We start from the raw sequence: 121,896 nt of genomic DNA on the forward strand, positions 1-121,896 counted from the left end.
CCAATCAAAACGCACACTCTCTTTATTCACTGCAGCCATCGCTAGTTCTTAGTTGTTTTCAATGGCTAAAGCAGCTTCTGTAGTATTAACCCAAAGCCTTTCTGATACCAAAAGGACCACCTCCTTTAATCATTCAACTAATGATGATGAAATCCCCACCATCGATTACAGCATGCTGATCTGCTCTAATGATCCTGATCAACGACTCAAAGCCCTCCAATACCTTGCGTATGTCTGCGAGGAGTACGGCTTTTTCTATGTATGGAATTTCCTCTCATCTACATATGCATTCATTCCCCCATAGCACACCATTTTGCTTACTACAATGCCTCAAAACCAATTCACTATGTGCGCACACACACACACATAGAGCTTCAACTGTGAACATGTTGGCATACAATATGCTGCTGATCACTCTCTAAGGATGTGAAGTAGTGTCCCACATCGGAAAAGTTAAGAAATTTTACCCACTCTGTAGGGTTATGTGGCTTTGTTATTAACTCATTAGTGTTATCACATTGTAAATACTAGCTCTGTATATATATATATATACATATATATATATATATATACATATTTGGCTAAAAGAAAAGAAACAAAACTGTTAATTAATTAGGGTTTTGTGTTATGTTATAATTTGCTGTCGCATGTTTATATTGCGTACAAAATTACACATGCATGTAACATGTTGCCTGATAACTTGGCAGCTGGTAAATCATGGGGTGCCTGATTGCGTAATTGAGAGAGCACTGAATGGGATTTCTGATTTCTTTGATCTGACGGAGGAGGAAAAGAAGGATTATGAGAAGAAGAATTCAACGGATAGGATCAGATGGGGGCTAGGGTTCTCACCCGGGGACCATGAAGCTGTCAAGAGGGAGTATCTTAAGGTGCTCCCACATCCAAAGTTTGAAGGCCCTGCTAAACCAGCTGGTTTCAGGTACAAGAAAATAGTGTTTTTGAAGAAAAGAAAAATCGTGTGTGTACGACCCATGCATCAACCTACTCACCTAACCAACCAAAAATCCTAAATTTTCTTTTTAATTTAAAAAAATGTTTTTCATTTCTTCTTTGATGAATAAGTAAATGTTTTAACCACTTAAGCTACAATTTTAATAAAAAATGCCATTTTTGAAAAAGAAAAAAGAGAACTTATTTCCGTGAAAAAAATTAACATAAGGATTTGGATTGTATATTTGTATCTTTTAAAGTTATATTGTGGTTATATTTGTATTTTAAAAAAAAACATATTTTTGAGTTTAAAAATAACCGTGGTTTGGATTTAACAGTAAAATATACATGTGATTGGTTCGGTTTCTAAAAATTAAAGCCGCGACTGCACCAAACCATTACGATTCGGTTTTTGTTTGACTTTTTCTATTATCAAAACCAAATCAAAGCTGTCATTACGATTCAGATAAGTCAGTTTAGTCATTTCAGCCAGATTGATGCTTACCACTAAGCACAAGTACGGATCCTAACAATTGGTCTAACTCGACTTTTTTCATCCCCTACTTTGTCTTTATTAAATGGCCTAAGATTAACCTTAATTTATGTCCGACTATATATATATATGTTACTTACAGGGAGGCCTTGGAAGATTATTACCAAAGGAATCGAGAGGTGATAATTAATTTGGCTAAAGCAGTATCGAAAACATTGGGATTTGAAGAAAATTACTTAGAGAAGGAATTTGAGTTAGAAACTGGGGCTGATGTTTCTGCTATGAACGTGTATCCGCCCGGGTTTAAACCCAACACTCAAATCGGTTTGCCGGCTCATTATGACCCTGGCTACTTTGGTTCCCTCATACAAAACGTCAACGGTGGTCTCCAACTAAACTATAAACAAAAGTGGATCAATCTTGATATGCCTTCCAATGCCTTTTTCATTAAGATTGGGGATCATGCTGAGGTACATGCATATTGAATATTTGAAGTCCTTAATTTATTTTTGACATAAGATAAATAAGTGCGAATATGAATCAAATTTATTCATCCCATCACTATTAATCATATTTTTCACAAAGGTCAAACTCATGAATGAGTCCAACCTACAAGAAATCTATAAGAAATTAATATGGACTTGTCACCCGAAGATATCTCCAAAATGAGCACATTACATGTATCATATTTATTGATCTTATTATTAATCATATTTTTCACAAAGTTGAACTTATGAGTTCTACGTTGAACTTATGAGTTCTACGTTCACATCCCTGTAAGAAATTAAGGTGGACTCATCACTCAAAAATATCTCCCAAATGAGATCCATGAGTCCACCATGCAAGAAAAGTATATATTTTGTTTTGGAATTGTTTGACTTTCAATCTGAATCATGAGGTTGAAATCAAAGTTCATTTTGTGTAAGACTTGATTATAGAAATTAACTATTGAATTTAAAGTCCAAAACTAAGAACAAAGTCAAGCAAATAAGAGAAGTAGATTTGCCTAATATAAAAGCTTCCCAATGCGTATTACTTGTTTTTAATTCATTTCTTGTATTATATATAATAGGTTTTAACAAATGGGAAGTACAAGAGTCCTATGCATCGTGTGATCCTGAACAACGAGGTGAGAAGAATCTCTGTGGCCACAGTCCATGGACCATCACTTGACACATTTGTGAAACCAGCTCCAGAGTTTGTAGGCGAGTCTCACCCACCAGCATACCGAGGGATGATCTACAAGGACTCCTTGGAAGCCAATGGTTACCATGAGATCGATGGAAAATCATGCATGGCACAACTTCGGCTATGAACTAGAGTTCATGCTGGCAAGGAGTTGTTATGTGCTAAACCATTAAAATAATAATGTGTGGAAGTAATTCAATAGAATTGCTCATAAATAACTTTCTGTTGCAGTGCTAATACTTATGAATAAGGTTTATTGTTTTGATAATAAAGTTATTATTTCAATTTATGTTAGTATGGAGAAATTTGTATGGTGATCGGACATTCGACGACACATGTTTTTGTCGTCCACAAGGCAATGGCCAGAAATGGAATAATTTCATGTGATTTGGGTTTTTCTCAAAGGTGTTGGTGTGTGGCTCTGGGGATCTGAAGTTGTAGAGGTGGATGGATTTGATCCTTTGCAGCACAGATGGAGATCTAGCAAGGCCTTTGCTCAGAGAGAGAGCTGAGCTGATGTGAAAGGGCAGTAATACACACGCACCACATGCATCTTCACTGACGAAATACTTAATTGGACTTGATTTGCTCACGATGCAAAGTGGTGATGGTCAAATTCGAAAAATTGAAAGAACAGTGACTAAAATTGAAATCAACACTAAACCCAATGACCAAAATATGTAAATCAACACTAAACCCAATGACCAAATTACTCCTTTATATATATATATATATATATATATATATATATATATAAGGGTTCAGGAAAAAATTGGCTGCATTTAGGAAAAGATTAACCCACTAAAAGTCCAATCCAAAATCTGAAAGACTCTGCTGCCCTTTCAATAACTTTTATGACTTGTTTGTGTTATTTTCCTTTATTTATACCTCACAAAATCTAAAAGTCCTCCATGTCATGTATAGTGATCTATGCTATCACTCTTTTCATATCCACAAGTTTTTGACACTGATATGGCAAAAACGTAGCCTTCACAAAAAGCCCACCACACAGATGATGATCAATCAATTGATTGGCTATAGCTTTCTTGTTACAGTGCACGCAAATTATTTTTCTTCCATTTCAACTGTTCACTAGTATTTCTATTCGGGTCCATATACAACTGTACAATTTCCACTTCGTGAAGTTAGGGCCTACCTTTTTTTTTTTTTGGTCAGAGTTAGGGCCTACATAATTAATCTCTCTCTCTCTCTCTCTCTCTCTCTCTCCCCTATAAAGCTACTGCCATTCACGCATACCAACTCTATTTTGTAACTCTCAATTACTTCTCTTGCTTGATAAGAATGACCATCTATTCCTATATATTTGTACTTAGTCTAAGGATGAATCGATAAGGCTGCCAGCTATATATAAAGAAATGAATCGATAGCAGGAGGTGGCTCAGCTCATGCTGTGCGAATGCAAGATAAATAGATGATAATAAACTATAGATGACTTCTACATCTAAATGAAACCAAGTTGGGCATTGGTTATATTTATCCGTCAATTTGATTAGGAGTCTTAGAATGAGATAATTTAGGAGCTTTACTTCCTAATTAGTTTTTCTTTTTGAGTCGGAATACTTCCTAATTAGGTTAGTAGACAAATCCCTCTACAATTAGGACTTCAGTACTTTCCCTTATTGGGCGGTTGAAGAAGCAATTGTAGCATGTAAAATTGAGTGACAAGGTTTCCTATGAAATTATTGAGTTGTGTTAGAACAGTTTTGACATCTTAGAAATTGTTTTTTCTATGACATGGTTAAGGATGACAAGTGCGATATGGATGAAATTGAATCTTAAGCGTCTTTTTATTGTGAACCAGGACACGGCCTAGTTTAGAGCATATTATGACAGCATAATTTATGCAGTGACTAATTACACATATCTCCAACATATTTTCGTTAATGTTAATCAAACTGAGAAAAAGATAATCAATGTCATAATATCTATTAGGAAATACAAATTTATTCAGACAACTGAAATAACATTTTGAACCACATGACATATGCTTACTGCGCAGTTTCTATAACTACAAATTTTGAACAAATTACTTGTATCTTGTTCAAGTTTATTGACACCCCACAATTTAAACTGTCTGCAGATCTAGTTTAAAGACGAATTTGTTCGATGCTAGATTGAACATCGATCACATCGGAGCCATTAGCTTGTAAGGATTGCTTGTAGGTCATTTACCACGATTTGCAGTTGGGTGAGAGTCATCCACAAACTCTGGTTCTGGGCTCACAAATGCATCCAATGAAGGTCCATGAAGCGTAGCCACTGAGATCCTCTTCACTTTGTAGTTTTCCACAACCACTCGGTGAACATGGCTCTTGTGGATTGATACATCAGATCCAAGGTATGAAATCTAACTGAAACTTTACTAGTTCATATTTTCTCTAATATTTTTGGGTTAGGATTATGTCGGATTGTATTAGAGTTAATCCGATCAATTACGGAATTAATAGAAATCGAACCTTTCAGTTCATTTTGAAGAGAAATAAGGAAGAAACTTTAACTGTCTTGTACATTAATTTTATTTTCTGGGTGCATTTTGCACTCCTGTTTGGGCCATGTTACAATTTAGTTCCCGTCTTTTAAAGAATGGCAGTTACTATTGATCATGTGAAATCAAGGTTGGATATGTGACGCTTATTGATCATGTGAAGTCAAGTTTGGATGTGTGCTCCTAACAAAATAAGACGTTCTTTTTAGTCAAGGGATATTTTTTTAATCAAATTATACATATGCATTATCTTGATGAGACAAAATAGTTGTATTCAACGCTAATTTACGACATTCCTTAGAAACTATCATTTCTCCCCCTGACGGAGGGAAAATTTTCACAACAATAGTCATCAAAATTTGGGAAAATAAACTCACCACCATTATTGAGTCAAATTGACTTACTTGGATAATATGGGAGTTGTGCTCGGAATTTCCATGACAAGAGACAAATATGTGACCATTTGTTATGCGCATCCAGTAAAATTGGGGAAGTGGTCCATAAATAAATCTTTTATAGGCTCACAAATATCTCGAATTATTTCAGAATAAAGGGCTCAAAGTCAATTTTTGACTGAGATGGTCTTGTGACAGCTTTCCTTTGTGAGCATGGTTTGCAATGATATTCATTAGATAAAGCGATATTTTGAGTTTTTAAACAATGTCCTTACAAATTTATACAAATCTTATGCATCATTGTGGACCATGGATTTCCAAAACTGCCTTAACATAATTTGGGTCAATGAACTTCTGGTTTCATGGCATCATGAGCTTCAACTACTTTAATGGTTGTGTAATACAACCTAAAAAAGCAAGTAGGAAGTTTCTCAATAGACGTCTCTAGCTGTCAATATTGAGGGTAATGCAAAAACATTACCATTAACTAACAATCCAACATAAAGATTAAAAAAAAAAAATTACAATCTTGATTTTAAAAAAAAGGTTAATTACAGTTTAGTACTTTGTGATTACACCCTTAAGACATGTTAGTCCTTATCTTTTCAATTTTTAGAATAACACACAAAAGGAAAAAAAATGAAAACAAGTCATAAAAGTCATTGAAAGGGGAGCAAATCTTTCAGATTTTGGATTCGACTTTTAGTGGGTTAATCCTTTTTAGTGGGTTAATCTTTTCCTAAACCCTTTTTATATTTTTTTTTTATACAAAAGGGTTTAGGAAAAGATTAACCCACTAAAAGTCGAATCCAAAATCTGAAAGATTTGCTGTCCTATCAATGACTTTTATGACGTGTTTTCGTTTTTTGTCCTTTATTTATACCTCACGAAATCTGAAAGTCCTCCGTAGTGATCTATGCCGTCACTCTTTCCATTTCCACACGTTTCTTTCACCTATATATATTTCTCTCAATTAGTAAATTACAAAAGGGAGAGAGAGAGATAGAAAGGGACCGTGGCCAAAATCATTTTTGGATGGACACTTAGATGGCAAAATCGTGGCCTTTACAAGAACATCAATCGATCATAAATCTAATGATACCGACTTTATTTCTAATGTTCTTTCCAACGATACCTTTCTTCTTTTTTCTTTTTCTTTTTTTACATGTCTTACACGACATGATTTGTTTCTTGTTTGTGTCGTGAAAGTGGAAATTTATATTGTTTCATGTTTCCCATTGCTGTTCCGGCTTTTTCTATTCTGCTTGTCCACAAGGAGGAGCAATGGGAGACAAGAAAGATTTAGTTTTGCATGCATCGACACTAATACGTTCCTCCAATTTATAAGGAGAATATATGGGACCTCCAATTAATGCATGCTAGAAAAAAAATATATTTTACGCAGAAGTATAAACTTAGCGTATTGAGGTGTGAACATATATATATCTATCTCAAATATATATATATAGGGAGCTTATCAAACTTGGCGTCGTTTATTAGATTAGACTAGATTGTCAATTAAAACCATTGATCTAGCCATAATGAGTATGGTGACTGTGAGCCTATTTATTATGATTAGACTAGATAAGACTAGTAAAGTGGCTCTAACATTGAGGATTAGACTAGACTGGACTATTCATAAGAGGTTGATAGTGAAAACTTATCCCTCAAAATCCCACCATTTTCAATTGGATTAGGAGGATAAGTTTTAGTCATTAACATCATATAGATAGTCCCCATTATTTCTCCAAGTTATGCCTTCAATTCATATGAAATATAGGCATTTTGCTAGTCTAGTCCAATCTAGTCTAATCCTCCCTATCAACCAAGTTAGAGACTATTATTCTTTACAATTTTGAATTAAATTTTAAGTTGTTACACTCTCAATCAAGATTGCACTTGGATTGAGATATACATGTTTCAAAAGTCCTAAGGGGTAGCATGGCCTAATGTAATCTCATTCTTTCCCTAAATTGTCTTGTACATTAATTTTATTTTCTGGTTACATTTTGCACTCCTGTTTGGGACATGTTACAATTTAGTTCCCGTCTTTTAAATGTACAGTTTCAAGAATTGCAGTTACCATTGATCATGTGTGATGCTTATTGATAATGTGAAGTCAAGTTTGGATGACTGCTCCTAACAAAATAAGATGACTGTTTTAATCAATAGAAGAAGGGATATTCGAACTATCATGCTCAGTGGTCACATTAATCCTATTATTTATTTTGTTTTAGTTAGTTGCTACTAGAATGTTACTAAAGGATTAGATTTGAAGTTATTGGTGATGCAAGGATATAATAAATTAGTTTTTGCGAGGAATAATTGTATTAAGCTCGAGTCATGTTGATGACGTTTGCACTGCTTATACTAATTTTTGTTCTTTGGGTACTGAAGAATGTTGTTGTACTTAGCCAAATATTTAAGAAACAGCTAAAGAAGGTCAAATATATCAACTAGTTCCATTGTTTTTTAACCCATCCTATAATTTAGGGATCTGATTTTTCCACTCCTCTTTTGTTCGCTTACACTCTATTTGTTAGAAATTGTATGTTCTCACTCCTCTTTTGTCCACTTACACTCCCTGGTTGGAAATTGTATGTTATAGTAAAAATTATTTTAAACAAATAAAAGGAAATATAAGTGGACAAAAAAGGAGTGAGAAAATCACTACCCATAATTTACTCTAAATTGATATAATCTATCGGGAGCGAATTCTGTCTTATGGTTATTTGCATAAACCAATTTCATCATTTGGATGAGGGAAATAACCTTTTGATTTTGACAAAAGTCAAAATTTCTAAATTGACGTGAACCAATTCTCGTATTTGGATAAATAAAAAACATAGAAATTTAGAAATTCTGCTTGGAAAAAAAAATGGAATTTGGAAGTCATAAATCCAAACTTTAAATTATGTCTAAAAGTCGTTATTTCTAAAATTGTAAGAGAGATTAAGTTTTTAAAAAAGATAGCTTTACAAATAAAGGTTAAATTCCGTATTTTAAACCTGTCACCCAAACAAGAAACTTCACAAAATCTTGAACATTAATTTCCGTCATTTTAAATTCTTTTGTACTTTTAAATTTCCTCATTTAGATGAATTTAGGAAAAAAATTGCATGACTGCATTTAGGAAAAGATTAACCCACTAAAAGTCCAATCCGAAATCTGAAAGATATGCTGTCCTTTCAATGACTTTTATTACTTGTTTGTGTTTTTTTTTATATTTATTTATACATCACAAAATCTTAAAGTCCTCCATATATAGTGATCTATGCTCACTCTTTTCATATCCACAGGTTTTTGACACTGAGGTTGCAAAAACGTAGCCTTTACAAGAACATCTATAAAGCCAACCACACACATGATGATCAATTAATTGATCATAAATCTAGAGTGGTGATTTTCCTCCTCCAATTTAATAATACCGTCTATTTCTAATATTCTTCTCAACGTCCCTTCTTTTTTCCTTTTCCTTTTTTACACGTCTTGCAGACGGTTTCTTGTTTTTGTCAGAAAGTGGAAACTTGTAACCCTCGTCGGTTCAAGCTGTGTCCACAACAAGACTCTTTCTGTGTCATTCGTTGAATGACGTGATAACTGCTGCAATCAAATAAATGTAGGCTCTCATTGATTGCCCATTGCTTTCTTGTTACAGTGCATGCATATTATTTTTCTTCCAATTCAACTGTTCACTAATTATATTATTTTTCTATACGGCTCTCATTCATTGGCCCTATATTATATAGTTAATTATGAAGTAATGGTTTCCACACTCTTCGAAGGTTTCTGTTTGAAGGCTATGTAAAATATTTCTTTATTTATTCTTCTTTACATTTTGGTAATAGTTACTTCCCATGATTAAGGTGTGAATCATGTTTTAGTTCAAGTATTCCCATAATTAAAGTGTGAATCATGTTTTAATTCAAGTATTTTTATGAACGCATAGCTAACCCTAATTTGAAATTTGCATCTTATGCCTAAGTTGTTCTAGTTTGCATTCACACGTTTTATGTGGTCCGGGAAAAAAAGTGGTCCAGTAATTATTTTACCCCTTTTTTTTCTTTTTTTCTTTTTGGCTATAAATATGGTCACTTGGGGATTCTGGTTTTTGCATGCATGTGAGTCTTCAAGCTCTCAGTCTCATTTACTCTCGGCTAGCCCCTCTCATTGAATCCTCGCTCTTTTTCTTACTACGCACACCATGTCTGGAACTCAAGCAACTCCACTACAGCTTACTCAAAGTGAAAACCCTTGTTTTAAGTCCTCAAAAAGTGTTTCAAGTACCAACGGCAGCATAAACTGCATTTCAGGACGTGACCATGAATCATGTCATGTTCCAAATCCAATCATTGACTACTGTATGCTCATCTCCAATGATTGTCTCAAAAGGTCTCAAGCTATCAATGACCTCAATCAAGCTTGCCTCAACTACGGCTTCTTCGCAGTATCCACTTCTTCCTCCTTCCATTTGTCTCTATTTTCACTCCACTTAAATTGCCAACTAAACACGTTTTAGACCATGTTAACTGATAACATGATACCTCAAGTTTATATACACTTATTACGTACACAAACTATATGTATATGTGTGCACACACACACAAAGTTTCAATTGGAGGATCTCTCAAATAAGTATATTAAGGGACACTTTGTAGCGCACATTATATGTTGTATTTCAATGATCCGAACCGTCTATTTCTTGAAACACCATGTTCATCTATTTTTTTGGTCAAAACTCGATGTCTTAATGATTTTCAATTTACCTGAATTGTTTGCAAGGATGATCACTGAATGATGACTTAAAAAATAGACGGTTTGATATTGTTGAAGTAAAGTTCGTAGCGGACCACACAATGTATCCCTCAAATAATTTTTTTAGGGATCTCTCAATAGAATATGACTAATATATAGGAGCTTTAATTGATGAATATCTCGAATAAGTATTTGTGGGGCACCCTTTTAGTGCCCACTCCACATTTTATTTCAACTATTGGAACCTTTTATATTTTAGGTATTCCACCAAATATTACATCTAAAAAATTTCACTTCAATCCAAAGTCATTTAATTATTTAATTAAATTGTTATTATGTTAGTGTTTTATTAAAACACCATGTTGGTCCTTTTTTTGCTAGTCACAAATAGAAGTCTTAATGATTTTTATTTTATCCATTATTTATTTATTTATTTATTATTATTATTATTGCAAGAATGACCTTTGAATGATGACTTCAAAAGAGACCGTTTGATAAATAATTGGTGCAAAATTCATATTGGACTCTTTATGGTATTGCTCAAATAAAATTATTTGAGTGATCCCTCAATATAATGGAAATGTATATAGAGATCTTCAATTAATGAATCCCTCAAATATGAGGGACACCTTTGTAAAGCCCACTTCACACTGTATTTTAATGTTCGAACTGTCTATTTTTTAGGTGATCTCTCAAATATTATTTTTGAAAAAAATCACTTGAATAAGAAACCATTTAACAGAAACCACTCAATTAAATGGTTGTTATTTTTTGCATAGGAGAAAATTTGTATAGCAATTCTTCTCATTCGGACGTCCGCACGTTATTACCATGTGGATGCCATTTAGCTAAAAAGCCCTAGGTGTTTCTTGATAAAAATGAATATATATTGCATTGGAAGAATGAGTCTGATTAACCATTTGGAATGTTTAATATCTCTTTCTGATGTTTGAGTCACCTTGATGATTTTGTAGGTGACAAATCATGGGATCCCAGATAGCCTGATTGGGAGTGTTATGAATTGGCTTTCCAAATTTTTTAATCAAAGTGATGAGGAGAAGCGAAGGTATGATACGAATGATCCAACGGATAGGATCAGATTCAGGTGGGGCGGCAGAACCCAAAGAGAGCTTCTCCACATGAGGGCACATCCCACCTTCCATTGCCCAACAGAGCCTGCCGATTCCGTGTAAACCTGCTTGTATCAAACGCATGCATTCATTCCCTTTCACACAAAGAAGCCACACACACACGTATTTTCTTACTTGTTATAATGTTGGCAGGGTTTTAACAGAGTATTGTGAGAGAATGCGAGAGATGGGAATGCAATTACTTAGAGGGATTTCAAAATCTCTAGGGCTTGAAGAATGCTACATAGAAAACAAAATGAAGCTGGAATCGGGCTACAATGTTTTTGGACCAAATTACTATCCAGCACTGTCGCAGTCCTCGGATGATAAGAATCAGATTGGCCAATTCCCTCATCGAGACCCTGGTTTGCTTGTCCTCCTTGCACAAAACGTCGGTGGGGGGCTTCAGATAGAACATCAGAAGAAGTGGCTCAATGCAGATTTTCCTCCTAGTTCCATTTTTGTCATTGTTGCCGACCATATAGAGGTGCGTTTAAGATTCTCAAATTTTTAATTACTCTCCATGAAAACTAATAACGTATGATTGGATTAGGCTAAACACATAGATCAATTAGCTCCCCCACGTATGTACTTCCCCCATGTTAAGATTAGGGTATCTAAGTCAATTGGCTTTGAGTTTTGAGAGGCTAATCATATTTTTATATTATAATGTACAGTTTTAAATATTCAACTTTGTGGGTTTTATATTCTCAACTCAACACATGATCAACTTGAAGGAAGTTGAGGTTCCACCCTAAAACCAATTGGCAATTGGGGGAGTAGCCCAACTCCTTATAAACCCAGGCTAAGTCCCTTAAATACTCTCAACACACCCCCGCATGTGTGGCAAACTTTCAAGTCTAACACGTGGACAACACATATTTGGTGATTTGGAAGCACGTGTGACTATTGGGCCCAACACATGAAGCCTTCATAAGAAAAAATGTTCGAATAGGTTACAAGTTCGAATTGCCCCGTCCCAATTCATAAGAAAAAATGTTCTCAACACATGAGATGTGTACGATCTGTAATATCACTAGCCTCATCTCATATGAAACGATCGATTGGTTCATGAAACAATTTCCATTATTGCCTTAACCATAGCTACTATATATTAGTTTTATTTATTAAAACGTTTGTGATATATTTTCTCCTGAGTTAATTGGTCTGACAACTTTTTGGGTTATACACATGATGCATGGCAGATTCTTACGAATGGAAAATACAACAGCTTGTTGCATCGGGTGGCCTTAAACAGCGAAGTGGAAAGGATGAGTTTACCCTTCTTTTTTGGGCCATCGTTGGACGTAACTGTGAAGCCTGAACCAGAGTTTGTGGACGACCACAACCCACCCTCTTATCGTCAAATGACTTACAAAGCATACTTGGAATCCAATGACCACCATGTGATTGAAGCGAGAGCAAACTTGAATCAGATTCGACTCTGAAACTTCAAATTAATAGCTGCTTATATTTAAGAATAATTGGATGGTAATTCCATTCAAAAATATATATTTACTTGTCATGTATTATGATTCAGACTCTCTTGTTAGTCTATAATATGTGTGGTACTCTTTCTTACCTTGAGATTTGTCCTTCAGGTGGATTTTAATGAGGCCATTGTTTCGTGTTGCTCTATGTATGCTACCTTAGTTATATGAATGAAATTATTTTTCGAGCTAGCCATACTTTTCAGTGACATGAGGAGGGTTGGGAAATACAAATAAAAACAAAAGTCCATAGGAGAACGTAACGATGTTGGTTCAATATTTTCTGATGACGTATCCAGAACTACTATGATAAGGATTTCTGTTTGCTTGTAATGGTGTTGTGCGCCTTTTTCCTATTTCAAATAAGACCACCAAAACCAAAATAAGAGTTTAAGGGCTTGTTTGAGAGTGATTATAGGCATGGACGGACCCATGATTTCAAAATGGTATGGGCTTAATTTACCTTACGTACAAACTTATAAAAAACTCAACAGTACGAGTGAATTTTATTGATAACAAAAAAAATACATGTTGGTTGGGGGGGGACATAAAAACATCATCAATTGTAAATAAGAAATTAGGCCTTTATCACATCTTCAATCAACATGTCAATAACTAATCAATTGATCAAAATCCCTAATTGATAAACCTCAATTGTAAATCATTAATTCATACTTCATAAACCCTAAATAATTCCCAAAATTTCAACATTAAAAAAAAAAAAAAATTGAGTTAGGAAAAAGGAAGAAGAAGGGAATTTATGTGGTTAGCCTAGTCGTGCGGTTAGCTAGTCTAGTGGAATTAGTTAATAAGGTTTTATTTGAGTGGCCTAGACTAGGGTATTAATTTGGTCTATAAAAAAAAAAAAAAAAAAGGTTCTCTTTGCTATAGCCCAGGTTAGCATGTTTAAGGAACTGTCCTTGATTATGGGAGGACCAGAATCACTTATGGGGAGAAGCATCTCACACATAAGGATTTGGATTGTATATTTGTATCTTTTAAAGTTATATTGTGGTTATATTTGTATTTTTTTTTAAACATAGTTTTGAGTTTAAAAATAACCGTGGTTTGGATTTAACAGTAAAATATACATGTGATTGGTTCGGTTTCTAAAAATTAAAACCACGACTGCACCAAACCATTACGATTCGGTTTTTGTTTGACTTTTTCTATTATCAAAACCAAATCAAAGCTGTCATTACGATTCAGATAAGTCAGTTTAGTCATTTCAGCTAGATTGATGCTTACCCTTAAGCACAAGTACGGATCCTAATAATTGGTCTAACTCGACTTTTTTCATCCCCTACTTTGTCTTTATTAAATGGCCTAAGATTAACCTTAATTTATGTTCGACTATATATATATATATATATGTTACTTAGAGGGAGGCCTTGGAAGATTATTACCAAAGGAATCGAGAGGTGATAATTAATTTGGCTAAAGCAGTATCGAAAACACTGGGATTTGAAGAAAATTACTTAGAGAAGGAATTTGAGTTAGAAACTGGGACTGATGTTTCTGCTATGAACGTGTATCCGCCCGGGTTTAAACCCAACACTCAAATCGGTTTGCCGGCTCATTATGACCCTGGCTACTTTGGTTCCCTCATACAAAACGTCAACGGTGGTCTCCAACTAAACTATAAACAAAAGTGGATCAATCTTGATATGCCTTCCAATGCCCTTTTCATTAAGATTGGGGATCATGCTGAGGTACATGCATATTGAATATTTGAAGTCCTTAATTTATTTTTGACACAAGATAAATAAGTGCGAATATGAATCAAATTTATTCATCCCATCACTATTAATCATATTTTTCACAAAGGTCAAACTCATGAATGAGTCTGACCTATAAGAAATCTGTAAGAAATTAAGATGGACTCGTCACTTGAAGATATCTCCAAAATGAGCACATTGCATGTATCATATTTATTGATCATATTATTAATCATATTTTTCACAAAGGTTGGACTCATGAATGAATTGGCCTACAAGAGATGTGAACTTATGAGTTCTACGTTCACATCCCTGTAAGAAATTAAGGTGGACTCATCACTTGAAAATATCTCCCAAATGAGATCCATGAGTCCACGATGCAAGAAAAGCATATATTTTGTTTTGGAATTGTTTGACTTTCAATCTGAATCATGAGGTTGAAATCAAAGTTCATTTTGTGTAGGACTTTATTATAGAAATTAACTATTGCATTTAAGTCCAAAACTAAGAACAAAGTCAAGCAAATAAGACAAGTGGATTTGCCTAATATAAAAGTTTCCCAATGCTTATTACTTCTACGTTCACTATCCTCAAGTCTTCAGCATAGAAGCCGACCGACACCTTAAGTTTCTGAAGGTAGGATGGGAGCCCATCACGTTCCGTGAAGAAGAGGGGGAAGGGATCATTTGCTCCCACGATCACCCGATGATCATCCGAGCTGAAATCGCCGACTGCGATGAAAGGCGGTATCTTGATCGACATCTTGAAGCTCGGTAAATGTAATTTTGCCGATGCTTTCAGAGGAATGGGAATTGCCGATAGCCAGGTCAATTGGCGATAACTCTCCTACTTAGCTTTTTCAGGATTTGGTCCAGCCAATGGTAGTATCACTACTCATCTCTTTCGGCGTTGCCCCCCTAAAAACAATGACCTATGACCAGTTCCTCATTGTAGATTGCCCAACGACATATAACAACATTATCAGACGAACAACACTCACTAGAATTAAAGCGCACCTGTACCCCCACATATTGCTAATGAAGTTTCCGACTTGCAAAGGTACAAGCTCTGTCCGAGGAGACTAGCTCAGTGTGCGAACATGCTATGCAACAACACTAAAGTTCGTAGCTTGCAAACCTCCAATAGAAGCCATGTCCGTCCAGGGGCACCGAACAGCAGCGGGCCTATTGACGACCCAAGGGAAGAGAATTCGACGCCACAAACACAACCTGCCAAAGAACTAGAAACGGTGATACTGAATGAAGAGCAACCCGATCGGTGCGTCATAATCGACACCGCACTTACCCCACGCCTCCGAGCGCAATTCATTGAGTTTTTACTGCATCATTTGGAGGTGTTTGCTTGGTCTTATGATGACATGCCAGACATCTCCCGGAAGATCAACCATTCGCTCAGCATCTCCCCTACTTATAAACCCGTAAGGTAGAAGCGCCGTTCATATGATGCCGAACGGTATGAGGCTATGCGTATCGAAGTTGACAAGCTAAAACCATCGCTTTATTCGAGAAGCTACGTACCACTGTCGGCTTGCCAACTCAGTAATGGTTCGGAAGTCCAAGGGCGGATGGCGAATGTGTCAAGACTACACCGATTTGAACAAGGCATGTTCGAAGGATAGCTTCCCGTTGATCAGGATCGACCAGCTCGTGGACACAATGCTGGTCATGAGTTGCTCACTTCATAGACGCCTACTAGGGATACAACCAGATATTTATGAACCCTACCGATAGCGAGCATATGGTGTTCATTACAGATAGGGGGTTGTACTGCTATAATGTCATGCCTTTCGGGTTGAAGAACACGAGGGAAACATATCAAAGGCTCGTCAACCGAATCTTTGCCAAACATATCGGCAACATCATGGAAGTATATGTCGATGATATATTAGTAAAAAGCCGGACGGCAGAGGAGCACCTACACAATCTGGCTCTCATGTTCGGTAGACTAAAAGACTACCGAATGACACTTAACCCGATGAAATGCGCCTTCGGTGTATCTTCAGGAAAGTTCCTTGGGTTCATGATCAGCCAGAAAGGTATAGAGGCGAATCCCAAAAAAATCAAGGCCATAATCGACATGGAGAGACCGAAGACGCAGAAGGACATCCGAGCCTTACCGGACGCATCGCTGCCTTAACACGCTTCATCTCCAAGGCCACCGATAAATGCGTACCTTTCTTTAGAGCCTTGAAAGGGGGCAAACAACATATCACATGGACTGCCGAATGTGATAAGGTATTTCAAGACCTAAAGAACTACATGAGCATAGCACCATTGTTGTCAAAACCACTCCTAGGAGAGGTTCTATTTCTGTATCTCTCAGGTATTCGCACTGCCGTCCACTCGGTATCTTCTATGTCGAAAGCGCTACATAACGCAGATTCGGTAACCTCTTTTGGAACAGTGGCATTAGCTCTCATAGTCTCACTCGAAGATTTCGCCTTACTTTCAAGCGCGTGAAATCACGATTTTGACCAACCAACCTCTTCAAGAGTGCTACAAAAACTCAAAACGCCCGTCGACTAATCAAATGGGCGATTGAGCTATGAGAATTTGACATATAGTTCAAGCCAAGGCCTGCAAAGAAGGGTCAGGCTGTCGCCGATTTCATCTCCGAGCTTACACCTTTGATACCACCGAACCAGCCAGACGATGCCGGGAACCGAAAGGCGAATGCGAACACCTTGACCCTTTCGTTCTTGCATGGATTCTACATGTCGAAGGCTCGGCAAATCAATAAGGTTGTGGAGCTGGTTTGGTGTTGACTACTCCAGACGGAGCCAAGGTCGAGTATGCCCTCTGATTCAACTTCAGAACCTCCAACAACGAGGCAGTGTATGACGCTTTCTTGCCCGGGCTTCGACTAGCCAAGAGCATGAATGCAAAGCAAATCAGCATTCCTAGCGACTCACAACTCATATTGAATCAGATAACAGCAGACTTCGCAGCCAAGGATACCTCCATATCAGCCTACCTATCGGCAGCCCACCAACTCCTTAAAAATTTCCAGGCCTATGAGATTGGCAGATCCCGGACGAAAATGACACAACGATACGACATGGTTAGCCTCGGCAATCAACGATAGGGTCGGGAGGAGGGTGGTGGAAATCCTGGCCCACCAAGCACGATAACCTCCAAGTATGTGGCGTACGATACGAGAACACACGGATGTCCCCAATCTACGCATACTTAACGAACGGTACCGCCCCAAGACAAATCTTAGGCCCGGAAGCTACGATACCGATCAGCAAGATACACAGTCATTAATGATGTCCTATACAAGCGAGGCTATACCATGCCGTATCTAAAATGCCTCACTATAGAACATGGGGACTACATCCTTCAGGAGATCTATAGTGGCGTATGTGGTGACCACTCGGGGTCCCAATCGCTGGCACACAAGGCTTTTCGGCAAGGATATTACTAGCCAACCATGCACCAAGATGTGAATGCACTAGTGAAGAAGTGCGACAAATGCCAACGGTTTGGTAATGTGCCTAACATCCCTGCCGAACCCTTAACGTCGATCGTAAGCCCATGGCCTTTTGCCCATTGGGGACTGGACTTGATAGGTCTGATGCCGCAGGGCAAAGGCCAAGTCAAGTATGTCGTGGTTGTCGTGGATTACTTCACCAAATGGGTAGAGGCCGAAGCTCTAGCAACTATAACGGCAGCCAGGATGGAAGACTTCATCTGGACTCACAGTTGTTGCCGATTCGGTATCCCTTATGCGATCGTCACCGATAATGGCAAGTAGTTTGATTCGGAAGTCTTCAGGTAGTTCTGCACTCGTCTCAAGATCAATCCATTCTTCGCCTCCCTAGCTCACCCACAGTCGAACGGTCAAGTCAAAGCAATAAACAAAATCATCAAGAAGCTACTGAAACGGCAGCTTGACAAAGCCAAAGGCGCTTGACCGGAGAAGCTTCTAGAAGCATTATGGGCCATTCGGACATCATACCGAACGGCTCGGGAAACGCCCTTTTCTCGCGCTTCATATTGGAAGCGGTAGTCCTGTAGAAATCGACGAGCCCTCTTACGAACGGAAACCTTTGCTCCAAAGGCGAATGAGGAAGCCCTCGCATTGAGCCTCGACCTAATCGAAGAATGCCGAGCACAAACTAACCTTCAGAATAAGGCATACAAACAATGCGTCTCTCGGTACTACGACTCAAGAGTTAGATCCCGATCTTTTCGAATTGGGGAGTAGATTATGCGAAAGTCTATTTGGCAACTAAGAACCCCACAGAAGGAACCCTTGGACCTTCCTGGGAAGGACCTTATGAGATTATTGGCATCCTTCGATCAAGAACCTATCGGCTCAGAGCCTCCAATGGCAAGACCCTCGGTCATCCTTGGAACGTCGAACATTTGAAGTATTATTTCAAGTAGTTCCCTAGCATATGACATGTTGTAATTATAAAACGAACTCCGAATGTATCTTTGCCTTCGACAATAATTAATGAAAAATCCTTCGGCTTATATATTCACAACCTTTAGGTGTGTTTATTTAATTTTTCGTTATTTAAAAGGATACGGGAGGGACCATCAGGCCGTATTCTACGTTTATGAACAAACTTTTATTAGCCCTCAGCAACTAAAGTGCTTAGCTCGCTTCGGACGGTAGCCTTTGATTAGCCTTCGGCAATTAAAACACTTAAGTTCAGTGCCTTACCGACTGAGGGTTCACTTGAGAGCTATTCTTTTACTAGTCTTCGGCAGTTAATCTATTATTGAGTCATTGGCAAATGAAAGGATTAGTTTCTCAGCTTCTTACCGATTAAAAGTTCATTTGGAAGTTAGTCTTTTACTAGCCTTGAGCAGTTAATCTGTAATCTAGCCCTCGGTAAATAAAATAATTAGTTTGTAACTTACTATCGGTAGTTAGACAAAACTTGAAGTAAAACTGAAACAAAATAAATTAAAGGACACCAATGTGTTTGGAAATATTGCCTCATGGCAGGTACAAAAAAAAAAATAAAAAAAAAGAAATTACAAGGTAAATGCTCAAGTTGTAGCCCTTCACAAGATCGGCAGCGGCTTCATCGGCAGTGGCTCCATCTACATCTGCAACGGCTTCGCGGAGCAATCTCCCTCATAATCCTCGATCATCTCCTCGCTTATGCCTTCGGTAGAGGAGGGAGATCAGCAATGAAATTGAGATTTAGTTTCTGCCGGGATTATACTATTTGAAGCGATACAGAAGGTCCGCCATCTCCAAGCCCACTTCCTTGTCCAGCAAGATAGAGAACTCGGTTGACGAACGGTATCTCTTAACCGCTTCGGACGGCAGCCTCGATCTCTGCTGCCTTAGCCCGCCGAGTCCTCCAGCGCCACTTGTATCTGCCTCCTTGGCTGCCTCGGCATCCTTGGCCGCCATCAACGCTGCCTCTAGAGCCGTCCTCATCTCCCCAACTTGGCTTCGAAGCTTTGACCTGCCGTTCGATAGCTTGTAGGTCCTTGAGAGGTGAGCGTGATCCTGAAGAGCCTTGCCCGCCTCGGCAACCTTGGCACGACCGTCTTCGTAGGCCTTCGGGCCCGTGGCCTCGTTGATAACCCGCTTCACGCACACCACATGTCTATCGGCTCGAAAAAGAAGAAAAATATCGGGACAAGTGCGAAGCGAACGGTAACAATGTATGAATTCGATAAAGGTACCGATGCAGAGACGGAAGGCAAGCCCGGCTTCCTCCCGAATGAGCCTCTTCGACCTCCTCAATCTCTGATAGCTCCATTTGCGAACCGAGGATCATGTGGTTCGCAAATTGAACTGTTTTTGATGGACAAAGCTAGGGTAATGGGATCGGCAGGAGTGTCATCGTCTTCGACGGCAAGGATGGCCATCGGAGGCTCTAGCCGCCACGCTTTGGGGCGGTTCGGCGTCTAGGTCCACCTTTTTCGGACGCTTCCGGCAGCCTTGGAAGAGGGGGCCTCGGTAGTCGACCCTCGGCTTGTAGTAAAGCCTGCAACTGCCGCCCCACCGGGCACCGAATCGGCATTGAGTTGCCGGAGACGATCGGCAAAGGTTTGGTCCTCGAGATTGACTCTGCTATGGGCACTGGGGCCGCTTCCTGTTGTTGATTCTTCTTCTTTCCCTGAAGGCCCAGCATGAGGCGCATCTTGGACGACTCGTTCATCCTCTTGGCCTCGGAAGCTCTTCTAGCGCCCGTCACTGCACAAAATGAAGATCGGTAAGGCATTGATATGATATAAATGAACACAAAGTAAACAAAGTGCACTTACTCTCGACAGGGCTGACGAGCTGGGCTTTGATCAAGTTGGCGGTGAAAAGGAACTTGGGGTACACCCTCTCTACTACAGGGACCTTCAACCTCACCCTGTCAATCTGTTGAATCTCCGACTGAGTTAGGCTCGATTGCTTCAATTTGCCTGCATAAGGAACAAAATGGAATTAGATTTCTCAAATGAGACACAACTATCGCCCTACCGAACGGCACCTTCACCTAACGGCTATTTGGAAGGTGGTAGGGAAGGTGAAATGAAAAATGCTAGGCTTACCATATTTTTATACCACATTGTGTACTATCTCTCTAAACAAGGTGGAGCCCACCAATACAATGGAATCCACCTCTATTAGAAAGGTGGTACACAATGTGGTATTAAAATGTGGTAAGCCTGGTATTACTCTTTTTTATATAAAAAAGTTAAGGAAAAGATTAACCCACAGAAAGTCCAATCCAAAATCTGAAAGATTTGCTGCCCTTTCATTGACTTTTATGACTTGTTTTTGTTTTTTTTTCCCTTTATTTATACCTCACAAAATCTGAAAATCCTCCATAGTTGATCTATGCTATCACTCTTTCCATTTCCACACGTTTCTTTCTCCTATATATATATATATATATATATATATATTTCTCTCAATTAGTAAATTGCAAAAGGGAAGAGAGAGATAGAAAGAGAACGTGGCCTAAATCATTGTTGGATGGATACTCAGATGGCAAAAACGTGGCCTTTACAAGAACATCAATCGATCATAAATCTAATGATACCGAGTTGATTTCTAATGTTCTTTTCAACGATGCCTTTCTTCTTTTTTCTTTTTCTTTTTTTACACGTTTTGCACGACATGATTTATTTCTTGTTTTTATCGTGAAAGTGGAAATTTGCACGACATGATTTATTTCTTGTTTTTATCGTGAATGTGGAAATTTGTAACCCTCGTCGGTTCCAGCTTTTTCTATTCTGCGTGTCCACAAGGAAGAGCAATGGGAGATCAAAGATTTAGTTGATCTTAAGTTCTTAACAACGAAGAGCAATGGGAGACAACAAAGATTTAGTTTTGCATGCGTTGATGCGTTCCTCCAATTTATGAGGAGAATATATGGGACCTCCAATGCATGCTAGAAAACAAAAAAAAGAAAAAATTACGCAAAAGTATAAACTAATAATCTTAGTCAGACCAGTTTATTTGAGATGCGTATTGAGGTGTGAACATATATCTATCTCAAAAAAAAAAAAACCTATTTCATGCCTAGTTTATCAAACTTGGCGTTGTTTTGCCTGGTATATTTATATATATAATTCTATACAACTTCTGGCAAGTTGGCAACCATTTATCTGATATATATCGCGCTCTAAGATTGTCAATTAAAACCGTTGATCAAGCATAGCTATATATGAATGTATGCTCTTTGTTAATAATGTGACAACATAACATGAGAGCCGTATTTGTTAGGGAGGATTAGATTAGACTAGTAATGCAGCTATATTTCATATGCAATCAAGGCATAATATGAATATTAAGAGGTTGATGATGAAAACTTATCCCTTATAATCCCACCATTTTCAATGGAATTGGGGGGATAAGTTTTAGTCATCAACATTGTATAGATAGTCCCCATTATTTCTCCAAGTTAGACAACATATTCATATTACATCTTCAATTCACATAAAATATAGGCAATTTGCTAATCTAGTCTAGTCTCCCTATCAACCAAGATAGGGAATATTATTCTTTACAATTTTGAATTAAATTTTAAGTTGTTAGAGTCTCAATCAAGATTGCACTTGCACTGAGATAAACATGTTTCAAAAGTCCTAAGGGGTAGCATGGCCTAATGTAATCTCATTCTTTTCCCAAATTGTCTTGTACATTAATTTTATTTTCTGGTTACATTTTGCACTCCTGTTTGGGACATGTTGCAATTTAGTTCCCGTCTTTTAAATGTACAGTTTCAAGAATGGCAGTTACCATTGATCATGTGTGAAATCAAAGGTTGGATGTGTGATGCTTATTGATAATGTGAAGTCAAGTTTGGATGAGTGCTCCTAACAAAATAAGATGTTATTGTAATCAATAGAGGAAGGGATATTCAAACTAGGGTTAAAAAGAGAAAAAATATCATGCTCTCAGTGGTCACATTAATCCTATTATTTATTTTGTTTTAGTTAGTTGCTACTAGAATGTTACTAAAGGATTAGATTTGAAGTTATTGGTGATGCAAGGATATAATAAATTAGTTTTTGCGAGGAATAATTGTATTAAGCTCGAGTCATGTTGATGACGTTTGCACTGCTTAGTAAGCAGAATTGTTTGTTTGTGCATAGCAAAACAAAAGAGTTCTGGGATTTCAAACCCACAGTACCTTTTACCGATTAGCATTTGGTTTAGTGTATTTGTGTCCATTTATTTGTGAATATATTCAAATATATTTATGATGAATTCGATACTTAATTAATAATGATATCGCTTTGTTGTGGATGTATTGTCCAGTTGCCAATAATTATGGGTATATTAACATGTTCTAGATAGAGCATCTTATCATTATTCTATTATGGCAAGTGTCAGGCTACATTTCCACGCGTGAGTGGAAATACTCCTCTAGCTACATTTCAACTATATTTAAATTAAAATGCTTCATTTTTGTGTTCAGATGAGAGTATGGTAACTTATTAATCTAATTTTTGTTTTTTTTAAAAGCTGGAATATACTAATTTTTGTTCTTTGGGTACTGAAGATTGTTGTTGTACTTACACAATATTTAAGAAACAGCTAACGAAGGTCAAATATATCAACTAGTTCCATTGTTTTTTAACCAAAGCTATAATTTAGGGAGTTGATTTTCTCACTCCTCTTTTGTCTGTTTATACTCTATTTATTGGAAATTGTATGTTCTCACTCCTCTTTTGTCCACTTACACTCCCTTGTTAGAAATTGTATGTTATAGTAAAAATTATTTTAAAAAATAAAAGGAAGTATAAGTGGACAAAAAGAGAGTGGGAAAATCACCACCCATAATTTACTCTAAATTGATATAATCTATCGGGAGGGAATTCAATCTTAGGTTATTTGCATCAACCAATTCTCATATTTGGATAAATAAAAAGCATAGAAATTTAGAAATTTCGTGTGGGAAAAAAATGAATTTGGAGGTCATAAATCTCAACTTTAAATTCTATCTAAAAGTCGTCATTTTTAAAATTCTAGGAAAGATTGAGTTTTTAAAAAAGATAACTTTACAAATAAAGGTTAAATTCCGTATTTTAAACCCTGTCACCCAAATAAGAAACTTTACAAATTCTAGAACATTAATTTCCGTCATTTATAAATTCCTTTTATACTTCTAAATTTCCTCATTTAGATGAATTTAGGGAAAAAAATTGCATGGCTGCATTTAGGAAAAGATTAACCCACTAAAAGTCCAATCTGAAATCTGAAAGATATGCTGCCCTTTCAATGACTTTTATTACTTGTTTGTGTTTTTTTTCCTTTATTTATACCTCACAAAATCTTGAAGTCCTCCACATACAGTGATCGCTCACTCTTTTCATATCCACAGGTTTTTGACACTGAGGTGGCAAAAACGTAGCCTTTACAAGAACATCTGTAAAGCCAACCACACAGATGATGATCAATCAATTGATCATAAATCTAATGATACCGACTCTATTTCTAGTCTTCTTTTCAACGACGCCCTTCTTTTTTCTTTTTCTTTTTTTACACGTCTTGCATGACGGGATTTGTTTCTCGTTTTCGTCATGAAAATGGAAACTTTTAATCCTCGTCGGTTCAAGCTTTTTCTATTCTGCGAGTCCACACGACTCTTTCTGTCTCATTCGTTGAATGACGTGCTAACTGCTGCAATCAAATAAATGTAGGCTCTCATTGATTGGCCATTGCTTTCTTGTTACAGTGCATGCATATTATTTTTCTTCCAATTCAACTGTTCACTAATAGTTCTATACATCTCTCATTGATTGGCCTATATTATATAGTTAATTATGAAGTAATGTTTTCCACACGCTTTGAGGGTTTCTGTTTGAAGGCTATGTAAAATATTTCTTTATTTATTCTTCTTTACATTTTGGTTATAGTTAGTTCCATAATTAAGGTGTGAATTATGTTTTAATTTGACCCAAAAAAATCATGTTTTAATTCAAGTATCTTTATGAACGCATACCTAATCCTTATTTGAAATTTGCATCTTATGCTTAAGTTGTTCTAGTTTGCATTTACACGTTTTATGTGGTCCGGTAATTATTTTACAATTTTTTTTTTTGCTATAAATATGGTCACTTGGGATTCTGGTTTTTGCATGCATGCAGAGGTGGCCCTGAAATATTTTTTGAAATATGTGTATAATATATGTTTAACAAATGTTATATATATACTGAGTGAGCAAATTGTTTACACAAAGACGTTCCTAGTTGTGTTGGTTTGCAGGGCCTCAGACTTCAAAACCCGCTTGTGTTAAAGGTTTGTCCGATGTCAACACCAACATTCAATATCCCAGCTACTTTCACAACCACAAACTGAAATAATAAATACCCCAAACCCTATGCTCAGATATTCAATTTTGCAAAAAATAATGCATCCAACTAACTCAACCATAATTGCATTGAATTAATGATGTTCCTAGAAATAATTGCATTGAATTAATGATGTTCCTAGAATATTTATGCATCAACTAACTCAATCAAAATAATTGCATCGAATTAATGATGATATTGATACAAAAAAAATTAGGTGTCAAAAAAATTTAATATCTGAATATGATCTATGATGACAAAGATTCATTATCACAATCATGGTGATTATTCAAAAGGTATAACATCCCTGACCCAATTTAATCAATTTAATCCAATTTAATTCTTTTGTGAAATTTCAATTTTGTCCTTGGGAGTAGGGGTACTTTGGTCACTTTAAGAAAAAAAACATTTATTGTATGGCATTACGTAATAGTGTAAATTTGTGTTAGCTTATGTGAGGCCTCAATTTAAGATTGCACAGTGCCTTCAAAATCTCAAGACCGGCCCTGCATGCATGCTTGTGAGTTCTCAAGCTCTCAGTCTCATTTAGTCTCAGCTAGCCCCTCTCATTGAATCCTCTCTCTTTTTCTCACTACGCACACCATGTCTGGAACTCAAGCAACTACACTACTGCTTACTCAAAGTGAAAACCCTTGTTTTAAGTCCTCAAAAAGTGTTTCAAGTACCAACGGCAGCATAAACTGCTTTTCAGGACGTGACCATGAATCATGTCATGTTCCAAATCCAATCATTGACTACTCCATGCTCATCTCCAATGATTGTCTCAAAAGGTCTCAAGCTATCAATGACCTCAATCAAGCTTGCCTCAACTATGGCTTCTGCGCAGTATCCACTTCTTCCTCCTTCCATTTGTCTCTATTTTCACTCCACTTAAATTGCCAACTAATCACGTTTTTAGACCATATTAACTGATAATATGATACCTCAAGTTTATATACACTTATTACATACACAAACTATATGCATATGTGTGCACACACACATAGCTTCAATTGGAAGATCTCTCAAATAAGTATATTAAGGGACACTTTTGTAGCGCACATTATGCATTGTATTTCAATGATCCGAACCGTCTATTTCTTGAAACACCATGTTCATCTATTTTTATGGTCAAAACTAGATGTCTTAATGATTTTCAATTTACCTAAATTTTTGCAAGGATAATCACTGAATGATGACTTAAAAAATAGACGGTTTGGATATTGTTGAAGTAAAATTTGTAATGGACCACACAACGTATCCCTCAAACAAATTGACGGTTTGGATATAGCAGTTCTTCCCATTCGGACGTCCGCACGTTATTACAATGCGGACGCCATTTAGCTAAAAAGCCTTAGGTGTTTATTGATAAAAACGAATATATACTGCATTGGAAGAATGAGTCCGACTAACCATTTGGAATGTTTAATATCTCTTTCTGATGTTTGAGTGACCTTGATGATTTTGTAGGTGACAAATCATGGGATCCCAGATAGCCTGATTGGGAGTGTTATGAATTGGCTTTCCAAATTTTTTAATCAAAGTGATGAGGAGAAGCGACGGTATGATACGAATGATCCAACGGATAGGATCAGATTCAGGTGGGGCGGCAGAACCCAAAGAGAGCTTCTCCACATGAGGGCACATCCCACCTTCCATTGCCCAACAAAGCCTGCCGATTCCATGTAAACCTGCTTGTATCAAACAGTACATGCATTCATTCCCTTTCACACAAAGAAGCCACACACACACATATTTTCTTACTTATTACAATGTTGGCAGGGTTTTAACAGAGTATTGTGAGAGAATGCGAGAGATGGGAATGCAATTACTTAGAGGGATTTCAAAATCTCTAGGGCTTGAAGAATGCTACATAGAAAACAAAATGAAGCTGGAATCGGGCTACAACGTTTTTGGACCAAATTACTATCCAGCACTGTCGCAGTCCTCGGATGATAAGAATCAGATTGGCCAATTCCCTCATCGAGACCCTGGTTTACTTGTCCTCCTTGCACAAAACGTCGGTGGGGGGCTTCAGATAGAACATCAGAAGAAGTGGCTCAATGCAGATTTTCCCCCTAGTTCCATTTTTGTCATTGTTGCCGACCATATAGAGGTGCGTTTAAGATTCTCAAATTTTTTATTACTCTCCATAAAAACTAATCACATATGATTTGATTAGGCTAAACACATAGATCAATTGTGTGTGATCATATTAGGCCCTGCAACGTATGTACTTCCCCCATGTTAAGATTAGGTTATCTAAGTCAATTGGCTTTGAGTTGAGAGGCTAATCATATTTTTATATTATAATGTACAGTTTTAAATATTCAACTTGTGGGTTTTATATTCTCAACTCAACACATGATCAACTAGCACTTCGTCTTGTGGTACTTTACTTTTCAGTGTTAGAATAGGTTACAAGTTCGAATTTCCCCTTCCCAATTCATAAGAAAAAATGTTCTCAACACATGAGATGTGTACGATCTGTAAAATCACTAGCCTCATCTCATATGACAAGATCGATTGGATCATGAAACAATTTCCATTACTGCCTTAACCGTAGCTACTATATATTAGTTTTATTCACTAAAACGTTTGTGATATATTTTCTTCTGAGGTAATTGATCTGAGAACTTCTTGGGTTATATACATGATGCATGGCAGATTCTTACCAATGGAAAATACAAGAGCTTGTTGCATCGGGTGGCCTTAAACAGCGAAGTGGAAAGGATGAGTTTACCCTTCTTTTTTGGGCCATCGTTGGACGTAACTGTGAAGCCTGAACCAGAGTTTGTGGATGACCACAACCCACCCTCTTATCGTCAAATGACTTACAAAGCATACTTGGAATCCAATGACCACCATGTGATTGAAGCGAGAGCAAACTTGAATCAGATTCGACTCTGAAACTTCAAATTAATAGCTGCTTATATTTAAGAATAATTGGATGGTAATTCCATTCAAAAATATATATTTACTTGTCATGTATTATGATTTAGACTCTCTTGTTAGTCTATAATATGTGTGGTACTCTTTTTTACCCTGAGGTTTGTCCTTCAGGTGGATTTTAATGAGGCCATTGTTTCGTGTTGCTCTATGTATGCTAACTTAGTTATATGAATGAAATTATTTTTCTCAAAAAAATATACTATGGTCCCTATGGAAGCTAGCCATACTTCTCAATGACATGAGGAGGGTTGGGAAATACAAATAAAAACAAAAGTCCATGGGAGAACGTAACGATGTTGGTTCAATATTTTCTGATGACGTATCCAGAACTACTATGATAAGGATTTATGTTTGCTTGTAATGGTGTTGTGCGCCTTTTTCCTATTTCAAATAAGACCACCAAAACCAAAATAAGAGTTTAAGGGCTTGTTTGGGAGTGATTATAGGCATGGATGGACCCATGATTTCAAAATGGTATGGACTCAATTTACCTTACGTACAAACCTATAAAAAACTCGACGGTACGAGTGAATTTTATTGATTAAAAAAAAATACATGGAGGGGGGGAGAGGGAGACATAATTGATGATTCATTATTGTTTCTCTTAAAATCATCAATTGTAAATAAGAAATTAGGCCTTTATCACATCTTCAATCAATATGCCAATAACTAATCAATTGATCAAAATCCCTAATTGATAATTCTTACACGCAAGAACACCAAAATCAATTTCCCTAATTGCAAATCCCTAATTGATAAACCTCAATTGTAAATCTTTAATTCATACTTCATAAATCCTAAATAAAGTCAAACAATATGGGTAGAATATTTTTCAGGTTATATTTCATTCTCCAAAAGAAGGTATTTATAGTACAAGGATGTAACCCTAGTAAGGTCAAACTAGGAAACAAGATAAAAACCTAATTACACAATATCTATACAAAAAGGAAAGAAATATAATCCTAATAAACTAGGAAATAAATATCATAATTAAGCTAGGATCTCGCTAACACTCCCCCTCAAGTTGGAGCAAAGATGTCACACATGCCCAACTTGTCAATCGAGTTGAGAAAGACTGTAGTAGACACAGCTTTCATAAGAACATCTGCCAGTTGATACTCGGATGATATAAACGGAAAAGAAATAATTTCAGCATCCAACTTTTCGTTAACAAAATGTCGATCAACCTCTACGTGCTTTGTACGATCATGTTGCACAGGATTATGCGCAATTGCAATTGCAGCTTTATTATCACAATAGAAATCCATGGGTTTCAAGGGTCCAAACCCAAGATCTCTCAACAATCTTCTCAACCATAGTAACTCACACACACCTTGAGCCATCCCACGGTACTCGGCCTCGGCACTAGACCTAGAACACCACTTTTTGCTTTTTACTCATCCAAGTAACAAGATTACCACCAACAAATGTGAAATACCCAAACGTAGAACATCTATCAGTGACTGAACCAACCAAATCAGCATCTGTATACGCTTCTACATCTGTATGACCATACTTGCAAAACATTAACCCCTTTCCAGGAGTTACTATCAGATACCTCAATATGCGCATCACAGCACCTATATGATCTTTACTAGGAGAATGCATAAACTTGCTCACTACACTCACTGCATATGCAATATCAGGACGTGTATGAGATAAATAAATCAATTTCCCCACAAGTCGTCAATAAGGCTTTTTATCTGTAGGGACTTGATTAGGATTCAGCCCCAACTTATAATTCTGTTCACTAGAGGTATCAATTGATTTACAATATAACATTCCAGTCTCTGCAAGCAAATCCAAAATATACTTTTTTTAAGACAGAAAGATACTATGTTTAGATCTAGCGACTTCAATCCCAAGAAAGTACTTCAAATTACCCAATGACTTCATCTCAAACTTAGAAGCCAGATACTTCTGAAGATTTTGCATTTCTGCCTGATCATCTTCAGTCACAATCATATTATCAACATAAATAATTAAAGCTGTCAATTTACCTTTATGATGCTTTAGAAACAAAGTATGGTCTGAGTTACTCTGCACATCCCCAAATTTCTTCATAGATGCTGCAAATCTCCCAAACCACGCTCTTAGAGACTGCTTCAATCCATATAAAGACTTCCGCAGCTTACACACAACACCCTCCTTTGAGGTTACAGGAATACCAGGATGAAGATCCATGTAAATCTCCTCATTGAGGTCACCATGTAAAAACACATTTTAGACATCGAATTGTAATAAGGGCCAATCGTGGTTAGCAGCCAGGGACAATAGTACACGCACAATATTGAGCTTTGCTACTGGAGCAAAGGTCTCTAAATAATCAACTCCATAGGTCTGAGTATAACCCTTTGCTACCAATCTAGCCTTGTAACGGTTAATGGAACCATCAGCTTTATACTTCAACGTAAACACCCATCTGCATCCAACAGCTTTCTTCCCTCGTGGCAAAGGAACTAAATCCCATGTTTTATTCTTGTTCAAGGCATCCATTTCAACATTTATAACATCCATCCATTTGGGTTAGATAAAGCATCCTGCAGCTTAGTTGACACACATACACTAGATAATTGACCCAAATATGATGCATATGACTTAGACAAACGATGAGTTGACACACAATGGCTAATGGGATATTTAGACTTGGCATGTATATCAGGAAAATATTGTACTTAAGGTTTCCCACGACTGGTTCGTGGGGGTAACTAATAAGTTGACACAGATAGATCATTAGAAATTACCTCACTTGATTCACTATCACGAGTAGATTAGGGCACTGGCAGGGCAGAGGGGGGTATTGCATCAAACTCATCCATAAAGAATCACTGTCATTATTTTCAGATACAGGATCGGTCACTTGCTTCAGTGACCGGTCGTTTACACCGAGAGCACCTGCTTCTTCTCTAGATATAGGCTACTAATTGAGTTTCAAAGGGCGATAAGTCATTTCCTAATAAACTAGGAAATAAATATCATAATTAAGCTAGGATCTCACTAACAAATAATCCCCAAAATTTCAACATAAAATAAAAAATTTAGTTAGGAAAAAGAAGAAGAAGGGAATTTATGTGGCTAGCTTAGTCATGCGGTCAGCCTAGTGGGAGTCTATTATTTCATGAGTTGTGGGGGGTTAGTTTTTTTTTTTTTTTGGTCAACCTAGTGGGATTAGTTAATAAGATTTTATTTGAGTGGCCTAGACTAGGGTATTAATTTAGTCTATTAAAAAAATAAAAAAATTAAAAGGTTCTCTTTGCTATAGCCCAGGTTAGCATGTTTAAGGAACTGTCCCTGATTATGGGAGGGCCAGAATTACTTATGGGGAGAAGCATCACACACATACTTCTCCATATAATCACCACTTTTAGTGAGTTTAAGCAATTTGGGTGAGAATCACCTCCCATAAAATCACTAAAAACCATTTGAAGTGATTATATGGAGAAGTGATTATTGGCCTATCTAGAATCACTGTCAAACGAGCCCTAAATTGTATTCCTTTATAATTTTATGTATAAGAAAAAAGAAAACCGAAAAATAGTATCATAACCTAAGTTGGATCGTGAAATGAACAACTCCAATATTTATTCTAGTTCATTTCTTTAATGGAAAAAGTAAAGAAAATTTTAATAAAGTTTTTCATTCCAAGCATCTTTCTCTTTTAACACACAAGTGGAAAACGGGTACTTGTGGACTTGCAAACTAGTATAGTCTCAGGTTCGAACAGTGATGGTACTTCAGTGTGTGTGTGTGTGTGTGTGTGTGTGTGTGTGTGTGTGTGTGTGTGAAACCCCCCTCCCTTTCCTAACTTCGGAAAAAAAAAATCTCTTGAATTGGAGGCTTTGGTTTCAAATCTACCGAATGACCAAAAAATTAGCGACTGTCAGTCAAACAATATGGGTAGAATATTTTCAAGTTGTATTTCATTCTCCAAAAGGAGGTTTTTATAATACAAGGATGTAACCCTAGCATAGTCAAATAAGGAAACAAGATAAAATCATAATTACACAATATCTGTACAAAGGGAAAGAAATAGAGTCCTAATATACTAGGAAATAAATATCCTAATTAGTCTAGGATATCGCTAACACTCCCCTCAAGTTAGAGCAAAGATGTCTTGCATGCCCAACTTGTCAAGCGAGTCGAGAAAGACCGTAGTAGACACAGCTTTCATAAGAATATCTGCCAATTGATTCTCGGATGATATAAACGGAAAAGAAATAATTTCAGCATCCAACTTTTTTTCAACAAAATGTCGATCAACCTCCATGTGGTTTGTACGATCATGTTGCACAGGGTTATGTGCAATTGCAATTGCAGCTTTGTTTTCACAATTTAAATCCATGGGTTTCTGGGGTCTAAACCTGAGATCTCTCAACAATCTTCTCAACCAAAGTAACTCACACACCCCTTGAGCCATCCTACGGTACTCAACCTCAGCACTAGACCTAGACACCACTTTTTGTTTTTTACTCCTCCAAGTAATAAGATTACCACAACGAATGTGAAATACCCAGACGTGGAACGTCTATCTGTAACTGAACCAACCTAGTCTGCATCTGTATACCCTTGCACATCTGTACGACCATACTTGCAAAACATTAATCCATTGCTAGGAGTTACTTTCAGATACCTCAAAATGTGCACCACAACACCCATATGATCTTCACTAGGAGAATGTATAAACTGACTCACTATACTCACTGCATATGCAATATCAGAACGTGTATAAGCTAAATAAATAAATTTTTCCACAAGTCGTTGATAACACTCTTTATCTATAGGAACTTGATCAGGATACAACCTTAACTTATGATTCTGTTCACTAGGGGTATCAATTGGTTTTCAATTCAACATTCTAGTCTCTGCAAGTAGATTCAAAATATACTTTATTTGGGACAAAAAGATACTATGTTTAGACCTGACAATTTCAATCCCAAGAAAGTACTTTAAATCACCAAATGATTTCATCTCAAACTCGAAAGCCAGATACTTCTGAAGATTTTGAATTTCTGTTTGATCATCTCCAGTCACAATCATATCATCAACATAAATAATTAAAGCCGTCAATTTACCTTTGTGACGTTTTAGAAACAAAGTATGGTCTGAGTTACTTTGCACATACCCAAATTTCTTGAACTATGTAGCAAATCTTCCAAACCATGGTCTTCAAGACTACTTCAATCCATACAAGGACTTCGTAGCTTACACACAACACCCTCCTTAGTGGTTACATGAATATCATATCCGTGTAAATCTCCTCCTTGAGGTCACCATGTAGAAATGCATTTTTGACATCAAACTGCAATAAGGGCTAATCGTGGTTAGCAGCAAGGGATAAAAGCACACGAACAGTATTGGGCTTTGCCACTGGAGCAAAGGTCTCCAAATAATCCACTCCACAGGTCTGAGTATACCCATTTGCTACCAATCTAGCCTTATAACTATCAATGGAACCATCAGCCTTATGCTTCAAAGTAAACACCCATCTGCATCCAACTGTTTTCTTTCCTTGTGGTAAAAGAACTAAATCACATATCTCATTCTTATTCAAGGCATCCATTTCCACATTCATGGCATCCATCCATTTAGGATTAGATAGAGCATCATGCAGCTTAGTTGGCATACATACACTAGATAATTAACACAAATATGATGCATATGATTTAGATAAACGATGAGTTGTCACATAATGACTAATGAAGATATTTAGATTTGGCATGTATATCAGGAGAATATTATACTTCGTGTTTCCCACGAGTAGTTCGTGTGGGTAATTGATAAGTAGACACAACTAGATCATCAGAAATTACCTCACTTGACTAATTATCACAATTTGACTGGAGCAATGGCAGGGTAGAAGGTGGTCTTGTATCAAACTGGTCTTCACATGAATCACAAGGAACAACATTAGTTGACCCAGGAAACCGGTCGCCTACTTAAGGAGACCCGTCATTTTGTCATAGAGAGTAGAATTCTCAATTTTAGAGCCAGGCGACAGGTCGTGATCATCTTCGCGACCGATCGTTTCGAAGCCAAGAACAACATTCAAACTATCTTCACCTACATCGTCAAGTCCAAGATCCTTCAATCCGAGACTCTACAATTCACTCCCCCTCTCCCCCTGAATTGGAGAGGATGAAGAAACATAATACGACACTTCATCATGGAAAGTTACATCCAAAGTAACATGTATCGTCTAAGTACGAGGGTGATAGCATTTATAAGCCTTCTATGTAGTAGAATAGCCAATGAAGACACAGCTTAGAGCACATGGATCCAGTTTTCTCTGTTGATAGGAGTAAACATGAACATAGGTCAAACAATATGGGTAGAATATATCAAGTCGTATTTGATTCTCCAAAAGAAGGTATTTATAATATAAGGATGTAACCCTAGCAGAGTCAAACTAGGAAACAAGATAAAATCCTAATTATACAATATATGTAAAAAAAAAAAAAAAGGAAAGAAATAGAGTCCTAATATACTAGGAAATAAATATCCTAATAGTCTAGGATATCGCTAACACTGTCATCCAACAATACATGTTTTTATTATCTTGAAACCTACCCTTGCCCATTTTACCCAATAACCTGTTTTAGTTTTTTGATGCGCACAACTTCATCTTCCTCTTGTCCTGATATCTCTTCGCCTCGGCCATTTTCCTCATCTAATTTTCTGTATTTCTTGCATCACAAATATGATTTGCCTTTAAAAAGAGTGCTTCTATTTTCTCATTTAATTTTCATAAATTTTAGTTTACTCCGTTGTTGAACAAAGGTAGCCATAACCAATCTTCCCCTCAAAGGCTCCTAATTGTTTTTACAAGATTTTTATAAAATAGGTTTTATGCCTATGAACTAGATTAATTATTTCCTCTTTGTTTCAGCAAATTTCACATTTGAATTTGTTGATGCCTAAAATTGGATAAAACTTAGGATATGTTTGTTTGAGGGATGATGCTTGAAGATAAGGGCCTTTGACAAAAAAAAGCCTTTAGCTTAGTAATGGCAGATGGAAGAAAGAAAGTAAACAAGCATTCCGAAGACAAAGATGTACATGGTTCACTCGAATGGGCTATGTCCACAGATAGAGATATTCTCATTATAATAATAAGTTTTTTTAGTACATTGTATAAGAGGTTGGTCCCAAAGAGGGGAAAAAGAGAGACGACCCTTTAAAGTTGATAATGGTCTTGGTTTATAGGTGAGTGAGAGTCCTTACTTCTTGTAATATTCTGATAGGGTACTCTTGATTGTCTCTAGTTGCTTAGTTAGTCATGATACCAACTGTGAGAATGTGAAGGTAAAGAATCACACATTACAAAGTTAGAAAACCTTGCAAAGGCTTATAAGGAGTGGGGCTACTCCTCCTATAACCAATTGGCAATGGGAGGAGTAGCCCAACTCCTTATAAGCCCTTGCAAGGTTTTCTAACTTTCTAATGTGGGAATCTTTACCTTCACATTCTAACACGCCCTCGCATGTGCTGTTAATTTTCAAGCCTATCACATGGAACAACACGTTTTGGGTGACGTGAAGCATGTGTGGCCGTTGAGCTTTCACACGTGGGCAACCCGCTCTAATACCAAAACTTGTACGCTGATAATGTTGCTGCAATATACAAAATATCAAATGACACCAAAACCTATATGATAGTGCTGGAAAAGTACTAATCCTAATAATGTTGCTGCAATATACAAAATATCCAATGACAAGGAGAATAATGGCCATCTTTGGTTATGTATCCATTGCTCTTGTGTTTATGGGAATTACACATCCAGAAGCATCCACTTCAAGCAGAACCTTAAGCTACTCGTATTTCTTCCAATCGAATGAAATAAGACCAACTTGTTAATTGGAATATGCAGCACTCAAAAACTCGTTATCATTTGTTGTGTGGGGTAGCATACTTACCCCATAGTCCACTCATTTCGACGTCTAATTCATAATTTTTCTGGAAACAGTTCTTCATCAATTTGAGACAACATATCTGATAACCTAATGTTTTGACGGCATCCAAAAAAAATTTCTTTTGAATCGAACCACAAAAGGCTTATTAGATTTCTCTGTCACTGCACTAAGATCATCAGCTTGTGCCAAGATTGCGGTTAGATCATTCATTACCTCCAAAATTTCACTCAGGAGGCGGTCCCTATCAAATTCCACCTCAAATTGATCATATGGCTCGACTTCTTCCTGGAAAATTGGTTCTGGCTCTGGATGGACACCTTGGTACTCTGCTCCAGCTCTGGATCTGGATTCACTTCTTTCTTGAAAAGATTTTTCATGAAACGTTCTTTCTCCGCTTTCTTGGAATCAGAAGCGGAAGGGTCCTTGGAAGCCGAAGCCAAAGCCAAAGCCTCATCCTTGGAAGCGGAAGCAAAAGCGAAGGGTCGTCCTTGGAAGTGGAAGTGGAAGGGTCGTCATTGGAAGCTGATGTGTCTCTGACCTTGCTGTGAATAAGCTTTAGCTCATTGATGAACTTCTGTATCAACCCATTGGAATTGGAATTATGATTTTTTGAAAGCTCTTGACCCCAATACCAAAATTTCCCAATTTCGATAGTAGTGCTTCTTTTTCTTAATTCCAAGAGATCACATTGAATATATCTCCTAGTAAACAACAAAGTCTCAATCCAATTTATATCGAATCGAAGTCTTCATCAATCTTTTCCATAAATAACTAGATCGCCATCACCATGGAAGGATAATGAGAAAGTTTTTGACATAAAAGAAAAGGCGATGGAGGTTATGGAAAAAGAATGAGAAGGTTTTTTGATAGAAAATAAAAGGTTATTTTTGACATAAAAGAAAAGGCCAAAAAAAGGTTTTTGACATAAAAGAAAAGGCTATGGAGGTTATGGAAAGAGAATGAGAAGGTTTTTGACAGGAAGAAGAAGAAGGCTATGGAGGCTATGAAGGTTTTTATTTTTCTTTTGAGAAGAAGAAGATGGCGAACTAACTTTTTGGGATTTTGCTATGAGTCCCCAAGTTCCCTGAGTAAGAAAGTACTTTTTAGTTAGGGACTTGTAATCTTGAGTGGACTAGTCGAGCAACACCGTGAGTTCCTCTTTCAAGCTGTATGGTGCATTATCTCCAGTCGCCTCAAGTCCCAGAGCAAGAAGGATCTTAGAGGCATGGGACTTGGAATAAAAGACCAAGTAGTTTCCAAGTCCCCTAGCATGTTGTGCTAGGATGCTGAATGATATTAGGTGACTTGCCATTTTGGTTTGGTAAATTGGAAAACCAAGTGGGCAAACATAATTTTTACAGTCGAATTAGGCTTACCATAGCTATCAGCCCAACACTCATATAAGGTTGCGCCATTTGGTGCATAGGAGTAGGAGTTTGATGATGGTTCACTGCGTACTATTACAAAAGAAAAAATAAGAGTGAGAATTCTTTCCAGTATATGTTTTATTTTAGGAGAAAAAGTTTTATTAGCATAGAACCAAAAGAATTACAAAAGGGAACAAGAAAGAAGAGACCCTAAAGGCTTTAAGCCCCCACAAATGACACATAACAAAGAAGCTTCACCAACAAAAACTGTTCCTAGGGTGGAACAAAAGGTCGGCTGAAAGAGGGGTTTCACGTCTATTTTGTGACAAACAATGAATGTGGTTAGATTTCTGCCAGGTTAACAAAAAACACAGAGAGAAATTACAACACAGCGGAAGCTAGATCTCTTGCTAAATTCAAGAACTGAGAATTCACTCTGGACTTTAGGCAACCACACAAATCATGTTAAGGGTAGCTTATGCCCTTTTGAGATGACAAAAAGACCCATCTTTCCCTTCTACTCAGAAAGGGAGCATGGGAATTGAATGGAATGAAGGAAATGCCTGCTTAGTTGGCTTTAACACATCAATCAAACTGTTTGTAGTAATTATATCTGTGTGTGGTCAGAGACAACTCATCACATATAACAGTAGATATACACGTTCTGTAATTATGAAACAAAACGGAGTTCATAACATTCACATACAAAACCTTAAGAGAGAGGATAGACATGTTTCATAAGTCTTAAAAATGGCATCAATTAGCTCTTAATGTCTTTTTCCATTTTGGAAATATGGGGAAAGTTTGAAATTATCCCGCTCTTGTTAATCAAAAACCAAGTGGGCAAACCTAATTTTTACAGTCGAATTAGGCTTACCATAGCTGTTGGCCCCAAACCCATATGAGGTTGCACCATTTGGTGCATAGGAATAGGAGTTTGATGATGGTTCACTGCGTACTGTTACAAAAGAAAAAATGAGAGTGAGAATTCTTTCCAGTATATATTTTTTTTTTAGGAGAAACATTTTTATTAGCACAGGACCATAAGAATTACAAAAGGGAACAAGAAAGAAGAGACCCTAAAGGCTTTGAGCACCCATAAAAGACACAGAACAAAGAAGCTTCACGAATAGAAAGAAACGAAAACATAGCAAAAAAATACAGAGAGAAATTACAACACAGTGGTAGCTAGATCTCTTGCTAAATTCCAGAACTGAGAATTCACTTTGGACTATAGGCAACCAGACAAATCATGTTAAGGGTAGCTTGTGCTCTTTTGAGATGACAAAGACCCCATCTTTCCCTTATACTTAGAAATGGAGTATGGGAATGGAATAGAATGAAGGAAATGCCTGCTTAGTTGGCTTTAACAAATCAATCAAACTATTTGTAGTAATTATATCTGTGTGTGATCAGAGACAACCCATCACATATAACAGTAGATATACACGTTCTGTAATTATGAAACAAAACAGAGTTCATAACATGCACATACAAAACCTTAAGAGAAAGGATAGACATGTTTCACAAGTCTTAAAAATGGCATCAATTAGCTCTTCATGTAGTGATTCATCTTTTTCCACTTTGGAAATATGGGGAAAGTTGGAAATTATCCCGCTCTTTTTGATAAAAAACCAAGTGGGCAAATCTAATTTTTACAGTCGAATTAGGCTTACCATAGCTGTCGACCCCAAACCCATATGAGGCTATGCCATTTGGTGCATAGGAATAGGAGTTTGATGATGGTTCACTGCGTACTGTTACAAAAGAAAAAATGAGATTGAGAATTCTTACCAGTATATATTTTTTTTGAGGAGAAACATTTTTATTAGCACAGAACCAAAAGAATTACAAAAGGGAACAAGAAAGAAGAGGCTTTGAGCCCCCACAAAGGACACAGAACAAAGAAGCATCACGAACAGAAAGAAACGAAAACATAACAAAAAACACAAAGAGAAATTACAACACAGCGGTAGCTAGATCTCTTACTAAATTCAAGAACTGTGAATTCACTCTGGACTTTAGGCAACCACACAAATCATGTTAAGGGTAGCTTGTGCCCTTTTGAGATGACAAAGACCCCATCTTTCCCTTATACTCAGAAAGGGAGCATGGGAATTGAATGGAATGAAGGAAATGCCTGCTTAGTTGGCTTTAACACATCAATCAAACTGTTTGTAGTAATTATATTTGTGTGTGGTCAGAGACAACCCATCACATATGACAGTAGATATACACATTCTGTAATTATGAAACGAAATAGAGTTCATAGCATGCACATACAAAACCTTAAGAGAGAGGATAGACATGTTTCACAAGTCTTAAAAATGACATCAATTAGCTCTTAATGTAGTGATTCATCTTTTTCCACTTTGAAAATATGGGGAAAGTTGGAAATTATCCCTCTATTGTTGATCAAAAACCAAGTGGGCAAACCTAATTTTTACAGTCGAATTAGGCTTACCATAACTGTCAGCCCCAAACCGACTTATAATACTCCGATATTGTTTTCGTGGCATTTCCTCTAGTGGCTTGGTCAATGATGGTACCAACATATTAATTGCTTCATTTTGTTTTTAAGGTATTGAGTATATCAATTTTTCTAATATGGAAAGAGGTAAATGATTGTGTTGTAGTTTCAATTCAATTGATTTGCTTTATTACCTCTCTCTCTTTTGCTATAAACTATTGATGTGATATTTTCCACAATCTTGCTTTTCCATCATTTCAACCAAGTAACAATTAACTAGATTCTCTTGGCTATTTGAACAGTGATAGTATTTTAAAGTGTCACAAGTGTTTCAAGTTCTCTTAATATTCAATTTATTGTTATATTGGTACTCGAGGTTCAATTTGGTCCTTAAATTTTGTTTCTCAGTTCTATAATCTTGATACTTTCATTTGCGTTTCATTGTCGTCATAACTCTCTTATATTGCTTGCCTGGTACACATTTGGTATCCGCATCCATAAAATTGTAGAGTCTATATATATTTGGTACATTATTAATTAACGACTGAATTGACGGATTGTATAATGAGGTCTAACATTGCACTAAATTCACAACATCGATTTAACATTACAACTTTCTAAAATCTTAAATTACCAAAGTTGGCACCTCATGTGAGTAAAATGTAATACCAAAAAAGTCAAGTCAACTTTAGTTAAGGGCATATGTGTAATTACACATGTGAAATGAAACCATAGGTTTATAATGATTCTTCGGAAAGGTTCTTCGCTCATCATGGTAAAATTAGGATTTAGCGTTTTCGCATTCGTTGGTCATTGTTAGAAGAAGATGTTGAAGAATATAAGTCCCACATTAGAAACTTGACTAAATAAAATAAATATATAATGAATGGTTTCACTACTAATATCACTGCGGCCTAAACCCCCACACATACTGGACTTTGTAGGTGGTTAAGTTAGGGACAATATCGGTGCTGCTAGTAATGAGTCGCTGGTCCGTCTCTTTGAAATTTAACATGGTATCAGAGCGGGTTGATTGATTGGACCCGAATTACTAGGCATTTACCCTTACCCCTTACCCAACATGTGGTGTTCACATGTTGGGCTTGAATGTTTACCCTTACCTAATACATGGTGCTCACGTGTTAGGCTTGAATGTTTGACTTCGATGTGGACTTAGATCCACGTGTGGCTCACTATGTGGTGATCCCAAGTGAGGAGGCGTGTTGTTAACAATATAAGCCCCAAATTGAAAGCTTAATTAAATAAAATAAAATATATAATAAAGGGTTCCACTATTAATATCACCGAGGCTTTTTATGATAAAACCCCACACCTACTGGGCTTTGTAGGTGGTTAAGTTAAAGATAATATCGGTATTGTTAATAGTGGGTTGATGACCCATCTCTCTGAAATTTAACATGGTATCAAAGCGGGTTAATTGACTGGACCCAAATTGGGCCTTTATCCTTACCCAATATGTGGTGTTCAAGTGTTGGACTTAAATGATTGACTCCAATGCGGACTTAGCTCCAAGTGTGGCCTACTATGTGGAGGTCCCATATGAGGGGCCTTGTTGAAGAATATAGGTCTCACATTGGAAAGTTGACTAAATAAAATACAATATATAATGAATGGTTCCACTACTAATATCACCGAGGCCTTTTGTGATAAAACTTCATATCTATTGGGCTTTGTAGGTAGTTAAGTTTGGGACAATATCAGTGTTGCTGGTAGTGGGCTCCTGGCCCGTCTCTCTGAAATTTAGCAGAAGAAACTACAGGGGAGCTTGTTGATGAGCATTTTCAAGTGATCATGTGGATTCATAATGCAATAAGGTGTAAAGTTGAAGAGCTTGACCATGATTTCACAGAATGTGGTAAAACCATTTTGTCCTTCTCATCTTGCATCTATAGTTGTCCGTCTATAAGGTCCTTATCGGTGAACTTGCGTGGGAACATTCTTCCATCCCTATCATGTTTTCCTCCGATCTTAGCACTTGACGTTGAGAGAGGTTTGGATAGATGAGTGGTTTTGTAAATGGATCTCACGTTCTTGCAAGTGCATTAAGCAATTACAACTTAGTACATTTAAATTCATACGAAAGGTCATCATTAACAGCTCGTCTCTGGAATCATTTAAGTTGGTTTCTAGTATTGATGAGGACATTTCCCATCTTAACATTACTGGTGAGAATCTTCAAGATATAGATATTTCTTGGAGAAATGTTTCATCACCGAGCAGCACATCATTGAATATTTTGTCACCAAATCTTAAGAATTTTAAATGGGAAGGCGATTTGATGAAAACTCAAAATTTTGGGGGACTAAAGAGTTTAGGGAAAGTTGAGATCTTTCTGTGCTCTGAGGTAGATGACTTTGTTTGTGTGCTTGAGCTTCTTTGCAGTATATGCAGGGCTAAAGTTGTTATTCTAAATGAACAGACCACTAAGGTAAAGTTACACTATCATTTTTCCTAAAGTTGTCATTACTGTATTTTTTTTTTTAAAGGGTTCAGGTTCTCGCTAAGTGTATGCATTTTGTGATTTTCTTTTGGCTTCCCTTGACAAATTTGTAATAGGACAATCATTGTATTTTCCCAAGCTCTAGTTAGATTAGAATTACTTCTCTAGGTTTTCTTATCTGACTACAATCTAATGGATAATCAATGTGTTTGACAAAGGTAAATTTTTCATCACACTACATTGCATTCACTAAATTTCTGAAGATTATGACTAGTCATCTTTCCTTCATATGACTAGTCAACGTTTGCATCAGTAGGATTTCTAGCTCACTGTTTCCAACTCTATCCTATCCATTTTTTTTGTCCTATTTTGCGAATTTCTTAGCTGCCATGTGTCTATTCTGACCTAGGAATTTTTGGGTAAAAGCCAAAGAATTCCTCATTTGGCAGCCGTCACTTTTGAGGAGAAGTTTTGAAAAGGTTTCCTCCATCCTTTTGCTTCTTCTTCCTCAAGAGAAAATCACCATTTCATCTATGAGTTTTCTAAATTGAATTTCGAAAACTACTTTCGAAATATAAAACCTGCATTTAGCTAGAACAAACACATTCTTATATATATATATATATATATATATATATCTAGGTCAGATTCAAGATTGGTTTTTTCAAGAGTATGGTTTCTTGTAGAAATTGGTCATTCTTCATTGAATCCAAATTTTAGTTTCTATCTGAGTTTGAGCTGGCTAGCTGGTGCCATGGGATGAAAAAGCTGAAGAAGAAGCTGTCATTGTCATGAAGACTAAGCTACTGGTTTTGCTAAGTTGGAGAAGAAGATTACATAAAGGAGGTATAACTTATCTTCTTAAATAGATTTAGGATTTCTTGAGCTTGCTTGTGTTTCTTTGCTTAGTAGATTGCATGGTCAGTTGATGACCCCCTTTTTTTCCCAGTGGTGGGTTTTTGGGTGAACAATTTCTAGTTTGCAGCTCTGTAATTTTCTGGTTTGTATTCTTGATAGTTGACTAGTCATCGCATGATGTTCATGTATTTCTGGGTTTGTGTTCTTGCGGTTGACTAGTCATCACGATCTGTTGTGTGATGTTTATTTGATTATGATGTGTCCTTGATAGTTTACTAGTCATTATGTGATGTTCATGCATTTCTGGGTTTGTGTTCTTGCCGTTGACTAGTCATCACTATCTGTTGTATGCTGTTCATTTGATTATGATGTTTTCACACACTTTCACCATAGTTGTTGCTAGCACAAGGGATGCCTAGATTGACGGTTCTTATGAGTGCCTAGGTTGTCACTAGTAATCTTGTAAGCTTGCAGGTACAGATTGTTATGCTTTGTGTGTGTGTGTGTGTGTTCTTCTTTATGGTTTCTCATGGCTAGCAGTTGACTAATCATAAGTATATTTGGTCAAGGATTAAAGCATGTGAACATCACTATGTCTACTTGAATAGCATTTAAATTTTCCCCTTGTCACCTAAGTTCCAATTTCTCTTGCGCTTCGTCTACTTATGATTTTTCTCTTGAAAAATTGTAGGCTCTGTACAGGGAAGGTTTCTTGCCAGAACCATTAGATGATATTTGTAACTAGGGTTTGGATCTTAGGAACTTGAATGATGACTGTTGTGAAATTTATTGCAAGCGCACAAGACTTTATTAAGTAAAGTGTCATTCACATGAAGAGTGATTTAATTTACTAAGTATCGATTGTGATTAACCCAAGACTTTATTTGAACAATTGAAGATTGGACTGATTAATTAACTAAAACAATGAATAAAAGCAAGCATAGAAAAATAAAGTAGTGAGATTAAAGAGTTATGAGAGCACTAGAGCTTCCGATTTCACCATAGCCAATTCTCACAAGCTCCCTTAGCATGTTAATCCTAATTATTCTCCACGTTGACAGTTGATTTTCCCTACTTTATTCGATACTTTATCCCTGGTTATACCAAAAGTAGTTTTATTACCAACCCACTCTATCCCTAGTAATGAAATTAAGATAATAAGAACTCATTAAATTCCTTGGAAAACCTACAAAATAACCACGTCATGAAAAACATCTCTGTCTAATCATGTAACTCATGGCATCTATTACAAGAAGCAACCCCAAATTGGATATCCCTATCATCAATTTAGTATAAAAACAATTAAATGTTGGCCAAACATTCAAAGCATTAAGCATGGTAATAGATAATCAACATGGAAAAATACTTGGAATTAATATTGACTAAAGTTATTGAATATTCATGGCTAGGCTACATTGTAGCCTTAGCCAAAAAAGAAATTAGTTCATGACAACTTTAATAAAAGGGAACTGATTTTCCCACTCCTCTTTTATCTACTTACACTCCTTTTTACTTTTTAATATTTTTTATTCACTTTTGTTCTCTTTTATTCTTTCTCTTTCCTATTCTACCCTTATCTTATTTCACTTTTATATTATTATTTTTTCCACTTGCACTTTATTTTTAATATATATATTTTTCAATGGATAGATGAATTCTTTAAAATTTTACAAAACAAAACAAAATATTTTTCCCAACCCCAACAACCCCCTTCTCTCCGTCAACCCCCTTCTCCTTCCATTTCTGCACTCAAGCCCACCACCCCATTACCACCCACACCATCCACCACTGCATTGCCCCCTAGCCCCAACAACATCAATGGCTCGGTCTCCCTCCACTCCTTTTCTCTACTTCTCTCTCTACAAATTCAAAAACCAAAATTTTATTTTTCATCTCCAAAGCCAACTTTCTCTATTTCATCTCCAAAAGCAACATCAGTCAAAATCATGTTTTATTCCCACCAAATTCTCAAAAGTCATTGACTTGTTGTAACATTTCTACTAAGTGATAACAAAGAGAAATTTCTAATGCTCGGGTCTGAAGCTTTTCGTTTGAAGGAGCTTTACACTTTGTGATTCAGCTCAACCAATTAAAGCTTTCTCAACCCACCCCCATGCCGCACCCCACGTAGCCACCCACAGGGACGAATCCAGGATTTCGAAATACACTGGGCTAGATTTCTCATATAAACAAACTCGACGGTACGAGTGAATTTCATTGATAACAAAAATTAAACACTTAATTAGGGGGAACATATTGAGTCGTACCCTCAAAATGCATCTAGTACATAAGATATAAACTAGTAAAAAAAAGACAATAATACATAAACATGCAATGCAAACACATAATACAACTATTTCAGTTGCACCCTTCTAGGCTTCAAAGAGTTGAACTCACTAAATAACCATGCAATCCTATAGTTTTTTCCAACAAAAGTGAGGAAAAAACAAATTCAAACATCATGCAATATAAATACTCTCAACTTCCCCACGAAATTGTGATGTAGGTCCATTACGACCGATTTCATCAATAAGTGTCTTGGTTGAACTAAATAAATCAATCAAACTTCTGATAGAACTAAAATGAAACCCCCAAGAAGTGTCTTGGCTTCTTTGCATTTTCACCCTCACGAATTGATGCTTTCTGTTTTTTTTTTTTCCCACTCAAGTAGGTTTTGACTCTGTTTGTTGTAGTGGGCTATCTCTTCTATTTAGCTATAGATATTTGTTTTTAGGTTAAGATTACATCACATTTAAAAATCAAATTTTTTTTGGCATAGGTTATATAGCCCATACAGCCCATTAGTTGCATTTGTCCCTGGCCACCCATCCACTGATAGCCATCGCTGCCCCAACGTAGCCAGCCACAAATGACCTTATCGCCTCACCAATAGCCACACCCAAACCCCAAAACTTTAAAAAAAAAAAAAAACCTGGATGGTTTTTGAAGAAAGAGGGGGAACAGAGAAAAAGAGGGAGAGAAAATGAGAAGGGGTGGCCTTGGTTGTTGTTGAAGAAAGAGGGGGAAAGAGAGAAACAGGGGAGAGGGAACACGGAAGGGTGGATGTGTAAGGGAGAAGAGAAGGAGCATGGCTGGGATTTGGATATTATTTTTTTTGGTTCCAAAATATTATTTTTAAAGAATTCTATATTAATTTTTTATCACACATCAACACCAAAGTGGGTATTTCACTTGCCATGTCATCAAGGTAAAATAGGAAAGAGAAAGAACAATAAAGAAAAAAAGTAATTAAAAAGTATTTTTTTTTTAAAAGGTCGTAAGTGGAGAAAAATGGAGTAGGAAAATCAACTCCCTAATAAAAACCATGATAAACAATATCATAGGAAAGAAAAAATCAATTGAAGATTTGATCTCTGCACGACAGCAACTCTAGCTCCAGGTCGTCTTCTTTGTCTCTCTAAAACTCTCTCTCTCCTTGGAGTGTTTCGGCTATGAGTATGAATGTGTAGGAATTTGAGGGTAGATGATGGAGGATCAATTGATTAATGACCTAAAGTCCCTATTCATAATACTCCTACAAATCCTACCTATCTAAGGTACAATTACAATTATTATAAAAGTAGGATTCCTTCTAGAGTATGGTCTTCTTTATTTCTCATTGTTTGACTTGATAAGACTTGAACCGTTTTGAACTAGGAAATTTGACATCATTCCTTGAAACAAAAGGAATGACTTGGCTTCTTTATAATTAAACTCCAATCTTCATCTTCTTGCCTTTTTAAGGACACTTTCTCCTATTTCACAATTCCTTCACAAATCTCACAAAATCAATTAAAAATAACCAATTTAATCAAAGAAAATTAACAAATAAATAAGCAAATGAGGCATAAAATATATTTATAAAATATAGGCTTATCAATGACCTACTCCCAGCAGTGACATCTCTTTTTAGAGCAGTGTCTTATTTCAATACTCTGCACATAAAGTGTAGCCCATTCGGAGGGAATGCTAAATCTGAAGTAAGTGAAAGTCTTGGCTGCCCATGGTTATCTCAAGAATATAATTGCCAAGTTATTAAATTTTTGTGTTTTTTCTTGTCTTAAATTCTAGTCATCTGGGTTTGATATGGGATAATGGAAAATGCAAAATCTTGTGTTTATTGGCCAGCTTACGGAGGTAACCATAGAGCTCTCTGATGGGACTAATGAAACTGATTTTGCAATATTCTTGAGCGTCCTCAGAATTTGAAGAAAATGGTGATTGATCTTTTTGAAACCCATCAATCAGATGTTGTGGCAGATTTGGAAGGGAAAAGCAAGATCAAATCAAATACCAAAGTTTTTATTCGGGAAAGTTTTGTACGATGAAAAAGGGAGAACTTTTTATATATGTTGGAGAGAATTTTATGTATGTAGTAACCTTATTGTGGATGCTAGAAGGATCCATTTTGTCATTGCTATATTTAAATTTTCTTGTTTACTGGTCGTTGTTGTTGTAAGTTGTAACCTTGTTGTGGAGGTGCTGGATTTACACCTTGTGTAACTCTGGGGTTATATCCTATCTGAGTCAAAACTAATTAATAACTTCTGCATATACTGCAAAACTAATTAAACACTTCTGTGCTCAATATGTTATCAATAAGTTATCAGACTTTTATGAGAAAAAGATAATCAGTGCACATAAATTAGAACGTTGATTTATTGATTCCTGTCACTGATTTCACAGTAACTACCAACATTTCATAATATCTATTAGGAAATACAAATTTATTCGGACAACACAGTAATGAACCCCACGCAACTGAAATAACATTTTGAACCACATGACATATGCTTACTACAGTTTCTATAACTACAAATTTTGAACCAATTACTTGTACAAGTTTATTGACACCCGCAATTTAACTGTCTGCAGATCAAGGTTAAAGGCGAATTTGTTCGATGCTAGATTGGACATCGATCTCATCGGAGCCATTAGCTTGTAAGGATTGCTTGTAGGTCATTCCACGATATGCAGGTGGGTGAGATTCATCCACAAACTCTGGTGCTGGGCTCACAAATGCATCCAATGAAGGTCCGTGAAGCGTAGCCACTGAGATCCTCTTCACTTTGTTGTTGTCCACAACCACTCGGTGAACATGGCTCTTGTATTTCCCATTTGTCAATATCTAAATCAAGGAAATTAGTGAGTACTAGGGAGCCTTCACTCCATAATCATTTTGATGTTTTTTTCTAGCTGGATGAATTCTCTACCGGTTATCCGAAAGAAAATTGTATTTCGCTCATAGTGAAGTTGGATATAATTTTCGTAGAGTGTTTGTATTTGTTAGTGATTAGGGAATTTATATTTAACAAAAACATCATTATGAAGATATAAGTAAAGATATAACAAATTATTAAGGGATAGATTTGTACCTCAAGATGGTCCCCAAGGTTTATAAAAATGGCATTAGTGGGCATATTGACATTGATGCAGTTTCCATCATTGGAAAATACTTGTAAGCCACCATTCACATCTTGAATGAGTGAAACAAGGAAGCCAGGGTCAGTATGGTCAGGTACACCAATGGAACCTTTTGATCTGAAATTTGGGGGGTAGAGGTTCATGGCTGACACATCAAAGCCCGTTCCAAGCTTAAAAGCTTTTTCTATGTAGCATTCTTCAAATCCCAAGGCTTTTGACACTGCCTTTCCCAAACCCTGTACTACCTCTCGCAAGCCCTTGAAATACTCTTCCATGGACTCACTGTTGAAAACAAAAACATTTACCTGGCACCATTAGAATATGCCCGACACCGCGGATCTTGACCATATTTATTCTTGTGATGTGAAGACAAGGATTAAAATATCTTACTTCTTGTGAAGATTCTTAGATGAGAGAAGGAGAGAGAGAGAGACACAAACATCGTATGCTACATGTTATTTTTTGTCCAACAAGTGAGATTCGAATTTAAGAGTTAAGAAATTTTTCAGCACACTGGATAGGAAAACCATTAGCCAAATATATGTGATTTTAGGGCATGCTGAATGGATTTTCTGTATATTGATTAATAATAGAGAAGAGTATTGCTATTTCCACCCACCTGTCCTATTCTACCACCCATCATGTAAATTTGAAATCTTATCTTTCCACCCATCATTATTCCTAAAATACCCTTTAATTAATTAATAATGCAATTAAATTCAATCCCTCTCTCTCCAACTCTCAAACAACAATGCAAAAGAAGAGGGAAGGAGGAGGAAGAAGAATCTCAAACAACAATCCCTCTCTCTCTGCACTTGAAACCTCCATGCGTCCCCATGTGGGTCTTCTCCTAACTTTCTGTTTGGGTCGCCATAAAATCTTATTCAACAAGAATATGGAACCAATAGTTTTGGTTCACTTTGAGTTTGACTTGGCCTTTACTTTTCTTAATAAAACCAAATATGGATCTTAGAGATTCTTGATTTTTTTTTTCTTTAAATTTCTTAGTGACCAAACAACGGATCTCTCGGGAAATGTTGGGATTTTGAAATTCTTTCACAATTTTGAGCATTTGCTCATGTTTTCTTATTGGGTTTGTTTGAATATTGGATAGTGCACATTTTTTCCCAAAAGCACACGAGAACGTTGATAAGGCGTTGTAGGTTGCGGAGGTTATAGGTGTGTTAAGGGTTTAAGTCGGGTTTAAGTCCTTAGAAGTCATTTTATAAAGGGGTAAATTTGTCTTTAAAATTTTGAAGATAAAGTGGGTGGGAAAATATGACTGGTGGGTAGAAATAGCAGAACTCATAGAGAATATTTTAATATAGTAGATACATTAAATCATATACCTGAAACCAGCTGGTTTAGTAGGGCAGTGATACTGGGGATGCGCAATGATCTTGAGATATTCCCTATTCTCTCCAGGAGAAGATCGTAAGCCCCATCGAATTCTATCTGTTGGGTTCTTTTTCTCGTACTGCTTTCGGCTCTCTATCTCGGTTGGATTAAAGAAGTCAGAAATTCCTTTGAAAACACCCTCAAACACGCTATCGGATATGCCATGGTTTACAAGCTGAAATGTAATGAGTTCATCAATACTTAATTCAGAGCATAACAATTTGTAATATCATAAAAATATTAAAAAAAACAATGAACATATTGCATGCCAAATGAAGAATGAAATGAAATATTTCATATGTTCAATGTCAAAGAAGATTTCCATTCCAGTTTAGGAAAATACTCTATATGGATCTACTTGGATTGATACTTCAGATCCAAGGTATGAAATCCAACTGAAACTTTACTAGTTCATATTTTCTCTAATATTTTTGGGTCATGTCGGCTTAGTCCGATCAATTATGGAATTAATAGAAATCAACCTTTCAAGTTCATTTTTGTAGAGAAATAAGCAAGAAACTTAACTTAATAAAGATATTGGAGATTTCTAGTTGAACTGTCTAACATAAAATGTTATGTTGTCAAACTATAATCGTCCCAAATTTAGACAAGAAAACATTTGCTATATCTATTTTTCTCACTCATATGCTACTTCCCAGATTGTAATATTGTTAAAACAGATATAAAAATATAGAAAAGTACATAATTAAAAAAAACCAATAAAATATTAAGGAAACGAGTAAACCCTATTTGGTATTTTAATTTTATGATTAAACGTACGAAAGCAAAAAATACAAAAAGGGAACTTTTGGCTTTAGTTAGGATATGTATAAAAGCATAGAAAAAGCCTGTCAAAACGAAAAGAAACAATCATACATAGAAGAAGCCGAAGTCCTTGCAGACATGGCCTATGTATTCGAGGGCTTTGGTTCGTTCATCAAGATCATCAGAGAATAACATGAAGTAATCAACGGTGGGGATCTCAACATCATCAACAACCGCAATGGAATCATGAGGTTTGATGATGGATGAGTCAGTGGAGTGAAGGGAGAGGATAGGGTTTGGTTCAAAAGGCCTGTGGTTAACAAGAACTGGAGCTGTCTCAGCCATTTTGTTTGTGTGTTTGGAGAGGCAGAGAGATTTAGTTGATCTTAACAAGGAAGAGCAATGGGAGACAAGAAGATTAGTTTTGCATGCATTGATGCGAACACGTTCCTCCGATTTATAAAGAGAATATATGGGACCCCCTGGCTAGAAAAAAATATATTTTACGCAAAAGTATAAACTAATAATCTTAGTTAGACCAGTTTATTTTAGATGCTTATTGATCATGTGAACATGTATCAACTTGGAGTTGTTTTGCGCGAAGTTTTAAAATGCACGTTGCTAAAGGACAGACAGGTAGTTGTTGCCTGATCATGTGTGAAATCAAGGTTGGATGTGTGATGCTTATTGATCATGTGAAGTCGAGTTTGGATGTGTGCTCCTAACAAAATAAGATGTTCTTTTTAATCATGTGATATTCGAACTAGGGTCACATTAATCTTACCAAAGGATAAGATTTGACATTATTGGTGCGGCAAGGAAATAATTAATTAGTTTTTGCGAGGAATATTTGCATTATGCTTGAGTCATGTTGATGACGTTTTGCACTGCTTAGTAAGCAAAATTGTTTGTTTGTGCATAGCAAAGCTAAAGAGTTTTGGGAAATCAAGCAAACAATACCTTTTACTGATTAACATTTAATTTAGTGGTATTTGTCTTCATTTAATAAGACTTTATTTGTGAATATATTTAAATATATTTGTAATGAGTCGATATCTAGTTCATGATGAAATATCCTTATTGTGAATGTATTAGCCCATTGCCAATAATGATGGGTATATTAACATGTTCTAGCTACGTTTCCAATATATTTAAATTAAAATGCTACATTTTTGTACTCGGATGAGAGTATGGTATCATATTAATCTATTTTTTGTTTTTTTGTGAAACTAGAATATTCTAATTTTTTTTCTTTGGGCACTGAAGACTGTTGTTGTACGAACCCAAAATTTAAGAAACAGCTAACGAAGGACATTATTTATTTGGGAACATATTCAAATATATCAACTAGTTCCATTATTTTTTAACCCAAGCTATAATTTAGGTAGCTGATTTTCACACTCTCTTTGTTGGAAATTATATGTTCTCACTCCTCTTGTCCACTTACACTCCCTTTGTTGGAAATTACATATTCATACTTCTCTTTTGTCCACTTATACTCCCTTGTTGGAAATTGTATGTTATAGTAAAAATAATTAAAAAATAAAAGGGAAGTGGGAAAATCAGCACCTATTGATATAATCTATCGGGAGAGAATTCTATCTTAAGTCATTTGAATCAAACATGAATGCAACATGGTGGGATCACTGTCCTTGTCAACTGACCTAACCTACATTTACTAATGACCATTAATTTGTTCTAATGATATAATTTGTACTTTGCTGGAGAAATTTCTAACTATATGTCTCCACTACTAGAATATGTGGCTTTGGGCACCATTTTTTTTTTGTGCCTTTAACAGCAAGAGACACAAATAATTGTGCTCTATGTCCAAAAGCCACAGTGCAGCGACCTTTAAGCTGACGGTGTCTTCTATAGGGGTTTCTATTACCATAGGGCACAAATCACAAATTCGTGTCAGACAATATAAAGCACGAAAAAAAGTATTTGTGGTTGTATTCTGACAACCTCCTCAGTCACTTTATGAACTGATTAGACATATGTATAAAGACAGACACAACTTTAGAATCGTGCTCAATGCTATATATATTATGCGTATTATACAAATTTATATATAAATTCAATCCTAAAAATATATTTATAAAAAAACTCAAACATTATTTAAACATAGAAACACATCCAAAAGCAATTCCAAAGTCAACAATTGTATATTTTTTGGGTGTGTTTATAAATGAGTTTTGAGTATGTGTAATGATGAGTTTTTGGTGTCTTTATAAAGTATTTTGAGTGTTGGACTTTTTCATAATAGCAGCTCCCATTTTAGGTGTTTTAATGGAACTCCCTATATATTATTAAAAAAAAAATATTACACAACCCAGTTGCTACTTGCTTAGGCTGGATTACGCCCCTCCTCCTTGTTTTCAAGGAAGCAAGTTACACCCAAAATTGCAAACATGAAAAATTTTACGAATAAACAATCACATTGAATTTGAAATTTCAGCAAATTAGTAGATCTAGATGCTCCGAATAGCATACAAATGCAGTGATAGAATGTTTTCACAAGAACCAAACGACCAAATTTTGAAACAAGGAAAATCACTAAAGACATAAAACTAAAGAAACCAAATCAAATAACAATAACATTAATTGAAATTCCGTAAGAGTATCACCCATCCATTCCTAAATGAAATTCAAAATTGAAAAACAACATAGGGCATCAAACACGGGTTGCTGCCCTGTAGAACATCTTAGGATTGCTTGGCCTCTAAATTGACATTTGGCACAACTCTTTGTGTCCAATAAAAATTTGTGCTTTTTGTAAATTGATTTGACACAATTATTTGTATTTTATACAAAAAAAGCACGAATAAAACTTATTTGTGCTCAATGTTAGAGAAGAGGGCACCATACCTATATTTAGGGGTAGCATTTTAGACCCAAAAATTGAAAAATCGTAAAAATTAACTTATAATTTACAGCAATAGAATTGCAATCGCGAAAAACCGAACCGTATTTACTGTATGAAGAACCGAACTGCATTTGTAGGTTGCGGTTGCAGTATTTTATTTTTAAAACTTGTGGTTACCGCAAACCGCGACTATATATATATATATATATACATATATATATTTTTAAATTAGCATTTTATAAATAGCATTGGTGCTCAAACAACACAACGGGGTCCTTCAAATCCACTCATCACCACCAACACTTGAGTTTGTAACTTTAGTTTGTAACATTGGTGCATTGCATATTTTCCTTTTAAACTTTAACTTTGAATTGGATTTTTCTTTTGGTTTGTAACTTTAATTCATTTTGCATTGCATTTTCCTTTTGGTTTGTAACTTTAAAGAATTTGAAATTGGAATGCTTGAGAAGTTGAGGTTATGAATGCTTGAGAAGTTTAACTTTAATTGGAATACTTGGAATTGTAACTTTAATTTTCTTTAGGTTGTGAATGCTTGAGAAGTTGAAGAAGTTGTGAATCTATATATGCTTGAGAAGTTGATGTTATGAATTTATTTATTTAGGTTGTGAATTTATATTTTTGGATTCAAGTATGCTTGCACTCAAAAAGCTTCAAAAGAAGCATCAAAATTAGGCACCTAAAATGTGGAAGATTAGATTTTTATGATACAAAAAGAACTTGCAGTTTTAAACCTCTAATTCACGGTAATTGACCGCTTTTTACGGTTTACCACAAGCGGTCGGTTTGCGATTTCAAAAATCACCATACCACAAATAGCCGATCGATTCGCGGTTTGAGCAAAAATTTGCGGTTACTGAACCGCAACCACCCCTACCTATATTTGTGCTCTTAAGTTTGTAGTTTTTGACCAGTTTTTTGGTAGTGCTCATTCCAATTACGGAATAATGACATCTTATCATTATTCTAAGAGTTATTTTGTCGGAATAATTATTGACATCTACAATTATTCTACAGAGTGTATTAATCTGGTTTTAATACTTTTTTTTTATAATTGGCAACTTGTCAACTTGTATACATGATACATCTACAATACCAAATTGACCTGATGACCTGAGTATACTGGATAAACTTATAGAACGTCAACCTGCTCCATTAAAGTAACTGGTTTTGTCATGTCATTCTTTTCAGTAGATTACTATATTTTCATGTTGGACAAACTTATGGTAGGTGGTTGCTGGTTACGAGGGTTATAAACCAAACGTTGAAGTCTTTTTAAATAATAATAAATAAATAAAAAGCGGTAGTCTAAATTACCATAAAAATTTGTATGAAATAGAAATAACATTGTTTTACTATCTTCAGCCAATTACAAACTACCGCTTAGAAGAATTATCATGCACAACATATAATGATTGATTAGGAATGACAAAATAGTGCGTTTTATTTTATTTTATTTTATTTTATTGTCACGTCAATTATTTGAGTGGTTGCATAATTTTCTTGTGGTCAAGTTTAACTGTTAAATTGAACATGTCCTAAAGAGAAAAATTTTTAATTGATTGATCAAACCATCAAAACCACTGAGAATGAATGAAGCTAGAAATTTAGTTTAGATAATAGCTTTGATCGAAATAAATTAAACCAACAATGAATGATTAAATATTGAACCCCGCTCTTGAATCAAAGACAAATAAAAGAATATTGTTTGGGTCATTCCGTAAAACAAGTTACTCTTGACATGTTTCTGTACACGTATAAATCATAACTCTACACGTATACATACTGATTTCAAAATTGGCTGCACACATTTCAAATAAAGTAAAAGGAAACGGATCTTTCCATGGAGAAGCCAAGAAATTTTCTATGTGAAATTGGGTCTATTCATTAACCGTCAGCCAAGAAATTTCCATGGTGATTTCAGATGCGTGGAAACTAAGATATTAGATGGTGATAATTTCAGTGAAATCCAACTTCAGTTTTGGACTCCTCTCTCTCTCTCGGAAGGGGGTTTTTTATATACAGAACTAAGATATCATTTGAGTTCGAACAAGAGACTTTTAATCTGCAAATCAATCCATTATCTAAATGTGCAAAATTATTTTATTTTAGTTGTCGATTCTTGAGTTATTTCCACAGTTTTTTATGGCTTTCATTTTCAAATAAAAATGTCTTGGTTTAATACTAATTCCCGAGAGTGAAATAGTCCATATTGTCGGCCACGCATAAATCAGCGAAGACATTATTAATTTGTCGAAATTATCTGAGGCTTACAATACAACACCTCCATATGTGACATAGTCATGCATGGTCATCGCTGATCATTCATGACCAATGAGAACCTTGTATTATATATACGGAAGATATTGGATGGGTATTAAGCATGAAATGTGTTACCTTCGTGGAACAATCGACGTGGGATTATTTTTTACCCCAAAGTATCAAAGTCTAAATAAGCTAGCTTTGCCGGATACCATTTTAATCCACGTAAGCTCGGTCCCAAACATGATACATACATTCAATAGGAAATCTCATTAGACCTTTGACATAGATTGAAATGTTAAAACAAAGCGTAATTAGCAATGATTGAGAGTCTCAATTACCTATGCGCGCACATAAAGTAACTTTATGGGCAGTGTTGGCACGTTGATAGGGAAAGGCAAGCAACCTATGCTCTAAGGCTAAATTAGTTAGCAGTTTACCTATATTTTGAGACTAAATTAATGTTGTACGACTAAGGAATTGGTACGTTAATATATAAGTATATATTAATATACTGTGGGCCGCACTCAAATTGTATTTTGGATTAATTTCAATTTAATATCCTGAACTCTTACCTTTAAGGTATGTTCGTCCCTGTACTCTTAATTTTAACGATTACATACCTTAAGCTTTTCAATTTTGAGCATTCTGGTTCTAGCATTAACTTCATCGTCAAAATTGTCGTTAATTACTTGCGTGACAAGTCTAGATCCCACCTATTCATTTATTTCAATGTCAGTTGAAGAGTAATTTGTTAAAAATTGGTTTGGTATTAATGGGTGTAATGTGTTATTCATGGGTGGGAAGACACCAATTATTCGAAAATACTCTTCAACTAACATCGAAATAAGCGAATAGATGAGACCCATGCCTATCATGCAAGCAATTAACGGAAATTTTGATGTCAAAGTTAATGCCGGAATCAGATTGCAAAAAATTGAAAATTTTAGGATATGTAATTTTTAAAATTGAGAGCGCAAGGGCAAGCGTGCCTTATGATAAAAGTTCAGGATACTAAATTGAAATTAACCCTTGTATTTTATATATGGAATAACTAGCAATAACTAGGAGGACTACTAGCAGGTGATTTAATTTATACGTGCAAACAAGTAGGTAAATTATACTTATATTACGTATAAACAGAAGAAAAGTAAACCAAAACTCACAACTTCAGGAGTACTTGGCAATCAAGTGGGCATTACAGGACCGAGGTACATAAATTATAAGATAGAGTGGGTATGGATTAGCAGTAGGAGGAGGGTGATGGGCTGGGGTATGGACTAGCTACTACTAGAGAAAGGTTGGTGGTACGAGAGGGTTGGCCAGCTATTGTACTTAATGTTCTTGTTTATGCTATGAAATTAGTTCAAAACTCAAAATGTTCTTAATAGATTACACAAAATCAATTGTCTAATTTGTTCATTTCATTAAAATGTAAGTAATGACGCGCATTTCAGAAACAAAAGGTACAAAATCATTAAGCATATACATGCTGTGCTGAGAGTAGAATCCGTAGCACAGGTAAATTGTTCTAGTTTTCATTCGTACATGTTTATATCGTTCCATAGTCATGAACTAATCCACAATTTTAGGGATGTGCAAAATCTTATCCCAACTATTTAAATCAATCAACCCAATCCAATTTTAATTGGATTTTGAATTCGATTGGATTAGATGCTAATTTCGATATAATCCAACGTAATTAAATTGAATTTTTGTTTGATTTAAAACCGAACCAATCTTATATAGATATTTTTTGCCACTTGTCATGTTTCTTTTAGTTGTTAAGCATGTTGTAATAAGAGTGCATAGCTAATCATAGTCAATCCACTCTAGTTTCCTATCCTCACTTCATTTACACTTTTCTATCTATAGTAACAATTCACAGCAACTACACTGTTGAATCCACCAAAATTTTACTTTTACTATTAATATTTTTTTTTAAAGAATAGAAAATAAAATACAAAACAATATATATATAAATAAAACAGCATATCCCAATTTTATTTTATTTTTTTATAAGAAGAAACAGATATTAAAATTTCTTGATGTTGGTTAATACGAACTGTAAGAAATACATAAAATAGTGAAGCAAACGAAAGCTTGAGCGATATATATGTGAGACATATGAAGAAAAACAAAAGGGAGAAAATTAGCAGAAATGAAGAAAGTGAAAGTGTACATCATGTCAGCAGAGTGGGTGACGCGCTGGTAAGGATCTGATGACACGAGTGCAGGGCAAGTGTGGCTGGAGTGTTTCTGGCTATAAATATGGTGGCTTTGGGTTCTGATATTTGCATGCATTTAAGCTTTTTTTTCTTCTGAGTTTGTCAGTCTCATTTAGTCTCAACTAGCTCTCTCTCTCTCTCTCTCTCTCTCTCCTTTTCTCACAACACACACAATGACTGGAACTGAAGCAACTCCACAACTGCTTACTCAAACTTGTTTTGGCCATGAGTCATGTTATGTTCAAACTCCAGTCATTGACTACTCCATGCTCATCTCCAATGATTCTCTCAAAAGCTCTCAAGCTGTCAGTGACCTCAATCAAGCTTGCCTCAACTATGGCTTCTTCACAGTATACCTACCTCTTCCTCCTTCCATTTGTCTCTATTTTTCACTACACTAAAATTGCTAATTGAACACGTTTTTAGACCGCAACATGATTTTACAAGTTCATATATATCTTCTATTACATACATATATGTTGTATTATGAACATTAATGATGTTCTTACGTTTCAGTTTTATCTAACAAACTATGATCGTTTTTTTTTTGCATTGACGATTCTGATCACTGAACTACATCATTAAGTAGACCTAAATAAAATACGTGTGCATTTTTCCCAAAATAAGGTCATTCTATATATGTATATGCATGTATATTCTCTCCTTACAAAGATCCCTTTTGATGAGTAGGAAAAATGGATCTCATTGTTGGAATCATTCAACAATGTTCCTCTTTCAAAGGTATACCCCAAAAGAAAATTCATCCAAATCTAGAACTTTTTGGTTATCTATAGCTCACTATTTTTTTTTGAAACCTTAAAAATCTTAAATAAAAAACTTGTTTCTTAATTATGAAAATGAATATATTGCAGCATCTGGCACGTATAATATTTCTTTGTCAAGTTTGAGTGGTAGTGGCCTTGATGATTTGGAAGGTGACAAATCATGGGATCCCAGATAGCTTGATAGGTAGTGTTACCAGTTGGCTTTCCAGATTTTTTCATCAGACGGACGAGGAGAAGCGACGGTATGCGACAAATGATCCGACGGATAGAATCAGATTCATATTGGGCGGCGTAACCAAAAGAGAGCTTCTCCACATGAGGACACATCCCACTTTCCACTGCCCAACAAAACCTGACGATTCCATGTAAACCACCTTCTATATTAAACGCACGCATTGGCTATGCATGAAGTAATTAATTCACTTTCACACAACAAAAATGGGGATTCTCGAATAAGTATTTTATATTAAGAATTTGTTATGTACTTTAATTTTAGTCGTTAAATTGTATTCATTAAATGTATTAGTAATCTCTTAAATGCGAAGTATCATGAGATTTCGAACCTGAGATCATTCATCTGCAAGACAAGACTCTTTTTCATTGAACTAGATCCCGTTGACACTTGTTTTTCTAAACTTTGTTTTACATATCGATTATTACTTCACCTACGGATCGATTTCATCTGCTTTAACAAATTTAATTATTATAAAACTAGTAGTCGTATTTAGAAAAATTAGGTTACATAAAAGATGTTTGTATCTAGTTGATGTGATACGTAGTCTAGGATGAAACTTATCTTGGTAATTAAGACAATAATTTTGTTCTTTCAAAAATGGTACAACAAATAGTTTTGATACTTGAATCTATGTTTAAACTTAATTACCTAACATGCATCAACAAATTTTGGTGTTTATATATGATGAAAGCAGGGTTTTGCAAGAGTATAGTGAGAGAATGCGAGAGATGGGCATCCAATTGCTTAGAGGGATCTCAAAATCTCTGGGGCTTGAAGAATGCTACATAGAAAAGAAAGTGAAGTTGGAATCTGGCTACAATATTTTGGGACCAAATTTCTATCAATCTCTGTCGCGTTGCTCGGATGATAAGAATCAGATTGGGCAGTTTCCTCATCGAGACCCTGGTTTGCTTGTGCTCAAAGCACAAAACGTGGGTGGGGGGCTTCAGATAAAGCACCAAGGGAAGTGGCTCAATGCAGATTTTCCTCCTAGTTCCATTGGTGTCCTTGTTGCTGACAATATAGAGGTTGGTGCATTTCAATACATTTCTCAAATTTTCATTTCTTCTCCACAAAAATCTAATCATCTTTCCAAGTTTTTTCTCTTTCGCACATTATACATCTTTAATACTAGGTTTAAGGAAAATGCTATACTTCAATATTGTCAGCAACTTTCTCTATGCTAGCGGTGTTTAACCCAAAACAAATTAATCATATATGTATGACCAAAAACTAATTAATCATATATGTGTATACGGACTAAGTGAGATACTTAAATCAGTTATATTGGATGGTTTGAAGTACGTGTGACAAAATTCAGTCCGTCACTTACAAAAGTTGGATATTTTCCATTTAACCTTTAAAAACAGCTCCTATTTGATTTCGTTTGTTAAAATTCCTGTGCCATATTTAATTTGTAATTAATTTGTGGTTTGCAGATTCTTACCAATGGGAAGTACAAGAGCTTGTTGCATCGGCTGGCTTTAAACACAGAAGTGGAAAGGTTGAGTTTACCCTTCTTCTTTGGACCATCATTGGACGCAACTGTGAAGCCTGAACCAGAGTTTGTAGACGACCATAACCCACCCTCTTATCGTCAAATGACTTACAAAGAATACTTGGAATCCAATTCTCAGTACCATGTGATCGAAGCAAAAGCAAACTTGATCAATGAGGCTCTGCTCTAGCTAACACCAAATGAAGCTGCTTCTTTTCAATAAATAATAACAATAATAATAATTGTATTTCTATTTAGAAAAAAAAAAGGAATTAAGTCCATGTAGTCAAGTAATAAGGGCTCTATTGGGGGTACTCTTTTTCCTTGATCGGATTTTCCACCATTGAGGATTTTTTATGGCAAGGTTTTAATGAGGCCACATTAAAGCCTTCCGTTCGTCTGTAAACTTTTATCGTTTGTTTGGTGATAATGATGAATAAAATTATTCATATTTGATAAATAAAAAAATAATAATAATAGTAATAAGGGCCCCTTGGGACCTCCAGTAGCAAGAGGGTTAATTTTTCCTCTTAAGACAAAAATAAAGGTCCCTATAAGGAGTAACACTTATCTGAAACGAGGATAGCACCGTTTTGCATGTGGCAATTTGTAATTCATTCGAGATAGCAAAACAGTATTATATTTGTTTCACACAAGTTTTTCTACCCTATAAGGGGTATACTAAGTTGTTTATTAAGATCTTTGTTTGTGTGTAATGGTGCTGGAGCACCTTTGCCCTATAGAATAATGATATTTAGATACACAATATTGATCACCTTGACCACCTAATGTAGTGATGTGTCATATCATGTCAATTAATGAATGCGCCATGTCAATTAAAAACCTTAGCATTTCTAGTGAGTGGCCTCATGGCAACATTTATTAATTGATACATGGCATCACCGCCACATAAGGTGATCGTTAAGGTGGTCAATGTTGTGTGTCCAAATAGCATTAGTATTTCAAATAAGACTTCACCCAAAACCAAATGAAGGGTTTAATTTGTGCTGCTTTTCGTGGGTTTGTACCAAACCAAATTAAGGGTTTTATCTGACTGTCCTCACATGGGGCAAAGAAGAGAACAACTTATGTGAAAGTGTAGTTTGGGCCTAGGGCTGGCCTCGGTGAGATTTGGCTTGATTTTTTGGGAAACCGGACAACTGGCCCGACAGGTCCGGTTTGGCCACATGGAAATGCCCAGCCCTAGTTAGGAAGGTTGCTAATTGCTATTGGCCTCGTGGACCCAAAGTATGCATTCAGCTTATCCGCACCCAAATTCTCAAAAAAGCTTGAATTTTTGGAGTTTACGGATGACCAAAGTTAAATGGCTAATTACAAGCTATTTCAGATATGCACTTGAGCTGCCCCTTGGTATAGCATATTTCAGTAGCTTTCAAAAAACTAATTTATTTTATTTTGGACCATGAAATGGCAGTATATTAGAACCCTAAACCCTATTCAACACAAAAAGAACTGAAATCAGTATGGATGGGGAGCTTAAATGATGCTTCAAACCATGTGGCATTTTGAATAGTATTTGATGCTTTTCAAATAACTTCAACAAAAGAGAGAAACAATTTGGATCATTTAGTTCATTGATTGCACCAACCCCTCATTGTTCTCACAGTATGCTAAAAAACATAACTATATTAATAAACTTTTCTATGAGGAATTATATTAGTGAATTAACTGATTGCAATTTCCAAAAGTTGCAACACTGCAATAAGTATAGGTAGTAAATTATCATCACCTCAGAGCTGGTAGAGCCTTCTCTTCTTCGGTGATAACAAACTTGCCCTCTGTGAACTCACAAGTTGCAATTGGAATGCTAAGCTGCCTCTGCAGCTTCTTCACAACAAAAACTTCTGACTCTTCGCATATTGTTACGACAGTGCCCTTCCTGCCAAGCCGACCAGTCCGACCAGCTCGATGTGCATAATGAATAGAGTCTGTGGGTAAGTCCAGATTGACTACAAGATCACATTCTGCCACATCCAAACCCCTTGCTGAAAGTTCATTAGTCACCAGAATTCTAACCTCCCCATTCTTGAACTTTTTCAGAGTCGTTGTCCTACCAAGTTTACCAAGATCCCCATGTAGCTCTGCTGCTATCATTCCACGAGCTTCCAGCTTGAAGACGGTATCTTTTAGTTGCTTAGTGTGGTTCATGAAGACGATAACGGACTTGGCATCAAGAGCATGAACACATCTTCTCAACGTGTCAACCTTGTGTTGTAACTTTGTAACGCAGTAGTAGTGTTTTAGAGACGGAGGTAGGCTCTGTATTGCAGCCTGAGTCTGCACATTTGAGGATGGATCAGAACTGGTTGACTGTCCTGACAAATTAATGGATCCAGAGGGAGAAATAGATTCAATGGAAATGACTTTTTTGGCTTGGATGAGAAGTGGATCGTGCCCCCAGCTCCTGGCTGCCCGTATCACTGAAAATGGTACTGTGGCAGAAACCAGAACAGTCTGACGCTCAGCCCGCTTGGCAAGGGAGCCTTTTGGTCCACGTGAGTCTCCACTGGATTTCCTCCCAACATGTTCCAATATCCGGTGCATGTCCTCCCGAAAATTAAATGAAAGCAGTTGATCAACCTCATCTAAGACCAAGAAACGGCAGCCATGGGTGTGAAGCTTCCCAGCTGCACTAATCTCCGAAATCCTTCCCGGGGTCCCAACAACAATGCAAGGTTTATTTTTCCTCAGTGCTTCTTCCTGTCTTGATCGATTTGCACCCCCTACAAGCTGCTGAACTACTTTTTTGTTTGCAGGTCCTAATATCTTCTCAAACTCTCTCACAATTTGCATACCCAGCTCCCTTGAAGGAGCCACAATTACTGCTTCTATGTCTGTTTTCTTCCCAGGTTCACCATCATCATCAGATGTTCTTGTCTTTAGCGGGCCAACTTCAGACAGGATGGGAAGAAGATAAGCCAATGTTTTTCCTGAGCCTGTATAAGATTGAATCACAACATCATGATCTTTAAGAATTGTTGGAATTGCAGTGGCTTGAACATCAGTTGGAGTCTTAAAGCCTTCCTTCTCTAACCTCTCTATCAACAAAGGTGGAAGCCCAAGCTCAAAAAATGATTTAGCATTAAAGATAGTCGAATCTATTTCAAGCGATCTATGTGGCCCAGCTGCCTTGACTACATGGCTTCTAACCACCTTGGCTTTACTTTTGGGGACTTCTGTAAGAGAATTCAGCAGCTTGGCTTCGTTGAATTTCCCAGTCTCTACTGTTTCGTGATCATTTTTGAAGCCGAGGCTTGCAAGACTCAGACTACAAACACTTCTATGGAACCAAGCATTCCTAGAAACATGTGGAAACTTATGGAAGGATAGAGACTCTCCAAAAAGGAGCAACCTTGGCGAGATTAATGCCGGCATCGTTAGGAGGTCCCAAGTCCCAACAAGTAATAGCTAATTAAATACCATCTGATTGAACTCCCGCTGCAAATTCAGATTTGTTAAGAAGCAAGAATTAGATGATAAGGATGGAACCACATGATCAGACACTCGATCAGACATTATAAGAAATAGCAAATGCACCCTAATAATGGATTAATAATCTTCTACTAGTTAGTAAACAAACAGCATCAAAGTAAGAAACTTCATGACCAAATTAATATCAGTAAGCTTCAACAGAGACAAGAACACATAAGATTATATATGCAGACACATAAACACATAAATTATATTTACAGCTGCAGAAAAAAAACAACAAACAAAAACAAAAGAAGCTCAGAAACGCAGAGAAACTGACTGGACACCAATGAATATGACATTTCTCAACTGAACAGAGCAAACACGAGGATATAATATCCCATTAGAAATGAAACCCTAAACTAGAAAAAGAAAAACGGAAATGAAGAAATACCTTTTAGAATTAAGTCATCGGAGTTGAAGCAGCCTAAGAAAAACTGAAGAAGAAGAAGATAGGAAGGGCAGAAGAATTTGATGCAGACCACAGGTTTTACTGAAGAAAACCCACTCGAGGTTTAGAAGGGGGACTGCGGGAGGAGAGAGCTACTGGGTTCAAGGAGATAAGGATGGGCTTGGGCGGCTGGGGGTGGGTTTTGGGCTACTGGGTCTTAAAAGAAAAACAAAAATAAACAAAGTTTTTGGGTTGATTACGAAATATTTTGTCACCCACACAAATCTTTTAAGCCATCTCCAGGTGGGGAATGCTACATTTAGCCCTCTAAAAAATAATTTTATAAGAAAAAGTGTCATGTTATATTTTAACCATTTCTAGTAGCAAATGGTTAAATTTAATATTTTAATAATTTTTAGTATATTATGTAAATTTATTACTTAATTTAATTAAACTACTATTTATATCCTATTTAAAATACATTCTAGAAGAGAAAAATATTTTGGAATATGATTTTTGACATTCACGTGTCGGCACGTGATCAACCCTATAGATTTATTATTAGATTTTTTCTTGTTCTAAAAACAACATAAAAATTTATTTATTATTATTTTTTTTTAAAGAACATAGTTGGTAAAAGAACGAAGAGATTGTGAGACATTATGTAAAAGGATGAAATTGAGGAAGGATAATATGTAAAATGATGAAGATGCTGTGAGAAATTATGTAAGAATGAGGTAAGTATTTATACCCCAAAAAAAAAAAGGAATTTTTTAGAATTTTTTTATTAAAAATCATTTTTAAATTATAAAAAATAAAAAATAAAAAAGTTAATTTAGGTTTTAGCCAAAAAAAATTTTCACTTTTGGAAAAAACCAAAGCTTTTTCAAAAAAGAAAGAAAAACCTCTCAAATTTCAAATCAAAGACATGCAAATGTAAAGGATTCCTTAGGAAATCCAAAAATAAATAAGGGCAATTTTGTCCATTTTAGCTTTTTACAAAATTTCTCTCATTTGTGTTTTCCAAAATCTCCCAAATAAAAATAGCTAACGTCACCTAACAAGGTGACGTCACCAGGCTCCATCCAAATATTTAGCCCAAGCTAGCCAAAGGGTCACATCTGGCCTCAATTTAGAATTGGCCCTTTGTGTAGCCCTCCTTATTTTTGTAGCACTTTGTGTAGCCCACTTTTGGAGATGAGTTTTGGGAATTTAAGGCTATAATTTAGAAAATTGTCTCTCACTTGGAGATGGCCTTATCTTTTTTGTTTGGCCTATTTATCACTTAGTCTCTGTTTTTTTTTTAAATTTCTTTTTGAAAATTAGATTAATTATTTTTTTTATTCTCGTAATTCGATTTATTTTTCACTTTAATTATTTTCATTTCGATTTAGACAATTTTAGTGTTGTAGTAAGTTTGGCTGGTAATCAAGTCCAAATCGTAAACTTGGTTATTTAATTGATGATATTCAATGCGACAATATGCAACTACCATAGCTGAAGATACGTTTGTCTTTTTACTTAATAATTTTGCATTTGTAGGACTTCATTGCTACGTAAAGAAAAGTAGAGGACTAGAATTGTAAAAATTAAACGTACAGGGAGCAAAGTGGAAAATAGACCAACCCGCTCTACTAAATTTGGACGTTCTAGAACAAGTTGATCTTAGCCAAAATAGACATATATATATATATATATATATATATAATAAAAATAATAATTGTGATTGGGAATAATATAGTATATTGAAGCATGAGAATATACCCTTGACAAAAAATAAAATTGGCAAATAATATTTGTGATAGACATCAACTTCTGTAAAGTAGTTGAGAACAGCCCACATACAAAGATTCAAAATGGAATCATTACTCTGTTTTCCATATCTTTTACATATACATATAATATTTCGTCATTCCATGCTTAGAAGTCTGGCATCTTGCAAGAAAAATTTAGTGCCTACCTACAACATAATCATTCTTTTCTTTCAAGTTACCTTCAATTTCAAGAAAACCATCCTCTCCCTGCAAGAAAATCAAATATCTAGCAGTTCCACACGTGAGTTCTAAATCAAATATCTAGCAGTTCCACACGTGAGTTCTTAACAATTAATATCAGAGTCACGTCGCGTTACATACAAACAAACGAACTACATGTGGATTTTTAACAATTAGTATCAAAATAGTCAACACATTTGAAGCCAGATATTTCCATAAGTCAAATTTTTCCATTATAACACTCATCATCAGTAAACCATATTGGATAGAATTCATTACAGACCGTCCAAGCTGTTGTGTAACTGAAAGCAACACTCAGCTCTCAGCAAGCGGATGTTGAATTATATAATCCAATAAAACAGGAAATTATATTATAAAATATTTAAAAAAGAAAGAAAACAGATTTACCATCTCTTTCAAAAACTGCAAGACTATACATAAGCAACGGAAAATTTGGTATGCAATAGTCTATTATATATATACCTAAGCATTTTTTTATTTGAGAGATAATTACACAAACATTTAATTAATAATAATCTCCAGCTTTTTATATCTAGAAGGCAACTCCTTCAATCAATCCCGCCTCTTATTCTTCTTAAGCATGATAAATGACCAGCAGCCACCCTTCTTGCGCCTGCAATATTGCACCCATAAACTCATTCTTAAATCACACCATTAAAAATAAAAAATAAATTAAGGACACAGAGATAGGTGCACAATTTGTCACTGGTTAGATGATTCCAAATGTACATTTTATATACTTTTTTTTTTAATACAAGTGATAGTCTAAATTACAAAGAAGAGGGTTTCGCTTTCGCACACACACTACCGAGGTGCCATGAGGTTCGAACTGGACCACTAAAAAGTCAAGACCCTTTTCCACTAAAACTAGACCCGTTGGGTTCATTTTCTAAAAGGAGTTTCACTAAAATACCCAAAATATGAAAGTATAAAAAACCCAACACCCAAAACACTTTATAAACACACCCAAAATCCATCATTACACACACTCAAAATCCATTTATAAACACACCCAAAAAATATACAATTGTTGATTTTTGGGTTGATTTTGAGTGTGTTTCTATATTTAAATTGTGTTTTGATTTTTTTATAAATACATGTCTAGAATTGGGTTTATTTATAAATTTGTATTCTAAAAATTGATATATTACCTACCACTTGTATGTTGACAAATATCTAGAAGTTCTTAATACAAAAATGATGTTGTAAACTTCCCATCAATTTTCTAATGGTGCCAAATTTGGAAAAACCCCCCAACTTGCATTGCTTTTGCATCATACAGTCCTAACTTTCGATTTTAGTCATGACAGTTGGAAAATCAGTTTCTAGAATGTGAATTTTTTCCCTTTATTTTTGGGTTTTAGGTCAGCAAGAAGAATGTGAATTACATTAAACTTGATCAGTTTTACACGTTTGTATGCTTTTCCTTTAGCCCTTTCTCTGTTCCTTCACAAGAGACTTTGACCTCCATTACTGGAAAACAGAACTCTGGATGAAATTTCCAAAATCTTGAATTTTCAATATAAATTGTTTTTTTTTGCCAGGATTTGTTTTTTATTTCTTTCCTGAAATCCATGAAACTAAAATCTCCCTGTTTCATCCTATAATGACTTGATATGCAATATTTGTTTAGCCTAATGAAAAATTGATATGAATGGAAGAAATAGACAAAAACAATTAATGAAATTAATACATACCTGCTGCTGCTGCTGATGCTTCTGGTGCTAGAACTGCTAATGCTGCTGCTGCCACTGCTTTTCCTGCTTCCACTGTTAATACTAGAAACACCACTTTCACTCCTTTCAGAAACAGAAGGCCTCTTCATCTTCCACCACTCACTCTCCACACCTCCCTTCACAGATCCATCCGCCCCCTGCCCCTGCCCCTGCCCCTGAGGCTTTGGAGACACCTTTGCACTTGTTGTATTATTGCTATTTGCAACCACCACCACACTGTCACTCTTCTTCATCTTGTTGTTGTTGTTGTTGATCTTGTTCATATTTTTCTTATTGAGCCCCAAAGAAATTGGAAAAACCATCTTCAAAAGAAACCCCCCACTATCTATACTCCCACTTCTCATAACAAATTTCTTCTTCTCACTCTTTTTCTTCTTATAATTCCCTTCTTCATTTAGATTTCCCCTCCTAACCAAAACTTGAGTACTTTTATCATCTTCTTCTTCATTTTGATCTTGATCATCTTCTTCATCCACCATTGGCTTCTTATGCTCCACCAGATCTTTCAACGAAAGCTCATAACACGACTCGGGCATGTTCTTCACCATCTCCATCAGCTCCCTCTGCCCTCTGGCAATCGCTTGCGTTCTAGAAGCAGGGGACAAGCTCCGGTAGTTGTTCACACGACTTGTCGTTTCCCACAACGGCGGCGAGCAAACACCGGAGTCGTATTCGTCATCATCAGTAGAAGCTCTGTCGTTTATCCGAGCCCCCATGCTGTTCCAGCTCCTGTAGTTTGCATAATTCTGAGCTGTTTTCTGAGCCCGGGAGGCATAGTTCATGGCCTGCCAAGTATCATGGCTTGTGTCACTTGTGATTTTCTCTGTGCCACTGTTGAACAGGAAAGGGTGTTCATGTGGGTTTGCGTTGGGATCAAACATAGCGTTTGTTTCCTGGGAAAATTTGAGGGGAAAATAATGGAAGAAGAGAGGGAAACGGGTTTTCTGTGAGGTTTGTTGTGGAAGTGGTGTGTTTGAAGCAGAGATTGCCAGGTGGGTGGGTGCCAGGCGTTATCATCACCGACCCTTTTTTTCTTTTTGTGTCTTTGTCATTTTCTTGGCAGCCAAGTTTTTAATGGAGATGTCATGAGAGTGGGAAGGTTGGGCTCATAAAAAGAAATTGGGTTTTAAAAAGTCAAGGGGTTCTAGATGGGGCTGAGCTGGTTGGATGTGGGGCCCATCTCTCCCCTCTAATTTTCTCTGTGGTTTTTTTTTCTTCTACTCTTTTTTGTCTTTTGAGGAGGAGCGTAGATACTAATTAATAGGCTTTTAATTCCTTTGCATCTTTATTGTTAGGTGCAGTGAAACTACCAGTATCTTCGATGATTGGAGGAGGTCTCACAGTCGACTCATAGACTATATATTTATGATGAATTCGATATCTAATTATAGTACAACTTAATTGTGAGTTGTATTGGCCGATTGTGTGACTTTATTGACCTGTCATTTAAAAAAATAAATGAATAAAACTAGCATGTCCCATGCCTATTTACTTTTTACATTTTCTTGACTTTTTGGGGTTTGGCCGTACTACTACTATATCATATCTTGCAACGGCTATATATCCTAAAGTGAAGTTTATTATTGTTCACTTAATTGCACTTTATTTTAGTGCTGGCTTTATAAAAAGAAAGAAGGTCAGTACCAAAAAAAGCTCACGCTATCTGCCTATCAATCATGTTGTCTCATTTAGCAACTATTGGAGGTCCTTTGATTGAATAGGCTTTACACGTTTCGAGATCTTTTGTTAACTTCCACGATGGTCGTGTTCATAGATATAGATTTATCTCTGTCTTTATTTCTTGCGTCCTAAGGAGATTTATTATTATTACAAACAATATTAAAGAGGAAGAATCGAACCTAATACCTTATGTAAATGGTAAATGCTTAAATCATCACTCATATTTTATAGTGCATAGATCTAAACAATTATAAAAAATTTGAGTAATTAACGATTTAAAATATTTATAGCCGCTAGTCTTTTTCCTTCTTTTTTTTTTTTTGGGAAAATTCAGAGTTAAGGTGCTAGTCTACTGCCACTTTGCAGCTCTTTTTTGGTTCATTAAATATTTCCATTGCCCGAAATAAAAGAAATTCATGTGTTTAAATTTAAAGTTACGGAATTATAATGTAGCCAAGGGGCATTGTAAAGCGTAAAACACAAGTGTAGGTGGATCTGAAGTAGCCAAACCTAATTGCCAAAAGTACAAGCTTTTTTGAAAAGTAGGGTTGGGATAACCTGAGAGTATTATGTGGGGTCACGAGCAATTAGCAACAGTCCTAACTAACACGTTACATACTTTTACAAATTACTGTGAAATCTGTCCCTTGCAAAACAAAAGCATTTGCTAAAGCAAAAACCCTACCTTGAGTGCATTTGGTGTCTATTTAAAGCATGAATAGGTGAGTGATAGAGCCAATTGATTTCTCAGTTGATAAAGTAAAGCAGTTTCATGTTTACAATATTTTTAAAGTGTTTTTAGCATAAAAAGTAATGTCAAAATCGTTTGGCAAATTTTAATATAAAACTATTGTAACTGGGAATAATGGCTAAAATGAACTATCTTGGTTTCATGCAATTTCAAAGTGTGGTCATGACTTGGGGCGAGACATGGGTAATTTCAGGGGTGGAGGGACCTAAGGCCAAGGGGGTCCTATGCCCTCTCTCAACGTTCTTGAGACCTTGGGTTTCTTAACATAATTACACATCTTTTTATCAAACTTCAAAGTGCCTTTTATATTTGGGTTGACGAAATTGCCCTGCATCGTTAATGAAATTGACAGAAATACTAACTTGTTCTTAAATTGCTACAAATATAAAACTACAAGGTCAAAATTGATGGAATTCAAACTACAGGGTCAAATGTGGTTGAAGTGCCAAACTACAGGACCAAAAGTGGCAACGAAGTCTGTAGCCCACCTCTAGAAAATATGAAGAGAAATCAAGTTCCCCATTTGGTAACTCTATCTATTCCAAAATACTCCAACTATTTGTGATTTGTGATTATTTTGTATATCAAAACCAGCTATGCTTGGTTGATGTGAAAACGGAAGAAAACTAATCCCCAATTAAACAAAACAAAGTGCAGTTTTGTGCCCTTTGATTTATGTTTGTTTTTGCTTTATGAAAAATGTAAAACACCCATCTCATTAATACCAAATTCTAATAATGTTCAGAACTACAACTTTCTCAACAGCCAAATAGATTCTTAACATTATTTTGGATAGAATAGTTATGTAAGTTTTGAATTTTCTTTTTATTTGGGAAATGGGTTCAATTTCCTCCATATGTTTTGCAGTTTGAGCGGTTCAGCCTCAATTCGGCACTTGCAGATTCACATTTTCTTATTCTTTCTCTACTATAATAAATGGGTTAAGAGGGAAAGGAAGATGGGGATTGGGAGAGAAAGGGGTTAGAAGGAACCAAATTGCCGATATAAATTAGTTCGATGCTAATTGTGAAAAGTTTTGTTCTTGGTTTATGGCAATTTGGATGAAATTGCCTCAAATCTAATGAGTATATATATAAAACCTAGTAACGTTAGGGCTATATTATTATTATTTTTAAATCTAATTTTTTTTTTTAAGAAACATTAATAAAACCGAGTATAGCCGGTCGGCTGTACTATTTTTTAAACAAAATTAAAAATCGGGTATAGTCGGACGGCTATACTATTTATATATATTAAAAAAAGAACCCGCTTAGCACTAGGCGCCACTTGTCAAAACAGTAACTCCGGGCGGCTATACTAGGAAAAAACCACGTATAGCGACGGCTATACTATTTTTAAAAAGTAATTAGAAAAATAAAAACCCGGTAAAGCTGGACGGCTATACCTTTTAAAATAAAAAATCTGGTATAGCTGAACGGCTATACGAAAAAAAAAGAAAGAAAGTAAAATCTATAGCCGCTCGGCTATAAACAAAAGAGGACGGGCCCCGCGAATAGGCCATGTGTGAAAATCAGTATAGCCGAGCGGCTGGACTATTTTTTATTGAAAAAAACCGGGTATTCCCACCCGGCTATACTATTTATATATATTTGAAAAAGGACCTACTTAGCGCTAGGCGCCACATCTCAGAACAGTAAAGCTGCGCGGCTCTACCATTTTTTAAAGAACCGGGAAACATAGTATAGCCGCGCTGCCGTACTATTTTTAAAATAAAAAACCGATGTATATTGCTCTCGCTTTTCTTGAGTTTGAATCGTGGTTGCCCATTTTGCTCAAGTTGATGAATAGAAGGTAGATGCTCAAATTCCTCAATGATGATTTGAATTTAATCTACATATCAATGCTCTTGGAATATCCTTTCAAGGTTAGTGTGAAAAGTTTTGTTCTTGGTTCATGACAATCAACCACATTTTCTGTGTTTGAAAATTAAGGGTAAAAATTAATGAAAAGACAATAGCAGTGATCCTGAAACTGAAAGTTACCCCCTGCCCATGATCCATTAGCTTTCTTCAAGATCACTTCCATCATAGCCACTTGGTATATAGTGCTTGGTCTAGACTTGTCTGTAAACTGCTGTCTTTGATTTGGATTTGTATATGATTGTTGCTTCAATTTTTTATTTTTGGAATTTTGACCTGGAAGCCATGGTGCTTTTGGTTTGTAGGTTGTTGGGTACCTTAACAGCAAGCAGGCGGCACTGTTCAAAAGAATGATTTGGGAAGCAATGAACAAGGACTATGATAAGGTAATGCCTTTGGATATCCATAAATTTTATCATACGTGTGTTCACAAGGATTCGGTGCAACGCTAGGGGCTTCTTAGTTTCTGTTTGTTCCATGGTTTCTTTTTATTTGTTGTCTATATTTTTGGATTTTGAGTCTTTAGATTGAAAATGATTGAGGTTATGTAGTTAATCATGATTATCAGCCCCTGCATTATTTGCCTCTTCATTCCCCTTAGCTCTGTGATTCTGCGGGAATTCTTCACTTTTAAAACTGACCTCTTTTCTTGTATTTGAGTTTATGTTTGCTGCATGTCATATGTGCGTTGTGATCTGAAGCATAGGCTTGGAAGTCTCATCCAGCTTAGAGTTCTTGCCTAGTTCTGAGCTGTTATTGGAGTCACACACTGCATAACTGTGTTGAAAGTTTTCACTTCAATCTTATTTGCATTTGACTTATTTTTTGTTCTTTCGACTATCTGTGTATGTTTTACTGCCAGCATTGCGTCTTATGTATTGATCTCTATATGCAACTATAAAATTGGCAGGGAAAGAGTAGAAAACGAGCCAGAATGGCCAAGAAAGCTGCTCCTGCTAAAAAGCCAGAAAAGGCTGTCAAAGTTTCTACTGTGATGGATACTAAGAATGTAAGTTAATAAACTGGTTTATGGGATTTTTGGTGCTTAAATTTTCCTGCAATGTTGATTGTCCTACTTATAATTTATTTAACAGATACTAATGTGACATTTTGTTCTTGCAGAGGCTGAGTTCAAAAATCAACTATGATATTGATGCTTTGGATAAATTAAATGAAGAGCTTGTAAACATCTTGTATATGTCTTATTTTAGAATCAATTTTGCTTTATTCATGCTTTGCAAATCCCATATTATGTTCTGTCAACATCCAAGGTCTCGTTAACTGATGCACAGACTACAAGTGACTAAAAGCGAATCAAATCTAATGGCACGTTTAATTTCGATTGTCAAATGATGTTACTTGTTCAATATATTTTTTGCTTTCTTAATGTCTGGTTAGTGTGCAGATACCAAATCCCTATTTAATGGAATAAAGGTATATACAAGTGTCACAAACCATGGCAAGATAGAACTTAATACGTAAAAGAATGATCAATTGTGCAGGTTGTTTACTTATTGGGCAATTAACGGGAGACTTAAAAAAATAGGAAAATCTTTCATCTTTTTACACGGTTAATAGTTTTTTTTTGCCATGCAATGTAGTTCCTAGTTAGAAATCCTGGTAGGTTTTAGAGAAAATAGAGTAGTCTTTCTGGGAGTAATTGCTAGAACCTTTTCTAATTGTTTCCCCATGTGTAAAATCAGGGTTATGCACCTGCATTCGAAGAAGGCACAAAGTCTAATTGCGGCAGTCATGGTGATATGCAACTGTCAAATGAGAAGAAAAGTTTTGAAGGCAGCCATGATGATGATTTTTAGCATGAAAGTAATGGATATAGTGAAGAGGCTGAAGCCAAATAAGGCCATGATGATGATACATATGTTGCAAATGACGAATATAATGGATGCAACCACGATGATGAATACAATTACAACGAGGAATGTGATTTTAATGAATTATGACTCAAATAGTCAATTCTTTTTTCTTGATTCAGTTGTATCATGTTACGATCAAAAGGTTAAGCAATTAAAACTAATGGTTTTTATTTTTATTTTTTAACTTTATACCTTTTTTGAATTGGTATCAGTTTGAGGAGTGATGCAATTGAGCATTGCTTGCATGTCAAACTATGTGAACTTAATCATGAGCACAAATTTGTAAATTGAAACACTGAATGGTTGGTTCCAAGCTGTTCACACTTTATTTAGTGTAGAGAGAAGCACCAGTTTGACAACAATATTTCCCTAACATTGATAACACCAAAAGACTTCTCAATATTATATACGAGTCTGATGAAAATTTGATCATTGGTTTGTATCTCAAACTGTGAATTTATATAATTCAGCTAAATTTATTCAATGTTGAAAAATCTTTACATAGGAACACAGACTGAATTGTCTCGGTTCCAACTTCCAAGTTGTTCAGATTTTGCTAGCAAGAGCAAGGTACTTGGTATATGATGGCCTTGAGCATGTCTTCTTCTTCCTTAACTCAACACTGGCAACATCAACAGCATTTCTAAACTCGTAAAGCCTTGGCCTCAATCTCAACTTCCTCACCAGGGTAAGCATAGGCTCCACCATGCATGAAATTGCCTCCTTTCAGTAAACGAGGAGGAGGGGGTACTTTGAAGAAGCAAATAATACGACCGGGTTCAAGGAGATCAACTTTAATGCCTTCCATGATAAAAGACTCAAAGAACTTGTCTGGCAGCCCATCCATTGTCATTACCATTTCACCTTCTTTCTCCAAGAACTTCTTCACTGTCTCCATACTTGTTTCCTCATTTCTCCAGAAGCCTTAGCCATAAGAGAAACAACAGATAAAAGAGTCACGTTCAACATCAAGGGGACCCTTAGCCCAAGCCATTTGCAAACCTCTAAGGAGACTTCATAACTCAGCCTCTGAAGGGAACATGCATTTAAATTTAAACTCATGAATTTTAAGCTACAACATACATGAATCAAACATTCAAAGAGGCGGAAGCGACTTTTAGATCTTATTAAACCTAATGCTACCAAATTCCAAGTATCTTTCTAGGTATAATCTCACTTATGCACAAAAGAAAAGGGAGGAAAGGATGAGACCTTCTTATCCTTGAAGCTCTCTTGGATGGTCTCCGAGTTTTCACCTTTGGAAAGACCTTCTTCCTTGTTGCTTGCTTTATAGAGTCTTCACAAGGTACCAAAGTAGATACCCTCTAGTTCATACACACAAGAGTAGTGTAAGAGATGAAGAAGATGACCAAGAGGAGGTAAGGTGCTAGCCCTCTCCTCTTGGTGGCCGGTTCTAGCATGGTAGAGTGGAGATTTCTCTCCTCTCAAACCCACTCCAAAGTTGGATTCTTCAAACCCTAGAAAGAAAACGGTCTAAGTGTGGCTTATATAAGCCAATACAAAAGATGAAGCAAAACCCCATCCTTGTATTTTAGCCATAGTGTTTCTTGGGCTCATTTAACTTATGTTGTCATACAACACATGTTTTCTTGGGCTCATTTAATTCCAATTTTTAGATCTTGAAAATAGTTTGGAGTTCAATACCAAACAAGTTTATGATCTTAAAATCACTCTTTGAAAACTCATGTTTTTAACAAGAATCATAGTTTTTGAATTTACTTTTTTAAGTAGGATACCAAACAGGACTTAAAGCTCCCAAAATATTAAGGCTTATTTTATGATATGCCCCCTCAAAGTGTATTTGAGTCTCCCTTTGCCTCTTGAATTTGTCTCACTTTGTCTAGATTCCGGCAAGGCCAACAATTTCCGGTCAAAATATTAATTAAAAATTAAAAACTCAATTAATATACATTATGTTTTAAATATTTAATCTTATTTAAAATTGAGCTTTTAATTAATACTTTGACCATAAATTGTTGGCCTCAGTGGAATCGAGGCAACGTGAGGCAAATATGTGTGGAAAATGGAGTAAAGTGAGACAAAATGAGTTTCAAGGGCAAGGACGGATTCAGGAAAGGGGGCTAATATTTTTCTTGGCTTTGGAGACTCCATGTAAAATAATAATAATAATAATATAATAACAAACCTTCCTCCTTCTCTCAGAAATACTATGCAGCTAGAAGAAGCAATGCAAATGAAATTCAACAGAAGCAATTCAAACTACAGAAGGACCAGACTAGCCACTATTTAACCTCAAGCCTTGGAGTTTCAACTTCAAAACCACCTTAATTAGTTGATACTCGTAAAATATTTAAAATAGAGCCAAAGAAGAGGGGTTTACAGTTTATTTTGGCAACAAAAGGAATGGTTTAGGGCCACTAGGGAACATAGCGCATGAAGAAATTATTAAATTTTCATGTTGGCAGACATTAAATATTTCCCATGTTTGTTTTGATAGTAATTTATTATTAGTACCATGTTATTTGTTCCAAAAGCAGTCATAAATGTGTTTTTTTAGTCAAAAGAGGTGAGCTAATATTAAACAAAAAACAATCACAGGCCAGGAGACAAAGAGATCGTGGGCTAATATTTTTTGGAGTAGGATTAGCTTATAAAATTTGTACTAAGTTTAGTATTTTAAAAATTTTACAATGTACTAGAGCCCAAGCCTAAACTTGTACATAGATTCGTTCTTATTCAGGGGGCAAAATACATTTTCAGGGGGTATATATATAAAAAAAGCCTAATATTAATACAGAGAGAGAAAATGGAATGGGAAAGTCAATAAAAAATTAATTACAAATATATCATTATATTTTAAAATATATATATATAAAATTAGTTTGTTTTATTTTAACTAGTCATTGTACTCTAATCTAATGGTTGAAAACTTGTGTCAAATAAAAAAAGGATAATTATCCGGTAAAAAAATATTTGTGTTAAAAAAATCGATTCTATGATGATGTTAGTAGGGCTTAGTTTCCACATCATCAAACTGCTCGGCAATTCATCATCCTTGACAATTTGACATTTTGTCATCCAAAATATCCCTTGTTTCTTTATTGCCAATTCAGGGAGATTAGAATATTTTAAAATTATAGCCGACCGGCTATACTTTTTAAATATATTCCAGGCGAACACGAAGCTTGCACTCGCAGTCAAGCCATTTCGCTTCTCTATCAACTCAAGCTTCGATTTGTTCTGTTTGGTTTCGGCCGCTTCGTCCTCCGGGTTCGGCAATGAAAAAAGACCCAACCGGCTAGGCGCCCGCCTAGCGCCCGCCTAGCTACCACCTGGCCGCCTAGCGACCGCCTAGCATCCTCGCGCCCGCCTAGCGACCGCCTAGCCGCCTCGCGCCCGCCTAGCAACCGCCTAGCCGCCTCGCTCCTTCATAGCGACAGCCTAGCCGCCTCGAGAACCGCCTAGCGACCTAGCCGCCCGCCTAGGCAGATTTTTCGAACACTGCGATTGACTGAAAGTCTGAAACAACAATGTCCTCTTTCAGCGTCCTTTGGCTTCTTTTGCAGTCTATGCTTTCTCAGCTGCTTGTGGTTTCATGTGTCCATGGCTCAAAATGCTACTACCGATCCATCTGAAGGTACTAGCCATGTTTCAGGTATAGCATAAATACGTTATGTGATGTGTACGCAATGATTGAATTGAGAATGCAGTGACGGCGTTGATCTCAATATTCAAGCAATGGGACATGCAAGCCCTGCTTATCAGTGGAGGAGAGCAATGCATTGGATTTGCCATCAATGGAAGTGAGTTTGAAAAGCCAGAGAATAATCCAGCCATCACTTGTGACTGTACTTATGACAAAAATACTACCTGCCACATCACCAAACTGTATGTTATTACCCTCCTCTCTCTCTCTCTCTCTCTCTCTCTCATATTCGTTAGTCTTGTGTTGTTGACTGTAGCAAATCAATTAATTATCAAGTTTAGAAAACTAAGCAGAACATGCCTGACATATCAATTGTAATGTTAAGTGCCTAACTGCTCAATCCTTTTTCTTTCCAGTCGAGTTCATGCTCTGGACAAACGAGGGGTGTTTCCAAAAGAATTTGAGGCTTTAAGATATCTGGCCGTTTTGTATGAAGTTTTTCGAACTCCCTTCTCATATAAAAGACGCAGGTTTCTTACTGTTCAAAATTGTCGCGAATACCTTTTATACTCAGAGATTAATCGCTGGTCATTGCATTTTGTTTCAATTTTTGTAGGAAACTTGATCTGAACTATTTCACCGGTCCCCTACCAGCATTCATCGGCAATATGTCTGCGTTGAAAGTATTGTAAGTAGTGAAACATAGACTCCCAAGTGAGTTATACCATATGGCCAAAGGAGAACATAGTACTATACATAAAATTACTCTGTTTTTATCCTGAATTATAAACGGGTGCTAATATCTTTAAGGAGCTAACAATTCATTCTCCAGGCCCATCCCTAAGGAGCTTGGAAACCTTAAGGAGCTAACTATGCTGTAAGCAAAGACAACTGAGAAATGCTCAATTGGGACATGTTAGATATAGAACCCCATATCATTTAATTCTATACCTCTTCAACATGACTTGTTGCAGGTCCTTTGGATCAAATAATTTCTCCGAAACACTCCCTCCAGAACTTGGTAACTTAGTCAATCTCGGGCTATTGTGAGTGCTTCATTTAACTCATCGAATTTGAATCACATGTTGCAATGTGTAATTATTTTCTCTTAAAGGAGCGGTTTATTTGTTAATTCATTATCGATGAGCAAGGAATGCATTTATCGTATGAAATTGGTAGCAATCAGTTTATTATTTTCACAGTTACATGGACAGCTGTGGACTCGGTGGAGAAATTCCTTCAACATTTGCTAAGCTCATCAACATGAAAATCCTGTAAGTTTTTTGTTTATTCAGTACTTTGAGATTTCTATTCTGAGATGAGCTACTATGAGTCAACTTTTTGAATTTTAGCTATGCATCAGACAATCCTTTCTCAGGAAAGATACCTGCTTTCACTGGGGATTGGAGAAAACTGACTTCTTTGTAAGTATGGCAAACTTTTAACCTTCTGCAGTTTATGAAAGCAGATCTGCATGGCTGAGATGGGTCTTTTATTCACAAGCATCTCAAATGTTTTTGTAGGAGATTTCAAGGGAACTCTTTTGAAGGCCCAATACCAACCAGTTTTTCTCAACTGACTTCATTGGAATCTCTGTAAGGGCAAATACTTAATACATTTTAAACTCTCTCTCTCTCTCTCTCTCTCTCTCTCATTTACTGGGCATAATTTATGTTTGTGTATGATAATGAAGGCGAATCAGTGATATATATTATGTGAGCTCGTCTCTTGATTTCATAAGAAATTTGAAGAACTTAACTGATTTGTAAGTTAACACCTCATTCATTCACGCACTGTGATCAAACTTCGTTTTCCTTTTCAAATTGAAAATCTTACTCCATTTACTTGTCCACTAATTTTTTTGGTAGTGTAACAGAGTTCTACGGAATACATTAATCAATAGTAGCATCCCTACTGATTTTGGAGAACATCAACGTTTACAGATACTGTACGTTCCAGCAGATATATAAGCTTGAATCCCAAAGATACCAATTAATTTTCTTATCATTCTAATTGTTCCTCTAACTTATCACTCATGTTGCTGGGATCTGGGTTTCAACAATTTAACAGGCGAACTCCCAAGTTCTTTGTTCAACATGAGTTCTCTTACATATTTGTAATAAGGCCTGCTTCATTATTCCCCTTTTCTGTACCTATGCCATTGAATTTCCTGCTCAGAAACTTAGTCGTTCATCTGACCTTTTTCTTGTTTCTTTGTTTCTTTGTTTCTTCTTGTTTTTTATTTTTTTTTCCTGGGTGCCTCCTATAATTGATATGGCCAGATTTCTTGGAAACAATAGTCTGTCTGGACCTCTTCCAGGCCAAAAGAGCGATCGACTTCAGACTGTGTAAGTCCTAATGTCATAAAAGTATGCTATATGTACTGGCAATGAAACCAGTACTGTCTGTGTGTGCGCGCATTCTGGCAGCCTTTTTCTTACTTAAATTCCTTTGAACTTTCATGCATTTTTGTGCCTTCTCATTCTGTATTGTTATGGGCAGAGATTTGTCTTACAACTATTTCTCAGGAAGCTTTCCCCCATGGGTAACCACAATATCACAACTGTATGTCTCCTTTTTATCTTTCACCTTCATTTTTATGGTCCAAATCACCTTCATTGTGCATGTATAATACCACATGAATGAAATTCAATAAATTAGAAGGGATGGATTTGAAGTACTGATATGTTGAGATCTTGAACACAAAATTTTCATCTTCATAGTGGATTGATTAATGATTTTATGCAGGAATTTTGTGGTCAACAACTTCACATTTGACAGTTCAAACATAACGTGAGTTGAATCGAAATACCCTTTCTTTTAGACGGATAGTTCAAACATAAAGTGATTGCTATTACACTTTCCACTACAGTTTAATTACTATAAATAATAATTGTTCTCTGTGTTCTGGATTGAATTGCCTCCAGAGGATTTTTCCATGCAATTGAAATACCCCACGATGTAATCTTCTTCTATATTTCACTAGCATTTATTTCTTTAATGCAAGATCATGTTACAGCAATAGGCATTGCTTATCTCATTATGTATACATATTGTAGGAATGTCTTGATAAATCTAGTAAGCATATCTTGTGCTATTACATCAGTTTGCAGTTCTTTCACTAACCATAGCTTGTGCTATTACATTGAATTGTACAGATAAAAACTTCTCAATCAAGTGTGGAGGACCACAAATGAGAGGAAATGATGGCATATTGTATGAGGCTGAAGACTCAGCTCTTGGCCCAGCAACATTTAATGTAACCAGTACACAGAAATGGGCTGTTAGCAATGCGGGTTTTCCTGATAATTTGAATCAATCATTTGTGGAAACCACCCTTATGCAAGTCTCTGGTGCAGATTTGACACCAGAGCTTTTTGAGACTTCAAGAGTTTCCCCAGGTTCACTGAGATACTATGGCCTGGGTCTTCAGAATGGACCTTATACTGTAACATTGCAATTTGCAGAAACGGTTTTTGCTAGCCGTGATACACAAACTTCACAAAGTCTAGGAAGGTGTGTATTTGATATCTATATTCAAGTAAGGCTGCTAATAAAGAAAAAAAAAACTTGAGCTAATTAAAGTAAAGGCAACCTCATTAGACAGAATTATTTAACTATCTCTTCATTTGCTTCCTAGAGAAACCTCAGAAGGAAGGACTTCGACATATCGAAGGAGGCAGGTGGGGTTAACAGAGCAGTTGTGAGACCCTTCAAGGTTAATGTGACAGAGAATTACCTAGATATTCATCTGTTCTGGGCTGGTAAGGGAACATGTTGCATACCTGAACAAGGTGATTACGGCCCGCTAATATCGGCTGTCCATGCTGCTTCAGGTATATAATATAATGTCAAATGAAGATTTCCTATGAATGGTTTAAATGTATTTATCTGCTGTCAATTGATTGACACTGAACAATTATTCTGTTTCATTGCTGAGATACACCAACTACTCCAGGAAAGAACAGCAGGACTAGGTTGATAGTTGGTATTGCAGTCCCTGTCGGAGTAGTGATCTTGCTATTATTATTTGCAGTTTTATATATGCGGAGAAAAACATCAGAAAAAGATGACGATGAAGGTAAAAGAGCAATGAGCATATTATTAAGGGTTAATTCTGCATGCGGTTCTAGGTTCTTTCTAGTGTTGATAAGCATATTTGAGAGAAAATACTTCTGATATGTTGTTTCGAAATTTAAACCTATGTCATACTATTTAAACCTATGTCATACTATCTTTTGAATATGCAGATCTTCTAGGATTAGATCCCCAACCAAATACTTACAGTTATGCTGAGTTGAGAGCTGCAACAGAATATTTTAATCCTTCAAATAAGCTAGGAGAGGGAGGATATGGACCTGTTTATAAGGTGAAATCTATTTTACATCAATATCTGCTACTTTAAAGTAATGACTTTGACTTCTTACAAAAAGAAATTGAGAGAAGCAAAATAGATTCTTTCTACTTCCCTTTCATGTCACTGAATTGTATTTCTGTTTATAGGGTACACTTTCTAATGGGAGGGTAGTGGCTGTGAAGCAACTTTCAGTAGCATCTCACCAAGGGAAGAGTCAATTTGTAACCGAGATTGCTACGATATCTGCAGTCCAACATCGCAATCTAGTGAAATTGTATGGATGCTGCATTGAAGGAAGCCACCATATTTGGTTTATGAGTATCTTGAAAACAAGAGCCTTGATCAGGCACTTTTTGGTAGGTTTTATAGAAACAGAATACTCTGCAGTTTCAAGTACTCTAAACATTCATCCAAGTTTTTTACGCAACCATTTGTTATAAATTTTTTCTGCTGAGGAGTGAAGATTAAAGAAACCAAACAAGTAATTATTTGAATCAGAATATTCTGCGTTTGAAGTACTCTGAAGTTACATCCAAGTTCTTTCCTTGAGAATAAATCTTCTTTCACTGCCTTGGTTTTTGAGGTGCCTTCGGGAAGCTTCATGGGTTGGTCTCTCTCAACCTGTCAAACAATCAGCTACTGGTTTCCACTCTCATCTCTCTCTCTCTCTCTCTCTCTCTCTCTCTCTCTCTCTGTTTATCTTAGAGAAAGAAAAGCATACAACTTTCAGTGAATCAGTTCACTTTTTGAATTAGACATATGCCAATAGCTTCATAGTGAATTTAGACATACCAATAGCTTTAGTCTACTTAATGCTGTCCCAGATCAAGCATTTAGCCAATCCTATATGAAATATTAATATAGCTTACAAGTCCACTCACAATTGGTTTTCTATATTTAGAGCGAAATCCAACTAACCAACCAATGCTTGCAGCAGATTGATAGAATTAACACTCTCCTTGGCATAATTGATCTCTAGGTAGTAACTTATGATTGCATTTCATTGATGTAGTTCCTGGTAACTTCTTACATAACAGGTTTATTTGTTTGGTAAAACAGTCCATTCCAGATTCAATAGCAGGACTTGAGAAACTCGAGCAGCTCCATGTTTCGTCTTATCTTTTAGTTTCCTTGCCCAACTCCGTTGGATTGTTGCTTAACCTGAGGCTCCTCAATGTGTCAGGAAACAAGCTGTATGCCCTTCCTGAAAGCATTGGTCGTTGTAGCTAACGTCTCAAATTTTCTTTTTCCACTTGTCCCATCTGTTCTCCATGTGTTCTGTTCTTGGTGAGTAATGTTTCCTTCCTTTCTTGCAATTCTCACTTTGTGACTGTTTTCAAAATAACTTTTTTGACTCAATATACTGGTGGAGCTAGATGCAAGCTTTAACAACCTGATGTGTTTGCCAACAAATATTGGTTATGGGCTACTGAATCTCGAAAGGCTCTCAATCCACTTGAATAAAATCCGTTCCCTTCCTCCATCCATCTGTGAAATGAGGTCACTGAGATCTCTAGATGTTCATTTCAATGAGCTTTGTGGGCTGCCATATGCAATTGGGAGACTGACGACTCATGAGGTGCTCAATCTGTCCAGCAACTTCAGTGACTTGACAGAGCTTCCAGAATCAATTGGCGATCTCAGGGAGCTTGATCTAAGAAACAACCATATTTGAGCTCTCACAAGCTTGTGAAGAGTATGGATTTTTCCAGATCATCGACCATGGAGTGCCTGAGGTGTTATGTTATAGAATGATGGCTGCCATGACCCAGTTCTTCAAATTGCCTGCCGAAGAAAGAGCACAATACTTTACCACATATCACTCCAAGCCAATAAAGCTTTTCAACTACTACCTCAAGCTTGAAGGTGATCAACATCAAAAGGTCACTATGTGGAGTGAAACCTTCTCTCATCTCTGGGAACCTCTCAATTCTTTGCCTGAAATCCTCCCCAATACCAGTACACTTTTCTTATAAATTTTAACACTTGAGCTTATTTTGTAGTTTGTGCTCATTTTTATGTTTGGGTTTTTGGTTTTAGTGAGGTTTTTGCTGAATGTGAAAAGGAGATTGGTGCATTGGTGAAAAGGCTTTTGGGATTGATATCCCAAGGGCTTGGCCCAGAGGAGGACTGCTTACAGAAGAAATTGGGTGAGAATCCTACTCAAAAAGCACCAGGAAACTACTATCCACCATATCCTGACCCTGACCTCACACTTGGACAATCTGTCCATACTGATCTCAATGCACTCACAATACTTAGGCAAACAGAGGGAGTGACTGGCCTTCAAGTACTGATCAAAGATGAGAAATGGGTTGCTGTTGATCCTCTCCCAAGTGCCTCTGTTATCAATCTAGGTGACTCTGATTTCCACTTTCATCCATGTTGTTTCAATTTGGTCAATTGTGCTCTCGTAGTTTCATAATTATAGCAATTCAAGGACAAGTCATAATTTCCGTCAATTTCTTTCACGATGTCACCTCCATGTGTACCTCACGTAGAGGAATAAACTACAGGGACCAAAAATGACTTTCATTGAAATTTGATTTGAATTTGTGTATCTTGAACGTAGGTTTTGAGTAATGGAAGGTATAAGAGCGTGCACCACAGGGCAGTGACCAACAAAGTTGAGCCAAGGTTGTCAATAGCAATGTTCTATGGACCCAGCAAGGACACGGTGATTGGTCCAATTGAGGATTTGATTGACGAGGAACACCCTCCATTGTACTGGAGCTATAAGTATGCAAATTTTTTTTTTGAAGAATTCTACAAGCAAGAAGGAAAAAGAAGATTGGTGAAGGAAGCTTTTGAGTTTCACAATTGATAATGACCATGAATCAATGGACCTTTTCACAATTTTTATTCTTTGAGCATCTATTTTAAACACTTTTGGAGTTGCACAATTGATAATGGCCATGAATCAATGATCTGGTTGATGTATTTCAAGACCATGAGTCAATGCACAGCCTCGTAGGAGGAGAGTTCAATTGACCATTCTCTTGTCTAATAATAATAAGCCAAGAATGACTCAAATCTAGCAGTTTAAAACCACCTTCACTTGATGAAAAATAAAAACCAGACTTGGATACTTGATAAAAAAACCTTGAGCTAATTTCCAAAGATAAGAAACTAAAGATGGCAAATGCTGCTTCTTCAGCCCAAATCCCAGAGGTGATGCTTGGCTCCTCCACTTGTGCTGCCCTCAAGAAATCACTTGAGCGAGTCTCAAAATCTCAAAATCTCACAATCTCACAATCTAGTTTGGTTTTTCTTTTCTTTCAAGCAATTGGAATTTTGGGGTGACTGGTTTTGTTTGATTATATGATTATGTGTGCAGAAATCTTCCATTGGAGTACCTTGACCTGTATCTCATCCTCTAGCCCATCAGTTGACCTTATGCCAATGGACTTCAAGGGTGTGTGGGCAGCCATGGAAGAATCTCAGAGACCTGGCCTCACCAAATCAATTGGAGTCAGCAATTTCTCCAGCAAAAAGATTGAAACTTCACTCTCTTTTGCTACCATTCCTCCTTCAGTCAATCAAGTAAGTCCATTTTCTTTCTATAAAATGGACAGCAACAGGTAATGACTGCTAATGGTGAGCGGGGCGGACACCCTATCCCCAATTCTGATGTGCCAGCAAGTTGGAAAGTCACTGTTTCTTTAATTATTATTATTATTTTTTTTAAACTTCAAATGATGCAGAAAGAGGAAAAGGAGAAGCTTTTCGAAGCAGCCATGTTCAAACAGGGTTTCTTGAATTGAAATACTGTTTTATGATCTAGCTGTTGAAAGAATTTTATGATGAACATTTGCAAGTATAAACAGCATTTGTTATGGGGTAAGCTGAGATGAACTCTTATTTCTGTTGCTTATTGTAAAGCATTGAGAGTAACTCTTATTTCTTCTGATGGCTTATTATGGAAATTGCTTCCTCATTTCCTCATAGGATTATCTAAACTCATACTACATATTTTTTTATCATCTCATTCTGTCTCTAATTATAGTGGTTTATCCTAATTGTGGGTGATTAGATCAAGATTAAGGTACAACTAATTTGGGAATATGCATAGCATTGATTCCTAGATTCAATGCAAGTTGCAGAACCAACTTATGCTGGTTACCAAGAAGCCAAAAGTTGTTTTCATTTCTTCTCTGGAAACTTTTACCCTTTCACTCTAGATTTTGATAAAATAAATCAAATTTATTAAAAAATGAATTTTTTACTATAATAAAAATAAAATAAATAATTAAAACCAAAAAGAAAAATCCAAAAAGAGACTTGTGGGCCCTGCAGGACTAGGTTGTCCTGTCGTTGACATTGGTTAGAGTGAAAAATTCCATTTCCGTTGAAAACGAGAAGAGACAGTTTCATATACTCTTGAGTCTTGACTTGAGGTGCAGCAGAGAAGAGAATCCATTATCTAGCAAACACAACGTTCAGAGGACCAACCAAGCAGATTTCCTTTCCAGGTGTGCTTATTTTTACACTTTCATATCCATACAGTAGTGTAAATATTGTTGATATGCCTTGTAATTATGTTCACAAAACTTGTGCTTAGATGAAAAAACTTAGATTTATGAATTTGGGTTTGGGTTTGAGTTTGAGTTTGAGTTTTTCCATGTGCATTATATTAACCATAAAAAAAAAAATTAGGGGACGTTTGGTATCTTATTCAAATAGGGAACTCAAAAACTTTAAATTTTTTTAAAAACAAGGAGTTCTTAAATCTATTTTTAAGATTCAAAAACTTATTTGGTATACAACTTGAAAACTGTTTTCAAATCTTAAAAATTTGAGAACTTGTGGGTTGTTAGAAAAAAATTGAAAAAACAGATATTTTTTATTTTTAATCATTGGAGTGTTTTTTAATTGTTCTTGAGTTTGAGTTTTTGAAAATAGGGCTACCAAACATGTTTTATTTGTTTTAGACTCAAATTCTGTTTTTGAGTTTAAAAAGTTGTATTCAAGTTGGATACCAAACATGCCCTTAATAATTAAGCAATTTACGCTAAAATATCGTATCGAAATTCTTTTATCCAAATGGAACCTCAAGGATTTTATGGGAATTATGGACATAGATTATTGTTTTGCCTGGGCATTTTAGCATATGCATGTTGAGGGCAAGTGTTGATCAGTCCACATCCATTTGTCAATAATATCATAACATTATTAGGTATGAAAAAAAGTAACAAGCTTTCATTGAATCTTGCATCAATAGAAAAACCTGCAATATCGCACCAGTAATAGTCATTTTGTATTTGATTGTAACATGTATTGTCAAAATATAGTGAATAAACAGTTTTCATTGATATGCATTTCGTTTTCATTTTCGAAAAGGATGGCTTTTGAGGTGACAGCAGGTGCACAAGCTGTGGGGCAAACAGTTGAGCCAGCTGCTAAATGTGGCGTGTGGATGTTCACCTATTTGAAACGCAAATATGATTATGTGAGAAACTTGGGGAAGAATTTCAAGGAGCTTGAGAATGAAGAAATGCGTCTGCAGAATAGAGAGGCAGATGTGAAAAATGTGCTGGCTGCAAATGTTGGTCGAATGCATATGACAAATGAATGCAGAAATTGGTTTCAACGGGTCAATGAAAAGAAAGACAAAATCCAACATCTGAAGACAAAGTACAGACGCATCAACAAATATCTGTGTGGACTCTGTCCTTTCCCTTCTCTGATAAGGCTTGGAAGAGATGTAGTGAAGGAGACAAACGAGTTAGTTTCCCTGAGAGATCAAATAAAGCTTGAGAACCCGATAATGACTGAGAATGCACCGACACCACCTGATAGATTTAGAAATAGGCATGCCCAGAAAATAGATGATCTTCCATCACTTAATAGGCATGTAGAAATTGTTCAAGACTTGCTGAAACAAGATGAGTTTAAGAGAGTTTGCATATGGGGACCGCCTGGAGTTGGAAAAACAACAGTGATGGAAAATTTGCATGATAAAGTTGGTCAAACAAGTCAATTTGAAGTTATCTTTTGGGTTACCATGGACAACACGGAATGCGTGGAAAAGATACAAAGGGTGCTTGAGGATCAGTTAGGCCTACCGGTTGATGAAAAGTCCAGCACAGACAAAAGAGCAGCAAAGATATCTGAAGAGCTGCAGAACAAGAGCTATCTATTGTTTCTTGACCAAGTTTCTTCAAAGATTAATCTGAGGGATGTTGGAATTCATGATGACCATAATTGCGGAAAGGTTGTGTTCGCATGTACTTCAAGAGACAACGGAACCTTCTGTGGACTGACGGATGAGGATATCAAAATAGAGAAGTTGTCAAAGGAGGATGCCCAAAAGTTATTTAACAGGAAAGTGAGTGCTGATATTATGAAAAAGCAAGAAATCATTCGATTAGCACCTTTAATAGTCAATGAGTGTGGTGGGATGCCACACATGATCAACTTGATAGCTCAAAAGTTAGCAAAAGTGAATGATCCAGCAAGGTGGCGAGATACACTGTTAGAGTTGCAAGCCCCCAGTAAGCAACAAAGTCGAGAATTGGAAGAAGTCTACCAGTTATTTAAACTTTCATACAATGATCTAGATGAGAGTAAGCAGCTGTGCTTGTTGTACTGGGCACTTTTCCCTGTTGGTTATGAAGTTCATCGAGACTACATAACTGAGTGTTGGAGAGCAGAACAGTTAATTAGGTTTGCAAGGCTAGGGGAAGCACGTGACAGAGGTCACACTGTCCTAGATGAATTTGTAAACGTTGGTCTTTTGGATAGAGGAATAAAGGCACGTCATTACAAGATGTTTGAGCATTTTCAGCGTGTTGCACTACGTATTGCGAAGTGTAATGCAGGGAGGCACTGCATATTAGTGAAAGAAGGTGCAAATATTACAGAGGAACAATGGACGTGTGCAGAAAGGGTCTCATTGATTCAACATCAACTTTCTGCCCTACCTGAGCAACCTCAATGTTCTGGAATTCTGACATTGTTACTCCAAGAAAACAAGAACTTGACGCAAATTCCTGTGTCATTCTTTGCATGCATGCAAAACTTACGAGTTCTAGATTTGCATGATACAGGAATCATATCACTGCCATCATCTATATCTAGCTTGATAAAACTTAGAGGGCTCTATCTAAATGATTGTGGTGAGTTAGAAAATATTCCAGCTGATATAGGAAAACTCCAAAGTCTTGAAATATTTGATATAAGTCGCACCAAGATTCGAAATCTCCCTAAAGAGATTCAGGAGCTCACTAATCTCAAGTGCTTGAGAGTTTCATTTGAACAGAACGTTAGCAGTCACAACCACTTTCAAGGGAATCCAGTGGTGGTCATTCATCCTGACACTGTTTCAAAGCTCATTTCATTAGAAGAACTAAGCATTGGCATTGACCACCATAACACAGAATGGAATAATATTGTAGGTGCAATTGTGGAGGAATTAGTTGGGTTGGAAGAATTAACGACTCTTTGTTTCTACTTTCCTGGTGAGGATTGCTTAAGACCGTTCATATGCCAGAGTGTATCATGGAATCGGGAGAACACGCCGGGCAACAGTTTCAGATCATTTAACATCATCGTGGGTCATCACCAAACTAACAATCCTTCTGAATTTGATATCTCAGAATGCTCAACTGAAAAACATTTGAGATTCTCTGGAGGTGAAAGTGTTCCTGATACCATTTTGCAAATACTACAACATGCTTACAGTTTTGAGCTGATTGGTCATCAAAATGTGACAAGCTTATCACTCTTTGGAGCCGATACGTTGGGAGGACTGGAAATTTGCAAGATTGAAGAATGCAATGAAATGGAAAGCATCATTGATGGTGACATGATAGGAGGTGTTGCGTTTCAATTCCTAAAACAGCTACACATAATAAATATTCCAAAGTTGGTGCATATATGGAAGGGCTTGGTGAGCCCTGAAAGCCTATCCAGGCTCACGAAACTGATACTAAAAGATTGTCCAAGTCTAGAAAATCTATTCTCAAAGGCACATGGGATTGTCCAACAACTTGTTCAGCTACAACATTTGGAAGTTGAGCACTGTCTTGAGATGAAAGAGATAATTGAAACTGGAAGTGATGTATCAGCGGCACTCCCTAAATTGAAGACTATAGAACTCCGGAACTTACCGAAACTGTGTACTATTTGGAGCGAAGTCTCATGGGAGTGGCCCTCTTTGGAGACAATAGAGATCAGGGAGTGTGTGATGCTAAAGGATTTACCATCCACCATGGCGAACGCGATTAAATTGAGATGGATCAGAGGCACCAGTGACTGGGAGAATGAGTTGAACTGGCCAAGTGACCCTGCAATTAAACATCGTTTTCAACGTATGTTTGTTTCTGTTTATCACCAATGACCCTCTCACAACAAAATCAAATAAGCTGAACTACTTCGAATAAAGTCAAGTGAAGAACTTGTATGTTTGTTTTGTAATCTTGTACTTTTTTTTCTCTGTTGTCAAGTGGAAGAACTTTGTTGATTATAATCTACATTAACATGTAATCTTCACAACAATCTGCTGGTTAATGTTTGAATAATATTTATTGTGCTCAATGATGAATGAGAGAACTCTTTGTGTTGTCGGTCAGGACAAGTACAAGCTCTTGTGGTCTGATTGACTTTACCGTCAGATATTTCCCATTTCACTGGTGATGATTTAGATTCTCATTGGCATGCTATCTGGTCTTGCTTTTAAAAACAAGTGATGATCCACATTATGCTGGAATGATTTTTGTCTTTGTGGTTGTGGCGATCACGGTAAAGCAGAAATTGTTTACTGTTTGAAGATAGTTTGATCCATCATGTGGAAACTGTGCATCAGATGCAGCATTCAGGTTAACTGGAATATATGGCTGTTAAGTGAGCAACACCACTGTATGAGTACTTTGCATTGCATGTCCTTGTTTTTTTTTTTCCTTTTGGTTCCCCGACAGGTTAACTTTCTTAAATCCAAAACAAAATTAAGGCAAAACCTTTGAGACTATCTGGTATTAGAGAATGTTAGTCTTGCATTGAAAAATGGAAGTGCTTCAAATATCTTGAGCCTCTCTCGCAATTGCCATTCAGTCTCAAACAGGTTTCAGTGTTGTGTTATCCACTTCACTTACCACTGTCATAATGTCATTGATTGCATGGAAGGCTAATGAACTTCTTCTTATGATTGTGGGATACTTTAAGCCATTGCATCATTTTCTTCCCAATTAACATTTTTGATTTAAAAATGTGCATTAAATTCAACAATTTTGAATTTTATTTGACAGTATGAAAGGCTTTGTTCTATATACATCAACTATGGACAATGGTGAAATGAGCTTTAAGATCCAGAACCATAATACCACTGGAATGCATCCTTTGGAGACAGGTGAAGTGAGCTTTAAGATCCAGAGCAATCATAATCAAAATGCACCAATGCTTCTGTGCTTTAATCTTTACAGTTTACCTCAACTTTTGAGTTCATAGCAATGGTCTTCCAATTAGGGCAGCCATGCAAGCTAATATACTCTAACGAGGGCCAAGCGCCTTCCAAAATGTTAGCCAATCGAGGAAGATGGTTTAGTGTCAATCTTTTCAATCTCAGGAGTCTAAGAGTTCCAGAATCCATGCTCTCATCCTCAAGTGTGATCACTTCAATGGCTGGGCAATCTTCAACCAACAACTCTTCCAGATTAGAGACACATGATAGCATGCTGCTTGTAAAAACATTTTTCAGCTTTGGACATGCATACACCAGCAGAATTCTAAGCTTAGTGAAACTTCCAAATGGTAAAGGTCTAACGCCCTCCCAAATATTCTCCAAGCTGGGCAAGTAATGAACACTCAAATACTCCAAAGAGGGAAATGCATGATTAGTTGGTTCTGTGCAATCAATGATTGAGTGAATTTGAGGACATTCACTCAATATACATAATTTCAGCCCGCTCATATTACTAACCCCAAACTCGGATAAGCTGCGGATGCTAAGGTGATGATCCAAATAGAAGGCAACAGTACGAGCTAATACTTCAACAACCACATCAGGCACCTTCTCACAGTTAACAAATCTCAAGCATTGGCCCTGCTGATTATAATCATGCACCACAAAGTTGGGGACCCGAGACACGATACGCTTGACATCATCACCAACCACAAATTTGAACATAGTTAAGAGTTGGTTTTTCCATCTGGTACAGGTTTGGAGAAAGAATTGTAGAAGCTCCACTTCTGGGAAACTGAAACAGAGAGAAGTCAACTTTGTCAAGCTACAAACCTCTTTTGTGATGGATTCCAAACTTTTCTTCCACCTCTGATCTCCAGGGTATACATCAATACTTAAAGTCTCCAAAGAAATGAGCTTTGATATTATTCCAGGTGAAATCAATTGATGGGGCAACTTAGCATACTCACTGGGGCTGATAGATCCATAAAAGGATACTTCCAAGTGTCTAAGAGAAGTCAAACTACCTATCTCATCAGGTAATTTTTCAACTTCAGTGCCTCGGAGATCGAGCACCTCAAGGTCTCCAAGTGATCCAACCTCCGATGGGAGCACAACTAAACGCTCACAACTGCGTAAAACAAGAATTTTAAGCCTTTTCAGATTCAAGATTGACTGTGGCAAGAACTTGATTCTGGTGTTAGATAGGTTCAACACTTCGAGTGAAGGCATGCGATTAAAAAAGGCTGCTGGGATCACTCTTAGACATCTGTTCCTTTGAAGGAACAAAATTAAAAGATCAGGGCAGCATGGATTTTCTGGTAGACTGGATAACTCATTATCCATCAAAGCGATCATCTTGGCTTGTTCCCATTTCTCCACTGGTAGCGACTCCCTCAGACCTGCACCACCTTTCAACAAGAACTGACAACCTTCAGCAATTAACAATCTATTACTTTCGGGGCTTTCAAGTGGCCTGTACAATAAATAAGGTCTTAGCAGAAACTGCAGACGTTCTGCCTTTGATAATATGATCACTGATGCTAAATCTCTAACCATAGTATGCATTTTGATGGACAGACTGCCCTTGGTACTCTGCAATAGGGAGGCACCTACAAGAATGTCAACGATCTCATGTCCCCTCTTACATGCATCATCCCAATTCCCAGAAATCAAACCTTCTTGGATACAATATTTCACCAGCTCATAAATATTAACCTCCTGATCTTCTGAAAGAAAAGCGCAATAAAGGAAGCAACTCTTTATGTCACAATCCCTCAATCTGTCATAACTGAATTTCATTCGTTGCATAACAGCTTCAGTGTCATATGCAGCATTTGTGTTGGGTAATAGAAGTTCTCTCAATGCATGCTTCCACACTAAAGCATCACTTACACCTGTCAGGGCTCTTCCGGTGACAATGATCAATAACGGCAAACCCCCACACTCCTCAACAATGGCTCGAGCATAAGGTTGGACACATGGAAAATCAACGACTGCACCCACCTGCTCACAGAACAACTCCCAAGCTTCTTCTCTAGAGAGAGTTTCCATTTCAATAACCCTATTCGCAACCATTTCATTGCAAACAGCCCGTATTCTGGTAGCCAGTATCATCTTAAAACCATTTTCTGAGCTCAAATCAGGAATGCCCACTGCTTTTAAATCTAAACACTCCCAAACATCGTCCAGAAGAAGCAAAAACTTCCTGCTATTTAAAACTTGAAGTAGTTTTTCTGCAACTCTGGAATCAGTTTCAGAATCTGGTACGCACATTGATAACTGTCTTAAAATTTCATTTTGAATCTTTCTTGTGCTCCAGTGTTTTGAGACAGTCACCAAAATGACATTATCAAACGTGCTTTTTCTTTCAACATGATTGGCCAAGGCTTTCAGCACAGTAGTCTTGCCAATCCCACCCATTCCATAAATGGCAATTCTACTAATTGTGACACTATTCATGCATCCCAAGATCTCGTGCAGCATCCGCTCAATTGATATGCTATGAAGCCGTTTGTTCAATATAGGCCCCGCCTGAAGCCGTTTGTTCTCTGTTTGTGGTTTACCTATTTCAGTGGTTGCTCCCCCAAATTTAAACCCCAGCAGGCTCTTTCTATAGAATATGGATGCAGCTCTTGATGCTGTTGCTTGGGTCTCAAGATATTTACCTTCTTGTATTTCTTTACCCTTCACGGCTTCCTTCCCTTGTGTTGGTGACATTTCAGTCTCCACATTTGCTTCTCCTTTTGCTTCTGCTCTCCTTTGCAAGTTCACATTCTTGTTATCTGGTGGTGCCAGTCCATATGCCTCACCATGAAGTATTGGACTAGTTACTGTTTTACTCTGTCCAGGAGGTACATAAGCCATTGAACCATGTGCACCTGGAGATTTCTCCAAGTGATCAGTAATCTTATTGAGCATACTCATCAGATGCTGATGTAGACCGACGTGCGAGTGAATCACAAGGTCAGAACTCGTCTCCTGTATCTTCAACATGTCATTCACTTGATCTTCAATTTCTCCCACCTTTTCAAGCCATTTTTTGCATTTCAAGGTTGGTGCCTTACCCCACATCAGTTCTTTGGTTACCTCCTCGTTGATGGTATCCCTCATGCTATACAAACATTCAGTTATTTGTATAAGCAATTCGAAATTCCTTTCAAGCCGTTTCAGCCTGCCAATTGGCTGACAGCGATAAACTAAATGTGAAGCTGGATTTAGCCTCTTAAACTCCATGCTAGCTAGCTGAGAAAGTTCAGAACAAAGAGTAAGGAATCTTATAAATGGAAGTTCAAAAACCAACTGCCACCACATAGAACAATGAACATATAAGAAAGGAGCATATAAATTATTATTGTTTCTTTTTTCAGTGACAGAGGGGGGGAATTCGAACATGGGACCTTGTTCAATATTGAGAAGAGAAATACCACTAAAATCATAACAAATTGGTGAATAGTTAAGACAGCGGCTCTCAAATTTGCAAAAACAAACTCTAAATAAACAATAGCTGGAGTAAGCTACTCCAAAAAGTCATGTTCAATAAATAAATAAAACGAATAACACCAAATTTTCAAATTTTCTTACGAAATTTCATTCTTCATGGCAAATGATACCTTTTACTCATCCATAATCAATCCGAATCTATAATCAAAGCCATCAGCTAGAACTTGTTTTGATAAATACCTAAGTTTATAGCTTTGGACTGAGGATTACTTGTCATGTTTATTGAATTTACTTTTGCTTACAACGGCAATATTTTTTCTTTCAGTATATCTGGCACTTTGAATTAACTTTGCATTTTAAAAAAAGGCAAGAAATAATTTTTGGTCGGCCTAGTTTCAATTCTGCCAATTTTATCCTGTAGTTTCAAACCCACATTACAAATACTGTCAAATGCTTTAGATAAGTCGGTTACTGTGCAACCGACTTGTCCAAGTAAATTGCCGACTTAGATAGTCAGTTAGCTTCTGTATAAATATGCCTACAGCCCATTCAAGTAATCAAGCTGAAAACTACCAGCTGTCCTATATCCAAAGCCTTGTACCTTTCCTACTTCATTCAAATAAAACTACTTTATTACTCTTTCAAAAGTTTTCCATTCCAAGTTAAGCTATTGTCCTAAACACTAAACCAACCATTTCCTAAACCTCTTCTCCCATAAACCAACATGCAAAAACCGCAGGAACCCAAATTGACTTTTTGCCACAAAAAGAAAACACTACAAAGAAACAAAAACCATCGACTTTCATGAATTAACAGTAGAACAGTTGTATGCATGGCAGACAGTAACTGGAGCACAAAGTTATATATATTTTTTTTATACAAGTTATATCCAAATTTTAATCAAACCAATGCATTAAAATCAAATTAGTAAACATAAATATAAAGAAATCCATATGGACAGAAACTCTCAAACACTTGCCCAGTTGCTGATATTGTATCAAGTAGTTCTGAGAAGACCTTCTGTCCAAGTTGTTGAAGGCTTGCAGCGGTGAATTTGATGCCTTTCCTCCTCTTCAAATCAAAGAAGTACTGAATCTGTAACCAACCGCAGCATATGACTTATATACTTTGGACCTGAGAAGAGAAGAGGGGAGATAGGATGAGGCACCAATATGACCAAAAAAAAGGGGTTAAAAAAATTATTAGGTTCACGTCTAGGCTACGGTCAACTGCCGCGTCATGTTTGAAATAGGGTTTTGATACAAAGTCCCAATCCATCAACCCTTAGAGCATCGTCAAAGGAGTTGTCAAATGCAAGCAGACAATTTATTTATTTATTTATTCCCTTCAGTAAACAAAACAATGGATCTGGCGAAAACAAAAAAACAATGGATCTGGCACCAAAAAAAAAAACCAATGGATATAGGCAGCCCAAGAAACCAAAGCTCCACACAAGGGACAAACAGGGACACAACAAAAGCAAAAGCCTGAAGGGAAGAAGTTCCAGCTCAAGGCGGCAAGGGCAATGACATGCAATACAAACTAAGGAAACTACAAACAAACATGAAAGCGCAAGAAACGAGGCAACAATTGCGAGGAAATTAATTAAGAGCTAGACAGCTCCGCCACCACCAGGTAAGTTGAAGTAATTTGATTTGATGACTAGTATTGGATTGGACACTCCCTATATTTAAAGCATGTTTTAAGTGTAAGACATTACATTGTCGTAAACCGTATTGGAATGGTCTTCTAATCATATAAGAGCATGTTTTAAGTGTAAGACATTACATTGTCTTAAACAGAGAGAAAGAAGAAGAAAATAAAGAGAGAAAGTGGAAGAAGAAAGAAAGAGAGAAGGGAAGGAAATAAAATATATAAATTTTATAATTTTGAATTGATTTAACGATTATATCTCTGAATTTAACAGTTTTTTTGACAGAAGAACTATTTAAGAGAACCCATATTAATGTGGTAAGGACTATGAGTAATACTTAAAAACTTTAAGAATGCAATCTGATAGTTTCGTAAACATCATGAACGTTTTGTGATAAAAAGTCTTATTTAAACACAATTATTTCTCTGGAGATTTTACACGCTTTCCCTTCGCAGGTGTCATGACAGCTGTATGTGCCTGGAGAATCCCTATAACACAGTGCTCAACTTGTGGGAACTATTCACCACCATTCCAATGGAGGAATAATCACAGCGGCCACAACATATCCAAAATCTCTAGGTTTATCTGTCTCTCTCCCCACTATCTCTGTCTCTATGTCTGTCTGCATCTCTCATATTTGTTTATACTTTGGAATTTGTTGGCACATGAGATTATAAATTTATACATTTGGCCTTTTGTTTTAAGTGGGCTGTCTTGGCATTGCGTGGTTAGTGTTACAAAAACTTTGTATTACCCTCAACGAGTTGGAAGAAAACTTTGAATCCTGCCTTTTGGTGATAGGGAAACACTACAAATAGAAAATCCGTGTGTATATATGTATGTGTATGGATGAAAACAAAGAAACCGGCCAGCTAGCCTTGGTTTTGTTTGACTTTGTGAGTGTGTAGTTCATCTGAATCCCCTCTGTGAAAGCTTGTTGAAGAGCGTTTTGAGTTTTTTTTCTTTCCCTTTTTTGTTTCAATGGCGGATGCAGTTGTGTCCCCTCTCCTCAAGGTTCTGTCTAACCGGCTGGATTCTCTTGCTGAAGCTCTTGGCTATGACGTCATCTTTAAAAAGATGCGGGATGCATTAGGTTCGTTGGGAGCACTAGCTAGCCAAGTGGAAGAACAACCTCTTGGCAACAACCAGTCAATCCATCTGTGGCTAATGGAGCTGAAAGAAGTGGCTTACAACGCCGACGATCTGGTTGATGATTGGGAGCTATTGGCCATGAAGAAGGCTACCACAACGACCAAGGTAGCCAATTGCTTTTCCCTCATGTCTGATGTGTACCGCTACAGAATCAAGCACAGGATGAAGGATCTGCAAGCAAGATTCGACGAAATCTTAAAAGGAGGGACTGCACTTCACCTTCTTGCAACTGTTTCTCAAACTACAGAGAGGATCCCCGGTCTCAATGTGAACGTCCAAACTTCTTCTTACATCTCTGAAATATCTGCTGTTTATGGAAGGGATGTTGACAAAGAGAAAATACAAGACATGCTATTATGGGACGGCGACCATGAGCATCAGCAACAAGAAGTTCGTGTGATCGCACTTGTAGGCATGGGAGGAATTGGAAAGACAGCTCTTGCACAAGTCATGTACAACGAAGAGAGAGTACAAATGAGTTTTGATTTAAGGATTTGGGTTACCGTGGGTGAGGATTTTGACCTCATGAGGATAGCTGAAGCGATCCTGTATGTTTCGACTCACAGCTCACAGAAGTTCTCCAACATGGATGCATTAGAGACCGCTGTTACTATGGAATTGCGGGGGAAGAGATTTTTGTGTGTGCTTGATGATGTGTGGTGTGAAAATCTGCACGAATGGGAGATCTTAAGGAGATGGTTCAGTGCAGGTAATTCAGGATCTGCTGTTATGTTAACTACACGCAATGCAAGAGTTGCAAATTTCATGACAGATGGTGCTGGCCTGTATTACTTAAGAGCCTTACCTGACACAGACTGTTGGGATTTTTTCAAAAGTTTAGCATTTGGATCTTTGGATAAAAATGTTGATTTGGAAAAGATCGGTATGGAAATTGTTCGCAAGTGTGGGGGACTGCCTCTCGCTGTTAAGACCCTGGGCAGCTTACTGTCCTACAAAAAACAAGTGCACGAGTGGTTGTCAATCCTGGACAATGATGCACGGGATTCACTCGAACACTGTGTCTTACCAGTTTTGAAGCTGAGCTACGATCATCTTCCAGCACATCTCAAGCAATGTTTTGCATATTGTTCAGTATTCCCAAAGGATTATGCAATCAACAAGGAAAAATTGATCCGGCTGTGGATTGCAGAAGGTTTTGTTGAGTCAAGTACCATTAGGAAGGAGTTGGAGGACGTTGCTGATGATTTTTTCATGGAATTGTTGCAACGGTTTTTCTTTCAGGACACAATGGTAGATGAAAATGGTAACATAGTGGAGTGCAGGATGCATAATTTAGTGCATGACCTTGCTTTGCATGTTGCTGGGATTGAATGCTCAATCCTGGAAGATGAAAATTCACTGCATGTCTCAGAACACATTCGTCGTATCTCTTTAGTTCATGAATCGGGGATTTCTCCAAAAATGATCCATGTAGCTAAGAAACTGCGCTCATTGTTTTCCTTCTCTGGTAAGTTCAAGATACTCCCTATCACTTTCCTAAATTTCCGAAGACTACGAGTGCTAAATTTATCTGCAAGAGGCATCCGTGAGTTGCCAGTTACAATTGGTACTTTGAAACATTTGAGATACCTCGATCTCTCTCATACATATATCAGATCAATACCAGAGTCCATAGCTAACCTGAAAAATTTGCAGACTTTAGAACTCTCTGAGTGTTACAATCTCCTGGAGTTACCCAAAGCTATCCGCGAGTTAACGAACCTCAGACATCTGGTTATTAGGTCATGTTCTTTGACTCACATGCCATCAGGGATTGGAAAATTAAGATTTCTTCAAAATGTGTCAGCATTCATATTGGGTAAGAAGGCTGATTGTGCTGAACTAACTGAGCTGGGTGGGCTCAACCTTAGAGGTAGGCTAGACATTAAGAATCTTGAGAATGTGAGTAATTTGGCGCAGGCTCAAGAAGCAAAGCTGTTTCAAAAGCTAAGGCTTCGCTCTTTGGGCTTATCATGGGGTCGCAATGCTCATCTGGTAGATGCTGAATTATCTGCTGAAGTATTAGAACGCCTGATGCCATCCCTGGTTTTAGAAGTTTTGGATTTATCCGGCTACAATGGTTCAATTTTTCCAACATGGATGGAAAGTTGTCCCCTCATCAATCTAGTAAAGGTTTCTCTGATCAACTGCAGTTGTCTACAACTTCCGCCACTCGGGCTGCTACCTCTCCTTAGGGATCTCTTTATAAAAGGAATGTCTGCAGTGCATATTATTGGTTATGAATTTTATGGGAATGCTAATACAAATGATGTAGCATTCCCAGCATTGACACAACTTGAGCTTTATGATATGCCGAATTTGTTGGAATGGAAGGGTTTTGAAATAGCTGGAAAACCTGTGTCTTTCCCTTGTCTTGACACACTAACAGTCAAAGGATGCAACAAGTTGACTGGCTTACCATCAATTCCGCATCTTAAAAACTTAGCCTTATGGCAGAGTAATGAAATGCTACTTGACTCGTTGGTCCATCTCATGTCACTTTCCACTCTTGCTATTAATGAAATGCCACAACTGAAGTCTTTCCCCAGGAATCTGGAGAACTTGAGCCGTATCACGCAACTGACCATGTATGATTGTGATAATCTGGAGTCTCTGTTTGAGGGCATGGGAGGATTTACTTCTCTTGAACATTTGAGTATTCTATACTGTAAAAAATTGGAATCCTTGCCTATGGAGCTGAGGTACCTTGCTTCACTCAAAAAGTTTGATATTGTGGGGTGTGAAAAATTGGCTTATGTCCCAGACATTATCCAACACCTTTGTTTGCTTGAGGAGTTGGTCATTGAGCGTTGTCCCGCGTTGCATTCATTACCATATATACCTGTCAGTCTCAAAAAGTTGGTCATCAGAAGGTGCCCTCAATTACAGAAACGACTGGAGAAGGAGAAAGGCGACGACTGGGATAATACAAAACATGTCCCATATGTGGAGATCGAAAGTGGAGAGTTCATCACTGAAGAAGACATCTTCTGAGAGTCTGACACTAGAGAAGCACACATTCCACAAAGTTCATGACTTCTCTTTCTGCAGGTCTGCCCATTGAAGCCCCCTTATTATCTCGTAACACTAATGGACTTATCCATCTCCCTCTCCCCTGTAGTTCTGATTTTCTGGATTTCATGTGCTTATTTCTGTTCACATGCTTATTAGTTTTCTGTTGAGTTGATTTATATTTGAACAATTTTTACAGGTAGTTTCTTTGTTTCTTCTTATATTGGAAAAGATGAGTTAAAGGCGAAAAATACTACATTGTCATTTACGTCAGACCAATCACAGATAATACAAGGAAGAAAAGGCATAGCATAAGTTTAAGAGGAAGGAAACAGAGACAGATTTGAGCAGTGAATCACCTTTGTCATGATCACCTCCATCATCCTTACTTTTAGTCACTTCGTTAGTAGTAAATGAATGTATTTTCCCTTCTTAGTGACATGTACTTTTTGAATTCCGTTCTCCGCACCTTATGAAAAATACCAAAGTAAAAATAAAAGTTTTCCCCCAAAACAATTTAAACAGTCAACACTTAGCAAAAAAATATATCGAGCAGAGCTACGTTTATGATTCATTTTGTTCATTTAACATCGATTCAATGTGCATATTGCCCGTCACCAAATAAGTTCTTCCATATAGCAGTTTGATGATCACTTGTGCTGCCTTTTATTATGCAAAAAGCAAATTTTCTGTTTATGTTTTCCATGTATGCTGACACAGTACGCTGTTTATTGACATTGATTAACACAGAAACTGCAATTGTACAGATTGACATCTTGGCATAAATTATAAACCGTTTCACTACATTTAAACTCATGTTTCTGAATTATAAGGCCTTTGAATGTAAGCTACAAGTATCCATACATCTCCTATATAATAATAGAGAAAGAGCGGATAAAGTTGGACTCCCCCTTTGAATCCTAAGCTTTTCACTTTCCGATCAGAATCGCTTTTTTTACACTTCGCGTGACTTCATAAACTGCATAAATTTAGGAAGGGGAGAACTATATGCACTGATAGCACAAGAATTAGCTTTTCTTTGATGGTCTGTGCTTCAAATTTGAACTTCAAAGGTTGAGTATAATCATTCATAGGGTCGACTTCTTTGGGTTAATTATGCCTTTATGTAAACAAGTTTTCGCATGAGAAGGATTTGATCTTAGACACTTTCCTTCAACTATTCTAATTCATCAGTTTAGCACTCCCAAAATCAACTTTCTTGTCTATATGTTTTTCATTTCGGGCTCATTTATAATACTGTTTTTGAGCTATGACTGGCCGTCTTGTCGAGGGGACTAGCTATATAGAGAAGACTACTAGCATGGGCAGTGATGAAGATCCATTAACGAAAAGAATAAGATTAATTTAAAATGTATAAGAAAAAAAGAGGAAATGGTTTCTTGCAGTAACTCTTTGAGTAATATGACTCATCTCTACCTTTGTTAATTTTGATCGTAATTCCCAAAAAACAACAGTTATCTTGAATTTACAAGTATAGCAGCGAAAAGGTAAAGATTTTTGCATATGTCTACAAGTGTACTGATAATAACTCATTATCTGTTCGGTGTGTTAAATTATATCGGGTACAAGTTGAAGGACGTTGAGGTTCCACCCCAAAACTAATTGGCAGTGGGGGAGTAGCCCAACTCCTTAGAAGCCTTTGCTAGGTTTCTCAACTTTCCAGTGTGAGACATTTTCACCTTCACATTCTCACATAGGTGACAGTAGTATTTCCACTCCAGTTTTTGTTTTCCAGCAAAACCAATGATCATGATATATATTATAGGTTTTGGTTTTCTTTTCTATGTTCTTTTTACGTTGTCACTCGAACTCAAGACTTGGGGACCTTTGCGTGAATCACAAGGCCACCAAAATATGGCTTTTGTTTTATGTGTCATGTTTTTAATTTTATGTGCAAGATTTATTGCATGCTCTTGGCAAGACAGCAGGACATGACTAAGACAGAAATTATAATATACAAGCATTGTCCCCATTGTTTCAGAATCATTGAATTTGCAGAACGAACACTTGCAGTTAAAAAGCATTAGCCAATACAGTCCCCAAGTCCTTGTAATAATCTGATTGGCCCGATTGAAGAAGGCAAATTTCCCTTGATTTTTATCGGTACAAATAAGAGAGCTCTTAGCATATATTTTTTGGTACTGAGAATCTTCTCTTTCTGATGCGCTTGAAAATATAGCTTTGAAAAAAAGTGTTTTTTTCAGAATTCTCACTAAAGCATAGCATTGGACGACCAATCATAATCTACAATGGGTTTAACTCTGCGCTCCTTCAAACTTCTACTACAAGCCCATTTGATAAAGTTTCCTTTATATAGCATTTTTATGACCAAAACATAAATAAAAAAAATCGTTCGAAATTGATCCAAGACTCTGTTGTCCATGGCTCGTCCTAGGACACCATCCCTTGTTGTCATTGCTTATGATGCTACCAAGGACCGCGGTCTGCATGAGCTTAGGCTCACTGTCAATGGTGTCCGAAAGTGGGGCGACATTTTAAGTAGGGGCGATACCATCGTTTTTCTTGGAGTCTTGGACAAGGTCCTTCATCCATGTAAGTATTTGATGGATTGTGCCTTTTGGTTTGTTTTGTTTTCTCCTATCAGAAGTCTGTATATGGTTTGGTAAAATCTTCTGTTATCTTATGTATGAGGCTCTCGATTAATTATTAATTGGTTTTGAGTTGGAACTCTAATTGTACTAATTTCCACCTTCTGATAACTGCTCACTTTTCTTGTTCTGCAAATTTCTCAATCTTGTTAACGAATTATCATAGGCAGCAGGAGGTCAATATAGGCTAGCCAACATTGTCACCTTTGCTCCTACATATGCATCTTCAAATCTCATCTATCAAATTATGGTTTATTTGCGCAAAATAAATCTGTGCCCATAAATCATCCGCAACTTATAGGCTAAGGGATTTCTCATTTTGTACGTATGCCACAACTAGTCTAAATAAACATGTAGGAATATACATACTTTCATTTTGTCGAAGATGTAGCATACAATTATTTGGTGTATAACTACAGTTAACTGCAGGCAAATCTCATAAACACAAGAGTCTGTTTCTTACTGATCATTACTCTCTATGCTTTTCTTTCCTTTGTTGTAATGTACAGTGGGATATCAAGCGAAAACATGCCTGGATTATATTGAAACCAGCATTCGTGTAGTGGAGGAAGCTGTTAGAAAGAAAGTTGACGGCTATGTTAACATGCTCCTTCGAAGTGCCCAACAGTGTGAAGATCAAAGGGTAACATATATATTCTGAGTGTGCATTACTCTTTTAATTGATTGGTGCTTTCAGTATTGTTCAACAAGATATGTGTCTTGATTCTTGACATAGTTTCTTTCATCAATTGCAGAAAGATGATCTTTTTTGTCTTGCTTATTTTTGGATCTATCATCACAATAGAAGGTTTAATTAATTTAAGTGGAATTGTGAAATTACTTGCATTTTCTTATACAAAGTGAGAAGTCCGTAACACGTATATCTAGAGAGAGATATGGTCAATGAAGCTTGAGATAAATGTTGTAGCAGCGTCTGAAAGATTGGGGTCTATTTCGAGATTAGTAACGTAAATTATCATTACGAAGGAAAAAAAAAAAACAAGAAGAAAAGTTATTCTCAAATTCTGCTTTCTGTTATTGTATTCATGCACAGTTTCCACATCATCTCTGTTATAATATTATCATTCTCCCCATTATTTGCTGTTCTATTTTATTCACTAAGCGAGTTTCCTTCGTATATTCAGGTGAGCATTAAAGTCAAAGTTATTGCTGGTTGTCCAGTTAAGCAGGTTATTTTGCAAGAGCTTATGGCTTGTAATGCAGCTTGGGTTGTACTTGATAGGTAATTCCTTTGTTGGCTGCTTGTTTATCATATTTGATCATGCATTGGTGAAACAATCAAGAAATCCCAAACAATTAACATCTAATTTTCCATTTGTTTATCTGTTTCTCAAGTATGTGTTTGTTTGTGTGCAATGTGCATGCATGCATGCCTGCCTGTGTAAATTCTAGTCTGTTTTGCATTTGGTTTCAAAATAACAACTTTGCAACGCTTAACAGGCACCTCAAACGATATTTGGAATTTTACCTTATGCACATACATTGCAAGATAGCAGTGATTGAAGATAGCCTGGCTGTGGAGGTTGTGAGAGCTCATCAAATAGAAGACACTGATACTGTAGAGCACAAACGGTTTTATTCCATGTCCAAGCGTGTTCCGGTATTCAACTGTCAAAGGCGCTCTGCATATATTGCTTCACTGGAAAGCCCCCCAATATGCTTGAAACCAACTCAAGGAAAACTGGAACCCCAAAGGATAAAGGGCCGAAACCAGAGAAAAAAGCTAATGGGGGCACAAGTGCAAGAGCCAAGAGAGAGAATTGTAGAGAAAGAGGCGAGCAAAAAAGGAAGAAAAATTCACTTACTCGTTGCCCACTGCTTTTCTTGCATTGCAAGCGAGCATGAGGGAGCACAAAAGATTATAGAGGTCCCGGGTGACGAGTGATATCTAGAGACCAATTGAAAAAATGGGAAACTGAGATATCAGTTTTTCGGAAGGCTGCCGCAAGATAGGGATTTTGTAAGAGTATTTGTACAAGGCACCTCAAATTCATTACTCCCAAACATTTTTGTATGAGGATTTGTCTGAAAGCTCCCTTGGGCTCCAACCTTGCTTATGAAAGTAGGTGTTTTGATGCGAACATCCGTGACGGATGAGAAAATATATATATGGTTACAACTAGGTTACAAAAGGAGTGGACCTTAAGTAAAGTAATCGAACCTAATTAGACCCAAATAGACTACACAAAATAAGTATTAAGTAACAAATAACTAGTTCAATGTTTACAATTTATGTTAACACTGCCCTCAAGTTGGTGCATAAATATCCAATGCATAACGAGTTGTAAAACACATTGTTTGTCAGTGTCTTGGTCTTGTTGAACTAGATTAATGAGCAATACTAGAAGCTACATTATTCTGCTTCAAACATTTTACCTAGCAACTTCTTGATATGTCAAATGACAAGATGACCTCAAACATATGTAAAGCAACATGATTTGGAGCTCCTATACTTCTTGCTTAATCAATATCAGTGTACCATTCGATATTTAAATGACACACTTAGAGTTAGATAACATAAATTATTTCCCAGGTGCTAAAGGCGAAGCGAACATGTAAGAGATGTGGGTTAGCCTAATTGGTTAGTACAGTAAGCCTGTCCCCTTTACCAAAAATGATCTAGTGAACCGTCTACTTTTGGACCCAAATTTGACCAGATGGGTTTTTGAATAAATATCTCAAAAAAGTACGGCGACCCAAACTTGACAAAACTAACCGGAGACAGGACTCTGTTTTTCTTGCGCTGGAGGGAAACTTACCGTTGAAAGTGTTAATGCTTTTCACATTCAAGGCGTTCACAATTGGTTCGTTCCCGATTGGTAGCTACGTCGATGGAACAAGAAGAAGCAGACCCAGCAGCAGAATCACGTGCACAACGGTACCGTATCACTGCTTAAACACTGCATTGCTCAGAAGCAACAATTTCTGCATTTCATATAAGCACTGAGTTTGCATGCACTCATTTTCTAAGCAATTTCATGGGCTTCATAAAACCTCACTCTCCTATTATTCTCATCTAATAGATCACTGTTTGTCACTAAAGTCTTTAAATTTTGCCAAAGTTATACATGCCCAGTTGATAAAAGTGGGGTTTAACAGCCATACTTTTCTGGGTAACCGTTGCCTCGATGTTTACTTTCGGTTTGGTAACACCCTGTACGATGCATTGAAAGTGTTTGATGAGATTACCGATAAGAATATTGTGTCTTGGAACATTTGCTTGAAAGGGTTCTGTCGATTTGGTGAGCTTCAAAGGGCACACAATATGTTCGCTGAAATGCCTGTTAGAGATGTAGTTAGTTGGAACTCGATGATTTCAGGTTGTGTTTCAGGTGGGTTTTTTGATAATGCATTCTGCCTTTTCTCAAAAATGCAAATCGCGGGTATGAGACCAAGTGAGTACACATTCTCAATTGTAACGTCGCTTGTGACGTGTTCTTGTCATGGTAAGCAAATTCATGGTGGTATGATTAGGAATGGTATGAATTTATCAAATTTGATACTCGGGAATTCTTTGATTGACATGTATGGAAAGCTCGGATGTGTGGATTATGCTTTTGGTGTGTTTTTCGCTATGGAGGAGGTGGATATTATCTCATGGAATTCTTTGATATCGGGTTGTCATAGATCAGGGTATGCAGAGCTGGCACTAGATCAGTTCTTTCAGATGAGAAGCACCAAGCATTCACCTGATGAGTTTACAATATCATCTGTTATCAATGTTTGTTGTAACTTGCCTAATTTGGAAAAGGGTAAGCAAATATTTGCTTTCTGCTTGAAGGTGGGATTCTTATCTAATAGCATTGTATCAAGTGCTGCTATTGATCTGTTCTCCAAGTGCAACAGATTGGAGGATGCAATCCGGCTCTTTGAAGAACTAGATTGGTGGGATTCAGCTGTTTGCAATTCCATGATTTCAAGCTATGCACGGCATGACTGTGTGGAGGATGCTGTGCAACTTTTTGTGTTGAGCTTGAGGGAGAACCTGAGGCCAACCGAGTTTACACTGAGCAGTTTGCTTAATTCTGCGCCCATTTTTCTTCCAGCAGAGTTGGGTAGCCAGATCCATTCTTTGGTTGTTAAGTTAGGTTTTGAGTCAGATCCAATTGTTGCTAGTTCACTTATTGATTTTTACAGTAAAGTTGGATTAATAGATTATGCCATGAAAATCTTTGCAAATGTGGGTGTGAAAGATTTGACATCTTGGAACACGATGATTATGGGCATGGCTCACAATGGTAAAGTATTTGAGGCCCTGAACATTTTCGAGGAATTGATTAGTGAAGGCATTGCACCAGATAAATTAACACTAGCAGGAGTTTTATTCGCTTGCAACCTTGGGGGTTTAGTTGATGAGGGAATGACAATGTTTTTATCCATGGGGGAGGAATATGGAATCATACCTCAGGACGAGCACTATATGTCCATAGTGGATTTGTTGAGTAGTACTGGTAAACTCAAAGAAGCAATAGATATAGTAGCAGAAATGCCTTACGAACCTAGTTCCATGATATGGGAATCGATTCTTCATGCTTGTGTGATTCATGGAGACTTTAAACTCACTGAAACAGTTGCACAGAGGATGATGCAGTCGGAAGCACAGTCATCTCTACCTTATTTAGTGCTCGCTCGAGCATATGAAATGCGAGGAAGATGGGAAAGTATGATTCGAGTCAGGAAAGCCATGAAACTTAAAGGTGTGAGGAATGTGATCGGATGTAGTAAAATTGGGATACAGAACCATGTATATACTTTTAAGGCAGACCAATTACAGCCTCACAGAGGTAAGGATATTTATTTGATATTGAGATTACTGTGTTGGGAAATGGAAGCTGAAGATTATACTGACAATTTAACAAAGTAGTGCTAAGAGAAGAAGAATGAAGAAAGGCAGCAGAGTAAGAGTTCATTTTGTTCCTATTATTTTATATAGTTAAAGAATATATTTTTTCCAATCTCATTTAACCATAGTTATATAAATTGTTTTGGAATGCCAAATTTGTACTGCTAGAGTTGTGCTGATATGTTACTAAACCAATATGCTAATGAAATGTCCGGTTCTCAGATGTAATTGTTTTTGCAGTGAAAGTGGCCTGACCAGTGAGTAAGGAATTTCTTGTACCATGCTGTAGTTCTGTTAGCATTGCTTGTATCATGTTTTACATTTGAAAATAAGAAGTTTTACAGTTACAGATAGATGCAATAACTGTGGATATAAATTATAACAAATGGAAAAGGTTTGGGCACACCGTGCATCTTCCATGATGCTGCGATTTTCTGATAAATTACTGTGGTATAGGAATGTTAAACTCAGTTCCCCAACGCACGCTCGTGCTTTAATGACTATGAGACATTGATACATATGGGTCCCAGAGCCCAAAGCTGCCCATTTGGAATAGAGAAATTCTTAGGTTTATAACCTCTCTTTTTTGCTGGTCATTGACCTAAGTGTTTGCCTTTGATGAAGGCGTTAGGGGCAGCAGCAATAACTATTAAGCAGCAAAACTTCGAAGATTCTGCAAAAGAGATATGATGGAGGTGGGGTTTACAATAGAATTTTCACCAATCATCTGTGGAGTAGAAAGGACCATCAAAGTATCAAACCATTTTGATGCTCCAATGTCCACTCGGGCATATCGATGAAATTGGAACCATACAGAAAACAAAACTAAGCATGATCCTAGATTCCCATGGAATCTATATGGATCCTTTCGCATCATTCACATTTTATCCTGAGGAATATGGATTCGTACCTCAGGACAAGCACTATATGTACGGATTAGTTAAGTTTGTGCACTGTTTATCTAACATTCTAGAAAAAATCAGCATGATCCTAAGAATTGTTTAAACTTTTTTTTTTATTTAATTAAATAAGCAAAACAAGTTATCCATAATGGATCATAACAATAAACAAAGAGTAGTTAATTAAAACAAAATTACTAGCCTTTGGTTTCAAGTTTAATTCACATGAATCACGCAGACGATATACATTTTGTGATGGGTGAAAAAAAATTAAAACTATGTAGTTTTAAATTTATACATTAACATTATACCAACAACAAAAAACACACAATAAAAATCCAATGTTTTTGACAACAGGACATGACTGGGTCAGAAATCAAAATTTAAAGATAGTCTCCAATGCTTGATGGAATCATTGATTTAGCAGACACAGCGCTAGCTGTTAGAAAGCATAAGCCAACATAATGCCCAAGTTCCCTTGCTTTCATCTGATTGGCCCTATTGAAGACAGCAATTTCGCGCCATTTTTTGGTATAATCAGAGAATATCCATGGAATTTATTCCTGGGCATCAGGCATCTACTCTCCAATGCAATAGCACAGAGAAGCTTTGAAAGAAAAAAAATTGAAAGAAATTTTTTCAGGACTCTGAACAACCCTTGCCATTGGCCAAGAAATCATAATCTAAAAATGGGTTTAATCTCTTTCTTCAACTTTAAAATTTTAACCCTTTTGAAAAATCATCTTTTAAATAGCATTTTCACCTCCAAAACATTAAAAACAAGCTTCAAATTCCAGACCTTGTTGTGGTATATTGTAAACAGTGCCCATGGCGAGCCCAATGACGCCGTCCCATGTTGTTATTGCCTATGATGCGACCAGGGACAGGGGTGAGCCAGAGCTTAAGCTCACTGTCGATAGTCTTCGAATGAGGGGTGACATTTTACGTTCAGGAGATACCATCATTTTGCTGGGCGTCTTGCACAGGGTGGTTCACCCCAGTAAGTGTTTGATGAATTGTCTACATGAACTAGAGTTGTTCTTAATTGGTTTTAAATGTCTAAATTTGTTATGAATTTCATTTTCACATGATTGGTTGGTTGGTTATTAAGATGCAAATAACATAGACTTTATATTATAAATTTCATCTTTAATTTTCTTTTCTCCATTAAAATTTTTCATCACCAATGTCCTTGAAATTTCTTTTGACAAAGCTGATTAATAATTATCAGAGGCATAGCCACATACTGGAAAATCTTTATCATAGGGAGCAAGCAAATCAAATAGACCAGAGACAACTTTGCCACCATTGATCCTACATGCACCTTCAAATATCTTCTATCTAATTGTGGTTCATTCATCCAATATGCATCTGTGTCCATGAATATTCTGCAATTGGTTTGGTGGACGCTCTCTCATTTTATCTGCAGCTGCAATAACATTAATATGAGCAAGAAATTCTAAAAGTAAGTGTGCTTGTTGCTGATATTTAGTCTCTTTGCTTTTCTTGCCTTTGTTGGAACAGTGGGATATCATTCAAAACCATCCCCAGAATTTTTTGGAACAAGCATTCGTGCAGTGGAGGAAGAAGTTACAAAGAAAGTTGACGTGTATGTTAACATGCTTCTTCAAAGTGCCGAAAAGTGTGAAGATCAAGGGGTAATATATTCTCTGAGGTTAAGGATTTCTATTTTAACTGTTTTATGAACTTGTGCTTTCATTATGTTCCTAGATTGGTGGAGTGGTTAACTCTCTCTCAACCAGATGTGTCTAGATCTTTGGCATAGTTTCTTTCCAAAATTGCAAAAAGTTATTTTCATGCTAGAAAATCTTGCAATACGTAAATACGACGACATACCTAACCTAAGAATTTGAGCTAAATGTTGTATCAGAATCTGAAAGGTGGGGCAACCTTAGTAGACATATTCTATTACTTTGCAACATTATAATGAACATAGTGACTGTAAGGTGTCCATTTTTTTTTTTTTGTGGTCACTTTCTGACTTCTGTCGCTAGTAGTACCAAAAAAAGAGAGATAAAGAGAAACTGAATGATGCTGCTCGAATACTGCTTTTGTTTTTGTGTATGCAGAGTTTCCACTTTGCCACTGTTATATAAATTAAGAAATTATTTTTTTCTCCTAAATATATTGCTATATTGTTCACCACACTAGTTTCCTTGATATATTCAGGTCAGCGTTGAAGTCAAAGTTACTGCTGGTTTTCCCATTAAACAGGTTATTTTGCAAGAGATTATGGCCTGTAATGCAGCTTGGGTTGTGCTTGATAGGTAGTTCCTTTTTCTCTATTTGCTTATGAAAACCATTCCTTCAGAATTCAATTCCTTTCACCCATAAATTTGATTCTCTGCCATTTAGATTATTAAGGGAATGGTTATTAAAAAATTAAATTCGAAGACTAGACTAATTTATGATGGATCTTTCAAGTTTAGATCTCTTATCCTGTACTACAAATGGAAACGGGTTCCGTGTCGTTATAGTCCTGTCATTTTTCCATGCAATAAAGATCACTAAAATATGGCCCTGTATATAATATTGCCATGCTCTGGCTTTCTGGTACATGGTTTAGAAAGTACTCCAATTTAGTGTTGATGGTCATTGTGCAATATGAATGGGTACTTTCAGATTTTCTGTCAAAGATTAATTGCTTATTAAACTAAGAATCCACTGAGGAGATATTTTTGTTGAATCCAGTAAATAATTGTCATCCTCGTTGTCAACTCAAAAGTTAAACCTTCAATTGGATCAAAACTGCTCATATTGGAGAAGTTTTCTCCCACATTTTTATCTTTTAAATATCCTTAAACTTCTTTGGTGTGTAACCTCAAACTCCTTACGTCGTTGCATATTTCCATCAATAGTCTTGATGTCGAATGATAATTATGGATTCTTTAGTCATTAAAGTATATCACGTTTGTACTTTGTTATTTTCTACATATACCTTCCCGGCTTATGTTGCCATAATATATATACACACATATATCTGGAGGACTGAAAACAAATAACAATTCCAATTTGTCAAAGAAAGCCTCTCATTTGTCTTTGTACCATCCAACTTTCCTTTTGTTTCTATATACCCTGTGTGTGTTTATGAGCATGCCTCTGTTAAATTCTCTTTCTGTTTCGAATTAGCTTAAAAAATAACTTGCAAAATTTAACAGGCACCTTAGACGGGATATGAGGTTCTACCTTAAGCAGATACCTTGCAAGGTTGCAATAATTCAAGATAGCTTGGCTGTGGATGTTGTGAGACCTCATACAGCAGATGATACTGATACCATAGAACACAAATTGTTTTATTCATTATCCAAGCCTGTTCCGCCATTCACTTGTCCAGGTAATGGAAACAATGAGCACTCATCCATCGCTTGCAGAAGCTACTCTGTATCCGTTGGTGCACTGGAAAGCTCTGATATGCTTAATACCAACTTGATAACTTCATCTACATTTAAGTTACGAGACTATAGTCCTTTGTTGGATCTGGCGTCTTCCTCTAAGCAAGAAAATTCAGGTCAGAAGCTTGTCATAGTCCTTTATGCATATTATAATGCTTTACAAACTCAAGACATATATTGTCCTTTCTGCTATTAGTTTTTTTGTCTCAGCTGCAATCTCAATGGATTATGCATATAATCTGAGCCAGCTTTCCTAGAACTTTACTTAGTGAGTTTCACCATAAGACACAAACCTCCAAAATATCAAATTATCAATTCATATCGTTTTTTGGCTTCTTTGGATGTTAAGTTATAAATATCTCCAAACTGGATAACAAAGTTCGTAGGTAGCTTATCAAATAAGTTTTCCTTTAACTTCTCCCTTATTTTAAATTTACACGTTTTATGAGGTTTCCATCAAAACGGCAAGAATGATTGCATGTTCCACATGAAGAAAAATAAAATTAGTATTTCACCACTTCTATGACATGGATGCATATGGTTTCTAGATGGACTCTCTAACCATCTACCATTCAGTTTCAAATCACAAGAAGGTGCTGTAGTGGAATTTTTGCATAATCCACCGGAAGGATGCAAGAAGATATGGCCATGATTCTATTATAACAAACAAGTGCTGAATCCCTTACATGTTTATCAGAGCTTAAAATAACTCGTTGCATTAAGATGTTTTCAAGGGAAGATATGATTTTAGCAATGACCAGGGTTATAGATCAATCCAAAAAAATTTGGTACCTTGACTTCAAATAATGTGTGTGTGTGTGTGTTGTGTGTGTGTGTGTGTGTTATTATATGGACTAATATTTTCTGTCGTCCAGGCGCAAAAACCAAAGGAGACGATAAACACTCCATTGTTCCCCAAATCAACCAGAAACAAAATAAAAATGTCTTCCAACACCGATCTTCGGAGGCCCCAATTCTTTGTTCCATCTGCGGAACAAGGACTGAAATGTATATCAAAGATTCTATGACATTCTGCTACTCAGAGATACAGCTAGCAACAAATGATTTTTCAAAGGAAAACTTATTAGGAGAAGGTGGATACGGTCATGTGTATAAAGGTGAGCTCAAGGATGGACAGCAGATTGCAGCAAAGGTGCGGAAAGAAGCAAGTCAACAAGGCTTTACAGAATTTCACTCTGAGGTCTATGTCTTAAGCTTTGCACGCCACAAGAACATAGTCATGCTGTTGGGCTATTGTTGCAAGGAGAATCTAAATATCTTGGTTTATGAATATATTTGCAACAACTCTCTTGAGTGGCACTTATTTGGTAAACTACTGTTAATTTTTTTTCCCAGTACACTTTTTTTTTCATCATTGTTAGTTCTAATGCTGATACCATATAAACATGATTAGTGGATCCTCTTTTATTAATTCTCTGCGGTTTATTTCTTAGATGATAACACAGCAGTCCTCGAATGGCACCAAAGGCATGCTATCGCCATTGGAACTGCAAAAGGATTGCGTTTCCTGCATGAAGAATGTCGTGGAGGTCCTATAATTCATCGAGACATGCGACCAAGCAATATACTTCTTACACACGATTATGTTCCCATGGTGAATTAATACACAATACTCTTTATGTTTGTCTTTTTGTGAGACCCTTCAAGGAAATGCATAATACTATTTTCTGTTTCAATAAATGATTAATTATTATACTTGAGATTTGGTTGGTGGCTCTAGTTATGCGGATAATTCAAAAATCCTTTTGTAGATTTGTGACAAAATCTAGAGCCACCTGAGAGTAGGACTCGTAGGAATCATTTTGTAAATTTTTTATCTGCGAATAGTCCTACGCTAATGGGCAGCATGAAACATCTCCTCTTCCAATTCTTGACAAGTCTACTTGAGGGAGGATTGATGCATAGAAAAACAGGGGTGGCCCCCTATTTTTGTTTTCCTTGCATGGCTAGGCCTTATTTTGTTTTCCTTCCTCTATTAGGAATTAGTTCCGTAGACCCAGATTAGAATACAAGGTTCTTAACATTGCGCTCCTTCATAGTTAAATTTCATTTAGAGCTTATTTTGTTTTACACATCATGACCATGTTGTAACTGTGAATTGTGCCCTTTCTAACTCTCAGTTCTTAGTGCCCATTTCCCGATCTTCAGCATATCATTTCAATGCAACAATTGATTTGTCAGCATCTAGTAATTTCATTTTATTTTACAACGAAGGATAACCCTGTTTTTCTTTCCTTTTATGCCTTTTGGGCTTCTCCCTTTGGTTGGTTTGGAGTTGAAGCTTTCTTTTTTCTTTGAACATTAAAAGGTTTTGGTTGCAAGCTCTGAGTAGTTCCTACAAAAGAAACTGAAGAAAATAAAAACTATTGAAGCTAACGGAATGACTTTCTACACTTAGTTAGGTGATTTTGGCCTAGCCAAATGGAAGATGAGTGATGATCCTGTGCAGACAAGGATACTTGGCGCATTAGGGTGAGGACTACTGTAAACTTTTTTCTACATTTGAGTATCACATTCCAGAAAATTGCTCTTGGTATTTTAAATAAACAAGCGTAAGTAAGCCTCTTTTCCTTTTAGCTACCTTGCTCCAGAGTATGCAGAGAATGGTGTTGTTTCTGTACGGACAGATGTATATTCATTTGGCATGGTTCTGTTACAACTAATATCCGGACGCAAGATTATTGATTCAAAACGGAAAGAAAAAGATGAATCCCTACGGCAGTGGGTATGTTGGGCTTCAAGATGTGATTTTTTTGATCTTATATTTTCTACTCGCTGGCAAAAAAAGACAGAAGTGCTAATTCTCTTTCCAATCTGAATAATCTTTTGTCTGTTATATGGAAATCGTAGGCAGAACCAATAATCCAGAGGCTAGCACTACATGAACTCATTGATCGTCGTATTGGAGATTCATATGACACATATGAAGTGTACCTTATGGCTAAAGCCGCATACTTATGTGTGCAAAGAAGCCCTGAAATGCGTCCATCAATGGGAGAGGTAATTAGACTTTATCCTTTGGATTTTTATTGCATTGTACCAACTAAGAAGTTGGAGGAAGATTAACTGATTTCGCAAGCTTCTCAATTTTGAATGTCCACGCATGCCTTTGTTTAGGCTGTCATGCACATTAGGGGCTGATTTATATACTCTAACCTAGTATAACAGCAATGTGATTCACATGTGAGGGCCATCACTTGGAATTCTTTGTGGTGAATGTAGTTAGAAATACCAATGCCTAAATGGAGACCCTTGTTTCATCAAAGTTTTCTGCCTCTATCCTGCATTTATATATAAATGAACGGTTTTTCACTGCAGGTTGTCCGCATTCTTGAAGGCGAAAATGACCATTTCCACCACCTAGGAGAGCACTTTGTACCTCATTATACAAAGTGAAGGACACAACGACACAGTTTATTTTCTTTCGCAGATGGTATTGCTTTTTCTATTTTTCTATGTACTATTTACAGCTTCTCATGTACTTTTTGATTCCTGTATATATACGTTGTAGTCATGGAAGTTTGAAATATGACACTGAACGAATGCCTATGTGAAATTGAACTAATGCTTCACTTTGGTTCTGTCCCAGTTTTCCGTACCATTTTGAAGGGAAATGCGACCATTTCTACATCCTAGGATAGCAAATCTATCCGGAGGAAGACAATGGCACACCTTGCTTTCATTTGACAGCTGATGGTTTTGTTTTTTCAGTTTTCCGTGGAAATGGTTGTAGCTTCTCATGTGGTTTTGTCATTCTCCTCTTAAGGGCCAAGTGGTTTTGGTTTTTTTTCTTTTTTGGTTTTGGACAAAGGAGGCATTGTTTATAAGGCTTTGAAAATGTGAACAAATAGTAAAGTGTGGCCTAGACAAATAATAAGTTTCTCTTTCTGATGCCTTATCTAAGAATATGATCCTTTTCATCTAAATAATGGCCATGCTGACATCGGTATACTTTTCTTCCAAATTTTATGGCAATGTAATATCTAAATTATTATATCCAAGATTGTGTTCTTGTTGCCAATCTTAGATATTATTTACTCACTGAGCTTTCCATATTAAAGCCTCTCCACGTAAATAATAACCTTTATGGACGTAGCCTAGTTTGGATGAATCACGTTAAATTATTTGTGTTCTTTGTGATTTTACAATAGCCTCGTTGATCAATTTTTTGCATTCAACACAATCTTCAAAAGTTTGATTAGTTTTAGTAGCTAGAGAACAATTACATCTTAAAATGGGGTATTAGCAATGAGCTTGTAGCTCAAGTGATTAAAGTATTTACCCTTGCACTAGACCATAGGTCCTAAGTTCGATTCCTCCCTCCCTCCCTCCCTCCCTCCCTCAGCATCGCTTGTATAAAAAAATAAATAATAATAATAAAAGTTGTGGCATTACGGTGATCATGGAAAAAGAGTTGGGCATTTTTTTCCCACATCTTTTGGCTAATCACCAAAGCTAAAAGGATAAGACTTGGGGGGGTACCATTATATCGATTGATGATAATGAAATGTATGAAGATTGTGAGCAGCATATAGATATCACCACAGTTGCATGCCATGCCACCAAATTTGGAGAATGTGTTGTCGTTTCAAGTGGACAACATGCATGGATATGGATGGATGGTGATGTCAGTAAGAGTATTAATGACATGTCCTGTGCTGCGATTGATTTCTACGTGGACCTCTTCCTCTCCGTGGGAAGATTGTCTTCGAAGGTTCATGGCATCATTGATCCTTTCGGATCGACCAACAATAGCTGTCTAATTTGGACCAAGCAATAGTGTTCACCACAAACTGTATGTGGGGAGGTGGATTATATCATTAGGTTTTTGTCACGAGTGTACGTACGGATCATAATTTGGCGTGTGCCACGAGTGTTGAAGAGGGCCAACTCGAACCCAACATGTCAAAGTCGTCGGAAAGGCTATAATGAGGGCTTAAAGTGAGGAGCTTGTTTGAGGAGGTCAAATCTCACCATCAACAAATGTAAAGAAATCATGGGACTTAAATATTTTAAATATTTTGACGGTCGGATCGGTCTCCTCAAATAACCTTTTCACTTTAACTCCTCATTGTAGAAGCTCCCCAAAGTCGTTTCAACTCGATAGTTTATTAGGTAGTGCTTGGGTGAAGGGTTTAAAATCCATGCCAAGCCCATGGGCCAACGGCTCATCTTGTTTCAGCCCAATGTGGACCAACCAGTCCAAGCCAGCACGTTTTATATTTAAAAATATCATTTGTATTTATTAGTGTCCATCAATTGAATGAACCCATGTCAGCACCTTATTAAGCGAGGGGATGATAGCTCCCGTAGCCTTATTCCAGCCAGCAATGTCAGCACCTTATGGGTTATGATCTAAATGGTCCCCCAATTATCTTAAAATTATCATTTTGGTCTACCAACTAAAATTTTCAATTCAAACGTCCTTAAACTTTTTATAATGTACCAAAATCATTCTTCCGTCAAAGTCTGTATATTATTCCGCTAAATATACTCACCTAAAAATACGGTTTTGTCCCTCGATTTAACAGAATAATTCACAGACTTTGACGGAAGGACGATTTTGGTACATTATAAAAGTTTAAGGACGTTGAATTAAAAATTTTAGTTGGTGACCAAAATGATAATCGCGCGATAGTTGGGGACCATTTAGGTCATTAACCCGCACCTTATTCATAGCAATCTAGTCAGCCATATTAGTCAGTCTAGTTACCGAGTATATGTTACGAGTTATTTATAGGTGGTTAGGTTTGGTTAAGTCTGTTTTAGTCAGTGTAGGGAAAATCACATCTTTGGTTTGTGTGTGCACGTCGTATAATCCATTGATAATAAGATCTTGAGTGTTTCCGCACAACAAATCTATGTATAATATTTACCAAAAAAATATAATTAAAAAAAGAAGAGTAAGATCAGATTATTATTCGATTAAATCAACCATCCATAGCTCAATGATAAAAGCATTTGTTTATAGTTCAACGGTCTCAAGTTTACACTCTAATGACAGCCCTGAAAACACCATACATTACACTTGGAAAACAGCAAAATATCTTGGCGGAGAGATACAGATTCCATGCATCATGTTTTGTGTCAAACATATCAAGTTTAAATGTTGTGGGGGGCAATCATTCAAGATCTAAGCAACTGTCCAAATACAGATTTTAACATCATTGTCTTCAATAGTCAACTCAAATTGCCTCTAGGCTTTATGCACTCAAATTTCAATGCTCATTTTATGGCATGGTCTGAAATTAGCATAAATCCCAACTCGGCACTAGTTGACTTAAAATTGAGTAAAAAACACTAACAAAAAAAGTAGTGGATTCAAAAGCACCCAAAAAATGGGGAGCAAGAAAAAGGAACTAGCACTTTAGGAGGTGAGAAACAATATGATTAATTAAAGGCGCACTTCAAATTAAAAGAAAAAGAAAGTTAAGGTTGATTCCAACCAAACCAAACCAAAGATGATGGATCTTCTAGGAATAATCTATATGCTTCATTAATTTATAGGATTTTTTTTTACAAATGTCATCTGAACATATACTTCAGTTTTATATAAAATCATGAATTTAAAAAAATTAAGTTGACATTTCTCTTAAATGTTTCTTTAAGAGGACAAATTGAAATTGAGATATAAGTCCAGGTGACATTTCTACAAAAATTTAAATTGCTCATGAAATCAAATTTTTTATCCAAACCAGTATGGAAGTATTGAGGGATCCCTCAAATTAGCTTATTTGAAGGACACCTTTGTAGGGCTCACTCCACATTGTATTTCACTAATCAAAACCGTCTATGGTTTAGATAATCATTCAAAGATCATCTCTACAAAAAAAATCACTTGAATCTGATATTGTTTGACCACTCAATTGTGTTATTAAAATTTTAATATTTTCTTGAACCACCATGTTCATTGATTTTGTAGAATACAATTGGATATCGAAACGGCTTTCGATTTGTCTATTTTTTTTGCAAGGATGATCTATGAATGTAGACTTAAAAAATAGATGGTTTGGATCATTGGAAAAAAATTTGTAGGATACCCTAAAGGGTGTCTCTCAATAGAAGGAGACTGTATATATATACGTGAAATTGTGTTCACGAGGCAGAGTCTCACCTGTTGTTATGCTTCCAATACTAATAGAAAAATGTTTTTGATGACACAATTTTAATGATATTTCTAAAATACCCGACATTAAATTAAGTTATCTACGACACATTTTAAAAGTAGGGGCTGAGAGATCAAAAAGAATCGGAGGGAGTGGGACCAATGCTGAAGGGGGTTGGGACAAATGCTAAAGGGGGTTAGGCTCACACAAATTGGCGCTTCAAATTTGAGAATAAGGCAACTTGAACAAAAGCCAACAAAAAGCATGCTAAGCAAAAAATTTCAAGCCAAAATTACAAATAAAATATTCTACCTGCCAAGATAGGCATAGACTCATAGAGGAGCAGGAAGCCCTAGAGAGAATCAAAACCAAGGAGGGTGGGGGTGTATTAACCTAGTTGCAAATGCACAACCTCTTTTTGGCAAGCTTAGCGGCATCATCAATGGCACCGTTAGCTTCGCGAAGAATCCAATTCCAAGAACAGTTGTGGAACAAATTCTGGAATCGTCTTAGATCGTCCAAAAAAGGATAAATCCTCCAATCTTCTAAAGAACCACTTTCATTCACATAAGAGAAAAGTTCAAGGCAATTTGTCTCAATAATGACATTTGGTAGATTCAAAGAGAGAGCAAGAGAAAGCCTCATCACTGTTGCAAAAGCCTCACATTCAATAGGAGAAGACATAATGCGATTATTAGTAGTAGTAGTAATAAAGAAACCATTATATTCACATATCACAACCCCGACTCATGTCGCCAAATAACCAGAAGATCATGCCTCATCAATGTTGATCTTATGAAATAGAGGAGGGGGCGTAACCATCTATTGCTAACACTCGAGGTCGCAGCCAAGGCTGACGAGGCCCTAGAGGTGGGATTGCCCTTCCATAGATGATTCACTTGACTTCGAAATCTGAGTAACATCAATTTCATTCCCACTTGGAACATCATTCGAACCATTGTCCCTAAATTCAATTATGATTTCTTAAATCAAGCTCGTTAGGTAAAGAGTTTACCTTATGCACTGTAATATCTTGGGCCCTAGCCCGTTACCCACGACTTTGGCTTCATATGGATCAACTTGAGCTCTTCTCTTGGTCGATTTATCTAGTTGGGGAGGCTGAAAGAAATTAAAAGGATCTAGAGATAGGGGTAATGTTTGCGTTGGGGCATCTATAGATGGATGTAAGCACTCATGGGAGGATAAAGTCAAACTCTCCTGAGAGGGGGGGTCTTCAATGATTGGCTCAATACACATGATGAATGAATGAGCCAAATCGGGCTGAGAAGGGCAGGTCATCCTAGGTAAGGAAATAAGCACGAAATTCTTTTGAGCTTTAATTATCATGTTGAGGGTGGACGAAGGCCCATATAGGTCATTAAAAAGGCGCTTGTTATGACGGGCCTAGCTCGAGTTAGGGTTCCAACCCCTATAATAAACGCTAAGACCACCGTCTGGCTATAGGTTCCATTGCTTAGTAAATTGGTGGGCAAAGACTGCTTTCTCAGTATGGCGATGTGTCACAAGGACACTCAGTAGCGAATCGACTTCTTTCATAATAGGCAGAAGCAACAAGCTAAG

The 121,896-nt window shown here is 36.7% G+C and overlaps 13 protein-coding genes and 3 pseudogenes across 15 annotated transcripts in view; 11 read left to right on the forward strand and 5 right to left on the reverse strand.

The window, feature by feature from the left end:
* The window catches only part of LOC103336505 (2-oxoglutarate-dependent dioxygenase 19-like), a 2,908-nt gene extending 4 nt beyond the window's left edge, over positions 1 to 2,904 (forward strand). Inside the window, exons 1-4 of the mRNA XM_008239550.3 lie at positions 1 to 259; positions 708 to 940; positions 1,587 to 1,914; positions 2,517 to 2,904. The exon at positions 1 to 259 is cut by the window's left edge and continues 4 nt beyond it. Coding sequence (XP_008237772.2) covers positions 62 to 259; positions 708 to 940; positions 1,587 to 1,914; positions 2,517 to 2,759 — 1,002 coding nt within the window. The 5' untranslated portion in view covers positions 1 to 61 and the 3' untranslated portion in view covers positions 2,760 to 2,904. The remainder of the gene's footprint in view (positions 260 to 707; positions 941 to 1,586; positions 1,915 to 2,516) is intronic.
* Positions 2,905 to 9,675: 6,771 nt separating this feature from the next.
* On the forward strand, positions 9,676 to 12,999 carry LOC103336564 (2-oxoglutarate-dependent dioxygenase 19-like). The gene is made up of 4 exons (XM_016795189.2): positions 9,676 to 9,980; positions 11,263 to 11,477; positions 11,572 to 11,905; positions 12,624 to 12,999. The coding sequence occupies exons 1-4, from the start codon at positions 9,738 to 9,740 to the stop codon at positions 12,864 to 12,866; spliced, it is 1,035 nt and encodes a 344-aa protein (XP_016650675.2). The 5' UTR covers positions 9,676 to 9,737; the 3' UTR covers positions 12,867 to 12,999.
* Positions 13,000 to 25,897: 12,898 nt separating this feature from the next.
* LOC103336559 (2-oxoglutarate-dependent dioxygenase 19-like) lies at positions 25,898 to 28,516 on the forward strand. Its single transcript, XM_008239614.3, has 4 exons — positions 25,898 to 26,265; positions 26,890 to 27,104; positions 27,202 to 27,535; positions 28,087 to 28,516. Exons 1-4 carry the CDS (start codon positions 26,023 to 26,025, stop codon positions 28,327 to 28,329), a joined length of 1,035 nt encoding a protein of 344 aa, XP_008237836.2. The 5' UTR covers positions 25,898 to 26,022; the 3' UTR covers positions 28,330 to 28,516.
* A 19,549-nt stretch (positions 28,517 to 48,065) lies between these two features.
* LOC103336561 (2-oxoglutarate-dependent dioxygenase 19-like) lies at positions 48,066 to 51,443 on the reverse strand. The gene is made up of 4 exons (XM_008239615.3): positions 51,136 to 51,443; positions 50,211 to 50,434; positions 48,813 to 49,143; positions 48,066 to 48,565 (listed from the first exon to the last, which is right to left on the reverse strand). The coding sequence occupies exons 1-4, from the start codon at positions 51,367 to 51,369 to the stop codon at positions 48,320 to 48,322; spliced, it is 1,035 nt and encodes a 344-aa protein (XP_008237837.2). The 5' UTR covers positions 51,370 to 51,443; the 3' UTR covers positions 48,066 to 48,319.
* Positions 51,444 to 58,574: 7,131 nt separating this feature from the next.
* On the forward strand, positions 58,575 to 61,109 carry LOC103336569 (2-oxoglutarate-dependent dioxygenase 19-like). The gene is made up of 4 exons (XM_016795050.2): positions 58,575 to 58,751; positions 59,337 to 59,551; positions 60,116 to 60,449; positions 60,861 to 61,109. Exons 1-4 carry the CDS (start codon positions 58,575 to 58,577, stop codon positions 61,107 to 61,109), a joined length of 975 nt encoding a protein of 324 aa, XP_016650536.2.
* Positions 61,110 to 62,443: 1,334 nt separating this feature from the next.
* On the reverse strand, positions 62,444 to 65,014 carry EMB1586 (P-loop containing nucleoside triphosphate hydrolases superfamily protein). Its single transcript, XM_008239616.2, has 2 exons — positions 64,806 to 65,014; positions 62,444 to 64,378 (listed from the first exon to the last, which is right to left on the reverse strand). The coding sequence occupies exon 2, from the start codon at positions 64,313 to 64,315 to the stop codon at positions 62,666 to 62,668; it is 1,650 nt and encodes a 549-aa protein (XP_008237838.2). The 5' UTR covers positions 64,316 to 64,378; positions 64,806 to 65,014; the 3' UTR covers positions 62,444 to 62,665.
* A 2,123-nt stretch (positions 65,015 to 67,137) lies between these two features.
* On the reverse strand, positions 67,138 to 69,573 carry LOC103336563 (uncharacterized). Its single transcript, XM_008239617.3, has 2 exons — positions 68,515 to 69,573; positions 67,138 to 67,430 (listed from the first exon to the last, which is right to left on the reverse strand). The coding sequence occupies exons 1-2, from the start codon at positions 69,432 to 69,434 to the stop codon at positions 67,370 to 67,372; spliced, it is 981 nt and encodes a 326-aa protein (XP_008237839.2). The 5' UTR covers positions 69,435 to 69,573; the 3' UTR covers positions 67,138 to 67,369.
* A 3,599-nt stretch (positions 69,574 to 73,172) lies between these two features.
* LOC148915891 (uncharacterized) lies at positions 73,173 to 74,705 on the forward strand. Its single transcript, XM_089055417.1, has 4 exons — positions 73,173 to 73,250; positions 73,775 to 73,873; positions 73,987 to 74,046; positions 74,568 to 74,705. The coding sequence occupies exons 1-4, from the start codon at positions 73,215 to 73,217 to the stop codon at positions 74,679 to 74,681; spliced, it is 309 nt and encodes a 102-aa protein (XP_088911543.1). The 5' UTR covers positions 73,173 to 73,214; the 3' UTR covers positions 74,682 to 74,705.
* A 579-nt stretch (positions 74,706 to 75,284) lies between these two features.
* On the reverse strand, positions 75,285 to 75,645 carry LOC148915892 (uncharacterized; annotated as a pseudogene).
* A 1,126-nt stretch (positions 75,646 to 76,771) lies between these two features.
* Positions 76,772 to 84,499, forward strand: LOC107881392 (putative LRR receptor-like serine/threonine-protein kinase At1g53440; annotated as a pseudogene). Its single transcript, XR_016128104.1, has 23 exons — positions 76,772 to 76,792; positions 78,186 to 78,357; positions 78,431 to 78,608; positions 78,783 to 78,854; positions 78,983 to 79,054; positions 79,199 to 79,243; positions 79,341 to 79,412; positions 79,569 to 79,640; positions 79,719 to 79,790; positions 79,890 to 79,961; positions 80,060 to 80,131; positions 80,243 to 80,314; positions 80,411 to 80,482; positions 80,649 to 80,714; positions 80,869 to 80,931; positions 81,115 to 81,159; positions 81,239 to 81,327; positions 81,525 to 81,907; positions 82,007 to 82,202; positions 82,307 to 82,447; positions 82,617 to 82,735; positions 82,870 to 83,079; positions 83,783 to 84,499. The product of XR_016128104.1 is annotated as a putative LRR receptor-like serine/threonine-protein kinase At1g53440 (transcript).
* LOC107881391 (protein DOWNY MILDEW RESISTANCE 6-like) lies at positions 84,219 to 85,663 on the forward strand (annotated as a pseudogene). Its single transcript, XR_016128105.1, has 5 exons — positions 84,219 to 84,327; positions 84,383 to 84,682; positions 84,764 to 85,080; positions 85,155 to 85,168; positions 85,296 to 85,663. The product of XR_016128105.1 is annotated as a protein DOWNY MILDEW RESISTANCE 6-like (transcript).
* A 132-nt stretch (positions 85,664 to 85,795) lies between these two features.
* LOC103336527 (disease resistance protein At4g27190-like) lies at positions 85,796 to 91,331 on the forward strand. The gene is made up of 2 exons (XM_089054557.1): positions 85,796 to 87,195; positions 88,064 to 91,331. The coding sequence occupies exon 2, from the start codon at positions 88,065 to 88,067 to the stop codon at positions 91,062 to 91,064; it is 3,000 nt and encodes a 999-aa protein (XP_088910683.1). The 5' UTR covers positions 85,796 to 87,195; position 88,064; the 3' UTR covers positions 91,065 to 91,331.
* Positions 91,332 to 92,025: 694 nt separating this feature from the next.
* On the reverse strand, positions 92,026 to 95,357 carry LOC103336526 (disease resistance protein At4g27190-like). The gene has a single exon (XM_089055014.1). It carries the CDS (start codon positions 95,355 to 95,357, stop codon positions 92,130 to 92,132), a length of 3,228 nt encoding a protein of 1,075 aa, XP_088911140.1. The 3' UTR covers positions 92,026 to 92,129.
* A 2,953-nt stretch (positions 95,358 to 98,310) lies between these two features.
* On the forward strand, positions 98,311 to 101,900 carry LOC103336524 (putative disease resistance protein RGA3). The gene is made up of 2 exons (XM_089054558.1): positions 98,311 to 101,421; positions 101,582 to 101,900. Exon 1 carries the CDS (start codon positions 98,386 to 98,388, stop codon positions 101,362 to 101,364), a length of 2,979 nt encoding a protein of 992 aa, XP_088910684.1. The 5' UTR covers positions 98,311 to 98,385; the 3' UTR covers positions 101,365 to 101,421; positions 101,582 to 101,900.
* A 4,729-nt stretch (positions 101,901 to 106,629) lies between these two features.
* LOC103336513 (Tetratricopeptide repeat (TPR)-like superfamily protein) lies at positions 106,630 to 109,104 on the forward strand. The gene has a single exon (XM_008239562.3). The coding sequence runs from the start codon at positions 106,987 to 106,989 to the stop codon at positions 108,895 to 108,897; it is 1,911 nt and encodes a 636-aa protein (XP_008237784.2). The 5' UTR covers positions 106,630 to 106,986; the 3' UTR covers positions 108,898 to 109,104.
* Positions 109,105 to 109,252: 148 nt separating this feature from the next.
* LOC103336523 (inactive protein kinase SELMODRAFT_444075-like) lies at positions 109,253 to 117,246 on the forward strand. Its single transcript, XM_008239571.3, has 11 exons — positions 109,253 to 110,775; positions 111,300 to 111,433; positions 111,966 to 112,063; positions 112,955 to 113,304; positions 114,064 to 114,516; positions 114,643 to 114,803; positions 115,608 to 115,681; positions 115,787 to 115,934; positions 116,060 to 116,209; positions 116,528 to 116,642; positions 116,799 to 117,246. Exons 1-10 carry the CDS (start codon positions 110,604 to 110,606, stop codon positions 116,603 to 116,605), a joined length of 1,818 nt encoding a protein of 605 aa, XP_008237793.1. The 5' UTR covers positions 109,253 to 110,603; the 3' UTR covers positions 116,606 to 116,642; positions 116,799 to 117,246.
* Positions 117,247 to 121,896: the final 4,650 nt, after the last annotated feature.

Source organism: Prunus mume, linkage group LG6 (assembly GCF_029339155.1).
Source record: "Prunus mume cultivar Tortuosa linkage group LG6, ASM2933915v1, whole genome shotgun sequence".
Taxonomy (NCBI): Eukaryota; Viridiplantae; Streptophyta; class Magnoliopsida; order Rosales; family Rosaceae; genus Prunus; species Prunus mume.

Coding starts and splice junctions, on each gene's coding strand:
- LOC103336564 (XM_016795189.2), top strand. CDS start 9,738: ATGTCTGGAACTCAAGCAACTCCACTACAGCTTACTCAAAGTGAAAAC. Junction 11,478..11,571: donor ACAGAGCCTGCCGATTCCGT/GTAAACCTGCTT, acceptor TAATGTTGGCAG/GGTTTTAACAGAGTATTGTG. Junction 11,906..12,623: donor TTGTTGCCGACCATATAGAG/GTGCGTTTAAGA, acceptor GATGCATGGCAG/ATTCTTACGAATGGAAAATA.
- LOC103336559 (XM_008239614.3), top strand. CDS start 26,023: ATGTCTGGAACTCAAGCAACTACACTACTGCTTACTCAAAGTGAAAAC. Junction 26,266..26,889: donor TCAACTATGGCTTCTGCGCA/GTATCCACTTCT, acceptor ATGATTTTGTAG/GTGACAAATCATGGGATCCC. Junction 27,105..27,201: donor ACAAAGCCTGCCGATTCCAT/GTAAACCTGCTT, acceptor CAATGTTGGCAG/GGTTTTAACAGAGTATTGTG.
- LOC103336561 (XM_008239615.3), bottom strand. CDS start 51,369: ATGGCTGAGACAGCTCCAGTTCTTGTTAACCACAGGCCTTTTGAACCA. Junction 50,435..51,135: donor AGGACTTCGGCTTCTTCTAT/GTATGATTGTTT, acceptor ATTACATTTCAG/CTTGTAAACCATGGCATATC. Junction 48,566..48,812: donor ACCTTGGGGACCATCTTGAG/GTACAAATCTAT, acceptor TCCTTGATTTAG/ATATTGACAAATGGGAAATA.
- LOC103336569 (XM_016795050.2), top strand. CDS start 58,575: ATGACTGGAACTGAAGCAACTCCACAACTGCTTACTCAAACTTGTTTT. Junction 58,752..59,336: donor TCAACTATGGCTTCTTCACA/GTATACCTACCT, acceptor ATGATTTGGAAG/GTGACAAATCATGGGATCCC. Junction 60,450..60,860: donor TTGTTGCTGACAATATAGAG/GTTGGTGCATTT, acceptor TGTGGTTTGCAG/ATTCTTACCAATGGGAAGTA.
- EMB1586 (XM_008239616.2), bottom strand. CDS start 64,315: ATGCCGGCATTAATCTCGCCAAGGTTGCTCCTTTTTGGAGAGTCTCTA.
- LOC103336563 (XM_008239617.3), bottom strand. CDS start 69,434: ATGTTTGATCCCAACGCAAACCCACATGAACACCCTTTCCTGTTCAAC. Junction 67,431..68,514: donor AGCATCAGCAGCAGCAGCAG/GTATGTATTAAT, acceptor GCAATATTGCAG/GCGCAAGAAGGGTGGCTGCT.
- LOC148915891 (XM_089055417.1), top strand. CDS start 73,215: ATGATTTGGGAAGCAATGAACAAGGACTATGATAAG. Junction 73,874..73,986: donor CTGTGATGGATACTAAGAAT/GTAAGTTAATAA, acceptor TTGTTCTTGCAG/AGGCTGAGTTCAAAAATCAA. Junction 74,047..74,567: donor ATAAATTAAATGAAGAGCTT/GTAAACATCTTG, acceptor GTGTAAAATCAG/GGTTATGCACCTGCATTCGA.
- LOC103336527 (XM_089054557.1), top strand. CDS start 88,065: ATGGCTTTTGAGGTGACAGCAGGTGCACAAGCTGTGGGGCAAACAGTT.
- LOC103336526 (XM_089055014.1), bottom strand. CDS start 95,357: ATGGAGTTTAAGAGGCTAAATCCAGCTTCACATTTAGTTTATCGCTGT.
- LOC103336524 (XM_089054558.1), top strand. CDS start 98,386: ATGGAGCTGAAAGAAGTGGCTTACAACGCCGACGATCTGGTTGATGAT.
- LOC103336513 (XM_008239562.3), top strand. CDS start 106,987: ATGCACTCATTTTCTAAGCAATTTCATGGGCTTCATAAAACCTCACTC.
- LOC103336523 (XM_008239571.3), top strand. CDS start 110,604: ATGGCGAGCCCAATGACGCCGTCCCATGTTGTTATTGCCTATGATGCG. Junction 115,682..115,786: donor AGGATACTTGGCGCATTAGG/GTGAGGACTACT, acceptor TTTTCCTTTTAG/CTACCTTGCTCCAGAGTATG. Junction 116,210..116,527: donor TGCGTCCATCAATGGGAGAG/GTAATTAGACTT, acceptor TTTTCACTGCAG/GTTGTCCGCATTCTTGAAGG.